Source organism: Lontra canadensis, unplaced genomic scaffold (assembly GCF_010015895.1).
Source record: "Lontra canadensis isolate GAN:19392208 unplaced genomic scaffold, GSC_riverotter_1.0 scaffold29, whole genome shotgun sequence".
Taxonomy (NCBI): Eukaryota; Metazoa; Chordata; class Mammalia; order Carnivora; family Mustelidae; genus Lontra; species Lontra canadensis.
The window spans coordinates 4,056,771-4,182,147 of NW_022631023.1; the positions used below are offsets into that span (position 1 = coordinate 4,056,771).

Here is a 125,377-nt window from a genome sequence, read left to right on the forward strand (position 1 = left end):
TTAATCCACATGAAAATTATTTAGCAGAAAAAAGGGCTGGGCTGTCAAAAGCCACAGAGGGGCGTCCTCTGCTGTCTCTGCATGTCCGACATCAGTGTCAGCCCTTCCTCCTCCTTCCTCCTCCTTCCTTTCACCCTCCCTCCTTCCTCCCTCCTCCCTCCCTCCTTCCGTAGGCCCCACCTGTTACTGAAAAGCCTCCTGAAACAGGCTGATGTCCCTTCCATGTCCCTGTGCCTCCGTTTCCTCCCCCAGAAAATAGAGTCTGAGAACCTGGCCTCACGAGATGGTTAAAAAGATTAAACAAGCTGAAAGGGAAAGTTGGAAGAGAGTCAGGCGTGGACTAGGCACTAGGTGAAGAACACCCGAGAGGCCATGCAGCAGAGCTGGGACACAGCTCTGGGCTCCAGGGTGACAGTTAGCGAGGGATGTGGCCTGCCACCACAGCAGGCGGAGGGAAGGGGACAAGGAACGAGCGGGAGATCCCCCAGACGGGCCATGTTTGCGGGAAACCATCTCTCCGGTAATGGAGAAGAAATTTCTGAGTGGTGACAGTCAGCTGCCTTGGCCCTTACCGACCCACGGGGCCATTGTGCCAACCCCTGACCTAGGGACACCTGCCCGATTTCACAATGAGAGCACCAGGGAGACAGATGGCTACAGGGACACCTGCGTCCTGACCATAGAACAGCACAGGCCCTCATGCAGCAAAGGGGAGTTGAGGACGCAGATGGGGTTGAGATCGTCAGCTGATGTTAAACTAGGGAGAGTATCCTGCATTTTCTGGAGGGCCGGGTGCAAAGGAGGGAGGCAGGCCGCAGATTCGGACGGCGTGCGGTCTGGAAGGAGGTCGGAGATGCAGCATTGCCGCCTTTGAAGATGGAGGAGTGGCCACGCACTGAGGACCACGGGCGGCCTCCAGAAGCTGCACGAGGCAGAGACAGGTTCTCCCCTGGAACCTCAAGGGGGAGCACAGTTCCACTGAAACCTTGCTTTTAGCCACGGAGGATCATACTTAAATGGAGAAAAGTAGCATTCTCATTAGATTCAGACAAGGTGAGGCTGCCCTCTGACTCCCTGGTTGTTTCCAGTTGCACTAAAAGGATCGGAAGCGGGAGCTCCGGGCGTGAAACTGGAAAGGGAAGGGGGATGGGAAGCTATCGCTATGTGCCACACGGGGAGGGTTTGTTGGGAAAACGCACAAGAATCAGCTGCAGAGACCATATCCGACAGCAAACAGAAGACAAAACGGAAAAAGTGTGCCCAGTCTACGCAAAGAGAGCGTTGAAACACTTCCAAGCCTCCCCCAAAAGGAGATCTTCAAGAGGAGAGACCCTCGATATTCCTGGACAGAAAAATCTCACATCATGAGGATGTCGAGTCTCCTTGGCAGACCAGCAAAGGAATATAAGCGCCGTGAGCATGTCAGCGGCTCTCGTCTCACCCGGAATGGGATAAGCTAATCCGACAATTCATACTGAAACGAACAAACGAGAATGGCGGAACATTTCTGCCCAAGGCCAGGCCAGGTAGGACCACAGACCGCATTGCCTGCCCATGTTCTCAGCAGCATCATCCGGCCCGAAGGGACAGACAAGTGAAATGTGCATGGACAGACGAGCGGATAAACCGGATGTGGTCGGTCCCTACGATGGAAAGTCACTCTACTCTAAAAGGAAGGCGTTCTGGCACGTGTCCCAGCAAAGACGAGCCTTGAGGACATTATGCCATGTAAAATAAGCCAGACACGCAGGGACAGAGATTGCACAGGTCTACTTACATGAGCTACCTTGAATACGAAAATTCACAGAATTGGAAGGTAGAATGGGGGAGGATCGGGGTGGCAGGAGGGGATGGCGAACTCCGTGTTTCATGGGGACGGGATGTGGACCGTACTGGAGGCGGACAGGGGGGACGGCTGCATGACAGTGTGAATGTGCCTAAAGCCGCTGACCAGGACACATAAAGATAGTTAAGATGGTAAATGTTACGTGATGTATATTTTACCGCACTATTTGGGGATATCAGCTACACTAAACATTTAAGACTTGTATAAAAAGCTGCACATGTAGTCATGTGCCGTCCTAAGTCAGTAATTACTGACTTAGGAAAGGAAAAGTAAACCAATAGAAGAGAATTCGGGATCTAGAAAAAAGAGCCCAGGACACAGAGGAGGAGGGTGACTGATTAAAGGCATTATTACACACCAGCGGGCCTGGGATAGGGTCTTCAAGTGATAGTTCAAGGACAACCAACAGCCATCTAGAGCAAGCCTCATTCTGGACACCATGTAATTCCAAACGCATCACAATTGAAATACAAAAGTTGAAATGTTATATTACTTTTAATGTATAGACTTTGTTTCTAAATCTCAGAGACAAAGTCCAGCGGCGTTAGTGGAGACATTTCTACAAAAAGTTCGGAAGCCCCACAAGGAAATAACTATTGAGCCCAACTCAGAAATCTAGAAAACGCCAGCATGGTCTAAAACCACCAAAAAGAAAGTCACCAGGCAGATGACAAACTCTGGGATATTTGCACCACAAATCGCCAAGATCTGAGACCGTGCTCTGCAGAGAATTTCTGCCAGAAGCACAGTTTCCTAAATAGGGAACCGAAATAGCTCTTGCGCTGTGAAACCACACCCCACCTCATTGTAATAAGAGAAAACACAACAAGAGCTCATGTTCGACCAGTCGCCATGTCGAGAAGCCAACAACTTCAGTGGAGAGCAGACTGCCAAGTGTGGGATGAAGCAGGCCATCTGTGGGGGAGAATTCCTCAGTGTAACGGAGTGTGCTACTTTCGTACATCACTGTGGCCTGGTCAAATCTCTCAGTTACTCAATCAAATGCTAACTTAGATATTTCTGTATTTTGTAAATGTGTTAACATCTCCAGTCAGTTGACTCTGAGTAAGGGAGAGTATCTGAGATCACAAGGGTGGGCCTCATCCAATCCGTTGAAGGCCTTAAGCGCCAAACAGAGACTTCCTGCAGAAGAAGAAAGCTTTCCCTTGGACGGTGTCAAGAGACCAGAGAAGGACCTCTTTTGGGGAGAAGGGAGGGCTCAGGAGGGGGTGGGTGGGGGACATCTTCCACCATCAACTCATTCTCCTCTCGGGATTCTCTCTGTCTGTGCATTGCCTCCTCTAAACGTCTCTGTGAGGCCCATAACCAGACAGGTAGTAGGCTTAACTGCGGGAGACGCCAAGGTGCATGGGTGCCTCCTGGCTGGCCCTTCACAGGACTCACTCACGTGGGCACACATCACAGCGTCTGCAGGGAATGGAGTCTGACCGTCTCTGCCCCATAGCAAGGGCATCCCCTGGGAGCCATTAGAGGCGCACAATCCTCACCCCACCTCACACCTGCAATCCACATCTGCATGACTGCCAGATCCCGGGAGACCTGCCTGCGCTGCTGAATTCGAAAAGCCTGAAAGCATCCACATACTGACTTGATGGAGATATCTGGTAAACGGAAAGATGCCTATTTGCTTTACCTGTCCAGACCCCCACCCATCGCAGCGGCTCTGAGGTGGACGTCCTTCCCCAGCATCGACACTGCTTTTCACTTTAGTTGAAATGGACAGCAGCCATCAAAGCATGTATCTCTGTGAGTCGCTTCTACTGGGCACACGGCCATTGCCCACCAACACTGAGCAGAGGGTCCTACCCGTGCTTATCTCACTGAAGATTCACGAGAACTGGGAGGAAATACCACTTTACAGAGAAGAAAGCTGAAGCTCAGAGAGGTCAATTAACCTGGCCAGGGCCACACAGTCTGTCCGTACCAGAAGTGGGTGGCTCTGAGCCCCGGCCTCTGCTCACCTCTCCGAGGCGCAATGTCTCCACGGAGCTCCCGGAAGGGCCTGGAAGACGAGCCGACTGGTGGTCACCATGCAGAGACCGGTAGGCCAAAGAGGCATTCACGAGACAAGGACACAGACTGAAAACCAGCCTTTGGAGGTGCCCACGGGCTTACCTGACGGTACGCCATCAGATGCTCAAAGATCTCAGACAAGGAGATGTTTACTAGAGAAAGTTCTTCGGTGGTCATCATGCTGTTTATCTTTTGGTTCTTCTTTCCCTCTTCCGACTCCTTCTCTCGGACCCTCTGCAGCGCCCGCTGGTACACTTGGTCCTGGCAGTAGACGATCTGCTCCATTTGGAAGTGAAGGCGGATGGACTTCTCGGCTTCCTCTTCTAGCTCAAATTTAATGTCCTCAATTTTGGACTGCAGCAAGAGAGAAGCACAACAACGGTCCCTCAGAAACAGATCACAGGCGCGAGAAAGGAGGTCCTCCTCAGAGCCCATGGCCGGCCGGCTCCCAGGTGAGCCAAGACAGCACCCCACGCTGGCTTGTCTAGGATGGGGCTCCCACCCTGGCCGGGTGCAGAACCTCCCAGGAGCCTGGACGCCCCTCCTGAAACCCAAATGGGCTGGCTTGTGGGCCCAAGATCTCAGCTTCTATCTTTCTCTTTGGGGGGGCTTTCCCATCGAATCAGGACTATAGGCCCCATCGGAGAGCTCACGGGGATAAGAGTGGGGCCAAAAATTTAAGTCAGTTCAATTCTGCATGCTTCATGTCCTTACAGTTTGAAGAAACTGGCTGGGGCGTCGATCTCTCACACAGAAAATATCTGGACTCCCCAGAACTCACATTCAGGGCCACCAAGTGTGACGCATAGTGCTGGGGGCACCCCAAGCCCCAAACATTTTATTCTGTGTTCATTCCAGAGGTCCAGGCAGCAGAAGTAGTCCACCACAAGCCCCCCAGCCTGTGCAAGGCCAAGCTAATCTCCCCAGCGATGCTGGGTGCTGGGGGGCAAGGTGTGTGTTCCCCAAAATTCACAGGTTGGAAGCTTAATCCCCAGTGTGATGGCATGGGGGGGCACTTTAGGGGGTCAGGCCTGGCCAGTGAAGCCCTTATAGATGGGGTCAACGCCCATCTAAGAAGAGACCGCAGAGTGCTTTCCTTCTCCCTTACTCTCCCCCTCCTTCCCTCAGGCCCTCCCTCCCTCCGGCCCTCCCTCCCCGACCCCGTTCTGTCTCCCTCTCTCTCCTGAGGATACAAGGAGAAAGCGGCCACGACAAGCCATGAATCGGGCCCTAGCAGATGTGGGATCTGAGCATCTCGATCGGGGCCCTCCAGCCTCCGGAACGTGAGGGTTCAGTTACTATCACGTAAGCCGGCCAAGGCCACGCTCTGGGCCACGTGGGCCCGGGCTGACCCGGGGGCAGCCCCTGTTTCTAAAAGCGGACCAGGGACTCTCGGAAGACACCGGCGTCCCTGCGGCTTCCGCAGTGAGTTTCAAGGTTAAAGCCGTTGTGACCAGAGGCGACGGTGTTCCACGGGAACTATGGGTCTCCTTTGTTCTAGTGGTTTTGAGGGTCTGGTTTCTATCCCCCGTCTCACTCTTCAGCTGGCCTTCCTGCTTCCCACCAGACCTCACCGGCAGGACCACCGGTCGATTTCACTACCGTGCGGGACTCTTCGCTTCTCCAAACACCCAGTAAAGTCGAGACGGTCTTAACCCAAGAAATCTGTTTTCCAGCATCAGGCTGACATTATTATTATTACTATTTTTTAAATAACATGCGGTCAGTTTTACCTTGGTAGTTCGGTAGAGGTTGAAAAATTCATCAAAGTTTGCTTTCGAAATATCCGTGAAGGCAGCCTGGACCATATCTGAGGAAAAAACAAGATTCATTCATAATCGTACACTGCCAAAAAAAAAAAAAAAAAAAGAGGGTGAAATATCCAGATATGAAGTTTCCTCCCCTCCCTCCTGCCCTGTCTTCCCGTTCAGGGCCATCTGCCGTGCCCTTTTTGCTGGTGGCTCTCTGGCTTAAAGTCTAATTGTCCCCTGGCGTATTTCGGTGACATTTAAACATTGCAGCCTGGGGCGCCTGGCTGGTGCGATTGGTTAAGATTCCAGCTCTAGGTTTGGGCTCAGGTCCTGATCTCAGGGTCCTAGGATCGAGCCCCACATCAGGCTCCACGCCCCACAGAGAATCTGCTTGGGATTCTCTCTCCCTCTGCCTGTCCCCCTTCTTGTGCTTTCTCCCTAAAATAAATAAAATCTTAAAAAAATTTTTTTTCACCCTAGATAGAGATAGTTGCAAAGAATGTAATCTCTGGTACGTTATAACTATATAAATATTTTATAGTAAGACACAGCACTCTCACATACATCAATGGGCTCTAAATGGCCATGTTATTTATTTGAAAAAAAAAAAAACATGAACATGCTCTTATCATCAGAAAATTTACATTTTTTTTTAAAGATCTTATTTACTTATTTGACAGAGAAAGAGACAGCAGGAGAGGGAACACAAGCAGTGGGGGTGGGAGAGGGAGAAGTAGGCTTCCCACCAAGCCAGGAGCCCAATGTGGGGCTCGATCCCAGGGCCCTGAGATCATGACCCGGGCTGAAGGCAGACACCCAATGACTGAGCCCCCCATGCCCCATCATTATATCTTTATTTTTTTGTATATTTTTAGTTTTTGAAACTCCTCATATTTCCATTGGACTTCCTGACAAAATTTTGTCCTAATACGATGTGCAGCATCTTTATGCTTGAAATTTTCTTTTAGGTAGGCTACACACCCAGCATGGAACCCAGCGCTGGATTTGAACTCATAACCCTGAGATGGAGACCTGAGCGGGGATCAAAAGTCAGACTCTCAGCTGACCCAGGCACCCTGAAAATCTTTTCCTGACTCCACATCTTGTCTTCCTGAAACAGAGGGAGGTGTATATACATATATGTTTCAAAGTTTTTGTCTATGACTGTAAGGCTCTATCAACACAACACAATGACCAGTTCTGATACACAATTATTAAGACTCAAGGTAAAATTGGATTAGAAATACATCTGTTAGGGTGCTGTCATGGGACAGTCCCCAACCTCTATGGGTTCATGGATCCATAAATGATTATTACTTCCTGCTGAAACGAGACAGTTGAGGCATGAGTGAAATATGGCGTCAGCCACGGTGGGGACAGAGAAAAGAGATTCGGTGACAGAGAGCATGGCAGTTACAGGAGACAGGAGCCGTCGGTCCTAGGGAGAGCTGCGTCTCTCCTCCGTGGCTGCTGGTGCTCTCCCACCTGCCATGACAGTTAGAGCACCTAGACTCACGCGGCCTCGAGAATCTCAGAACTATCCACGATGGACAGTTCTTTAGCGGTGAAACATGATCCTCAGAGGTGTCAAATAAATGCAGGATTTGGAGTCTGTGAAGAAATCACAGCTCTGGAACCACCTGGAGGTGTGGACAGTAAGACAAAGGTATCTGGTCTGTGCTCCTGGTTCCTGACACGGAGTTCCTAAACTCCTCACAGTCTCCTGGGTGGTAGGAATATCTCTCGTTCTAACGAGGTGACCCTTGGTGGGCCCTGGACAGTTTCAAGACGGGGGGCCTGGTCACCAGAAAGATCACGCCTGGAGGAGAAGCCTGGAACTTTCAGCACCCCCTTGCTACCCCTGGGGAGGGGGGAAGGGGCTGGAGATGGAGCTGATAATTGATTATGTCTTTGTGATCACTGATTACACCTCCTTTAAATCCCCTAAGTGACAGGGTTCAGAGAGCTTCCAGGTTGGCGAACATACCCATGGGCCAAGAGGGTGGTACCCCCCAAGACAGGACAAAAGCACCTGCCCTTGGGACCCTCCCAGACCTCCCCTATGGATCTCTTTCATTCACATCCTTTACAGTAAACTGGCAAAGGTAAGTACATCCTTTAAGATAAATCAGCAGAGATAAGTAAAGTGTGTTCCTCATCCTGTGAGCTGTTCTAGCAAAGTATAGAACCTGAGGAGGAGGCTATGTGAACTCTAATTAGTAACATGTCCATTAGAAGCATGAACAAGGCGGAGAGGTCCTGAGGGGCTGAGCCCTTAAGCTGGAAGATGGGTGCTAACTCAGGGTCAGAACTGAATCGAAATGTTGAACCAGAGAATTAATCGGGTTCTTGGGAGGTTAAGAAACACCGCAGGAGGAGAGCTGTGGAGGTCAGCACTGGTTTGGGTGCAAGCCTTTCCCTCCCCTGGAAATAAAATGTCTAAAAGCAAAATCAAGAACTCACCCGTTACCGTGTGTAGCATATCCACAGCAGGTTCCTCCAGTTCTTTGATTTGCTGTTTTATGATAATCTCAAACGTCTTGTAATTGACAAACCCTGGCAGCTCTCTGCCACGATACCGATTTTCAAATTTCTCTATTTGTTTATATATAGCTTTGTAACCTGGAAAAGAAGGATTTGGAGTTATTTTACAAACGGAACCTTGGGGGTTTTTTTGTTGTTGTTGTTTTGTTTTTGTTTTTTTAATACAATATCATTCTGGACTTTCTGAAAACACAGAGAGGCAAGGGAAAAAAAATCAAATCTGATTTGCAAATGGAAAAAAAAAATTCAGGGTTTGCAGTAAAAAAATGGATCTCAAGACCATTTTCCTGAAGTCATCTCAAGGCGGCAAGTGTGGAGCCAGTGTGTGCAGTCAGAGGACAGTGAACCATGGGAGAAGGGGAGAAGGGAAGAGGAGGAAGGAAGGAATTTCCTCTTGGGGAAGAAATTCTATAGCTGTTTACCAAAGAAATTGTATCACCATCCAGAATCCGTGACTCATCACATATCCAAGTATCCACGTACAACAGCAGGAGTAGAAATTGTTCATAGATCAGAGGAGACAAGAGAGTAACCAGATATATAAGATCACTGTTTGCTACATAAAACACTTTGTTTCTTCTTTATACTTTTGCAATTTTTAAAATTCCCAACAAAGTGGACTATGGAGGATATTTCCGCTGGTGCAAGATCAGAGAGCTCTGGTTCCTCTTTTTGAAGAACTAACCAGGAATCGTGGTCTGGGTCTCCTCTTTTCTTCAGGAGAAATTTTCTCATGGGCATTTTTTTTTTAAATTGTGATATACTTCACATACTATAAAATTCACCCTAATAAAGTGTAGAGTTCAGTGATTTTTAGTGCATGAGGGACATGGTGTAACCATCCCCACCAGCTAATTCTCAAACACTTCCATCATTCCAAGGAACCCTGTGCCCATCAGCACGCGCTCCCCACTCCCCGCCCCCCACAGCCCCTGGAAACCACTAATCTACTTTCTATCTCTATGGATTTGCCTGTTCTTGACATTTCATATCAACGGAATCAAAGATTCTGGGGCTCTCTGTGTCTCACTTCCTACACTTAGCATGATGGCCTCAAGGCTCATGCATGTTGCACCAAGTTCAGTGCTCCATGCCTTTCCACGGCTGAGTAATATTCCATGGTCTGCTGTCAAAGGCTGAATTGTGACTCCCCAAAATGGGTATGTTTCAAGTCCTAATCCCTAGCACTTCAGAAATGTGATTGTGTTTGGAGATGGAGATGATCAAATCCCATCTGACTGAGGTCCTTAGAGGAGGAAAGCAGGACACAGACCCACACAGGAAAGTCACAGGGAGAAGGCGGCATCTACAAGCCAAGGAGAGAGGCATCTGGAGAAACACATGTTAGTCATCCTAGCAGGTGTGAGGGGGCTCTCCTGTGGATTTGGTTTGCGTCCCACTGAGTCTATACCCGTGCCTCTGAGCCATCTGTATTTCTCCTTTTAGAGATATGTCTACTCTAATCCTTTGTCCATTTTTAATTTGGATGATTTGTTTTTTTGTTGTTGAATCTGAAGAGCTCTTTGTATATTCTGGATACGGGGCCCTTACAGATGTGCGATTTGCAAATATTTCCTCCTGTTCTGTATGGGGGGGAGGGGTGCTGTTTGACACACACAAGTTTTTAACCTTGATGAAGTCCACTTTGTCTGTTATTCTGTTGGTCATCCATGCTGTAGGCGTCCTGTCTAAAATCCGCCGCCTATCCAAGGACATGATTCAAATCTACACTTTCTTCTAGGAGTTTTACTGTTCTAGGGCTCACATTTTGGTTTCTGAGTCATTTTGAGTTTATCTTTGCATAAGGGGGGACGTAGGGGTCTAAATTCATTTACCTGCATGTGGGTGCCCAGTGCTTTGCAACTGATCATTTGTTGGGAGGAATTTAGCATCTTAAAAAAATAAGCTAATTTTTCAAGGGCTATGTACTGTCATAAACTTGCTGAGCGATGGCTGCGTGGGGGGGCTGCCAGAGGTCAGGACTGTTGTCTCCTTGAAAGGGACAGCGGTCCCTCCCTGATGGAAGATCACATCACACGGCGGTGTTCAGCCGTCTGTGCTGTGGGGTTAGCTCCAGTAGCAGCGTGGGAGCTGTGCGGATGGGGCGAGGGACGGCCCCATTTTTCCAACAAGAAATGCTGTTATTTATCTCCTCCTGCCCTCTGTACCTCCTCCAAGGAACAAGCAGGACTGAGAGGTATGGCCTTTGAATTGTGTAAAAAATGCATAAGGGATCTTTCTCTGTCCCGAACTCAAAGCCAAGGACAGTGGTCAAAGGGAAAGTCTGGTCAGCAGAAATAAGTCATGGTGTGTCCTCTGCGGGTGTCGTCTGAAATCCACAGCTGACCCCTGCTGGCCCGAGCTCAGGGGGCTGGGCTGGGTCACGTGTGGCCTCCACACCCCGCGCCCCTGCACCCCCTCACCGGCATCCATACCAGCCGCACCCCCTGCCCCTCTGCGACCTCCCCACTCCAGCCGGCTCTCCAGGTCACCGATGGCACCCCGGACTCACCTTTCTGGAACGCCTTCTCAATCACAGTGCTCCATTTGTGGAACTCATTCCGGATTTTGGTAAAAAGCCGACTCTCATTCTCTCCCACAGACTCCTCCCCTTCGATCAAGGACTTGATGTCATGGCTAAAGGCATTAATTTTCTGCCAACAAGGAGAGCATAAGGGTAGTGGAGGTATTTCAAACACACGTGGGGGCATTGGGAGGTCTCGTGGAGGCAGAAGGCAGGTGAGTCTCTCCTTGCCCCCTTCCAGGGGTGACAGACCCCCGCAGCCTGCCCTGACTGCCTCGGGGTCTCAGGGAGCACGCGTGACACCTGTCACTCACTGCCCACCGTCCCTCCGCCCCAGCCCCTCTCTGGGGCCAAGTAGGCAGACCGAGCCTGGGTCAGCTTTCGGGGAGCAATAAGAAAGTGCATGAGGCACAAGATCCCTTTCTGGACAAAGATGTGTGACTCCTGGACTTGTGGCGATGTGCGACACTCACGTCTATCAGAAAAAACATCTTCTCGTGCTCGTCTTCGGGCACATCTGAGCCGTACTTCTGTAACTCCTCCGTTATTTTCTCATGGTTTTCCTTTATCTGATTTTCAAGCAGGGGCAGAGTTTTCTGAGGAAAAGAGAAAATAAGGCACAGACATGAATATGGACCGGGAAGGAGCGGGAGCTCCCAGGCCTCCCTCTGCTGGGTATACCTGACTGCCTGGCTTCCTCTTGAGAGAAGATGGGGGGAGAGTGTTAGCATGTGCTGATGCCACCAAGCCCTTCCCATGTCCCCGCTCTCCTGGGGGACAGCCTCAGGGAGGCACAGAGGCTACCACTCTGCGTGGAGCCTGCCCCCATCGGAGAAGGATCGAGCGGTTCTGTGATCACGTGACAACCACTCTGCCAGCAGATTAGAAAGAGCCGCTTGTCTCATGGGCTCTGAAAAGGCGGCCGCTGGAGCCATTTGAGATCCAACCGCTTTCCTGCTGTCCACAGATGAATGTTACTGGGGACTTCTGTGCCTGACAACATGGTGGATAGCAGGCACCACCTCCCTCTTCCACCGCAAACATCAAAAAATGCCGGCTGAGGGGTGCCTGGGTGGCTCAGTGGGTTAAAGCCTCTGCCTTCGGCTCAGGTCATGATCTCAGGGACCTGGGATCGAGCCCCGCATCGGGCTCTCTGCTCAGCAGTGAGTCTGCTTCCTCCTCTCTCTGCCTGCCTCTCTGCCTACTTGCGATCTCTGTCTGTCAAATAAATAAAATCTTAAAAAAAAATGCTGGCTGACATGGGGAAAGCACCGCTGGAAATGCATCTGTGGGTGGACAGGGGCAGGACAGACACTCGGAGGCATGGCTGGGTGACGTAGGAGACCGGGGACAGAAGAGGAGAGCCAGATTTGGCCTCAAGGGGTATTCGTTGCAAAGAAAAGGACTTGGCTGGGGCTAAGAATAAATCAGGTGGGCTTGCTGGAGGCAAGGAGTCCAATGAGCTGGCGTCTTCCTTCTACATAAAGCCGGGATGCCAAAGAGCCAGGCTCTCAATGTGTGGGTCGGCTAGGAACAGCCCCGCCCTCCCTCCCCATTTTCGTGGATTGCACGGGACACCTGTGACCACGAGCCAGCCCTCAGACAGGTGTGCCGCCCAAATCTGCACTCCCTGAGGCCTCAAGCAGAGAATTGGCAGGAGGCCCTTCCGAGGGGCTGGCAGGAGCCAAGGCTGCCTCTCCCTGGAGAAACAGATTTCGAACCTGGGGTTCTCTGAGTGGCCACAGATCCAGTCCCAAAACAGGCCCAGAGTCAAAACCCGAAGCCCGGGCGTCGTAGGGGGTGACCAGCAGAATCCAGGACACCAAGGCCTCTGACCCGGGAATTATCAAGCGCAAAATGCAAGAGAGATGTGTGCCAAGAAATCTATTTAAGGGATCGCAGACGGGAAACAGCAAGAGATTCTGTCCAGACAAATTCTGAGAAAGAACCCCAGAGAGACCTAAAATATGAAATACTACGATCATCTCAAAGACCAAGGCGTTATGACAGTGGCCGGTAAGGAGAAAGGGAACGTGGGTGCAGGGCCCGTAAGATTTTCATTTTTAATTAGGCTGCGTGGATATCGTCTGCGAGCTCCCACCCAACGTGTGGTCCTCTGACGAGCAGCGTCCACAGCACCTGGGAGCTTGCTGGAAAGGGAGAGCTGCTCTGGAGACCCGAGCAGACCCACTCCTGCAATGTCGCCCGCCCCCGGGGTCGTCAGTGGGTCACTCAGCCTGCACGGCAGAGCTTTGGGTTTGTGGTCAGAAAACGGACCACTGTGCCCGTGCTTACACAGATGTGCATGATGAGCTCGGAGGTCAGCTTGTCTGCCAGGCAGGGGACTGTGGCCCTTCCTTCCTCCAGGAGAACCCTGCGGACAGAGCAGAGGAGACGGTGCACACATCCACCTTGGCGTGGCCAGAAAATGGGAGTCAGCTTTCTGCTGCCCACAGAGTCAAGCGACTTCCAGCGGGCACCCAACTGATGGGCCGCATGGGCGCGCATGGAATGAGGTTGCCTTCGTTGGACTTATTTCGGATACTTCGAGTGGTAGAGGGCTGTACGGAAGTCTTGAGTCACTGTCCCGTACACCTCAAATGAATGCAACACGGGGGCCTCTGTGGCTCAGTGTGTTGTGCATTCGACATTGGACCTCAGCTTGGGTCTTGATCTCAGGGTTGTGAGTTTAAGACCCGCGTTGGGCTCTGTGCTGGCCTTGGAGCCTATTTAAAAAAAAAGGGGGGGACAGGGGCACCTGGGTGGCTCAGTTGGCTAAGCATCTGCCTTTGGCTTGGGTTGTGAGTGCCGGGTCCTGGGATTAAGTCCTGTGTCTGGCTCCCTGCTCAGTGGGGAGCCTGCTTCTCCCTCTCCCTCTGTCTCTCCCTCTGCCCATGCTTTCTCCTTCTCTCTCTCTCTCAAATGAATAAAATCTTAAAAAAAAATAGTACAGGTGACCCATTCCAGCTGATATATTAAGTGTGTCTCATGACCTCTGGCTATAAAAACTGGTTTTTATAAAAATGCACGTGGTCACCTACAAATGAGTTTTCATAACACACACACACCCTTCTGTGTGTAATACGTGCAAATCTATGGATACGTGGTGGCATCGGTCTTCACAAAAACACACTGATGAGTGCCTACAGAGGAGCGTGGAGGACACTGATGTAGGGGACACACCCTTCCCCAAGACCAGAGCTTAAACCTCAAGATGCTTGGAGGAAGGAAGGCCTATTCTCGTTGTACACAAATCTGTGTTCGCTGAGTGATTACAGGATTCCTTATATTTTAAAGGACTTTTTCCGGACTTTTATTTTACAGGGCAGCAGGGAACCATGATTTTACGAGCCTGTTTGTGAGGGTACACTCACGGCTAAGTATCAGTTTCCACACCTGTCAGTTTTTTAATTGTGCTAAAATGTACATAAAACTGACAATTCCCCGCTGCGCCCCTGATTGATAATCAGACTAATGCGGCCATGATTTGAAAGGCCACATGTATCATACATCAAATACGTGTACCTGGGTCAGCTTCTGGGCTTTCTGATTTTTCCCCCCTATTTTAAGGCATTTATGTTTTTATTTTGGCGGCAGCACCACACCAGAGAAATGACTGTAGCCAATTCCCTCCTTATCTAATCCTTTAAAGGCATTTCTTGGTAACTTTGTCAATTCCTCTTCTGGTCTTCCAGGGGACTCCCACCGTCATTGCCAAGGTGCAAACACTGCGGATGTCTGCTTTTGGACAGCAACCCTTCTCCCCAGGTTTTGGTTCGCCCTTGTGAAAACACGGCCAGGTACCTGAAATGTGGGTGGTCTTCAAAGAAGTCTCTCTCTTTCTGCAGAGCCTCGGCCAGGGTCACCTGGTCCTGGATGTCCTGCTGGCCCCGGCACTTGACAATCATGTAGCCCTTCTTCAGGTGACAGACAAGGTTCTGTGCCACGTCCACCACCTTGCTTTCGGTACCTCTGTCCACCAGGTCAGGCTTTGTCAAGATTCCTGCAAGCCGGAGTCTTCCGATTAGAGGCCTCGCACCACTCCCTCTCAGCCTGCTCGAGGGCACACAGCTGCCCCCGCAGGACCACCATGTGGGCAGAGCCCCTGGCCAGGGACCGAACCACTGCTTGGGCAGCACAAAGACCACGTGCCCCCGTGGGCGGCTGGGGGTGCTGGCTTTACCCAGGTCTTGGCCCTCATGCCAGAGGCACAGCAGCATGTGAAATGACCTTTTAATTTTCTTTCTGCCCAACGAAAGCGTTCATTCTCTATTGGGCTGGTTCTCAAACTTCCCTGTGCCGTAGAACCCCCTTCCTGAGGCAAATCTTAGAATGCAGGGTCTTGGGCTCTGCCCCGGAGACCCTCCCTTAGGGCATTTGGTGGGCCTTGCATTGCTAAACATCCTTTAGCTCTTTCTGATGCAGGTAGGGGAGGCGTGGCACACACCCGGAGAAGCACAGGTCCCCCCAGGACCAGCGGCCTCATCTGCTGAGCCCACCGCAAAGTGAAGGTTATCACCTACGGCTGTTAGGCTCTTCCGACTTCTTACCTATGGTCCTGTCTCCGTCGGGGTCCACCTCCTGAGCCATGCTCAGTGCCTCTGTGGTGGCGATGTCCACGTTGCAGGGGACCACCACCAAGTTGATTGTCTCCTGCCTGAGGATGTACTTCCTGATGAGCTGCTTGGTCTGCGGGAAAGCGAGACAGTATGTATGAGAACAAGGACAGGTCCTGACCTTGTAATTGCTTCGGGACCTCAGAGTCCCAGGGGTAGCTCCTCAAAAGAAATGAGGCACGAGCCTGGGTGGCATTGCCCGAACCAGAGTGATGAGAAACCAAGTTCACCGCAGCAGAAACAGAGCTCCGGGGTCAGGGGAGGGGTGGGGCGGCAGGGGTCGGGGACCACCAGATCTTAGCTCGCGAACCGCCTCCTAGGACTCCGCAGCTGATAACCACAGGGAAAAACAAGATGCCCAGACGTGCTTGACTGTGCCCTAAATCTTTAACCCCTTGGGTGGTATTCGCCAGTAAGAAGGTGTCATTATTCGTGTTTCTAATGCTTTCTCTCCCTACATAAAACCCCTTCCTAACACACACCGGCTTAGACACACCACCCGATGTAACTAATAACTAAATATGGGTCACCGTGGATACCCCACACACGTGTATAATGGATTTCTGGTTCTCTCTGTTGGCCTCAGTCTCCCCAGGAAGCCTCCATCAGACTCCAGCAAGTCAGATGGAGGCCATGGAGACCGCCTCGCTGTCCCAATCCTCCTCACCCTTCCTGATGTCCACTCTCCCGACTCAGCCCCAAGCCCACTGGTGTTTGGGGCACCACTCCACCCTCCGGAGCGAGGCTTTACCTGGCGTCCAATGTCGGCCGGCTGATTGCCCACGGCCACCCTGGTGATGCCAGGGAGGTCTATCAGGGTCAGATCCGGGACGTGAGAGGAGCTGACCTCCAGGTTGATGAGTTCATGACTGATCCCCTGTCCTTCCCCGGCAATGGCATTCTGGGCTGGGGAAAGGGAAAATGAGAGCAAGTCAATACAGCTTCGAGCGGAAGCATCTCCCTACAGCCAGTCCTCCCGCGCGAGTCACGGACAAGGCATACTGGGAGCAGACGCCCCTTTCTGGAGCTAAAAGGAACCTCAAAGGATAACTCAGTATCTTCTTTCCAGTGGCCAGAACTATCTCCAGAGAGAAAACATTTAGCGAAAACATCTCTCAGGATCACCCGACTTGAACCAGTCCAGAGCGGGGCAGACCTGCATTCTTACCGCTGTCACACTAAATCTTCCCTTTGATGCCAACAGGAAATTAACAATGAAGTAAAATGAAAGCAATTAAAAACACACGGGAACTCTTGAAACATGGTCTGGGAACTTATGGAGGGGAATTTTTCTTGTTGAAAAATTGATGAGCATTGGTATTCCCATACAGGATCTCATTCTGCTTCTTTCTCCTTAATGATGAAAATTTCAAGATATACATGTATTTCTGGGGGGCCTGGGTGGCTCAGTCGGTGAAGCGTCTGCCTTTGGCTTGGGTCATGACCCTGGGGTTCTGAGATCGAGTCCCATATTGGGCTCTCTGCTGAGTGGGGGAGTCTGCTTCTCTCTCTGTCCGTCCCCCTGCTCGTGCTCGCTCCCTCTCTCTCTCTGTTCAATAAATAAAATATTGTATAAAAAAGATAAAATGTATTTCATCAAATCGTTAGCTAACACCTCTGGACTCCTTTCCACAAATCCAGAATGCCTTTTTGGCTTGTTTTATAGCAAACAGGAACTCGGGGACAGGAGTGACGATGACAATGGTGTGTATGTCACCATTTATTACCCATGCCCCCAGTATCCATTTACCGGACATGCGGTCATGAGATTAAGTCTGGCCTATGGGATAAGTGTGACCAAGTCACAGGAAACCTCCAGAAACTCCACTGGGAAGACAGGAGAAGTCCCGTGTTGGTGTCCCTGGAGCTGGAACAGGGGCTTTCCGTCTAGATCAGGCAGCACTGGAACTGATGGCCACATACAATGGGGAAACAACAAGGGAGTCTGGCTCCTGATACTGGATCCCCCAAATTACCTCTGGGCTGCCTGCCTCCAGACATCTACGCGAGAGAGAAAAAAATGGGCAGATCACTCAAACCACCGTGTTAGCGACCCACTTGCCCAAATGGCCTCCAGATTCCCTGCCATCACTGTAGGCACGCTCTTCTACAGGGCGACCTTCTCCCATCCAGAGGGTGTCCCATGGGACCCCCTTTGGCTGACAGGACATCACAAAATGGATCCCAGGAGAGATCAAGAACTCGAGCACGGAGGATCCTTCTCTCTTGCCGCTGGGAACCACCCACCCCCCACATAAAAAGCCCAGCCTGGACTCTGGAGAAGGACGGCCACCACATGGAGAGAAGGCCTGGTCATTCCAGCCCTGGGCTTGGGTAGGTGACCCACGCCGTCCTAGGCTGCCCAGCTGAGCCATGGAACTGCGAGAAGCAAACAGCTCCAAGCCACGAGGTTTTGAGACCGGTTTGTTACGCGGGAAGGGCCAACTGGTACGCACGGTTGTTTTCTGCCCCAACGATCACAGAGTAACATTCTATCAAACATCCTTCAACTTCGGTAAAACAGTCTATCAATGCGACTTAGTGCCTCCACCTTCATAAAAACCAAACTCACTTTTTTCTGCTGCTGAATATGAGGTCATGCGGCTATGTACCCACCTCCAATAACTGAACCTTAATGGTGACAAACAAGGAAGAAAGTCAGGTCAACAAGGGGAAGGCCATTTATTTGCCCCGCTCAGTCCTAGAAGCAGCCAACAGGTCACTCTGGGTCCCGACCGTCTTCCAGCGCTATTTCTCCTTTCAGATGCTCTAAGACGGCTGAGTGATCGGTGTGGTTTGCATTCACTGAGACCCCCCATCTGTCAACCCGAGATAGGATTATGCACACGCGTGCATTTCACTCTTGGAAGAAAAGCCAGGAAAGGCTTCTAAAGAGGGTTCAGGTCAGGGCGCCTGGGTGGCTCAGTGGGTTAAGCCTCTGCCTTCGGCTCAGGTCATGATCTCAGGGTCCTGGGATCGAGCCCCGCATTGGGCTGTCTGCTCATCAGGGAGCCTGCTTCCTCCTCTCTCTCTGCCTGCCTCTCTGCCTGCTTGTGATCTCTGTCAGATAAATAAATAAAATCTTTAAAAAAAAAAAAAAAAGAGGGCTCAGGGATGGTCCAGAATGCCTTTTTACCAGGTGAACATGAAAGGGGTTCCCTGGCCCTGCACCCTGATCTTTCCTCCATCCCATCTGCAGAGTGGGAAAGACTTTGAGTAAGGGACAGATACTCCTTGTTTAAATTTTAAAATTCACATCACTCTCAGATACTTACAAACAGAGCAACGAATGGCTGAGGTCAGATTCTGTCCAAAGCGCTGGTCTTAATGGGGGTCAGAGAAGAGAAGCTACAAGGGAGCTGGGACCTGACGCAGATGTGGTTGGGGAGGGAGGGTTCCCAGGGGAGCAGGATGGGCCCAGACAGGGGAAGGTAGGAGCAGTGACGGATGGACCCCCTCCCACTTCACACAGGTGACCAGACGTCCAAAGAGGCGATAATGCACGGACATGAGGCCCTCACCTTTATTGATTTCCGCTTCCACCTCCGAGGGGTCTGAAATCTCCTTCTCGAAGTCCTGGTAACTCACTTTGCCCCTCCACTCGTCCTGGTTCGTGACCTTCTTCAGTTTCAGCACCAGAGGACATCTTGTAACAATCCCTGGAGACCATGTCCACATTAGTCCTGTCCTCTGCTTTTAGGGGTCTTAGAGGGTGGCCTTTGATTTTCCATAATCATCCAGGCAGACCACTAAAACCTCCTGGTCTCATTCTCTGATACTTGGACGCTTTACATCTGGGTGGCCTTAGAAATATGCATCTGGACTACACAGCCCAGGTAATTTTTTGCTCACTAATGCTTGAGAGTCAATACTCTATGCTTCTCCCATCATCTCAGCATTTTGCCATCAGCTCCAGTGGCACGCCAGTGTTTCAGAAACCACCAAACTCAGGCAAGTGTCCTCCATTATCCCCCAGGATACACTGTCCACTACCATCAGGAATGCATACTTTTCTCAACAGGCCTCCTCACCACTGCCCTCCTGCTATAAATTTCCAGATCCCACCCTCCTCTATATCTGACCTATATTTCAAGGCCCATCTCAGGTCTGTCACCTCCCCTGGAGCCCTCGTTATCCCTTGGCCTTGGCGCTCAAACAGCACCACTGACCAGAGCACCAGTCTTTACCTCCCACTAGGAGGGTCACTTCTTGAGAAGGGACTCAGGACAGACACCCATATGGTTCTGGGTGCCCAAATACATTTATGTAGACCTGCCACGAAGTGCAGTTTACATACAATACACATCAAAATGTGCCACATGAGGGTGTGTGGACTGAGTCATGTCCCACCTCCCATATTCATACCTAATCCCAATACGACTGCATTTGGAGATGGGGCCTTTCTTTAAAAGGGTAATTACGGTTAAATGAGGTCTTAAGAGTGGAGCCTTAACCAATATGACTGGCATCCATCCAAAAAAGAAAAGAGATCCCAGACATGTGTGCACAGACTGAAGGCCATATGAGGACACAATGATAAGATGGTCACCCGCGTGAGGAGAAAGGCTGTGGGAGAAACCATCCCAGTCAACACCTAGATTTTTGACTTCCAGCCTCCAGAACTGTAAGAAATAAATTTCTGCTGTTTTAGCCTCCCAATCTGTGGCATCTTGCTAGGGCAGCCTGAGCTGACTAATACACAGGACAGGTGCTTACCGCTGCCTCTGGGGAGAGCGACCCCCGACAGAGCCTCCAGCACGGAGCTCTTGCCTGAGCTCTGGTCCCCGATGACGGCGATGGCGGGCAGGGCCAGGTCCTGCTCCACGCCCAGGGCCCGCAGGGAGTCAATGAGGTCGATGCAGGGGCGCACCTTCTCCTCATAGTGGTTACACAGGCTGTTCTCGGGTTCCTAAAGAAAGCAGAATCAAAGAATTCCATCATGGCCTGCAGATCATTTTCTATCAAGACAGACTTCAATCAGCCTAATACCATAGGTTCATGGATCTCACAAAAGAGGACGGGAAAGGAACAGAAAGAAATATTAAAAGAAATAATTGATAAAAATTTCCCAAACTTGAATGATTAACCCAAAGATCCAAGAAGCTCAATGAACCCCAAGCATAGGAAACATAAACTACATCAAGGCCCATTTTAATCAAATTGCTTGAAACTAGTGATGGAGACAAAGTGATACAAGCAGGCAGAGAACATGTTAGGCACTGAAGAGCAAAGATTAGATGTACACAGCAGATTTCTTATCAGAAATAATCAAAGAAGAAGATAGTGGGAATAACATTTTTTAAATACTGGGGGGAATAATCCATCAACCTAGAACTATACCTAGCTAAAATATCTTTTTAACAAATGAAGACAGAGACTTTTTCAGACATAAAAAAGTGAATGAATTCCTCACCAGCAGATCAGCACCACAGGGAATATTAGAGTCCTTCTGCCGGAAGGAAAATGAGACTGAATGAAAATCTGAATCTACACAAAGAAATCTATGTCAGAAATGGTTACTATACTTTTTTTAGAATAACTTACATATCTTTATTTTTTTTATTTTTATTTTTATTTTTTTAAAATTTATTTGACAGACAGAGATCACAAGTAGGCAGAGAGGCAGGCAGGGAGAGAGAGAGAGGAAGAAGCAGGCTCCCTGCTGAGCAAAGAGCCCAATGCGGGGCTCGATCCCAGGACCCTGGGATCATGACCTGAGCCAAAGGCAGAGGCTTTAACCCACTGAGCCACCCAGGCACCCCAACTTACGTATCTTTAAAAGACATATGACCAAATAGAAATAATAAGAACATATGTTTGGGGTTTGTGATAGAGTCAAATTAAAATTTATGATAAAAATAGCATTAAGGCAGGTTTTGGGTGGCTCAGTTGGTTGAACATCTGCCTTTTGCTCAGGTCATGATCCCAGGGTCCTGGGATCGAGTCCCAGGTCAGGCTCCCTGCTTCAGCAGGGAGTCTGCTTCTCCCTCTGCCTGTGCCCCTCCCCCCATGGCTTGTGTATTCTCTCTGTCTCTCTCAAATAAATAAATAAAATCTTCTAAAAAAGAAAAACAGCATGAAGGCCGGGAGGGGAGAAATGGAAGGATATGGTTTGGAAGCATATGGTTCTAAGGTTCTTGTTTAAACAGGAAATCACATACTACCACCTCAAGGTAGACTTGATTAGTTAAAGTTGTGTACCATAAACCCTAAAATAGGCATATTTAATAAACCAATAAATGAGATAAAAGAATCATAAAAAATAATCTGATTACTTTGAAAGAAGGTAGGAACAGAGAAAAGGGGAAATAAAATACAGATAAGTCAAGGAGAAAGCTAATAGCAAAACAATCTTCTCAAACTTAATTACATTAACAACCACAATAAATATAAATGGTCTAAGTATGCCTAGAACAGTCAGAGTGATTTTGAAAAAGAAGAATAAAGTTGGAAGGCTAACATTACCTAATTTCAATATTTATTTAAAAAGCTTCAGTAACCAAATAATGTGATATTGGTGTAAAAAAGGAGAAAGAGATCAATAGAACAGAACATGTATTTCAGAAATAAACTGACATTATCTATGGCCAACTGATTTTTGACGAAAGTGCAAGGGCAATGCAGTGGAAAGATAAGACTTAAAACAAATGGTGCTTCGCCAACTGGGCATCCACACACAAAACAACTTTGTACCTATCCTCCATACTATATAAAAAAACTCTCCCCCAATGGATCATAGACTTAAATGCAAAACCCAAAACTACAGAACTTTTAGAAGAAAACAGGAGAAAAATCTTTGTGGCTGTTGGTTAGGCCCTGGTTTCTTAGCTATGGCCCCCAAAGCACAATTTATAAAAGAACCATCAATAAATCAGACTTCATCAAAATAAAAAACATCCAATCTTTCAAGAAGACCATTAAGAGAATAAAAGTAAGCCATAATCTTGGAAAAAATGTTTGCAAAACAGATATTTGGCAAAGGACTTACGCCCAGAATATATAAAGAACTCTCAAAACTTGACAAGAAAACAACCTGATTAAGAAGAAAATATGAGAATGGGCTTCATAATATCCTAAGTTTTAATAGTTCCTTTATATCATGGTCAGAAGGTATTTATATTTCATTCATCCAGAAGACCCTCACTGTTGAGAGCGAATAGATTTCCTTCCCCTGGCCCCCTTGATGCTAACCTGCTCTTAGTAGTTCTCCCTCCACTCCCTCACATTTCTGGATGTCTATATGTCCCCACTTGTCCTCCTCGTATATTACCCTGACCTCAATCTCTCTCCCTTAAAGCAACAGGCATGAGGAAGAGCCTCCTGGCCACGTCTGCAGCAAGCGCCTGCTGCAATTTTTCTCTTTAACAAGCTTCCGAAGGGTCTGGAGCTCACCTCCCCAGGGACAGCCCCGTGGTGGCCTGGCTACACCTTTGTACCCACCAGCCTCCCACTTAGCCTTCCTCCTAGGTTCTTTTTTTGTTTTCATTTCTTTTCTTTCTTTCTTTCTTTTTTTTTTTTTTTAAAGATTTTAATTATTTATATGACAGAGACAGACACAGCGAGAGAGGGAACCCAAGCAGGGGGAGAGGCAGAGGGAGAAGCAGGCTTCCCACTGAATGGGGAGCCCAATGCGGGGCTTGATCCCAGGGCCCTGGGATCGTGACCTGAGCCGAAGGCAGACACTTAACGACTGAGCCGCCCAGGCGCCCCTTGTTTCCTTTTCCTTAAATCACCCATTCGCAAGAGTTCATACAACATGAATAGTAGTGATATTGCATGAACCAACTCCCTGAACTAAGAAAACGCATAATCGCAGCACACCGGACACTCCCTGTACCCTCCCCCATCCCCTTCCTCCTGTTACCGCTCCCCCCACCGAGGGTCCCTCCATCCTGAGGCTCTGAGAACCACGTTCTTGTTCTTCTTGATGGTTTTACCACCTACTTTAAGCCACACACGGCTTCCTGCTGCCTGATTCGGAACTTCATGTAAATGGGACCACACCACACATTTCTTCTGTGCCTTGACTCTGTTTCGCCACTATGGTGTTTTAGGTCTCAGTGCCTAGATTCCCACTCCTAAAGAGGATCCTGCCCCATGAGCATCCTGCTACCTACAAATGCATCCACCATCCCCACGCACTTGTATCAATTCTGGATTTTGCTCTCATAAACAACACCGTTATGAAGGTGGCTCTCGGCGGGTCCCCGTAGGAGTGTCTGAGTGGTTCTCAAACCTGACCACAGACAGGATCACCTGGAGCGCCGGTTGAAGGTTGAAACACAGCCGGTAGGCCCCACCCCTGGAGCTCCTAGTTCTTTAGGTCTGGGGAAGAGGGATGCTTCTGGATGATATGATATCTACATTTCAAACACATTTGCATTTCAGACTTCCCAGGCCTTGTTGAGGATGCTGGTGTGGGGGCCACACGTTGAGAACCAAGGTCTCCAGCCAGAAACGGAATTACTGGATTACAAGACACGCACATTCAAGGTGACCGAGAAAGGCCAAGCTCCAGCCAAGCATGAGGGTGTGGGTGGGGTGAGTTCCTACTGCCCCACAGGCTGCTGGTTACAGTCCAGCAAGGGACGGGATACTGGGGACCTTCTTATCTTTCTACGTCCTTTTATGTGGCTTTCAATATTGTTTCAGATATTGTTTAGCATTGATTATGAAGATGGGTTCAACCAGAAAGAGAGTAATGATCCATGACCTTGGGCCCAGAGCCCAGGCCAGTTCCTAAGGGAGCCCGTCAGCATTCAGCATTTCCCCTGGCTTCCCAGGCTGAAAGTGCATCCCAGGAACCAGTGTCGGCCAAGGCAAAGTGTCAACACCACGCTGGGCTGCCACAGGGGCCCCGGCCAAACAGAGGAGGGATAGCGCTGGCAAGCATGGTGGGAGAGACAGGAGGCAGCATCTCGGGGGTCTACAAGGACAACCCCCAGCACAGCTCCTGTCCACACAGACAGAGGTGCTCAGGCAGCAACTTACCGTGTCTGGATTTTTCTCTGCCTTATCGGCAAGTCCATTCAGTATCAGACCAGGGTCTGAGTCAGTGATTTTTCCTGTAGAATTAACCATCTTCTTCCTCTATCAGTGCAACCTACAATCAAGCACATGAGGGTTAACACAATTCCGAAGCCAGCACCTTCAATCCTGAACCACACCACTAGACACACTGGGGGCTCCTCAACTCTGCAGGGACTGGGGAAAAATGACAAAGAGCCAAATGACGGATGGGAACACACCTGCCTGCTGGCTCAACTGTCTTTAGGAATGTGCTCTCAGACCCCTCAAGAGTCCTTCCAGCTAGGTATTTCCTGTTACAATTTTAGGTTGAACACTAAAAATTTTTTTGCCACACATTTAAATAGTGGCAAAGGATGAAATGATGGATGTGTTTTTAAGATTCACATGTAGGGGTGCCTGGGTGGCTCAGTGGGTTAAAGCCTCTGCCTTTGGCTCAGGTCATGATCCCAGGGTCCTGGGATCAAGCCCCGCATAGAGCCCCGCATAGAGCCCCGCATCAGTCTCTGCTCAACGAGCCCCGCATCAAGCCCGGCACTGAGCCCTGCATCTGGCTCTCTGCTCAGCAGGGAGCCTGCTTCTCCCCGCCTCCCCCGCACCTGCCTCATTGCCTACTTGTGATCTCTGTCTGTCAAATAAATAATAAATAAAATCTTAAAAAAAAAAAAGATTCACATGCAGGGGCCCCTGGGTGGCTCAGTGGGTTAAGCATCTGCCTTTGGCTCGGGTCATGATTCCAGGGTCCAGGCTCCCTGCCTAGCAGGGAGCCTGCTTCTCCTTCCCTTTGCCCCCTCCTCCCCACCCCTGCAGTATAGGTGCACACATGTGCGTAGTCTCTCTCTCAAATAAATAATAAAATCTTTAAAAAAAATAAAATGAACTAAAATTCACATGCAAAAGTAAAATTATTATAATACCACTCCCAATGGAGCTGCGAGATTCTGAAAATTGGAGAAATTTGACAGTTGAAAAAAAAAACAAACACTTGAACTTGAAGTTCTTTCATTCTGTCCTCTTTGCTCCCGATTTCATGTTTTTATTCCATTTCTCCCATATGAGTGTATCTTAAGGTCCTTTACTTTATTCTATTTTTTTCCAGTTTTATTGAGAAATAATTGACACCGATCATTGTGTAAGTTTCAGGTGTAAAACATGATGGTTTGATTTACGTATTTTGTGTATTTTGAACCTATTCTGATTACCACAATAGGTTCGGCTAACGTCCGCCTTCTCATATAGATACGGAACAGATACAACATCATTTTGTTTGGAAATAAGTTAATCAACCACTTCAGCATACTCGTCTGTATCCAAAAAACACATACATATGTAATTTGGAATTCATTTTTTAAAATGTCTGGGACCACAAGTCTCTAAATATTACATTTTCTATACCTAATAACCTCAGATAAAAGTAAGTGAACATTTTTCCATAACTTGAAATAAATGTTATAAAAAATAAAAAGCACCTGCTTACCTCCAATACACCTTCCTTTTAACTTGACGACGTATCGCTGACTAGTTGAGGCAGAAATGCAGAGTCGTTCTCCCACACCTCCTTGAAATCATGCAAATTGTACAAATTAGACCACAAATGGGTGAAAAAACATGAGTGCTCATCAAGGGAAGGTCCCCTTGCAGAGAACAGTGCACAGGGAACGCGCGTTGAAGCAAGACCACAGTTCTCAGAATCCTTTTGGTAAATCTTAAATATTTTAGTTCTAAGATAGATGGATAAGGCAGAGAGCCTTACTGTAAATTTACTGCCTAAATCAATGATTTTTTTTTTAAAAGATTTTATTTATTTGACAGAGATATAGAGACAAGAGCACAAGTAGGCAGAGAGGCAGGCAGAGGGAGAGGGAGAAGTTGGCTCTCCATTAAGCAGGGAGCCTGATTCAAGACTCAATCCCAGGACCCTGCTGGGATCATGACCTGAGCCGAAGGTAGCCGCTTAACCGACTGAGCCATCCAGGCGCCCCTGAATCGTGACTTTTTTTCTGATGCTCTCTGTGCTTTTCTTCACGAGACCCTTGCCTGAGAGCTCTGCAGTCTTCCTTTAATTTGGGGGTAGTTGAGGGGCGTCTGGAAGGTGCAGTCAGTTGGGTGACCAGCTCTTGGCTTCTGCTTGGGTCGTGATCTCGGGGTAGGGAGATTGAGCCCCCAGTTGGGCTCCGCAGCCAGTGCGTGGGGTCTACTTGAGATTCTCTCTGCCCCTCCTGCTCATGCTCTTGCTCTCAAATTAACAAATATAAATAAATAAATAAATAAATAAATAAATAAATAAATATTGGGGCAGTTGAGAGAACCAGGGAGAGAGGGGATGTGTTCCTTTTATCACAACTCGGGGAAAGGTTTTTTGGAAAGTAGTCAATTGCAAAGAGTACTTATGGAATAGAGCAATCTGGAAATTTATTTCCTTACCCCCTTCCTCTCCTACCATGCCTTTGGAAATGCTTTGCGTGCTCAGCAGGTCCCAGATTGGGGCCCCAGGCTGAAGACCGCAGCTGCCTCAGTTGGCCCTCATGCACCCAGAGAGTTGGCATCGGTGATCCCCAGGGCTTGCCCTGCCATGACCATGGGTTCAAATTTGGTGAATAGAGGATTTTGTGAATATATCCCCCTCCTCTGTGTCATAGGATGACAATTCCTTGAACTCCAAGTCTTATCTGCACCTCTTAGATGTTTGCGCCCTTCCAGAGGTCATCTCTGAAGATCAGTTTGGATCTCAGGAGCAGGGCGATCTCAGGAATTAAAGCCCGTTTCTTACTACCCACCACACTCAGCATCCCGCTACAGCTGTCAGACTGAGCCGAATGCGTTCACCCATTTGGGCCTTGATGGAGTCAAGCTCTCAGCCCCAAACCGCTCATAAAATGTCTTGTGTTTACAGACAAGACTTCGGGGCGTTCTGAGGTAGACACGCCACCCCCACACCTCTGTCCACACTCATCTTCTTCACCCTCTAACAGCCAGGACACCTCTTCTCTCACTGCCAGGGTTTGGGGCAGGAAGTGGAGAAACGCACTAGGGCAGGTCTGTCAACACTCCACGTCCGCTGTTCACGGAGGCGGCTGTCCGCTGCCCCCGGCACTTTGGGTTCCAGAGAGTAGAAGTTTGCCAGCGGCTTCCAGACCTGGACACCATCCCCCAGCAAGGTCATTGGGGAATCTCTGCAGTAGGGAGTGGGGGTGGCCTCCAGGGGTGCCCAGTGTGTCACTCCACTTGTGGGAAAGCCTCTTATTAGGGTCCAATCTCTAATAAGAACCACCAGGGCCGCCCGGGTGGCTCAGTGGGTTAAGCCTCTGCCTTCAGCTCAGGTCATGATCCCAGGGTCCTGGGATCGAGCCCCATATCGGGTTCTCTGCTCAGCAGGAAGCCTGCTCCCTCCCCCCTCCAACGCCTGCCTCTCTGCCTACTTGTGATCTCTGTCAAATAAATAAATAAAACCTTAAAAAAAAAAAGAACCACCTACCAATGCATCCTGCTGAATGCCTGATCCAAAGTCTGAAACTTGCCCAACAAAATTAAGTCCAGTTTTAAAAATAATCTTGGCAGAACTTAAATTTACTTTTTTTCTTGAGAGCGTTCTGCTTCCGAAAACCCACAGACATTAATTTTATTTATTTATTTATTTATTTTATGATGGAAGGGGAGAATATCTAGTACATTAGACCTGATATTCTCTACCTAACTATGCTGAGCTCAGTGCCGGGAGGTGGGGGGAGGGAAGCCAGGAAGAAAATGGCGAGGGGGATGCTGTGCAGACGACAGGGGTGGCTGGCCATCCTGGCCCGCAGCTCTGCTCCAAAGTGGAAAGCTGACACAGTTAGACATTTTAGGAGCCGTTTGGGAGTGAGAGCTGGGGGCTAGCATCACTTGACCCTGCTTCTGACAAAAATCCGACTTAAAATTTGACCAGGTAATTCCGGGAATCCCACATGCACAGCTCAGCGGTCGTCTCTGGTGGGGAGTGCAGGTCTCAGAGCCTGGTTCCCTCTGTTAGGCCCCAAGACTGTCGTACCTTCCTCCATCCCCGAAAATTAGCAGGTCCCCACCCCCTCAGGCCGACCCCACTGCACAAGCCACAGCAAAGGGAGACCCTGGGCAACCTTCCACCCCCTGGGTTGGGGGTACGCTGGGCAGGGCACCTCGCCAGAAGCCTCGGTCCTCCCACCTGCCCCTCGGGCCCCCTGCGCGGTCGGCTGCTCAGAACGCCCTCTAGCGCGGACCCTCCACTTAGCCTCCCCGGGGCCCGCAGGTTAGCGCAGACCCTCGTCTACGCAATTCCACTGTTGTCTTGCCTGGTTTGCCCTCCTTAGCAACGTAAAAAGTAACAAAATTAACACCTCACTTAAGTAGTGGGAGGCCAGAAGGAGTCTGTACCATTCATTCCTCCTCAGTCATCCCCAGGACTGTCAATTACACACCCCAACAGAAGAGAATCAATTCCGGGCCCAGCCAGGGAAGGCTGCTCACTGCGTCTCCCACATGAGATCGGCCACTCCTGCAACCCGGCCAACAGGAGCCTGCCACCACCCTGAAACCCTTGCATTTCTCCAGGGGACCTGGGGTCCAACAGCCCCTCCCAACCCCCCGTCCAGAAAACAACGTTCCTGTCCTTTTGTTGGTGGGACGTGTCTGCGCTTTGGCCAGAGCCTGCGTGTCCCGGATTGCAGATCTCGGCCATTCCCCCAATAAACCCACTGTCGCTGGCAAAATAACCGCTTATTTTGAGGGTTAATGGCAGGAAATATAAAAGGATCCAAGCGGTGGTCCTCCTTTGAGGTGGGCTTGCAGGCCCCGCAGCGGTGGATGTGAAACTTTCTTAGTGCGCACCCCTTGACTAGCTCCCTGGGAGACCCCCTTGGCCGCCATCCCCTCCGCCTGCCCACCTACGCCAGCAGAAAAGCCCCCAGGTTTGGGCGGGTGGCAGTGGGGCGGGGGGGGGCGTTTCTGATGAGTCATCAGGAGGCTTAGCAACCTGTTTGCTGGCGAGAAGCAGAAGCAGGCGTGCTTGAGCCCAGCCCGCTCCTCCATCACTGCCATCATCAGCACCATCAGCGTGACCAGCTTCTGCAATCCACCCCCCCCCCGCCCCCTAGGGCGCTGGTCCCCGCAGCCATGCCCCCTCCACCCCCACCCCTCCCCCAGCTCGCTGGAAGGTGCGGGGACCCAGAGGTGCCCGACGCAGGAGAGCGACACTCACCGGTCCCCGCGCAGCCGCGAGTGCCCCCGGCAGCCCCTCCGCTTTTATGCAGCGCCAGGCGCCGCCCCTCACGCCCGCCCACACCCCCCCCCCCGCCGCCGCCGCCGCCGCCGCCGCCGCCGCGGAAAAATGAAACTCCCCTGGAAGCGAGGGAGGGGGGCCGGCGCGGCGCAGAAACGAAACCGAAAGGCCCACCCCGCCCCCGCACGGCCTTCCCTTGACCGCCAGGTGCTTGTCCATCAGGGTCCCCCTGCGGCCTCTGCGTGGCGCCCCGGTTGCGCTCCAGCCCATTCCCGGCTCGGGCCCTCGCATCCCTGGGAACTGGAGGGAAATGCAGATTCTGGGGCCACGACCTGCGGAATCAGAAACTCAGGTGCGGGGCCTCGGAAGCCAGTTTGAGAACTGCTGCCTTATGAGCCTTGAGCCATCCAGAGCCGAAGGCAGCCGTGAACCTGGGCAGTCCCTTAATGTCTGGGCTTCGAGCAGGTGCACTGATCACTGGGGATCTTGAATTCCTGCTAGCGGTTCCTCTGGATCGGTCCCGCACCTGCAGGGGTTTGCACGCATCCTACGTCAGTGACCCACACCTGCCCCCCCCCAACACTGCTCTCCCAGCCAACTTCCCCTCCCCATGCAGAAAGCTCTTATCCTTACAAATAAAAAAAATAAAAAAAAATATTTCACCACCACAGGATGGGTTTATTTGGGAACAGCAGAAAAATTGTAAATCGGGACAAGCAAGCTACAGCAAAACCACAGGCAAGTGCAACAGACGAGGGGAACATTATGTTGTGGAGAAGATGGAGGGAGCTGGATGGGGTGGTTTTGAACAGAAGTCTGCTGGAGAAAGGCAAGCATTGGGCTGATTGAGGTTTCTGGCTGGCTGAGTTGTAGGGGTGGCCAATGGCTGGTGGGGGATGCAGTGCCCCCTTACCTGTTGGGCCATGACAGATGGTTCTCACTTGCTGCAGACTCTCCCACAGGGTCTGTGATTCATGACCATTCCTGTCATCGACTCCCAGTGGCACGGCTCCTCTACTGGCCTCCCCACCCAGCATCTGGAATCCACTTCCGTGAGCTTCTCTTTATTAATTTTCACTAGACCCGCATCTACCTCCCGGCCCACCTCAAGTCCTCTTTTGAGTTGGGCGCATCTGATTTCTCCAGGATGGAGATGGATGGAAGCAAGAGGTTGAGGGCAAGCAGGCCCAAGGGTGGCCCTCTGTGGGTGGGGAGTACCATTCCCCTTTGGAAGAGGCGGGCCCCTGCCTCCATGCTCCTTAGCTCGGCTCAGAGTTGCAGACAACAAGCTCCCCACAGACCGTGTTAGGAAGGGTCACTCCCAGTCCACTCACAGGCCCAGAACCCACCTCAGCTCCAGGTCAGGGAAAGCGTCGGTGGGAGGGAAGGGGGCCCCACAATATATCTGAAGTCCCCTTGCTCTGCAGGGCCCGGTGTTGTGGTCCTGGGGGGAGAACACAGGCTCTTCCCATCATCAGTAAGGAACTTCCGTGCGGCCACTCATCCCTCCTGGCCTCCATTACTTCCTAGTCATGAGGACAAGTGACACCATCTCCTGATGGGCTGTGAGTAGGCCAGAGGAAAAAGTGCGCGGATACACGGGACAGTGTGAGCAGGCCCGGGAAGAGACAAGATGTGCCTCCGACGAATGACGGTACTTCTTCAAACACACGACGCTCTCCCCGGCCACACTTTGAGGAATGAACAAAATCAGACAGGACTAGGGGCATAAGTGACAACCAGGTGCAATGAGTTAATAATGCCAGGGTGAGGACTGGGGTTGGTGGGTGATCTGTCTGGTATGCAGACTGAAGGTGCAGCTGGCCCAGGGCTCTGGGTTGTACTGCCCTCTTCCTGTTGTTTCCTGGGTCCATTCAAAGGCAGCTGGCCAAAACACAGCATCCACGGGAAACGCAGGAGCACACAATCCCAGGGACGCCACTCCCTGTGGCCAGCACCATCACAGCTACTAGGCCCTGTCAGGTCTCGCGGGACCTTGTCCAGCCCTCTCTGCCCGGCCTGGCCCTGACCCGCCCAGGACCGCCAAGCTGGGGTTCATGGAGAGCCACGCACGCCCCCAGGCGCGACTCCCTATCTCCACACCGGTGGTGCGTTTTCTCAGCGCCCCAGGGAAAAGGCCGGGCCGGCTTCCATGCCGCAGGGGGCCCCACAGCAGGGTGGGAGCAGGTAAGATATTCCAAAGGTGTGCCAGGCCTGTCCACGCCCAGCCTCACCTGGCTCAGCAACCCCCCCCCCCCCAAGGTAACACCTTGCTCTCTACGCACAAGCCCTCCAGCTCAAGGGGCTCCTCCTCCTACCCCTGCGCGCTAAGCATTTTCTCAGCCCACAGCCTCCCGCCGTCTTCCCCAGACCTAGTGCACCGGCTCTCGGAGAGCCCTGGGTTCCCTCCCATCCCCAACCATGGCACGTAGCCTCATCACACTGCCTTGACCTCTGTGAACGCCGCCAGGCTGTCCACATGGAGGCAGCACCAGGCCCTGGGATCTGGCAGAGTTCGCGGCCCACAGCATGATAGGTGTTTCTAGAAAGAACTACCGGATGAATGATGGTGGGTGTCACCCTGCAGATGGGGTCTCTGGTGACCCCGGGGAATTACCCTAAGCACCTGCTGCCCGACCTTGCGTTTCCTAGACAACTCGGCTTCAGTTTCGGTTTCCTTGCTTTTTGGATTGCAGAAAGGGACGTCAGAGAGCGGGAGGAGGGGCCGAAGTCGGGGGAGGAGGGGCGGCGCCGGGAGGGGGAGGAACGAGCGGAGCAGGAGGAGGAGGGGCGGCGCCGGGAGGAAGCGGGGTGTGGGGGGCGGGGACCGCCCAGGCTCTCAGACCCGGGCTCCTCCCGGATGCCCAGCTCTGCCGGGACGCGGTCCTGCGGGTGCCCCGGAGGGGGCGGGGCCGGAGGGGAAGGAGCAGGGCCGGAGGGGGCGGGGAGGGACCGGAGGGGGGCAGGGGCGGGGCGGCTGGAGGCCCTCTGGCAGGAGCGCGAGCCCAGAGTAGGGTGCCTTTGGCCCCGTTTTGTTTTCTCCTTCGTAGACCCGAGTCATAGATTCGTGCTTCTCAAAGGAGAGGCCAGCAGCGTTGACGTCACCTGGAAGCCGGTGAGACCTGCAGGGTCTAGGGCCACCCCGAACCTCTGAATCAGTCTGCATTTTCAGGGGACTCTCCAGGCGCCTTGTGAAAGCTTATTTTTCCGATTGGGGAGGCAAGAGCACTCTGACCTCCCTTCCCAGGACTTTTCCCAAGGGCCTTCCCTTTTCTTAACGCCAATTCTCAAATTCCAACCCAGGCTGCCTTCTTCCTCCTCTGCCTGCAGCTGGACTCAGTATTTCATACTATAGGATGTGGGATGCTGGGGTGCCTGGGTGGCTCAGTAGTTAAGCGTCTGCCTTCGGCTCAGGTCATGATCCCAGGGTCCTGGAATGGAGTCCCACATCGGGCTCCCTGCTCGGTAAGGAGCCTGCTTCTTCCTCTCCCAGCCCCCCTGCTTATGTTCCCTCTCTCACTGTGTCTCTGTCAAATAAATAAGTAAAATCTTAAAAAAAAAAAAAAAAAAAAAAAAAAAGGGATGCTTGCTGTTGGGTCGGCAGGCTCCGGGAGTGCATAGAAATGACCCCGGGAGCTCTGGAGTGCAGGAAGAGCAATGGAAATGACCGCTGCCACGGGGTCTCCGTCTTCCAGCCCACCACCCCCTCCTTAACCCTTGACTCTCCCAAAAAGATGTATGCCCAGGTCACGTCTCCATAGGTAACCGGATACCTATGCAGGAGACAGATAAAAGACCCCTGCCAACTCCCGCCCAGTGCGACTTCTGCCACTCTGCTTTCCAGAGTCGCGGAACCTCGCCCGAGGGTGCCCACCTCCTCCCGGCGCGACTTTCCTGGCTCCCCGTCTCCTGAGCCCTGACACTTTGCCGGAGACGCCTTTAATAAATCTTGCCTTGCACCCACTTCGCCTGGTGTCATGTTTATCTCGCCTTAAAACCTTACACTTGCCTACTATGGAAATTGAGCAGCCTCTCTGTAGTGTAGGAAGTGGAGAGGCTCTCACACAGTAGCTCTGTTAAAAGTGCCGTTCCTTGGCTGTGGAGCATTCATGCCGTATTACTGGGCCGATTTCTTTACACAGAAGATCTCCAACAGAGCTAGACTCAAATAGCAAGGGAAGGCTCAGAGAAGTGGACCCCTTTGCCCAAAATCACATGGCTCGTGAGAAATGGAGACTCCTTTCCACGTTCTCATGAGCCTTCCTGTTCTCTGTGTCGCCTGTCGCCTTTGCAGGCACCCGCCAGTTATCACTCATTGCTCAAAAAAGCATTTCTTTTTTTTTAATATTTGCATTTTATATATATATATATATATATATATATATATTTAAAGATTTTTATTTATTTACTTGACAGAGATCACAAGTAGGCAGAGAGGCAGGCAGAGAGAGAGGGGGAAGCAGGCTCCCCGCTGAGCAGAGAACCCGAAGAGGGGCTCGATGAGGGGCTCGATCCCAGGACCCAGGGATCATGACCTGAGCCGAAGGCAGAGGCTTCAACCCACTAAGCCACCCAGGCGCCCCCCAAAAAGCATTTCTAAGACGTCTTCCGTGTTCAGGTACCATGACGGGAACAGATTTCTGCACTCACTTCCACCCTGCCTGGCGTCCCACTCAGTTGAGCAGCTTTCAGAAAAACCCAGTCCATTCTATGGACCGAATGCCATCCTGATCCTGATAACCCCAGAGCCCTTGCATTTGGGCTGCCGTGTTGTGCCAATGGACCGACATGTGACGTGGCAAGGAACCCACGTCTCTGGCCACAGCCACCCGCAGACAGGCGAGGGAGCTTGGGGGCCGTGTTGGTTTCCCGCAGTTATGGTAACAAATTGCCACAAACTCGGTGGCTTAAAACAACAGACACTTACTCTCTTACAGTTTTGAGGTCAGAAGCCCAAGGTCAATTTCCAGGGGGCTGAAGTCACAGTGTTGACAGCGCCGTGCTCCCCTGAGAGACTCTGGACAGAATGCTTCTCTTCACCTTATCCAGCTTCGAGAGCTACGTTGCTTGCCTGTCTTGGCTAGGGGCCCCTTCCCCCTTCTCCAAAGCCAGCATCTTCCCATCGTCTCCTTCTTTGTGCTGACTTCCCTGTAGCCCCTCTTGCTCCTTCTCCCTCTCATGAGGACACCTGTAATGGCATCTGGCACCCACCTGGATAATTTGGGGCCCTCTCCCCATCTCAAGGTCTGTAGCTTCCTCAGACCCATAGAGACCTTTTCTCCACTTCAAATAGCTGCCCCCTCCCCCCCCCCACCTTCCGGGGCGGCTCGGTGGGTGGCTCAGTCGGTTGAGTGTCCGACTCTTGATTTCCCCTCAGGTCATGATCTCAGAGTCATAAGTTCGAGCCCCGTGTCAGGCTCCACACTCAGCATGGTGTCTGCTTGAGATTCTCTCCCTCTCCCTCTGCCCCTCCACCTGCTCGAGCTCTATAAATAAAGTATTTTTTAAAAAATGAACAAAGTAGCTGCTACCTGAGGAAGAAGGGCAAAGCTCGGAGAAGGCAAGGGCCTTCATTTGGGGCCTCCAAATTGCGACTCTGGGAATGCATATTCCGGAGTAACCAGAAAAGTGTCCCACTTGGGTAGGGAAAGCAAGGGGGCTTTATGAGAAAGAAGAAGGAGGCAATCACATGATTCAGGAAAGGAAGAAAAAACCCCGTGAATTCAGTGCTAACTGGCTGAGCCTCTTTGGATCGCCAGCTGAAGGATTCTTCTCTCGCTGTCATCAAACAAACGTATCCCTGGCTGCGTTCATTAACTCTTCATCTTCCTAGAGTTCATATCATCAGTTTTGTGGCCGAATGTCAGTCGTTTTGCTGGATTTTAAGATCAGCCACTTGTAAAACGATTCTGGATTCCGACCCAGTTCAAGAGTTCATTAGCCGGAAGGTAAAATGGAGCCTCAGCACAGAGTCCCTCATGCTCAGAGACTGTACGTGGTTCTGCTCACAGTCATAGGTGCCAGGGATTAGGGCCCAGTTACCTGGGGGGCCGTTCCTCAGCCCATCACAGAGGTTGGTCCTCCTGCCACCGAGCCTCCGGCCAAGAGAGCAGGTGCCTGGCCCGCCGCTGGACTGGCTCCCTGAGACACCGCCGGGAGTCAGCGGTACCCGCTAAAGAACACGTGAATCCCTGATCCCAAGAAACCAAGACAGGAAATTTGGGGGGCTAGAGCTTGGGATACTTTGTTACATAATGATAGATTACCATCCGGCCATGTCACTCTGCATGCCAAAAGGGGCATCCTAGGGTCTCACAGTGTAGAAACAAGACGGGAAGGTGCCACAGGGTAAAGGAAGCTGGGAGACTGGCCGGCCTCCCACGGTGGCCAGACCGTCTGTAAACGCGGTGCTCCCGCAGCCCCTGCCCAGCACTTGAGCAGCCCAGGGAGTCTCCTGCTGTAAGTCAGACGTAGGAAGTCCGCAGGCTCTCTGCCAACAGTCCAGAAAGCTGAACAATAATCTTCATAACCATTAGTCCCCAATGACCAGGGTTTGCTTAATAACTGATATATTCCCTAATTTTTTTGTCCCTGTTCCTGCTTTCAGACCAACCAGAGAAAGCCAAGAGTATACCCCGACGCAGTCACATGGGATGTCTACTTCTAGTTAGCCAGGCCCAGCCTCCCCGAGCCACAGCCCCCTCCATGCTCGCAGGGAGCCTCCGTATTTCCCCCCCATGAAGCCTGGCCGCTCCTCTCCCTGCCTGGGAGGCTCTGCCAGGACCTCGGTGATGGCGGCTGACCTCCCTGCAGTAGCCTGACTGAATAACTTTGCTTCCCATTTGGGTGGTCTTCCTTCTGCACTCGTGAGGAGCAAAACCCCAGCCCCACAGGAGCCGCAGGGGAGGAAACTGTTGTGTGCGTATGTGTGCCTGCTTATGCAAGAGTCAGCGACCCAGGCGGAAGAAACAAGAGCAGGGAACATGTCTTTTTCTTTTCTCCCGTGTCTTGTTCCAGGAATGCTCCCGGTGGAAGTGGGGACCAGTGTGGCAACACACAAAAACCGGCTCCCCTTCCTCTGTCTGCCTCACTGGACCACGTTTTCCAGTCTGCCTTGCAGTTGGGCGCAGGCCAGCTCAAGACCTGCCCTTGAACGCCGGAGGGAGCGAACTCCTGGGCTCCCGGGAACCTCCCTGCCGATCCCCTACCCTCTCTGTCCTCACCTGCCAGTGGGCGCAGAGGGTCTGGCGGGGGCTCGAAGGCCCCGGGGATGGTGGGGCCCCAGGGACCATATGGCTCAGCACCCTGCCAGTGGGCTGCAGGCATCGGTGATGTGAGGGGAGCACCCTCGGGTGGTGTTCAGCTGCGGAGAGGAGGGGTTGCTTATTCTCATGGGAATGGGCCCGTGCTGCACCCAGCTGGGAAGCCGGGTGCTGTGCTCCCCGCTGTGGGTCCCCCAGAACTGTGTTCCTGTGCTAAGCCCAGGAGCCTGGGAACATGACCTCATTTGCAAGTAGCATCTCTATAGATGTCATTAAGTTATGGATCCCAAGATGAGGTCGTCCTGATTTAGCCTGATGACTGGGGTCTATAGTTGAGAGAGGAGAGGGACCTGGGCCCGAGAGACACAGAGAAGGCTGTTGAAAACCCGCAAGGACAGGGCAGGGACTGGGAGATGCAGGACAGCTGCGGCTGGGGGGCAGGCTGGACACCTTTTCCCTCCGCTCCAGGAGGCTCCAACCCTGCCTGTGCCTTGACTTCAGACCTCCAGCCTCCAGAGTGTGCGAGAACAGACCTCACCCGTGGAAGCCATCCAGCTCGCGGTACTTTGCCACGGAAGCTCCAGGACTCAGTGACACCAAGCCTGGGCGCGTTTCCTGCATGCTCACCCCTGGGCTTGGGGTCAGTCCCAAGGTGGCAAATGAGTGGCTTTGGCCAAGGCTCTGTGCGTGTGCACGTGTGCAGGCGTGTGCACATATGTGTGAAATGGGGAAGCTTTGAACTTGCAATTAATGGAACAAATATTAGTGATCAGACTTTCTTTTTCTCAGGATTTATTTTCACAACGGCGTTTACAATTTAAAGGTTAAGAAGACAACAAACAAGGGAACAGGGACCGTGGGTCTTCTCAGAGCTGCTACATGACCCAACTCATAAAATGAGGGGGAAAATCCAAATTACAAAAGAAAAAAGAAAAGTGAAGGTTGCCAGAACCAATATTTTCTCTTTCCTATGCTCTTTCCGTAACGGTTAGCTTCAATATGGCAAAGGTTCTCTAAAACCAGGACACTCCACTTTTGCCACTTCAAGATGGTATCAGAGGACAAATCCATCAAGATAACAAAATGAAAGACATTCAGATTGGGAAGGAAGAAGTACAATGATCTCTGTTCACAGAGTGTTCAAAGATTTAATGACTTTACAAGTGGAAAACCACAAATATTCTGTAAAGCTTCCCCAAAACAAAAAAACAAAAACCTGTTAGGACTAGTGAACAAATTGGAGAGTACCAAGATATGAAATGAACACGTGAAAGTCAGTTGCATTTCTGTAACCCTAAAAATGAATGATCTGGAAAAGAAATGAAGAAAACCAGTTCCACTTACAACAGCATCAAAAAGAATAAACAATTCGGGGATTAACCTAATCACGGGAATGAAAGACTCATACGCTGAAAATGATAAAAAAACATTGCTCAAAGACATTAAAGAAGACATAAATAAATGGAAAGACATCCCATGTTCATGGATTGCAAGATTTAATATCGTTAAAATACAGATATCCCCCAAAGTGACCTCCAGAGTCAGCACCGTCCCTGTCAATATCCCAATGACATTTTTGGTAGAGAGAGGAAAAACCCACCCTAAGATTCACGTACAATCTTAACCTACCTCGAAATGGGCAAAACCATCCTGAGAAAGAAGGAGGACGCTAAGGACCCCCGCTTCCTTATTTCAAATTTAATGCAAAGCTACTGTTACCAAAACACGGTGGTATTGGCCTAAAGTCAGACACAGACCAGCGGACTAGAACAGAAAGCCCAGAAATAAACACTTCGGCATACGGTCGGATGATTTTTGGCGAGGGTACCAAGACCAGTGGGGGAAGGATGGTCTCTTCAAACAAGGGTGCTGGGACAACAGGGCATGCGTGTGCAAAACAATGAGGTCGGGCTCCTCTACCACCTTACAGCAGCTGCCTCACAGAGTATCAAAGGACAGGGAGCTAGAGCGGGCTGCAAGGTTTTCAGAAGCGAGGGGTGCTCTACGGACCTAGAGAGAAAGGAAGGAAGAGGTGTTGGAAGGGGAGGGAGGAATTGCTGGCATTTTTGAACACCTGCTTTGGGACAGGTGTTTTGCAGAAATGGTTTCCCTTGATCCTCCTAAAATTCCTCTGAAGTAGGTATTGCCTGGCATGACGAACAAAATAAAATTAGCCGCAATCCTCCAACCTAGAGATGGCCACTGGTATAAATCTCTGCATTAAAAAAAAATTTTTTTCTGAGGCGCCAGGTGGCTCAGTCGGTTAAGTGTCTGCCTTTGGCTCAGGTTATGATCCCAGAATCCTGGGATCGAGCCCCGCATTGGGTTCCTGGCTCACTGGGGAGTCTGCTTCTCCCTCTGCTGCTCACCCTGCTTGTGCTTTCTCTTTCTCTCTCTCTGTCAAATAAACGAATACACTCTTTAAAAAATGTTTTTCCCTACTAACCTTCTCTTCAAGACTTCACACGGCCACCACGGGGGCTCACTGGAGCCAGGAAACCATATACATTAGAATTGGTATCATTCAAGCTCTTTTCCCTTGGGGGGCCAGAAACACGCCTCGGCCAACCCCGGGAAGCAGGTGGCATGGCTTAATTGCTCTGAGAGCGACCAGCCAAGGGACACCATCTGAAACCACCCAAGTCTGGATTTAAGCCGTAGCGCCCGGGAGGCTTCCTCATTCACGTGTTCAGTGACAGATCATGTATTAAGGGACTAGAGTGTAGCCGGTGCCATTCAAGATCCTGGAAATACAGAAGAATATGATCCTGACCTCCCCCCTCTGGGCCCTTACAACCTAACAAAGAGAGCAGTAGTTGACAACGCTGTGACTGCGGGGTGTGGGGCTCAAGGACTGGAGAGCCACCTCTTTGGGGAGATCAGAGAGGACCTCCTGGCGGAGGTGACAGCCCCGAGTGTGTGCGGACTTTAGATACAAACTCTGGGCTGAGCGCAAGCGCAGTACAGAGAAGGTGGACACGGGGCAGCAGAAAAGCTTGGTTCCAAGTAAGAGGCCGCCTCTCGCCTCTCCTTAAGGAGAATGCACAGAAGAGAAAATCCCGAAGCATCGTTGCCCCTCCGCGGACGTGCCCCCTTTAACCGTAGAAATTATAGAGCGTGCGCTGTGCCTGAGACAGCCGGTAAATTTTCTCCTTCAGGAACCTCCTCTTGGCAGTGGTGTCGCTCTGCTCCTGAAGCAGCCAGGAGTAGTTCTCCCTCTCCTGTAGGACCTGCATCATGGCTTTCTGTAGGCAACTGCCGTTCTCCTGGAGTATGAAATACTGAATTATGAATGGGATCTGGTTGGCCAGACGTTTGCTGGTTTCCTGGAAGAAGGGATAAAGACAGTCAGCCAGAGGGGTCTCCGCCTGTGGTTGCAGCAAAGCCTTGGGATTCTTGGATCTGTGGGTGATTGCCTCGATAGGTTCCGGAGCACCCCATTGCCATGATCAGCTTTGAGACATGGGAAGGTTCTAGATGGGCTGCCTGAGTTCCACGACCAGGCAGGTGCTCCCTCAGTCCTAAGAACCCACCTGGCAGGCTAGCAGGAACCCGTAGCACACTTCTGGACATCCCCGCCTTCCTGGGAGCTCTGCCCCTTTCCTCCTCCAGCCTCATCCCCACTCCACCTCCCCAGAGAGACCTCTGGGCCCTGCGATCCCCTGGTCCCTTCTGGGAGTAGACTGAGACCTGCGTTAGTGGCCACCTCATTCCCTGTCTGCGTGGGTAGGAACAAGTTTGCGGGCAGCTGGACTTCACATCTGCGTAACTCCTTTCTACTCTGATTCAGAAAAGGCTTCAGGAGGGGTGGCACGTGGGTGGCTCAGTCAGGTAGGGTCTGACTATTGATTTCAGCTCCAGTCATGATATCAGGGTCGTGAGATCGAGCCCCGCATCAGGCTCCCTGCTCAGTGCGGAGTCTGCTTCTCTCTCTCTTCCCCCTGCTCCTTCTCCTCCCCCCTCTTTCTTTCTAAAATAAATAAATCTTAAAAATAAAGAAAGAAAAGGCTTTAGGAGTTGGGCTCCTTTGCAGGTTAAAAGCTGTCTTCCTTTCTACGCACTCCACATTTCTGTCCGTGGATGGAGGTCTGGAAACTCTGGAGGTGATCGGGTCACAGAATCTAAGTGAAGGAATTTTCATGCCAGTTTTGTGCAGCTGGTGAGTCTGAGGCCATTCGAGACCTGAGTGCCTTCTGAACATCAGGGAGAGCTACACGCTGACTCGTAAAGTTAGTGCTGATCGTATCTCGCTGTATTCTGATACTAGCAATTTGGGGATTCATGCATAGCATAAAATATAAAGAACTTTGCCATTGGAATGCGTTTTGAGTATGTGCTGTGTCCCATTACAAACCTGATTCCCCAATTCCCAAATTAGTGGAAAGGTCCTAGACAGGGTTGCAACTATTTGATAACACCAGGGTTTTAACTATAAATGAGATAATACGTGAACATTTATCCCTGCAGAAGGGGCTGCCTACCTGGCAGGGGCCCCCACCCCGCAAAGCAGCTTCAAGCAGAATGCCTGGGGTCTGTGGGGCAAAGACCCCCACCCCGGCCTACATGCTCACCCAGAAATATGCATTCAGGTGCACCCCAATTTCAGTGATGGACGACATCGAAGATGTATCTTTTGAGAAAGGCAGTTTCAACTCATGATCCTGCATGGGCTTTCCCACTGGGTTGAAAACCTCTTTCCGGACTTGGTTCAGAACCACGCTGTAAATCTCATCTTGACAGTACACCAGCTGCTCCATTCGGAACTGAAGTCGGATCAGATTTTCCGCTATTTCTGCTTGTCTCGTTTTTAAGTCTTCAATCTTGTTCTGGTTGGAGAAGAGAAAGCACATGACTTCTTGGCTCCCCTTGGTTGTTTTTTTTTTTTTCTTTTTCTTAAAGATTTTATTTATTTATTTGACAACGAGATCACAAGCAGACAGAGAGGCAGGCAGAGAGAGAGGAGGAAGCGGGCTCTCCGTGGAGCAAAGAGCCCGATGCGGGGCTCAATCCCAGGACCCTGAGATCATGACCTGAGTCAAAGGCAGAGGCCTTAACCCACTGAGCCCCCCAGGCACCCCTCCCCTTGGTTGATTTAAACATCGTAGAAAGTACTATTATGTTGAGATGGTATTAAACATAATTTCAGGTCAAAGACCTGCGATTTTACATGGCGACTCTAGGGAGGCTCCCTGCCCCATGCCACAGTGTCCTCTTGCATCCTGTCTCTCTGCCCTTGCAGGGTCCCACCCGCGGCTCCGCGCGGGTGCTCCCCTCTGCCCTGACCTCCCTTCGCTCCCACGTCACCATCTGCCTGCCTCCTCGATGGTGTCTACTCCGTAATTCTACCTCCATCCCTCTGGTCTCTCTAACTGGCTTGAATCCATGCCTTTGAGAATGAATCTGCACAAATGAACACGACGGGGTACCACTTGGATATCTGTGTTTTCCAGGAATCCTGTGACTCCTGTGTCACATCAGCCATTAGAGGCATTCCAGGAAGGGAAGGGTGACCTGGTGCAGAAGAGCCCCTTCTTGGGGTCAGGAGCATGGCGGGGGCAGGGGGCCAACTGCTGAGACCTGGGAAGGACAAGCTGCTGTCCTGGAGAAACGGCGGTCCAGGACCAGGCCTGTCCCCCATCCCCTGGGGAGGCACCCAAGGCCTCAGACACAGCCCCTGGGAGAGCTGGAGAGGTCTGAAGTCAGACAGCGCTTTCCCCAGCTGGCCAATGGTGTGAAAGGAGACATCCAGCTGTTATGGGAAAATGGTGGAAAAATTCTCTTTCCTGCTCACTTGAGTTGTGGAATGAGATTCAGACCCACTGGCTCAGCCCTGAGCAGAAGAAGGTTTTTATCTAGAGCCCGGGGGTGGGGATGGGGAGCTGGAGCACCCCTGCTTCCCATCCCTGAGAGGGGCATCAGAGCTGTTTCCGTAGAAACCCACACAGCTGCGACAATATTTTTAAGTCCAACTTAGAAAGATTTTGGAGTAGGACTAATGGATGATCCTGTCCTTTGTAGTGGAAAGAGGTTCAAAGAACTGGTCAGTCACCAGGCATGTTCAGAGCACCAGCATCGAGCCTACGGCCTGCGTTAGTCTCCCGCAGACACGGGAACTCGGCTGGACGCTTTGTTCCATCCTTCCCAGGGAGTGCAGACTACCAGCCGCCAGCCCAGCCAGCCCGCAGTTCTAACCTCGGCCTCGAATTTCTAGAGGACAGTAAATATCCTGCTTCTTTCAAAGGTTAGACCCCAACAAAAGAGCCAGCAGTACAGGTGACTCGCTCATAGACTGTGGGTGCTTACCTGGGCTCTTTGATTAAGGTTGGAAAATCCACTAAAATGCTTCTTGGCTGTGTCGGAGAACGTTTGCCGGACGATTTCTGACCCGAGAAAGAACAAGGCATCCATAAATTGCAAGCAGGAGTAAAACGGGTTAGAGACGCAGGGAAAAAGAAATCATGTTACATGGGTCCCATTCCAACCTTGTGCTCCCCAGATCTACAGACCAGGAGAGGAGGAGGGGACAGTACGTTGTCCCACGGAGACACAAAACCACCACCGCCCTGCCCACGTCCTGTCAATTTCCCCTCCTTGGATGGAGTGTGTGTTCTCTCCAGGACCGGCATCCGACTATACCCCACGTGGCTGTGTGGAGGGGGTGGGGGATGACCAGAGAATGCTCCCCTGACTCTCATCTTCCCCCAGAAGTGGTCAAGGAAGGTCTTCCCGCTTGGTTTGATAATTGCGTCCCGACCCCTCCCTCCGAGGCACTGAGCGTTCCAGACGGTGCAGGACTGGGCCGACTGTGCCAAAGGCACTCAGGAGAGCTCCTCACCAACAGCCTTCTGGAGCAGGGAGAGTGCGGGGTCGACCAGCTGTTCTAGGTACTGGTGCACTATGGTCTGGAACGTCTTGTAGTTGACAAAGCCGAGAAGCTCCTTGCCACGATACTGCTTTTCATATATTGAGACTTTTTCGTGAATAATATTTTTAACTGCAGGATAAAACAAACCACCATTTAAAAAATAGAAACAGGGACACCTGGGTGGCTCAGTTGGTTAAGCGGCTGCCTTCAGCTCAGGTCATGATCCCAGGGTGCTGGGATCGACTCCCACATCGGGCTCCTTGCTCGTCAGGGAGCCTGCTTCCCCCTCTGCCTCTGCCTGCCTCTCTGTCTGCATGTGCTTGCTAGCTCTCTCTCCCCCTCTCTCTGACAAATAAATAAAATAATAAAATCTTTAAAAAAAATAATAAAAAGTAGAAACATCTTTTTCTTGGAGTCTTGCTTACCCACTGTGTCCTAAGGCAATATTCCTAAATGGGGTTTTTTTATAATGAAAAAAATAATTATGGTCTGATAATACCAGCTGAAGGAAAACTGGCTTTTAAGAAACAAAATTGTTATCGCATGGAAACGTGTTTTAGTTGAGAGTCCTCAGCCTGAGAGACGAGTTTAGTGTTCGTAACAGGTAGAAGGTACCAGATTCATACCATGAAAACGGAAACTTAAATATTATTATAGGATTCACAGATCTCCCAAGAACACGTCCAGACGACAGTTGGAGGAATCCCACCACGGACGTGAACAGTGGTATTTTCTTCCAAGTGCCAGATACACACACACACACACACACGCACACACACATGCGTGCACGTGCACACACACACACCACACACCCTGCAGGCATCTGGGCTCTAGCAGAAGGGACGTTGGAACTTCCCCAAGCAGAGCAAGGGGTTCTTATCAAACCACTGACCTCTGCGTTAGGGGTGAGGAGAGGAAGGCACAGGAGGTGAGCAGAACTGTCTAGTCTCAAAGCAAAGAAGCAAGAAGGTTGGCGGTGCTGGACTTGTGTCTGGTGGGGGCAGTGCGCCCATGGATGGCTGAGGGGTCCCTGGTGTCTCGTGTGGCATGTTCGGCTGTTTGCGCGCTTCCTCTGAGCCACAAGGAGCCTATGGTCCCGTGTTTAGGGGGAACTTTGTCCCAGGACTTACCTTTTTGGGTATTGGCTGTGAGTACGAGCACCCAGTTCTCAAACTCCTCCCTGATTTTGTTAAATAAGCGGGTCTCTTTCTCCTTGACGACTTCTTCTCCCTCTGTTAGCTTCTCAATGTCCTGATTAAACATCTTGATTTTCTAAAATGAGACAAAGTCATCAGGCTGTGTTGTAATGCCACTAAAGAGCCGGGGGCTTCCCAGGGGCAGCAGCATGTGGCGGTGGGTGGGCGGGGGGGGTCAAGAAACCCGGGCAGCCACCCGACCCCCCCAGCCCCCAGGGGGAAAAAAAGGTGGGCAGCTCCCCCACGAAACAGGGCTCCCGGCAGGCCACAGGCAGGGACGTATGGGAGGCCACTATCAGGGGGCGGGCCACAGGGGAGCGTGTGGCTATCTCCAGGGGTCTGGTGACACGGTGGCCCGGTTCTGTGCCGAGTGTGCCGTGGAGCCCCGGTCATGCTCACGTCGATCAGGAAGAACATCTTGTCGGCCTCGTTGCTGGGGGTGTCCTCTCCGCACTGGTGCAGCTCCTCGGTGGCCCTCTGGTGGCTCTCCCGTATTTGCTCCTCTAGCAGCGGGAGTGATTTCTGAACAAAGAGCCAGCAATGAAACCCGCAGCTGGTGACACTGGCCGACAGGTTTCTTAGACACAGAGTCCCCTGCGAAAGCTCTCGAGGGGATCTAGAGTTCCTGTTACTGTGTGAGGCTTGTGAACCCAGACACCCGTTGAGGAGCCCAGGGATGGCTGTGCAGGCAATGAGTGCACCTACGGCCTGAACCATGGCGTGCAGGAATTTGCCGTTTTGTTGAGGTCGTTGGACTAGGGAGGAATCAGGGCACAGCCAAGTTGGGCTTGGGTGCTCTGTATTTAGGGAACAAGTAAGCATGCCTGGGTGGCCCATGTGATTAAGCATCCAACTCTTGGGGCACCTGGGTGTCTCAGGGGGTTAAGCCTCTGCCTTCGGCTCAGGTCATGATCTCAGGGTCCTGGGATCGAGTCCCACATTGGGCTCTCTGCTCAGCAGGGAGCCTGCTTCCCCCTCTCTCTCTGCCTGCCTCTCTGCCTGCTTGTCATCTCTCTCTGTCAAATAAATAAATGAAATCTTAAAAAAAGTAAAAAGCATCCAACTCTTGGTTTTGGCTCAGGTCACGAGATCGAGACCCAGGTTGGGCTCTGTGCTCAGCGGGGAGTCTGCTTGGGATACTCTCTCTCCCTCGCCCTCGGCCCCTCCCCCTGCGTGCTCTATCTCTCTCTAAATTAATAAATAAAATCTTTAAAAAAATTTTTAGGGAACAAGTACACTTGTGTATAATGTAAGTTTTCTTTAGTAAAATGTTCTGCTGGTGATCATTTGGGTGTTATAAGTGGATAAACGGTGCTACGGTAGAGGAGACGTCTTGGATATCGGTGTCAGGCTGGGAGGAGCCCTAACCAGTCAGCGATGCCGATGAGAAGGAAGGAGGGGGAGAAGGAAGGACCTCGAGAGGAGCCAGGAGGGCTGTCTATGGGCCAGGCGCCGTTCTGCGTCCTCCATCTCTGGGGATCACTGTGGCCTGGAAGGAGGGTACGTGGGGGCTTTTGGGCAGTTTCTGGATTAGCAGGGCTCCTCAATGTATGTTCCCTGGACCACCTGGGAAGTTAGAAGGCCAGATTCATTGCCCCCTACCCCCTAGATCTACCTACTCAGAAACTTGGCTTGGGACCCAGGAATCTGAGTTTAAGTAAGATTCCAGGTGAATTGTGCACGCAGCTTGAGAAGCTTTGGCCCCTTCCAACCAACATTCTTGGAGTACGTGTTTCCTGGCTTGGAAGAATTCATTGCTTTTGTCTGACAGGTTGATAAAATCACTGTTTCATTTTCAAGGTTGACGAAGTGTTAGCCTCTTGCAAAAAGGATGTATTTGCTAAGTCAGTGCGTGTTCCTTTTACCCTTCTGAACTGGCTGATCCCTTTCCTCCTTCTCGTTGCTTCCCCCAGATTGACGGATTCGACAATTTGCCTCAACAGCCCACAGCTGTTGCCTCCAAGTTTTGGAAGCTCAGTTGGGAACCTCTGTCCATGAGCAATTTGGTTTTCAGAATGCACTTGCCGATAGGCTTGTGTGGGCAGCTCAGCCATCGCACGACGAAGGGACTTGGGTAGGCTGTAATTTCTACAAGAGGCAACCCAACCCCGTTGACTCACATTGATGTGCAAGATGAGCTCATTGGTCAGTCTTTCCGCCAGACAGGGCACCGTAGCCTTTCCTTCCTGCAGGAGAGCTCTGAGACAAGACAGAACACACGGGCATTCAGGAAGCGCCCTGGTTATCCATACCGTCAGGGAAACCTCGCTGAAATGGAGCCGGGAGGCCAGAAGGGGGAGCTCCCATGCCACAGCACCGCCCAAGGTGTCCGGACCAGGCCCAGCAGAAGACTCCTCATTGGGAGAGAAACATCGGCTGTGGCTGTGAACCCCAGCCGGAAAGGATGTGAGCTGACTCTCCCACAGGCAACCCACCACCCTTGCAACTCAGCCAACGAAAAACCGTCAGCACCCTGAATGCTTGCCTTCCTCCAGTGGACTGAGTTCCAAACAACCCAAATCCTCCCTCTTCTCCGTAAGATAACGTTCCTCTTTGGTTTGGCCATGGCTCAAATGTCCCAAATTGCACTTCAGTTGTTCCAAAATAAATTCATTTTTGCTGGAAAAAAGAACTCACTCTTCTATTTCTAAGGTTGATAACGTATATGATCATTTTCCTATTCTGGGCTTTATGTGTCAGCTCCCGAGGGTGACACAGGCCATCAGAAAGCCAAGCAGTGCATTTGAAAGACAGTTCCTAATTATGGGGTGAGCCCAAACTCGAGCAAGCTGGGTGCTCGAAAGGTTACATTTATTTTCTCTTTTTATCATCTCAACAAACTCATGAGGTAAGTCATCTTCTTAGCTACAGGACAACCAAAAAACTTAACTTCATAGAGGATAAGTGACTCGCCCACACTAGTGTCTTATTTCTTGTAACACTTATTTCCTAATAGTGAAATCAGTCTTGATAAAGAAGAAAAAAGCTGGAGGCACTCTACTTCCTGTTTTCAAATACACCGTACGGAGCCACGGTAATTGAAACAATATGGTGCTCGCATAAAGACAGACACACAGACCGGCAGAATGGAACAGTGAGCCCGGAAATAAACCCATGCACATGCAATTAGCTGGTCTCTGATGGAGGCTCAAGGATATATAACGGTGACAGTCTCTTCCCCGAAAGATGATGGGGAAATGACAACCGTGTGCAAAAATAGTGCACTTGGATCCATCCATCTCTTACACTACTACACAAAAGTCTGATTAAAGGCTTGAATGTAAGGGGCGCCTGGGTGGCTCAGTCGGATGAGCGTCAAACTCTTGGTTTCAGCTCAGGTCGTGATCTCAGGGTCGTGGGATCGAGCCCCGTCTCGGCGGGGAGTCTGTTTATCCCTCTCCCTCTGCTTCTCCCCCCTCTCGTGCTCTCCCTCTCTGCCTCTCAAATAAATAAATAAATAAATAAATAAATAAATAAATAAATCTGGGGGAAAAAAAACTCCTGGAAGAAACCATCAGGAGAAAATCTTTGTGATATTGGTCTTGGAAATGATTTTATGGATATGACACCAAAAACACAGGCGACCACAGCAAAAACAAATAGGGTTACATCAACTCCAAAGCTTTTCCAGAGCAATGGAAACAACCAACGAAGGGAAAAGCAGCCTGCGGAGTGGGAGAAGATGTGTGAGCCACGTAGCTGATAATGGGCCAGTTTCCAAAACATACAAGCAACTCCCACAAGTCAACAATGACGACAACAATAAAACCCCCAAAACCGGGCACCTGTGGGGCTCAGTGGGTTAAGCCTCTGCCTTGGGCTCAGGTCATGATCTCATGGTCCTGGGATGGAGCCCCGCATCGGGCTCTCTGCTCAGCGGGGAGCCTGCTTCCCCTCTCTCTCTGCCTGCCTCTCTGCCTACTTGTGATCTCTGTCTGTCAAATAAATAAATAAAAATCTTAAAAAAAAAAAAAAAAAAAGAAGGCGTTCTGACACCCATTCCCCTACAGAGGAATGTTGAGGACGTCACGCTGATTGAAACAAGCTGGTTCCAGAAGGGCAAAAACCGCCCGATGCCGCCTGCGTGGTCTGTCTACACCGGCCGAACTCACAGAACCAGAGAGTGGAGTGGTGGTTGCCAGGTGCTGGGGGACAGGAAACCGGGACTTGCTAATCATCAGGGACGACGTTCCAGTGACGCAAGATGAGAAAGTTCTGGAGGTGGCTGGTCAGCCTCGTGCCCATAGTTAACAAGACGGTGTCGTGCGCTGGACATTTGCTCAGAGGGTTGATCACACGTTAGGTTCTTACCACAATACAGTTAAGTTAAAAATTCACACGGTGCTCACTAAGCAGCGGGCACGGTTGTAAGGGTTTTACAAATACGCGTGTGTTGAATCCGTGAACAACCGATTTTAAGGGCACGGCGAGGCTCCGTAGCTGGTGCCACAAGACTGTTTTTCAAGTGCTGCTCTGTGCGTTTCTCTCGCAACAGGTGAGTCCCTGCCCACGCGCACTCAAGGGTTTCCACTCGGACACACGATGACAAAGCAGGTCCAAGACTTCCCTTCCCCACGGACCTGAGTCCTGGCGTTCACAGCGTGGTCCCTGCACCGGTAACACTGGCCGCCCCCGGGAACGTGATGGAAACACAGATCCTGAGGCCCTGCCCCAGACCCAGGGTGAACACGCGTTGATCTGTCACCGGCCCCCATCTTGGCCAACTCTGGCCTAGAAGGCGGAGCTGGCCCTCACAGAGGGCCATCCTGGGACGGTCCTGGGGAGCTCACCTGAAATGCGGATGTTTCTGGAAAAACATGGTTTCCTTCCTGGTTGCCTCCGCCAGGCTCAGCTTGTTGGTGATCTCCTCTTGGCCCCGGCACCGCACCATCATGTAGCCCTTCTGCAGATGGTACGTGAGGTTCTGAGCCACCTTCACGACCATGGGTTCCGCGCCCTTGTCCACGAGATCCGGTTTGGTCAGGATTCCTGGGGGAGGAGTGGCAAAGACAGCGGAAGGGGTCAGTTCTCCCCTCCCGTGTATTTGACTGCTGCTGGGCTCTGGGCGCTGCCTTGCCCCCCCGGGAAGCCTTCTGGAGCTCCGACCGGGCAGGGCCTGAAACCCCACTGACGCAGTCCCTCGCCACCCCTCTTACCTGTGTCTTTACTTGCTCAAATAGCCACTTTTTTTTGGTCTGTCGCAGGGGGATACCTAACGTCATCTTCTACTCTCTTTGTCCTCGTTTTTAATCTGGGGTGAAATCTGGCCATCTGGCTTCTTATTTCCTGAAAATTCTGTGGCATCTGAGTTGTGGGATTTCTGTTTGACCTTCCCATTACCAAGGGTGGTCCTCAAGAGCGTGCCTTTACACTCACGAAGAGGTTTGTGTGCGCACGGACCTCCGTGTCCCCAAGGGAGCCGACAGGTCTCTGAACCTGCGCCTTCTACCAGGAAAGGAGAGGACCCTCCACCGGGAGGGGCGGCAGCACCATGAAGGCCCCTCCTCAGAGCCAGCGGTCACTCAGGAAAGCCTAGAACGCTGAACTGGAGTCCGAGAAAGCAGGAAGATAAGAAAGAGGGAGGTTTGCAATGAGAACTCCCCGTCGCGGGGGAGAGAGGGACTTCTCACCCAGTGCCTCTGTCTGGAGCCGAGAACTCAAGTAGGAAACACTCACGCCTCCTTCGACAGCCTTAGTTCGTGAAGATCGTCTTGTGTCCCAACTACTGGGCCACAGAGAAGGGCACGGTCATCAGCGTTTCTTATTTTTCAATTAACCCTTTCCTGAGTACATGACATATTTATACTGAATTTAGGGATGCCTATTAAGCACTCTGCTTTAGGTATTGAGAAAGGGGCTGGGAACAAGACTGCCAGGTCCCTGATTTTGTGACCAACCCCCCATCCCCTAGTGGGTAAAAGCCAGATTAGTCTAGAAATATACAAGCAATAAAGAAAAAGCTGAAGAGGGGTCTGACTTTATTTACACGCTTAAAGGCCAGTGGGGGCTGTAGTGGGCAAGGCGAGTGTCTGGAGACCCAGTCGGAGGATGGTTGAGTCATCTGGGCAGGAGACGATGGGGTTCTGGTCTAGTGGTGAACAAGAGATGGAGAGGAGTGGACAGACTTGGTTTAGTTTTGGAGACAGAGTCATCAGGACTGTAGATGAATCAGACATGGAAGCCGGGGAAGGAGATGTCATGTGTGACTCTTAGGTTTGGCTCTAGAACTTGGCCAGCAGGTGCGGTGCTGTGAGTGAGAAGAAGCCGTGGGAGAGAAGAGAGCTGGGGGGTTGGGGTGTTGGGAGCTGTCTTTTGGTCACGTTCCATTGGAGACATTCAATGGACATCCAAGTGGAGATGTCAAGTCCAGGGAAAGGGAAGCGTTACAAATTTAGATCTGGGAGCTGCCAGCACAGAGAGAGACTCAAAGTCATGGTCAGCTTGCCTAATGAGCGCATGTTGATAGAGGGGAGATCTCAAAGCCATGGTCAGCTTGTCTAAGGAACACGTGTTGATAGAGGGGAGACTCAGAACCACGTTTTGGGTTTCCGACATTTTAAAGGTCAGAGAAGGGAAGGAACAACCAGACAAGACTAAGAATGTGACCTCCAGTGGCCAGTGAAGGATGGTGACCTGGAAGCCAGCGGGCCATGTTGCAGTAAAGGAAGGAGAGATTTCGAGAAGGAGGGAGGGGTCAGCCATCGGACTGGGTCTGAGGGGGAGGAGACAGGGACAGAGAAGGGACTGCATGCGTGTCAGCACGGAGGGCATTGGCGACTTTCCAGATGCCATCTCTGTGCCATGGTGGTGACAGGAGTCCCTCTGGGGCTGGCCAAGCGGGCACCACGCGTGGAACAGTGGGTGGGTTAGGGGGACGGGCTGGCGGACGGCCTGCAAATATATGGGGTCCCTGTTGTTTCTGCAACTTGGCGTTACGTAAACCTCTACTCAATTCGTCATCAACCTTGTTCTATTTCCGCCCGTCCCAAGTACTGTATAGACAGGCATTCGGTTCTCTTTTTTAAAAATCGTGAAAAGATTTGTATAATTTGTGTGTGCAAGAGAATAATACAGCTAATGAAAATAGGCTGCTTCCTCCTTCACCCCATCTTCGGGTTTCCTGTTTTTAAAAGCCATGTATTTTTAAAAATTGTGGTAAAATCTACATCACACAAAAGTTACTGTTTGGGCCATTTTAAAGTGGACAGTTCAGCGGTGTCCATATCCTCACCATTGTGAACCCCCTGCCTCCCACTCCCTGCCCAGAGTTTGCTTCATCTTGCAGAACTGAAACTCTGTACTCACCCACTAACTCCCGGCTGCCCCTGCCTTCTATAGACCTACTATATCCAGACAGCTGACCCTACGAGACAGATGATGTCACCTGGTGTGGCCATCAGTGAGGTATCCTTCCTGACTTAGGATCAAGAGAGGACAAAGAGCACGGAGCCACGACGACCAGGGACCCAAAGCCTGAGTGTTCTGTCTGGCGCGGTGTGTTGGCGCTATTTGCAGAAGTCGCCAGGTAGCAGCGCACCGGGGGGTCCAGCACAGACTGAAACGATATGCTGGAGGTCTGTGCCCCTAATATTCATTTCTGTCCTTCCTGGAAAACCAGGCATTTTATTTGGGAAGAAACTGAAAAGGCAATTACACGTCAGGTATGCGTTTCATCAGGAAACGACCTGCAAAGTTTCAGGAGGGTCAGCTCTCTGGGTAGGAGGAATGACTGAGGAAGAAGTGATGTCGAGTGATGGAATTATTAATAAAAAAAGAGCAGCTCTCCTTTGCTGGGAAAATACTACATGCTTGGACCTACGGACCATGCTATAGGATATTTCTTCATGGAATCCTCCCAACCACCCAACGCATAGGTAGGACTGTGATACCAGTTTGTGGATGAAGACAGGGAGGTCGGAGAGGTTACATATATTAGCCAAGGCTCTGTAGCCTTTAAGTGCTAGAACAAGGATTCAAACCCGGACTGTGTGTGCTCTCAAGTCAAGTTCCCTGTAACACCTTCCAGGGTGAATTTTTTTTTTTTAGAAGATATTTAAGAGAACCCAGCTCCCCACAAAGACTTCTGCTTGAACACCAATTCTGCAGACTCTCATGCCTCAAGATCAGCCTGGTAGAATGTTCCCTGAGGCCTTATGAAGGTCCTTGCCATGTACCAACAGGTTCCAAGACCTTTAACTGTGGAACAGCAGAGCTGATGGGCTGGTCAATTTCTCCCATCCGTACCAAATTGTGGTCCGGATTGTGCTCTTTGTGGGAGAGCAGATAAGGCAGTTCTGGCCCCCCATCCGGAAGGGTTTGCAAACACCAATAAGGGCCAGGAGGAAAGAGGATGAAGACCCTCTAGGCTCTGGCCACACCTGTCACCCTGACTGTGAGTGGAGACTGCCATCGGCAGTGGGTGAAGGCGTTCCTAAGCCCATGGAGCTTCTGCAGGGAATAGGGCTACGTTCTGCAAACTCCTAAATATAGAAGTCTCCCCCTTCCTCCCTGTCCTCTGGAAGCTTGATTCTGTCTTCTTACCTATGGTCCTGTCTCCTTTGGGGTCCACCTCCTGAGCCATGCTCAGCGCCTCTGTTGTGGCGATGTCCACGTTGCATGGGACCACCACCAAGTTGATTGTCTCCTGCCTCTGAATGTACTTCTTGATGAGTGCCTTGATCTGATGGAAAAATAAAAATCACACAAAGGAAGAGGATATCTTTGGTTAACCAACAGCCCAGCTAGACAGGTATGATGGTGACAAGCCAACTTCCAAGAGCATGACCCAGTTTTCACTCTTCTGGGCATTGATGTGGCCAGCCCCCTTCCACAGACAAACTTGTGTCTGCCTTTACTGGGGTCTCTGCTGACTCCCTACGCCCCTTCAGACACCCCCCCACACACACACACTGATATTTCTTCTTTCCTGCCAACTCTCTGGTCCCTGTAGCCAGACTAGAACTCTCCTTCTTCTCCAAGGCTCTCTTGTGATGCTTCTGACAGTCTGCCTTCTCTTATAGTGTTTGGTATGTGTCCTGTTTGCCCTGGGAGCCCGGGGGTACCTTTATGAGCTCTCAGTACCCATGCCGAGTCCCCCACGGTGCCCCAAGTGGCGGGTGCTCAGTGCCCTCTACCATAGTATCTGACGTCAATAATATCTCTCCACGTGTTCATTCCCAATATCAATGTCTTTTTCTGGAGTTTGTTCTTAGAAGGAATTTAGCTCCCTCAAATTTAGAGAAATCCAATAAAATTTCTTAGAATCTGTAGGCAAAAGAGAGATGTGGGCAGCACAAGCCTTACATATCGAATTTCAAAAATATTTTCCCCTCGGACAGTACAAACCAACATGGAGAAAGCCGACACCTAGGAACACAATTTTGTATATTTGGGTGCAATTCACACAGAGTTTTTTCTCTTATGATGCCCCATGAAATTATTCTATGTTGCACAAGGAAATAATCCTGCACAGCCACAAATAGGAAACTTGCGTCACGTAAGTGCAGGCTAGCGTCATAGAAACAATTCAGTGATGGGATCCAATAAAGATGACAAACACCAAGAGGCCCCGTGAGGTCCTAACTGTGAGAAAATTTCCCTGAGTAAAGTTAACAATCAACTCCTATAAGCTAGTTAATAGCATCAACTCATGTCATAGAATAACATTATGGGATAGACTCACATTGAACGTGAATTGTCTTTAAGTTAAAATAAAAGTCATCGTCTTCTTGGTTTCTATTCCCTCCGCCACACCCGAGGGCAGCACCTGTTCTGCCGAGGTCTGTAAGCGAGCACCCCACCCCGGGCTCTCCTTCTCAGCACCGCGGACAGTTCAGGTCGCACAGCTCTTTGCTGCGGGGTTAGCCGGCGCGTTACAGAATAAATTTAGCTGCGTCTCTGGTCTCTACCCACTGGATGCCGGTAACAGCCCCTCTTTCCCAAGCCGTGACAACAGTAAATGTCTCAGACCCTGCTGACGTCCCTGCGGGGTGGGGGAGATAGGCTCGGGGTAGGAATCACTGTGGGAAACACACTTCTTCACCTTCTTTTCATGCAATGAACATGACGGGCACCCCCAGGTGGTAGGTCCATTCCAGGATGCAGAGGTTCATGAACCCACAGGTGATGTCCCTCGGGGGTCTTTGTCCCAGGAGGGAACACAGACACTCAACAGGGACGATAAATAGAAGTGGAAGGACCAGGTGCGGGGTATTGGGCATCAGGGAGGGAATCCCGGTGAAGGTGGCTTTTGGGAGAGCTCTGGAGGAAGCGGGGGAAGGTGCCCCATGGAAACCTGGGCAGGGGGAGCATTTCAGAGAGAGGGAGGAGAAGGTACAAAGCTGGAGGGCTTGAGGACTGTCGAGGGCTCGGGTGCGGCTGGAGCAGGGGAGGAACGGGGCACAGTGACAGATATGGCCCATGAGCTCCTGTGGCTGGAGCACATTGAATGTGAGGAACTTTCGTGCTGAAGGACCTGGAGCCACCAGAGAGCCTTGGGGAGTGACAGCCTCTGCTATGAGCCCTGCGCACTGTTCCCCTGGTCTCCTCCCCAACCACCCCAAGCCAGAGTCCCAGAGCCGGGGACCAGGGCCGGAGACCAGGGCCGGAGACCAGGGCCGGAGACCAGGGCCGGGGACCAGGGCCAGGGACCAGGTGTGGCGGCGCTCCAGAGCCCCTGGGCCTGCCCGCCCAGATCAGGAAGTCTCCCTGTCTCTAGCTGGGCCCGTTCCCAAGTCCCAGAAAAGCTCACCTGCAGCCCAATGTCCTGGGGCTGGTTTCCCACAGGCACCCTGGTGATGCCAGGGAGGTCGATGAGGGTCAGATCTGGAACCTCGGGGGAGGTGATGTCCACGCTAATGAGCTCATGGCTGATGCTGACTCCGTTCCCGGCTAAGGTGTTCTGGGCTGCGGAGGCCGAGGCAGGGGGCAAACCCAGAGTCCAGATTAATGACCCCTCCAAGGAAAAGCCGAGAGCCCCTTGTGCTTAGGAAACACTTCACAGAGGCCTGAGGAGAGGTCTCTGAGGCCACCTGGGGGGCCACTGAACACATAGCCCTCGCCCCTGCCCCGGGGGTGGGGGGGACATACCATACGCTCACGATGGGATTACGAAAGGGTTCTGTTCCCTTCATGCTTTTTAATATTTTCCAGTGCTTCAAATACGGCTGCAAATTCTTCCGCACCCTTCCCTCCCAAAGGTGAGCCCCTGTGTGGGGGCCAAACGTAGGGACCTCTGTCCAAGGACAGAGGTGGTGGGAGTGACTGTGTGACCAGCAGGAAGGAAATGCCACGGCCGCCGCCTGCTTCCTCTCGCGTGGCTCACTCGGAATGGAGCTGGCCGCCCTGTCCTGAGGACACCAAGTATCTCCACTGAGCCACAGGGTTCAAAGACAGAAGAAACTTTCCGTTTCGAGCTGGGCTCAAGCTCTGCTGGTGGAGCAGGACGGTCTCCGTCCTCTTAGAGGGTGGCCAACGGACGGACGGTGTCCCTGGGTGGGGGCTCTGAAGGTGTCAATAAAGACAGCCATCGACACGGAGCTCCTGTCCCATCCGCAAGCCAGGACTGGTGCGGGGAGGAAGGACAGACATGCGGATGTGGGCACGAGAGCGTCGCAGAGCAAACCTCACGGCCGGAAGGAGGACGTGGGCAGAGCTGAGACAGTCTCCCCGCTGTCCCCCGACTTCCACTGTCACTCTCCAGCTGCCCGGCTATGCACGTCCTTGCTTGCCCGTCACCCAGATGTCCAGATGCCCTCGGACAGACAGGGGCCACCAGATACGTCCAGGGGATCTCGCCCCTTCCCAGGAGCACCCCGGGGGTGAGCTAGAAAAAAACCAGCCTTCCTGCAGGCTGTTGGCGCCGCAACCAGAACAGGGAACAACTCAGATGCCTCCTGCACACATCTCAGAGCCACGACCCGCTTCATGCACGTGGGGCCCGAGCCGTCACGGGGAGCCCCGTGGTTCGGAGACCCCTGCCTGGTTTACTGATCTGCTTTCACGGTCTTGAAATTCTTAGTAATTTTGAATGGAGGTAGGTCTCGGGGTCTGACTCGGTGTGGAGCGCCCGAGTCACGTAGCCGGCCCAGCTCCAAGCGTGGTTCCTCGCATTCTGAGTGCATAGGACCCTTTGTGGAGCCTGGTTCAAGTCCAGGTTCGGACCGGGCGGCTCTGGGGTGTCTCCCTGAGACTCTGCAGTGCCAACGAGCCCCCAGACAAGTGGCTGCTGCAGACCAGGTGAGGGCCCAGGGGCTGGACCACCTAGGGAAACCTGGAAATGAGAGGAAGCTGGGATGGTCTGGAGGAGGGGGAGGGGCGGGAATGACGGCAAATGTCATGAGACACATGTGCCAAGGACAAGGACACAGAGGTCGCTGGTCGCAGGCTCAGGGGGAAGCACGGAAACATAAGAACAATGCTTCCCCATCACCTGGCCCTGTTCCTCATCGTGGGCTCAATACCCACATCCCTTCCTCCCCCGCCTCCTGGAATTAGCCACGAAGCCACCGTGGAACAGAGAGCGAGTCCTGGAGCATCAGGGCTGGAGAAGCCTTCTCCCTCCGGCAGGGTGGCAGGGCAAGCACAAGAACAGGGTGGGGGGCAGGGTGGGCAGGACTTCTCCGTTCTGGAGGCGGTCCCTCTGCTGAGCCATTTGAGGCCTGCAGACATGGGGTTCTGGGGGATCTGAGCCCGGGAAGTCACGGGGAGAGGCCGTGTTTGTTATCAGTCGCATGGAGCCCCTCCACATTCCGAATCAGCTTTAGTAATCTGCAGGGCAGTGGCTCAGGACAATGGGGGGGGTGTGTGTCCTGTGGGGGGCACTGCCCAGAGGAGGGGCAGCGTGGGAGGCAGGAGGACCGGAGCACGGGAAAGCCTGGGAGGAAGAGGCCCCATGGCCAGGAGGCAGAGAAGGGGGTGGGACAGCAAGGGAGCGGTCCCCAGAGCCACACCTGCAGAAACCCCAGGCCTCCTACCTTTGAGGATCTCCTTCTCCACCTGGGAGGGGTCCTGGAGCTGGACCTCCTTGGTGCCGTAGCTGATCCGACCCTTCCACTCGCTCTCCTGCAGCTGCCTCTTCAGCTTCAGCACGAGCGGGCACCTGGTCACGATCCCTGAGACAGTGTCCCCAACATGCTAAGTTCCCTTGAAAAGGAGGGTTTGCAGGTGCCCTTTCCCCTTGTCCCCAAAGAGCTGCCCCAACGTCTCAGGAGTCCTCGTCTGAAGTTTTGGTCCATCTCCAGGGCTGGGTAGGGACAGGGGCTCGGATTGGGCGGGCACAAAGGGGCACAGGTCCGAGGAAGGAGACATTTGCAGCTGTGCCCCCCACCCCCGATCCGGGGCCCTATGCTCTGTGGTCACTGAGCCTCTAGACCGACCATAGCCACCGTCTCCATCATGTTGCTCTAGAAACCACACAAACCCGAGTTGAGGCTCTGTGTGTCTGAGGGCTCCCCTGGACACCTGAGCTGGAGTCCCACCTTGGGCTTTGGCCCCGGGACCAGCCTTAGTCTGCGTGGCCGCAGAGGGCCAAGGACAGATGGATGAGTGGAGCAGTGAGATCAGTCGCACCCCCTCCAAGCCCCTCACACTTGGGGTTGGTGGGGAGAAGGCAACTAGAGCCAGGGCAAGAGTCGGGACGTCCGAAGGAGGCTGTTCAAGGGCATTCTCGGGGTTTAAGGGTATTCTTGGGTTTCAAGGCTGGAACCTCCCTGAGCTGCTTGGGGCAGCATCGTCTCCTCCTCCAGCCCAAGCCCAGCAAGAGCTATTGATGGGAAAGGGGTCAGGAACCCAGGGGCCGTGAGGGACCCCACCCCCCCACATATACACGTGCCAGCCCAGGCCATGCGCTACAGACCTAAGCCTTCCAGGGCCTGCCTATGAAGACGCTAGCCCCCCAGGGATGCCTTGTGGCCCACGGGTGACCCAGCAGGCTGCAGCGCAAAGCTGGCCCAGGGTGCTTACCGCTGCCTCTGGGGAGGGCGACCCCCGACAGAGCCTCCAGCACGGAGCTCTTGCCTGAGCTCTGGTCCCCGATGACGGCGATGGCAGGCAGGGCCAGGTCCTGCTCCACACCCAGGGCCCGCAGGGAGTCGATGAGGTCGATGCAGGGGCGCACCTTCTCCTCGTACTGGCTAGCCAGCCTGTGCTCGGGGCCCTGGAAAAGGCAGGATTCCCATTGTCACTGGGAATTTGGGGCAGGATGTATGCCTCCCCTGATTCTGGGGTGCAGACAGGAGGTGGGTGGGCCCCAGGGAGGTCCCCGTGTTCTCCTCTTGCAGAGACTTTTCTTCCGCCGATGTGGGGGTAGCTGGCTGGCAGGTGCCTCACTGAACAGGCAGAAAGCACCCAGAGGTGGGAGCACCTGGCCAGAGTGGGGGCAGGAACCAGGCCCTGGGCTGCCGAGCAGGGGTGGGGCTGGGAGTGGGGTGGGTTAGCCATGGTGATGCTGACTGTAGCATCTCCTCCGGGAGGGAGGGAGGAAACCCCGGCCCTTGGGACAGAAGCCCCAGGCTTGCTGCCCCAGAGATTGGGTATATCCTGGTGATTGCCTGGGAGGTGCCTGGGAGACTATGGGGCACCGGGTTTACTGGCAGGATTGGACCAGACTTGTGGGTTTATGGCCATGACTGGGGAGCTCACCACTGGCCGGGAGCTGGAACACACCCTTCCTGATGTCCCTCTGCGTGACCCACCCTTGTCTTCTGTTGGGGCCCGCTTCCTTCCAGCTGCTGCAGGTTCAGTGTCAGGGAGTGGACCATTTTGGTGAGGTCAACTGGGTCCTGCCCCCCAACCTGATGCTTTGGGGGATACATTGTGTGTCCTGTTGCCTCTCCAGATGGTGGTGGCTGCGGCTGGAAGAAATTCGTTTCCTTTTTTGGTTGCTGTTGGGGAGGAAACATCTTGGGCCTCCAGTAGGGGCGAGAACTGTGGGCCTTAGACATTGGCCTTCACCGAGTCAGAGCTGGGGGCTGTGCTCTCTGCTGCTTAGCGCCGCGTCTCCTTGACAAACTCTGCAAAGACACAGGAGGGAAGAGTGGCCCACCGTCCCTGGGCAGTCCCCTCCCAGCCCGGACCTTGGCCAGCCTTGCCTCGCCCAACTCCACACCATGCACCCCTGCCCGCAGACCAGGGAGAGACCTCAAGAACATATCTGTTGACTTATTTAATCTTAAATAAGAAAATCATGCAAGTTCTATTAACCTCCGCGATATGTACACAGAATAAATTCCTTTGCAGAGGGCCAAGGTGGAGGACTTTGCTTTCCTGGTGAAACACAGGCTCCCTGTTGTCAGAGTAAAGGACACGATCCGCCTGCGCACTGTTCCCACTGGCGGCAAGCAGGCTCACAAGGGAATCGTGGAGACTCGAGCCGCTGTAGGCCTCGTGCTCCTTGGCTCTCATCCCCAGAGTCTTATCAGGCCTTATTCTTGTTTTAAGATTTTGCAAACAGAAAGAATTAGTGGTCTCAGAAAAAGAAAGACGAGATGCAGCCTTCTTGACATAAGAAAGGCCATTTTAGGCCCCGGCCACCCTGGGATCTGTGCCTGACCAGCACTACTCGCCCAGGGCACATTTCTTGCAGAACCTCCAGAGATATGTCGAAATTGCAGAAGAACAGAGTTCTTCTTAAGGATTTTAGGGGAAGAGAAGAACGTGAGAACAAGCGGCCACTGGCAGGCCAGGAGATAGTGCATTGGTATCGGGGACAATCGATCAGTGATGAAACTCCCAGGGCTGGTGGCTCGAACTCACAACCCTGAGATCGGGAGTTGAACGCTGCCCCTACAGAGCCAGCAGGGCACCCGGTCCAACACACTCTCCAGGTATCACTGCGGGATCTCAACCCCGAGAGCACGCAGACCCGCAACCAGACCCAGAGAACCGGTGCTGTCGCCCTGGAGGCCCTTGGCTTCCATGACTCAGGACCTGGACTCTGTCCCTTAGAGGCACACTGTGGTCCCATCGTCTGAGCCCCGTCACGAATACGCACGCGCCCTTAGCATAAACCTTCCCAGTTCTGTTATTTGAGGGAACCCTGCTTCAGGAAATAGCTCCGGTGTCCTTTGCTTGTCCCAAGTACCACCTTCTTCGTCCTGTTCTTGGGCCGGGTTGGTTGTGCCCTTTGGCTCTAGACAGCCAGCAAGAGGCGAACCCCGTTTCGGGTAACTGTTTCATAAGCAACTTATACCGGGGCATGCGAGAGGTGGTCTGCAGGGATCGGCACGTTCTCCGCCTTTCCTGCTGGGGGCTCTGGGCCCGGGAGGAGGGGGCACAGCCAATGCCAGGGCAGAGCTGCAGAGAGACCCCGGGAAGTGAGTGTGGAGAAACACCCACTCGTGGGGTTCACGCAGGGCAGGGTGGGGCGACAGGACCCGATCGAGTTAGGAGCGCAGAACCATCTCTGAGAAGACAGCATAGAGGGAGGCGCACAGGACCGGGGGAGACAGGAGGCACCCGAGGAGTGTGCCAGGGAGGAGACGCAGGGACAGGGGAAGGATGGCCGGTCCTGTTGGGGGTCACCGAGGCCGCCCCAGAGGGAGGGTTTCCTTCCTTCCCTCCCTCTCTTCTGGGGCAAAAGCATCCGAGAGGGACCCTGCTGGCCCCCACTCCCAGCTAGACCTTGCAGGGGTGACGGGCTGGACTCCAATTACAGGGGCTGAGCCTGCAAGCCAGAGGAAGAAGGGGCCCCGAGGGCAGGTGAAGGTTGGGATGCAGGGAGGACGGTGGCCGAGGACAGGAGGGGGAGGCAGACCGGAGGGGAGGACTCCCTGACCCCGAAGGAGCTGCCATCTGCACTAGAGACGACCTCATGCCATCATCCCTTGGTGCTGGTCCACGGAGACAGGCCCCTCCGTCGAAGGCACCCCCACGTTGTGACCAGGTTACCCACATCACAGGTAAGCCTCTGAGTGACACGCAGGTGAGCAAAAGGCATTGCCCAGATGGTCGGGCGATGGGTCCCAAACTGCGCGTCCGGGCACCCTGAGGAACCTCAGCTAACTTGCACGGTCGCTTGTGGGTTTTTAACTTCTCAGGGGTGCACAGAGTCACCTGCTGGACACCACACGACCTGCTGCTGCTGAGTTTTTGGACCCAACAGCAACAATTAATTGATAGAACTATTCGGTATTTCTTTTGGCCGGAGGTGAAGGGGTCAGACTCCAACCCCCAGGAACGCGCTACTTGGCGCGAGCATTCTCTTGAGCTGACAGCAACGGAAACCCCGTGGGCTCGGGAGAAACTCTGCCCCTTCCTTAACCCCACAGAAGAATGTGGACTGGGGGGTCTTTCCAGAACGAGGTTCTCAGCTGAGACGCATTTCATCCGCACGGCGGGACGACCACCTAATCCGCAAACAGCCACCTCTTGTCACCCCGTGAAGTGGGCTCCTTCCCTCCGAAGCCCCAGAGCCCCGGCCCTTCTTCTCCGTTCAGATGACACGTGTGCCTCCTGTCGCCCGACCGTCCGGAACGTCCACGTCTGTGTGGACTCCCCGTACGCACGCTGCTAAATTGGATTTTCTCCTGTGAATCTGCCTCGTGGCCACGTGATTCTTAGTCCAGCTGCAAGGACATGAAAGGGGCAGGGGTTCCTGCTCCCCCAAAAGGGGGCACCATGAACGAATCACGGAGACACTCAGGGCTCCCCGGACGGAGAAATTTGGGGGATACCCGTGCAGGGTGAAGCTACGTGTGCCTGGAGGGGCGAGGAAAGAGGAGGGAGTGGGGTGGTGGGACGGTTGGACAGAGGGACAGATGGATGGGCTGTGCGGGAAAGGGTCCCCGATGCTCCTTGCGTGCCCTGCGGTCCTGTGTGACCTGTGATCTCGTTTATAGAGCCCCGCGTTTACAGGCAATGGGAGAAGTTCAGACATGCTGAAGGGCTGGGGGACCGTCCCGGCTAGAAAGCAACAGGCTCGAGACTCCAACGAACAGTGGATTGTTTCAACAATGTGGAAATGGTGACGTTATTCACATTTGGAAAACACATCACAGGGGACGCCCGGGTGGCTCGCAGTTGAGTGTCTGCCTTCCTGCAGGTCAAGATCCTGGGGTCCTGGAATCGCCCCTTGTCTAGCTCCACGCTCAGTGGGGAGCCTGCTTCTCCCTCGGCTCCCATCCTCCCACCAATGCCCCTCCACGCTCTCTCCCTCACCCTCCTTGCCCCCCTGTGCCCCCCCCTCACCCCTTCTAGTCCCCTACGCCTTGTCCCCCTCTCCCCACTAGTGCTCTCTCTGAAATAAGTAAATAAAATAAAGTAAATATTAAAAAGAAAAGAGAAGAAAACGCTTCACAGAAGGCCACCGTCAATGAGGGTAGATTTTGGATCTCAACCTTGAGGACCAGCCCTTTGCTCCCCCGGGGCCTGTCCTCCTGCTTTTGATTCTACTGTATTTGGACCTTCTTCTCACTCTGCCGAGCCCCAGGGGAAGCGCAGCAGCGGGGAGGGCCTGGACCCCAATGCCCTGCGCCCTTCCCTGGCCCCCAACCCCGGAGCCTGGCCTCTGGGACCTGCCCCAGGCCTGGGTTCTGCGAGGAGCTCCGCAGCCACACAGGCTCTGTGCAGAGGGGAGACCCTTCTATCCCTTTACAGCCTGTCGACCTTGGACGTGGCCACTTGCTGCGCCTTCAGGGTTGTTCTACCATTGCCACGACTGGGCCGAGCTTGCACGACCTCTCAGACCTGTGGGGGCAGTTTGCTTCCTCTCACACTAGTTCAGAAGTTTTGTTTCTCCTGAAAGCAGAATACAATTACAAAAATCAGGTTCACTGGCATTTTGTCACAGTTTTCAGGAAAGAGAAAGGGAGGTGCTACTACTCACTTCCCCTCCGTCCTCGGGAGAACCCTGGCCTTCTTCCTGCTGCTGGCACCACCCGGGGAGCAGCCCAGCACCCTGAGATGTGTTCCCCGAATAATGCCAGGTTTGCCGGCCATGACCAGACGCGGGAGGAGGCGAGGAAGGACCCAGCCCTGCCCACACCTGGATCTCAGACCTCCAGCCTCCAGAGCTGGGAGAGGAGACGTTTCTACCATTTAAGGCACCGAGCACATGGCACCTTGTTCTGGCGGCCCTGAGACACAGACAGTCCGCGGCTAATACTTATCTGTCCCCTGCCAATGCCACTCTCTGCTGGGAGGACCTGGCCTCAGTGTCTCTTTTGAGGGACCACTCTGAAGGCACCCGAAGCCCGGAGACCAGACTTTAGGGCTTGAAGTCTGACACTAGTTCCCGTGTGGGGGTTTTCTTCCACACCACTAGACACTTAATTCTTTCATGATCTACCCCAAACTAGCGCCTGCTGCCACAGGCTAAGGGCTGGGTCCTGGCAGATTGCTCGTGCGCCCGCCGCACCCCCACCCAGCCCACTGCAGATGCCAACCAACCACAAGTGTGAGGTGTCGCCTGCCTCTGACCCACGGGCTACAGATGGGAGGTTCCAACCACGGCCACTTGGGGTTCAGATCATTTGCAGGAGCGGCTCAGAGAACCCACAGAACTGACTAGATTACTGATTTATGACAAAAGCCCGTAACTCAGGAACAGCCAGATGAAGAGATGCCCAGGGTGAGGTCTGGGAAAGAGGGTGCGCTTCCGTGCCCTCCAGGGGCCCCTGTGTTCACCAGCCTGGAAGATCTCCAAACCCTCTCCTTTTGGGTTTTTATGCTGGTGTCATTGCACAGTCAGGACAGATGAAATCACTGACCCCTGGAGACTGCTTCAACCTCCAGCCACTCTCCCTCCCCCAGGTCAGCGGGCGGAATGAAAGTTCCCCCAGGAGTCACTGGCCAGCCCCACCCTTGGAGGCTTTCCAAAGTCCTTCTTAACATAACAAAAGACAAGGCTCTCTCCACTTGAGAAATCCCCAGGGTTTTAGGAGCTTTGTGTCAGGAACAAGATGAAGATCAAATTCTATATATATATATATATATATTTTTTTTTCCCCCTGGCATTTGTAATATATTGCAGAATGATCACTGCAGTAAATCTAGTTAACATCCAGTCGTGGCACATAGCGACAATTTTTCTTCTGATAAGGACTTTTAATATCTACTTTCTAATCAACTTTCGGATAGGCACTACAGTGTTGTTAACTGCATTACTGACTATGGGATGTAACATACAGCCGGGTGACAAGAATTAACTCACCTTGTCACAACTCACAACATCACAGGGGCGCAGAGCTCCCCCCACCCCGGACGTGTGAGCGAGGCGTCCCAGAAGCCACCCCTTTGTGGCCGCAAGGTTTCAGTCAGCTTCAGGGTGGGGGCCGCCTGTGCCTCCAGACCAGCCGCATCCTCTAGAACGCACCCTGGGTGTGCAGCCCCCGCCCCCCCCCAACCAAGCCTCCCTGAATCTCCCAAGGGGCACTTCAGAAACTTGTCTTTCTGTCTGCCGCCTTCAGGCACAAGCCACGGTTCCCGGGAAATCCTTTAAAAAGGCACATTTGCTGCAGAAAGACGTGGTGACACGGTCCTCCCTGCAGAGCCTGGGGAGGGAGGGGCCCCTTACCTCGGCTCCTTCTTGCCTTCTTCTCCTTCTTGCCTTCTTCGCTACGCGTTCCCGCACCAGGAGAGTCATCCGGTCCTTCCTTGCTTCCCTTTTATATGCCTTGTGGCTCACTCCCCCTGAGCATCACCGAGAGAAATGAAACCAGAAATCCGGACCACAGAAATGAAACCGAAAAAGCAACATGCTGCCCCCCCACACCCTGCACCCCGTGACTCACCCTGGCGTTCTCAGCAGGATTGTCCTGGAGGGCTGGGGCATGGGGGGCAGATGCCTGCGGTGGAGAATCGCATGGGGGATGACGGCTTCTCAGGGGAGGCTGGTATCAGGAAGAACTTGGACATGCAGGGACTTAGAGCAGCACGTCCTCTAGGACATTCCGGGATGATGGCAACGTTCTATTCTTTGTGCCCAATACAGAGGGGCACCTGCGCGGCTCGAAGCCTCCTGAACAAGGCCAGTGAGCCTAGGATCTGACCGTCTTAGTCGGTTTCATTCTGATTGACTCGGCCCCTCACGCGCGGCTCCCACACCGCGGCACCCGCAGGTCTGTGATCTCAACGCTCTGAGGGGTCCCACAGCAGCACTCCCGAACCACCCCTGACCATCCTCATCCTCTCCCCGTGGGAAGCCGTGCAGACGCGAAGGAGGGAACTCCGCAGCTCCCCGAAATAACCTGTTTGTTCAGTGCACACCCTCACACTCCCAGAGGTCCCTGCGCTGGGAGAGCTCTCTGCCGGGCCAGGAAGAGGGCAGAGGCCAGACTGTAGGGGGCTCCCAGCTGGGAGCTCAGCCTGAGCCCACTGACCTTCTGGTCCTCGGTCATGTCCCCCGCAAAAGGGCAGGCATGTGTCCAGGGGTCCTGCAGGTCCCCGGTTCTGTGATGGAGTCAGGTATGCCCATCACCAGAGCACAGCTGCCAGGAAACCCCAGGAGCCCTCAGGATGCCAGGCCTGCACAAAAAAGAGGAAGTGGGCCTCGGGCTGATCCTCCCCAAAATCGAAACAAACATTGTTTATAAATCACGAAAAAAGAATCCCAAGCATTTCTTTGTTCATTCATTTTACTTACTGCCCTTGTGGGCAGGTTTTCCTTTAGAGAAGAAAATTAGAACCTTTGCCTTCAAGGTCTTGGGGAGATAGTCTTGGAGATGTGGGCACTGCAGGATCCGGGGTCCGTTGCTGACCCCAGCAGGGAGTGGGCCGCTCATCCGCTGTGCGATGCTTTTCTGTTTCAACACCTATGTCTTTCCCAACAGTCCTGGGGCGTGCCCATGGCTCCAGGAGAGGTACCACGAAGGCCCCCTCCGGGCAGAGTGGCCCGATCTTATGGGGGGGGGCACCGAGAGCAGCAGGAACCCTCCATCTGCCGTCCAGAGAGCACCCCTTCCTGCATGTTCCCCATCCCAGCGGCCTCTCCGGGAGGGAGCCCACCATTCGATCTGCCAGAGGACAGGGTCCTTGCGGCCAGAGGATGGTGACACGCCCAGCCAAGGGGGGAGCACACTCGGGAGCATCAAAGCACAGACCAGGCGGGCTGTCAGCTCCGCTGGGTGGGGGGTAAGCATGCACCCCCAGCTGGCCTGCTGAGTCTCTGTGGGATGGCAGCAGGTGTGTTCAAAGGGTCCCAGCCCCCTGGAGCCAGGGTGCCCCCACCATCCAGCGGCCCTCTCCTTCCAAGGTGGCATTCTCAAGTGTACAAATGACACCATGAGGACCACTCAAGATTAATGAGATGGAGGGATCTGTGGAGACCGAGGCCCGGCAGAGGTGCAAGGGGTATGTGCTCTGGTGGGGCGCAGTAGCGGGGTGGGGGTGGGGGGCTCTGCGAGTTCAGAGACCGCGGCCTCCTCCATCTCTGGGCCCCACCTCTCCAGGGAGGCTTACACTGGGCCCTTGGGTCAGAATGGGCGTGAGGACTAGCAGAGGGTCTGCATGGGGCGGGCTGGGCACAGGCACGTCGCGTCAAGCCCTCAATCACAGTGATGTCCAGCCCCAGGGAGAGCAGAGTGAGCTGGGGGGAGGAGTCCTCTACGGGGCTGGGGCATTCCAGCGGCTGACACCCTGTTCTCGGTCAGGAGCAGGTCAGGAGCAGGTCAGGAACGAGCACTCCATTCTGCTTTGGGGTGTGCAGAGTCAGAAGTGTCTTGGTACTGGAAATGCTGAGGTAGGTGGGAGTGGGGTTGTGGGGGGCGCCCCCCATTTAGGGACGCAGAGGCTTGAGGCCCTGGTGTCCTCGCTGGAAGGGAGCTTCTTCCACACTCCCCTTGTTGCCGTCCTTGTATTCGCCCTAGGGAGGGGCGGGGTCTGCCCTCCTCCAGGGAGAGCTCACCCCTGCTCTGCCCTGGGAAGGGGGGCTGGGTCCCTAGGAAGCTCGGGGCTGCTTGTCCGCCCGTGTCATCTGTCATCAGTGGCTTGTCGTTGTTTTCACTAGACTACATTTGACGGCGCTGTGGGTTCCAAGCAAAATTGAGGGGAAGTCACAGACTTCCATTTCCCACTGCCCCAGCATGTGCACAGCCTCCCCCAGGGTGGACATCCTCCCAGAGTGGTATCTTTGTCCCAGGAGTTGACAAGCCTGCACCGACCCGTCATGACAGAGTCCGTAGTTCAGGTCAAGTTCACTCTTGGTGATGCACATTCTGGGGACCATGGTCCTCCGAGTTCCAACTGTCCCCGCAGCCCCTCAGCCCCCGCCGCCTCCCTGGCCACCCTCACACTCCCCAGCTACCCTGTCCCCCGCAGAACCCAGAACCCCAACCCCTCCCACAGAGGGGCCGGAAGGAGCTTCCCGGTAGGGGGGGGGGATGCGGCTGGGGCGGTGGGGGACAGGGCGCTCCTCCCGGAGGCAGCAGTCCCCAGCGCAGGGAGGACTTTGTCGGCACAGCCATCCCTCTGCGGGGGTTGCTCTCTGCGGTGAACTCCCCAGTGTCCCCAGTGCGTGCGGGAAGGCAGATGCTTTCAGGAACCTACAGCTAGAGCTGCCCAAAGAGAACGCGGTGGCAGGGCCCACAGGACCCCCAGCAGTGACCCAGGCCGTAAATCTCTGTGCGGACGCTGTGGAAGCCATCCCGCTGGTGGCCACACTATTTAATGGAAGAAAATGAAAGTCTGGGGAGAAAACATAAGCCTGATGGAGGGACTACAACGGCCCGGGTCAGGGCTGAGGAGGGTGTTCTCAGGAAGCTCTGTGTTTGGCGGGTCAGCATGACGGCCAAGCATGGAGAGACGTGTGAGAGCAGACCCGGGGCTCTCCAGGGGGATGGTCCCCAGAGGCTCAGACGCGCCCACACTCGGTGCCCTCGTCGACAGCAAACAGGACACAGCAAACAGGTGCTTCCGGGGTGGGGTGGGGGAGTACCCCGGAGGGCCACCACAGGTGCTGGCGGAAGCCAAAGGGGTCCCAGCACTGTCTCAGGGTGGGGGCGGCCCCAGAGCCTCCCATCCCGGAACAGGACTCCGGGACCTGCTCGGCCAGGAGGCCCTGAGGTGAACTGAGATCAGAGGAAATGGTCATTCCGGCCGGACCACGGATAGGCTCCCTCCTCCTTTCTTTAGCCCAGAAATGTCTATGGGTGCCAGAGCTAGGCACTGAGAGGGAACCGAAGCCGTGTCCCTGGGGAGGCCATACAACACCCCACAGTCCCGGTGACCTAAACAGCAGACATTTGCTCTCCCTCAGTCTGGGGCCAGAAGGCCAAGGCGCCGGCCGGCCTGCACTCCCTCCGCGGCTGGGGATGGGGAGGCAGCGTCCGTCTGCTCCAGGCTTCTCCCCAGGCTTCTAGGGGTTTGCTGGCATCTTTGGCTTCCTGGCTTGTGGAAACGTCACCCGGACCTCTGCCTCCATGCTCTGTGTCCACGTCCCCCTTTGCATAAGGACACGGTCACCCTGGCTCGAGGTCCACCCTACTCCCCCTTACTTTCTCCCCCTGCAATGACCCTATTTCCAAATAGGGGCACCTTCGGAGGTCCCGGGGGTTAGGATCTCAACTTAGGAATCTTGCGGGGGCAGAGTTTAGTCCATAATGGGGCCTGAGCCACGGGCCTAGCTGGTGGTTTGCAGACTCCTCTGCAGAGAGGCCCTGGCTCCCCGAGGGGCTACTGCTCAGGGCCTCGGGCCAGCAGGCACCAGATCCTCCTGGGGCCAGAGACCCAGAGCCCGGCCTGGCTTGCAGGGCCAGTGTGTGCCCGCTCACACTCACCCCTGCCTGTGGGAGGACGGCCCCCTTGTGCCTGCACGGCTGATAACCCCTGATACCACCCGGCAATGGGATGCAGGACATAGGGTTCACACGTGTGTGTCCTGCCAGCGGCTTGGGGGCATCTGGGATTCCTGCTCCTTCTGACTTCCGTGCCTATAGGGACCCTCCTCTGGCCTGGCTCCCAGCACCCTGCGGCCACACCTGGCTGGTCTGCGACTCACATGCCAAACGAAGAAGAAATCAGTGCCACAGTAAGTCACCAGGCCAGGGGTGGTTTGCCACTTTGAAGGGTGCTGACATTCAAAACGCCAGGTGCTGCTGGGTTTTTGAAAGGAGCCTCCTGATACGATGCTCGTCCACATTCACTCATCCCAAGTCCTCCCCCTTCCACCTGAAGTGCTGGAGGCTCCGGGAGGCAAGACCCCCAAACCGACCTCAGAGCCAGGCCCGGAGTGGTGTTAGAATGGGTGCTTGGCTACGGGGTGACTGCCTGAACCCCAGATCAGAGGCGTCGTTGGACGTCCTTCACTGAGCCTGGGTATCTTGGACACTTGGATCTAATGATGTGTTCCTGGGAATTGCAGGGTATCTAGCTGTCCTCTTGAGAGCAGAGCTTACTGGGCCTGCCGGGGCTCCTCCTGCCGGTCCCGCGGAGGGCACCCCTGCGTTCGCCTGGGTCTCCTTCACTACTTGGTGATGCTCCTGCCGGAAGGCAGACGTGCCCAGATCTGCAGGGTCAATGAGTAAGTTCACAGACCTCCAGGGCTCAGTGGGAGTGGACCAAAGCAGCTTTGCCAAGCCCTCTGACCGCGCTCAGTGTCCTAGGAGAGGACAGCCCAGAAGGAGGGTGTGTTTCGTCGCTGTGTCTCAGGGCACATGCATAGGTCCAATCCCATGTGACTCTGCACCCCGACAAACAGGGCTTGCTTCCCCCAGCCTCTTTTTTCCAGGGCACCATCCCCATCCATTCCAGTCTTCCTGCTCAGGGATGCCTTCATTAAAGAAATTCTGGCATAAACGTACTGTGTGCCAGGACTGGATACAGCCAGCAAACACGGCTCGCTTGAAGACAGCCCTCAAATGCTCATCAAATATTGACTGTCGGCCAAGATTCCTGGGCCAGGCCACACCACACGGGTCTACACATCACACGTTTATTAGGGCTGCGTGCAACGTTAGCTTGGTGGTTTCGGTATGCAGCCTTCTATCTGCACCTCTGCCGGCCAGCCAGAGTATCTGTTCCTTGCGCTATCAGAGTGGTTGATCTGTGTGAAGAAAAGAGAAGAATTTTATTTAGCCACTAATCTTTTCAACAAATATTTAACGTGTCAGTTACTAGCCAAGTCATATGAAGAGAATCATTTCCTAGAATGGGATTTGCTCTAACCTACTCTGGGTACTTGATTTTTTCCCCTCAATGTTCTTCTTTAATAATATTTGAACCAGGTGTTAATGAAGTTGTAGAACTTTCTGCAATGAGGCCATGTTCTAGCGTCCACGCCGTCCAGCAGAGTAGCCACCTGCCATGTCGGATTCATGAGTACTTAAAATGTGGCTAGTGAGACTGATGAACCTGATTTTAAATTCTATTTAATTTAAATAAAGGTAAATGTAAATGCAAATTTGGCTAGAAGCCGCCATATTGGACAGCATCGCTCAAAGGTTTAATTTTCAATTCTCTGGGTGTAGGGGAGTATTTTTTTTGAGGGAAACTGTAGAGTCCCTTACTCAGCAAATGTGTGTTCATACTGACTGGGCTTTAATCCTTCATATCTTTGATGTTTTCACAGTAACAGAGCACCTTAGCCTGATATGAAAGAGGGATAATTTGCATTGTTATGGAACTGTGGAATTCTAGTTTTATATTCCTTTCTATGTAACAGCTTTACGAAGATGTAATTCACATACTATAAAATTAACCCATTTAAGCATACGATTCAATGGTTTTTAGTATTCACAGAGATACGCCACCATCACCACAATCAACTTTCGAACATTCTAGTCCCCTGAACAAGCAGGGGCACACCTGTCCGTGGTCACTCCCCACTGTCCACAGCTCTAGGCAGCCACTCATCTACTTTGTCTCTCCAGATTTTGTCTTTCTGTAAATTTCATACAGACAGAATCATACCAATATGTGTTTTTTGTGTGTTGGTTTTTCTTCACTTAGCATATTTTGAGGGTTCACGGGTGTCGTAGCATAGATCGGCATGTTGTCTCTTTATGCGGTTACATAATATTCCCGTGAATGGGTACACCATATTTTATTATACATTTTTAATCTGTTAATTACACATGTGGGTTGTTTTCCCTTTTTTTTTTTGGCTATTATGGGTAATACTGCTATGAACATTCACTTACCAGTGTTTGGGTGAACATATGTTTTCATTCTATCGGCTAAATATTGATAAGTAGGATTACTGGGTTATCTGGTAACTGTATGTCTAACTTTTTGAGGAACTGCCAGAATGTTCCCCAAAGCAGTTGTGTATCACATTTCCTCCAGCAGTGTATGAGGGTTCTAATTTCTTCACATCCTTGTCCACACTTCTTAGTAGGTCTTGGGTACTATAGTCATCCTAGTAAGTCACTGGGTTTTATTTGCATTTTCCTAATGGCTAGCGAGGAGCATCTTTTCATGGGCTTATCGGCCATCTATATGTCTTTGAAGAACGGCCCAGTCAGATCCTTTGACTATTTTAAAATTGGGTTGTCTTTTTATTATTGAGTTGTAAGAGTTCTTTATATATGCTGGATACATGTCCTTCATTTGCATATATGTTCTCCCATTCTGTGGGTTACCTTTTCAGTTTCTGGATGGTATTTGTACTTTCTTCTGTCCTTTGTGCTTTTGCTATTCTATCAAAGAAACTATGTCTAACCCAGGGTCACAAAGACTTACGCATCTGTTTTCTTCTGAGAGTTTAGTAGTTCTAGTTTTTACATTTAGTTATTTGACCCACTTTAACTGAGTTTTTGTATGTGGTGTGAGCTTGGGATCCCAATTCATTCTTCAGCATGTGGATATCCAGTTGTCTGGTTATCCACTGGTTGAGAACATGACCCATTCCTCAAAGGCCCCGCATGGGAAAGCTCTGTCACGTGTGGAGGAGAGCCAAGTGGAGGGGTAGGGCTTCGCCGGTGTGTGGGGCATTGCAGCATGGACATCAGAGTAGGAGGGGACTGGCTGGGCTGCAAAGAGAAGGGTTCCAGACTGGTCTGGTTCCAGACTGCCAGGGACCAAGATGGAGACCACGCGGGAGGTGATGTTAATGATGATCCCGGGCTGAGTACACCAAGTGGGCCAGGCTGACCACCCACAGTTCAGGGCGAAGACAAGGAGGCTCAGGCACGTGACATCCCAGCCCTCGGGTCACCAAGCTCAGGGCAAGAATGTCTAGGTCTGGATTCAAGCTATGTTGCTTCAGGCTTCTATCTCCTTTGTGTCTAAGTCTGTAGGTCTCAGATTCCTCCCCCTTTAGAACACTGGAATCAGCCTCTAACGCTTTATTTTTATTTTATAATTTTTTAGACACTGTTTATTTTCCATCAGTCTTATTTCCATCGTGTTGCCCCTGTGGAGGAGCGGCTTAGGACCACTCAGTGTTTGCTCCTACCCCTTCCATGGCCTGAGCAGCGGGAGTAGCCAACCAGCCTTCCGCGCCCGGCGAGTCTTCGGGAAGGAAGTGCTGACTAGCCCAGAGTGCACTTGCTTGTCCTTGATGAGTCTGCACCTTCAAGTTCAGCAGTCAGTCAGGAGCTGGAGCAGTGCGCCCTGAAATCCCTCCTTGGTCACGGCCTTTCCAGTGCCGGCCTGCTCTTCTCGGCTATCTCGTCAGCATCTCTGTGAAGTAAAGATCAGACACGACCGCCCACGGGCGCACCCGGGAAATGGTGCCACGCAGGCGCAGAACTTCCCAGGCCAGCGTCCTCCACTTCGGACCCCCTGAGAGAGCTCCACTGTTATTGCAAGGAATAGCGATGTCCACGTTGTACAGGGGAGAGTCTGTGCTCCACAGAGCCATGGTGGGCAGGTTAACGTAAGACGCCTCTGTGACGGGCTGGTGGTCAGCCCTGCGATCAGTTACCACCCGAGTCTGGGCTCCTGGAAGGCTGCCTGGAGGGCTCCGGGAGGGAGGTGACCGGCAACAGCCCACTGCAGCCCAGTGCCCTGGCTGGGATTCATGGACGAGAGGATGCTGACGTCAGTCGGGTTTTCAGTGACAACAGTGACACGAGCTGCTGGCAGAAGCTTCTCAGGTGTCCCTCGGGTTCATGATGTGGATGCCTTCACTTTTCTTCTGGAGGTGTGCTGCTCCGTTTGGAACTCAACACTGGTGCCACGCAAGTGGGTTCCTGCTGCAAGGAATTCGAGGACATCCTCCTCTTTCACTTGCAGGACGCCTGGGGCTCTGGACATGGTGACAGTTTCCCTTTAAGCTGGGACAGGAACGTGGAACAATTCTGTATTGACCCCTCCCTGGGTAGTGTGAAACAAAGCAAGTCTCTTATATTTTAAAATTCAGTTCGATGGGGAAGTGGGGCTGGTGAAGGCTTCTGAACGTGGGGGTGACCTGCGGGCTGTGCCTGGGAAGCTGGCTCTGGGAGCAGCAGGGGGCAGGGTGGTAATAGTGGCTGGGGACAAGCCAGGGCCTGGAGGGCCCGCCCCACACAGCCACACACCACCCATGGGAAGTCCAGCAGCAAGTCTGCACACCCCAAACAGGAAGGCATACTGATTCCCCCAGTAGTACTTGACTTGATCTCTGGGTGAGACCCTCCTGAGGCCCTGCCCCCAGCTCAGGCCTCAGTCAGCATCTGAGCAAAGCCCCTTTCGCGTCCCTAAGCCGCGGCTCTAACAGCTCCCACCAGCACCACTCACAGCATTCAGGTCTCATCCTCCTACTCTTGGAACGGCTGAGACGACAACCTTCAACACACACGTATAGGCAAGACAGGACTTTTTCTGAAATTCCCGTAGAGCCCCTGCTCCGAAACGCTGGTTCTCTAAACTCAGGGCAGTGTTCGGACACCCACTTTGTCCTTGATTCCTCCGTTTTCAGAAACTCACTCTTCTTATAAAGAAGATAAGGAAGCAAGAGCCATTGCTACTTTGCAATTCAAATCAAGTTTTATTTTAAACGTCTTAGCGGAACACTGATAGGGAAGCTGTTTGTTGAGATGTTAGAGCTGCCTCCTCACTCCAGGCTTTTCTGATAGTGTGGACACACTGGGGCCCCAGAGGGCACGGCAAGGAGGGCAGCACTTTCTACAGGGCCTGGCCTGCTCTCTGGCTGGGTCCCCGACCTGGGGCTGGTGGGGAGAGGCCCCCAGGGAGATGGGAGGGTGGAGGAAGGAGGGCACAGGGTAACGCAACTGGAGAAGGAGCAGAGTGGCTGAAAGGGAATGTTAGGGGGGAAGCTGGGAGGGGCACATGGGATTGGGACCTCTATCAGGACAATGGGTCCAACCCTTCCCGTGCATCAGAATCACCGGCCAGGTCCCACCCTGCAATTGCAGCTCAGGCTGCCTGCAAAGTCACTCTGGATTCCAGGACCCTGCTCAGTTCCCGGCTGGGCCCTGCACGCTAATCTCATTTACTCTTCAGGTGTGGTAGGTGTAGTCACATTTACTCTGCGATAGGTGTGGTCTTTATTCCTTTCTCCGGAGAGACGATTCTGAGGCACAGAGAGGCTGAGTAACTTTCCCAAGACCACGCAGCCAAGCGGAAGAAGCTGGGAGATCCTTAAGGGGCCAGACTGCTGCGGATCGTACAAGGGCCGAGGAGAGGCATGCTGTCTTAATAGGTGGGGTCAGCCTGACGAAGGCCACGGGTCAGCGGGGTGTGTGCCCCCGTCAGAGCCGCCGGGCCCTGAGGAGCTACCTAGCTTTCATCCCATTGCCCAGAGCAGCAGACAGGCCCACGGAGGTCAAGTGGTTTGCGTGGGATCACTCGTGGCCCCTGGCAAATCTGACACGGGACGCCAAGCCCCTGCCCCTGGCTGTGCCTGGCTTAGCGCACTATGCCGTGTTGTCCAGATGGTGCTACCGCACAGAGCCTGGGAATGCCTCTCCTTGGGACATGTGTCTGAGGTCCCGCCGGTACACTGGGTGTCCAGACCCAGTCACTAGTACCAACAAGTCCACGCTAGAGCACCGAGGAGATGCTCCTGACACGTCCTGCACGACTGGCTTCGGTCCGCAAAATAACGCGAGAGTCACAAGGGGAAACGTGCTTTTCTCGACGCGTGTTAAACAAGCCTGATTTCGGAGCCTATAGAGTGCTGCGTCCGGGGGGCTTCAGAGGGGCTGCGGGGCTTCCCCTGGGAGCTGGTCATGCGTCATCTGCTCATGTGGCCACACTGACCTCCCACCTCCCCCGGCCCCCTTCCCCTGCAAGGGGATCCTGCCAACAAGGAGAGGCCCAGCTGCGGCCTGCTTCTGTCTGTCTCCCTTCCCAGACCCACAACCACAGCACACGGTGCCAGGAGGGGACCAGAACCAAGACAGGGGTCCCAGCCTGAAGTCAGAAGCAGCCTCTCGCCCGGGCTGGGGGCGCCCAGCCTCTGTCTCCTCCGAGTTTCTGGCTCCAGGGGAGGAAGCCTTTCCCTGAGAAGAGTCAGTGACTTCACTCTGTGGTCATGACTGCTCCTTCCTCTCCTGGGAGCTGTCTTGTCTCCCAAAGGGGCCATGTGACCGTCCCCAGAGGCGCCGGCTGGGGACTCCAACGTTCACCAGTGCTCAGTTGCAATTTTCACAGGCAACCAAATTAATTCATTACAACTTGATTCTCTTGCTCTTTCTACTCTTCCATAGAAGACGCGATGGGGCTTAAAAGCAAGCTGGCGTTGGGCCATGGCAGCACCGCGAGCTGCGTGTATCCCGTGGGTTCGGAACCTGCACGCACAGGCCGGGTGAGCCCGTCACCCGGCTCCATCAACTGGCCTCTGAACACAGACAAGGGACCGAGGGGCTTGCCACAGCCCATGCCGGCCGCCCCATGACGGAAGGCGGGACCTACAGCCCATGAGGAACCGTCTACTTTTAAAGAGACTTGGGAAGCGTGAACTTCAGTCGAGTGCCTTTTCCTGATGTACCGGGCAAGGTCTACAAACCCCGTATGATGGACTATTTTACTTACAACGATGGATCAGGCCCTTACTGCCATTTGCCCGGGACTCAGGAATGCAGAGTCCCAGGCACATTCCCACGAGCGAACCCAGGGCTCGAACCCAGGGCTCAAACCCAGGCAGCCGGCTCTACGTGGCCCTGCGTGGCACGCATTTTGCGCAGGAATGTCCTGGGGGCCGGGAGCCATCACCGACCCACAACCTTAGAAATTACAGGGTGTCCTACACTAACCACTTGTGGGAAGTGACATTTAAAAAGCACTCACATTTTCTCTCTGAATTTCTGCAGGAAGCTCGAAGCCTTTTGCTGTGAGAAACACCCAGCTGGACCTGAACCGGATGTTCTTGATTTGTTTACTTCCAAGTGCTTCTATGACCTTCTTGGCGTCCTCCTTCAGCCTGCGGGGAGAGAGGAAAGGCGTGTGAATGTCCCCGTGGAGACCTCGGTGTGTCACACCGCCGTTGTCCCAGCAAAGAGGCTTCTAGAGCAACCCACCTCCTCCTGGGGCGTACAGCGGGAGGGCGTCAAATTTCTAGTTAAACATACGACGACATCAGGGGCTCTTTGAGCTTCAGGTTTGGGCACAGAGTTTTAATTCTTAATTCTCAAAAGCCCTGTGTCTTGGGATCCAATCACACCTTCACGTTCAGCCAATGTAATTTTTGGTCTTTGCTGCCCCTCCTGTTCACTGACCACAGAAGGAGGCAGAAGTTGGTGAAAGGTGAAAGGACAGGTCAAAACAGTCCCTTTCATTTTCAGAAAGATCGGTATCAAGATAGAAAACCCTAAGACAACGCCACCATTGTAAAAGCAGGCAACTGAGAGTAAGCGAAGGGAGGAGGGCAGAAAGGGAAAGAAAAAAAAAATGAGCTGAGATTTTCCTGAGTTAAATCAGAATTTTTCCAAGCGTGTATCAAATAACTAAGGTTCACGGAAGTTTGGCCGTGAACACACAAGTGTTTACTCAGAAGAGCAAACTTCCAAGCCACATGGGGGCCAGACCAACTTCTTCCCACAGGAAGGGGTGTGAGTGTGTGTGTGTGTGTTTCCTTTTCATTCAATTGTTATTCTTACAGAGAGTTTTTTCCTGATTTCCTTTCCTATTTCTGTAGTGTAGCTTTTCTGTCCAAATCTGGGTCCGTGGCAGCTCTTTCTTGCTCCTGAGAATATGCCTTAGCATCTAGGACTGAACACAGTCCGCTTTGTCATAGGCTCCCCTTCCTTCTCCTTAAGAAAGCCCCTTGCTCCAGCTGGCTTCCCCTGTCCCCGCCGCGGGGACAGTCCGTCCACACTCACTTGCTCGCACCGTCGTCTTGGGTCACCATGAAGAGCAGGGACTTGGGAGGTGCACTCTGAATGAAGGTCACCATTGGTCCAGAGTTATCTGTCGGGTCAATGCAAATCTGCTCTAGGTCCCCACTGCTTGCTTCCCCAGATGCTGTGCCTCCTCTGGGCTTAGCTGTCATGTCCTCTGAATCTTCCAATTCCTGGAGCTTGTCTCCACTAGTGAGTGGATGGCCGCTGGGCTCCATGCTGGGACCCGCAGAGGCGAGGGGCACGAGCACATCGTGAGGATCCCATGACTCTAACCAGAGGCCAGTGACAACCACCGCAGAGGGGTCCCGGGACACCAACTTGCGGAATGGGGCCAGAAATCAGACTTGCAGACCAGACTGAGCATGGCAAGTCTTTGCTGAGGGACGTATCTGGGCCTCACAGCAACAAAAGGAAGCTAATCTCAAGCCCCATTATTTCCCACTGGGCCGTTCCCACTGGGTGGTGCTCACCTTAATTACAGAGTAAAAATGCACAGTTCCTGTTAAGTGTGTCCAGACATTTCTTATTACTCTGTTCTCTTTATAAAGCCTTGTTTTTAATAATTCTTACTGTTCGATAAAAATAAAAGGGGCTGCCGTATCCTGACTGACCTCTGCACTCAAGCCCAGTGCCCAGACTGGAGAGACCATGGAAGGAGAACATGCACCGCGTGTCCTGGGACGTGTGCGCGGAGCGCAGGGACGCACCACAAACAGGACGGGAGTAATGATGTTCAGGGCTGGAGGCTGATTACATTGTTTCATGTACATTTGATTTAAAAAATGTTTTCTCTTATTATCTGATGAATCAACAAAAATAAAAGGCCCAGGACAAGTGTGACCCGAGAAGACATTTTCTAGATAATGCCTTCCAACTTGATCATAGGAACTCAATTAAGAGACAAGGAGGGCTTGTGTCAGACTGTTCTAGAATACTCTTACGAGCTTCTGGCACCTTATTTTAGTAGACAACTAAGAATGTTTGACACTTTGATTTGTGTCTTTTTATCTTCATGCTTTTAATTCATTTTCATAGGAAAAGAGTTTTCTTACCACCTTCAAACATATCAAAATACCGTGATGCTATCGCTTTCCCAGTCACATCTGAAAATAAAAGAAATGGTTTTTAAAAAGAGCATTCAGTGGACTCAGGGTCCATCCGTGGCACCGTGGTGCTCAAAACGGTACTCCTCGGCCTGGTCAGCAGTTCTAGAACTGTCCTCCTGCCGGCTGCCAGCTAGGTGGACCTTCTGCTCTGTCCTGCTGCCCCTGCCTCTCCCACAGGAACCCCAGAGCACCCACCTCAGCCCCCTCTGCTTCGGACTTTAGGTTTTCCAATGGGATTCTCAGAGCAGGTGTGTTTTGTCTCAGTTCCCACAGCCCCGTGGTCAGGGGACCATGCACCCCACGTGCTCTCAGTCAAGGCACACAGAGCCCTTTCCCCGAACCTCTGACAGGTCTCCTGGTTATGGGCCTCTGGTGGCAGCTGTGACAGGATGTCTTCCCCAGGCCTAAGAATAGGCCAAGCTTTGCTCCCCAGAGGCCCTAGTTGGCCTTTTCTCACAGAGGTGGGAACCGGCTTCTAGCCTTACCCTCTGCAGGGTGGAATCCAAGAGCGACTCCAGAATGGTCTGTGCCCTCACAGCCTGCTTATCTGACTTGACCCCTGCCTTCTGCTGGTCCTTCTCTGTTTTCCTAAAGGCCTATTAGACTATTTTAAAAAACAAACTTTGTGTTTAGTAATCTCTACACCCAACATGGGGTTCGAACACATGACCCTGAGATCAAGAGTCACACGTTCTTCTGAGCCAGCCAGGAGCCCCTGACTTTCTTTTTTTCCAGGAACCACAAATAGCCTGTAAAGTGAGGTATTATAAAAATAATCAAAGAATTTTAAAATGCATTAAAATATAAGCCCAGATGAGATCATTTGCAAAAATCATTGAAAACCCAAGGTATCTTTGAAAATCCAATTGTGGAAACTTTAGGGAAGTTTGAAGGAAAACATTTAATAACTCACAATTGACAATGGCAATATTTATTCCTCTTCCAACATTTCTAGTCTTTTCTCCCATGAGCCTGAAATGTAAATAAGAGTCAGTCAAAGAATCCCTGTCTTACTAAGCAAAGAGTAGGGCTCCCTGTTCCATAAGCCCTTCTCTTGGGAGAACCCCAGTCCCTGCCATTGGCACTTGCCATTTCCTTGAAGAGATGCACGGGCCTTGGCTCAGAGCCCTTGAAAGTCACCCTCATCCTTGCTCCGCACATACCCACCCCCAAGGTTCTACAGAATCAGTCTCTTGGGGAACCTGGAAGCTGCTCTTACTCCTACAATTTAGACAAATGGCTGGAGACAGGAAAATCTAGGATTTGTTGAGCACAGGCTCTTTACAAACATTTTCTCACACTCTTCCACCACCTCCCAAGCATTCATTTTTGCATCTTACAGACAGGAAGTCATAAGAGGTCAATCAGTTGGGGCATGGATCTCACCCAAGTCTGCTACCCATGTATACACTCTCTTTCCTCATACTGACAGAGGCCTGGTTGGACTCTTGGCAATCCTTTCATCCAGCCACAAAATGGAAGACAGTTTACCTCCTCAAATAAATACTTCCTATTATTTCACTTAATTTTCACTTTTAAGTTGGAGAATAGGACCAACTTCAAATGAATTGTGACCTAAAACCAGTAAGAAGACAGACTTTCCTGGAGGTGGTATTTATTATTGAAGATCCTGGAATTTTGTGTGTGTTTGCCCCTTCTGTCAAGTTTTTGTTTTTGTTTTTTTTTAAGATTTCATTTATTTAGTTGAGAAGGAGAGAGAGCATGAGAGGCAAGAAGGTCAGAAGGAGAAGCAGACTTCCTGCTAAGCAGGGAGCCTGATGTGGGGGTTGGTCCCAGGACCCTGAAATCATGACCTGAGCTGAAGTCAGACACTCAATTGACTAAGCCCCTCAGGTGCCTGACACCCCCAACAGGTTTTAGAGTCAGGGTTATGCTAGCATCACAAAAAGAATTTGAAAGTCTTCCTCCTTTTCCCATGCTTTGGAATAGTGGTTACAGCACTGTCATTTTCTATCTGCTCTTAACACATTTATCTAAACTCCCCTGGGGGCTTTCTAGTCTGAGTCCTTTTTGGAAGAGTAGCTTTTTGACAACTTTAGAGAATATTCTATAATATTTTGAAAAAGAAAAAGAAACTTCCATTTATGATAATGGAAAGTGGGGGTGATCTGAACCTAACTTCTCATAGAGAAAAATTTAAAAATGGGATTTAAAGAGTATCTGCTAGACTATATGGGAGACTTCCCAAGGAAATAAAGAGCGCTGAAGCCAGGATGTGGGGGAATACTGAGTTTCAAGGGGGTGAGCCCAGCACATGAAGCTATTTCGCCTCAGGAGCATTTGCTAACTAATTCCAGAAAAAGTATCAAAGGAGATGAGCAGCACTTTTGAGAACCACGTGAGGTGAGGCTTGGGGGATAAAAGTTGGAAGACCGGGCCCACCAAAGGGAAGGCCATGTTAAATCCTCCAATCTACTGGGTTGGGGTCAAAAATGGTTGAATATGAAAAAGAAGAATGAACCAGAAATAGATCAGAGCTTGAATAATAGCAGTCGGATTTTAAGTCAACCGGGTGGGTCCCCCAAATCTCAGTCTTTAACATTTATTCAGACCATTCTATTCTGCTAATGATTCTAAGTCCCCGGTTTATACCAAGCAAAAACCCTCAGAAAAAGAAGAGACCAGCTAATACCTCATTTATCCAAAAGATTTCAAATAACTATACTTAAAATACTAATGAAGACAGTAAGTAAAAGCAAAACATTCCAAGCTGGCTGGAAGAAGTACAAAATGAAGCTCAAAATGTACATTAATGTGACAAGCACAGCTGGAAGTCAGCGGAAGGTGTTCACAGCAGATCAGGCACCGGAGAAGATCTGTAAATGAGCCACAGCTCGGAGGAAAACAGCTCTGTCTACGACGACAGAAAGATACAAAAACGGAGACTACAAAACAGACTGAAAGCTACTGAGAACGTAGTAATAAGATCTGACGTATGTTTGTTAGGGGTCTCAGGTGCTCAGGAGAAGGCAAGTGGGGCAGAAGACACAATGGCAGAGAATTTGTTCAATGTGATGAAGAACTCTGACTTGTACGTATTTAAGAAGCCCAATGAGGCCCAAAGAAAATAAAGCAGTAACAACAGAAACAGGGTACAAATGCTGAAGACCAAAGACAAGGGAAAAATCTTAAAGACAGTCGGAGAGGCGGGGAAAGGCCATTACTTCCATCATATCAGCAATTTAACTGTTCACGGACGCTCAAGAAATGCAATGGAAGCCAGAAGACAATGGAACGGTCTCTGCATGGCTGAAACACTACCTGGGAAAATCTTACGGCAAGGATGATGAGATAAAGGTGTTTCAGAGAAAAGTAAATTGAGACAATTCACCACCAGCAGCTTTTGTTCTGTATCTTTTGCTGTAATAAACCTTATCTGTGTTAGCTGTTCCTGAGGCTTAGAACTTCCTCTAGGAGATCACAGAAGTTGAGGGTATCTGTGCAATTTCCCCCCAGAACAATACCCAGTTGAAATACATGCACATGTGCACAAACAGACGTGATTATGTTACACATTTGATGCATGGATGGACCTATCTCAGTTTGCTTTCTTTTTTTTTAATTTTTTTTTAAAAGATTTATTTATTTATTTGAAAGACAGAGATCACAAGTTGGCAGAGAGGCAGGCACGGGGTTGGGGGCGGGGAAGCAGGCGCCCTGCTGAGCAGAGAGGTCCATGCGGGGCTTGATCCCAGGAGCCTGAGATCCTGATCTGAGCCGAAGGCAGAGGCTTTAACCCACTGAGCCACTCAGGTGCCCCTCCCCCCCTTACCATATTCTTTTATAACAAATTGGTAAATGTGTTGCTCTGAGTTTTGTGAGCTATTCTAGCAAATAACCAAACCCAAAGAGGGGCGCATGAGAACTCTGGTTTACAGGCAATTGGTCAGAAGTATAACGACAATCTGGGACTTGGGATTGGTATCTGAAATTGGCAGGGGTGTGGTGGTGGAAAGTCTTGTGAAACTAAAGCCCTTAACCTGCGGAGTCTGAGGCCATCTTCAAGTAGATATATCAGAATCAAGTTGAACTGTAGATCCATCCCCCAGCTGGTACTGCAGATAATTGCTTGAAGTGGGGAAAAATGACCACACGTTTGATGACCAGAGTACAATGCACTCAGAGTACTGAGCGGAGCATAAAGGAAATCAGTAGTTTAAGGAAAGTAGTAGAAAACTACTGTTTTCCTTTACGTACCCCAAAATAATGTGGCTCACTCAAGAAGAAACAGATAACTTGAGTACCTCTGTACTTATTGAAGAAAGTGAAATTTGTAGTTAAAAATATTCTCACGGGGTGCCTGGGTGGCTCAGTGGGTTAAGCCTCTGCCTTCGGCTCAGGTCATGATCTCAGGGTCTTGGGATCAAGCCCCCCCCCCCCCCCCCCCGTCGGCTCAGCAGGGAGCCCACTTCCCCCTCTCTCTGTGCCTGCCTCTCTGCCTACTTGTGATTTCTCTCTGTCAAATAAATAAATAAAATCTTTAAAAAATATATTCTCACAAAGAAAATTCTAGGTCAGAAGTCTTCACTGGGAAATTGCACCAAATCCTTCAATAAATAATACTCATTCTTTACCAACTCTCTCAGAGTATTGCAGGGAATACTCACCAACACATTCCGCCTTGATACCAAAACCAGAGAAAAAAATAACAAGAAAACCACAGACAAATATCCCTCAAGAACACAGATTAAAAATATTCTTAATAAAATTTTAACAAACTGAATCCAACAACATATAAAAAGGAAAAGAGATTACAAGCAAGTGGGATTTATCAAAAAAGGCAAGGTTGGTTTAACGTTCAAAAAAGTAATTCACCATATTAGCAGACTAAGAAAGACAAACCATATAATCCCCTCAAGAGATACAGAAAAAACATCTGACAAAATCCTATATCCATCACTGATTAAAAACTCTCAGAAACCTTGAAATAGAGGAATTTCTTCAACCTGATAAAAGACTTCTATAAAAAAATCCCTAGTTAACATCATACTTAATGATGAATGATGGAATGCTTTCTCTCCAAGACAAGGAAAAAGGCAATTATGTCTATTCTGATCATTTCCATTCAGCATTGTAACAGAGGTTCTCTCCAGTGCAATCAGGCAAGAAAAAGAAAACAAAGGCATGCAGATTAGAAAGTGGTAAAACTGCCTTTTATTGTGGCTGGGGTGGGGATGATTAGCTGACATTACCATCTATGTAGAAAATCCAATGTTAAAAAAAAAAAATACCAGAACTAATAAGTGAGCTTAGCAAGGTTGTGGGATATAAGATCATTATACAAAAGTCAATTCTATTTCTATGTACAAGCAATGAACAGTTGTAAATTAAAAATTTTTTAAAAATATACTACAGCATCAAAAATGAAATACTTAGAGATAAAAATAGTAAAAGAGCTGCAAGACATGTACACTGAATACCATAAAAACATCTCTGAATCAAGTTAAAGAAAATTTAAGTAAATGGAGAGCAAAAATGTTTGCCGAGTAAAAGATTAAATATTGCTACAACGTCAGTTTTCCCCAAATTGATCTAGAGTTCCAATGCAATCCCAATCAAAAACCAACAGGATTTTGCATAGAAGTTTATAAGCGGACTCTACAATTCATATGAATATGGGAAGAATCTAGGATAGTGAAAATAATTTTGAAAAAGGAAAACAAAACTGAAGAAATTATGTTATTAAACTTTAAGAATTACTGTAAATTTACATTTATCAAAACATTGTATATAGTGAAAAGACAGACAGATAAATGGAAGAGACTGGAGAATCCAGAATTAGATACACACATATATATGGTCACTTGATTTTTGCCAATGGTGCAAAGGAAAATCAGTAGAGTAAGACAGTATTCTGAATAAATGGTGCTAGAAAAATTGGATACCCACATTAAAAAATCACTTCAATCCATATTTTATACCATACATAAAAATTAACCCCAAATGGGTACCTCACAGTATATGAAATGAAAAATCTAAAACCATCAAATTTCTGAAAGAAAAAATAGAAGAAAATTTCCATGACCTCAAGTTAGGCAAAAAGATCTAAGATATGACACAAAAAGTATGATCCTAAAATTTAAAAAAAAAACTGGTAAACTGGACCTCATTAAAATTAAAATATTTCTGCTCTTTGATAAACACAGTTAAGAGAAGAAAAAGGCAAGCCACAAACTGGGAGAAAATATTTGCAAATCATGTATTTGATGAAGGACTTGTATACAGCATATATAAAGAAATCTCAATAATAAGAAGAAAAGAAAATGAAAACTGGACCACAGACTTAAATAGATACTTCACCAAATAAGATACACACATGGCAAATAAACACATAAAAAGAGATATCACAATCATTAGTTATTAGAAAAATGCAGACTAAAACCTCAGATACCATTACATCCCTATTAGGATGCCCAAGATTAGAAAGATGACCATACAAGTGTTGGTGAGTATGACGGTGGACCAACTTTCATACACTGATGGGAACCTAACAGCCTCAACCGTTTGCTTTCATCCCGTTCTCTTGTTTGCATGGTTTCAGAAAAAAAGCCCAAAGTAACTCTTATCCTTCTTCCTTTATAGGTAGGTGGGGTTTTTTGTTTTTGTTTTGGTTTGGTTTTGTTTGTTTGCTTCTGGCTTCTCGCAAGATTTTCTCTTTGCCTTTAGTCTTCTGTAGCTTGAATATAACATACTTGGGTGTAGATATTTTTGTATTTATCTTACTTAGTATCATCAAGTTCCCTGGATCTGCGGTTCCGTGTCTGTCAAAAATTTTAGAAAATTTCCAGCAACACTATTTCAAATATTTCTGTTCCTTCCGCTCTCCCTTCTTATGGTTCCCTACTACGCATTATGCCTTCTGTACTTGTCTCACTGGTCTTGGGTATTCTGTTCTGTTTTTGTTTTTTCCTTCAGTCATTTTTGTCTTCTCTTCCTCCTCCACTCTGGGAAATTCCTTTGACATAACCTCAAGCTCATTGATCCTTTCCTTGGTTGTATCTGTTCTACTGATGAGCCCATCAAAGGTGTTTTCCATTTCTGTTACAGTCTTTTCAATTTCCACTACTTCCTTTTCATTCTTCCTGAGGGTTTTTATCTCTCTGCTTGCATTACTCATCTGTTCTTATATTCTGCCCACCTTTTCTATTGGAGCTTCTGGCATATTAATCACCATTATTTCAAGTTCCTGATTTACTAATTGCAAAATCTCTGCCATATTTGAGTTAAGTTCTAATACTTGCCCTATCTCATCAATCTGTGCTGTTTGCCTTTAGTATGCCTTGCTATTTTTTTAAAAGCCAGACATTTGTATGTCAGTTAAAAGGAACAGAGATAAATAAAACTTTACTCTGAAATATTTATGTTCATCTGGCTAGGAGTGAGCTGTATTTGTTATATGCTGTGGCTGTAGGTGTCAAAGACTAAAACTTCTCCCCTATATTTTGGGTATCCCAAGAGACTCTTTTTATCTTTTTTTTTTTTTTTTAATTTGACACAGAGAGAGAGATCACAAGTAGGCAGAGTGGCAGGCAGAGAGAGAGAGGAGGAACCAGGCTCCTTGCTGAGCAGAGAGCCCGATGCGGGGCTCGATCCCGGGGCCCTGGGATCATGACCTGAGCCGAAGGCAGAGGTTTAACCCACTGAGCCACCCAGGTGCCCCTCTTTTTATCTTTTATTTATTTATTTTTCGAGACTCTTTTTTTGGGTTTAGCCTTGTGGTTCTTTTGAGCTGTAACTCCCTGTTATCTTAAAGGACCGTATTTATGTGGTGGTAAGTTGTGGGGAAGGGGAAATGTTCTCCAGTCCTAAGATTGGGTCTCAGTCTTTTGGTGAGCCTGTGTCAGGAGGTGGTGGCCTTCACAGGTGGCCATATTTTTTTTTTTTCTTTCACTCCTTAGGTGATCCAGAAAGGTGAGAAAGAATGATGCTGGGTATTTTCCTCCAACAGGGCAGTTAGTACCTGGTAAAACTCACATTGATTAGACTCTGGCAAAACAATTTCCCTTGCAGGTAGACCATTGTTAGGGAGAGGAGAACACTGTGGGTGTGTTTCAGAATAGCTACTCTCCCTTCCCCTGACAAAAGCATGAGGGGATTTTTCTTTGATCTTTGCTCTGAGCCAGGCGGGCTTCCTGGCAGAAAAATTCAGGAGCGTGTAGGGGCTTCTCTAGGAGTTTTAATCTCTCAAAACAGTCCAAATTCAGTCTCCAGCAACTAGTCAATTGTCCCTGCAGCATCCTTGTCTGGCACTGGCTCTAGCTGAGGTGTGATTCTGTGAATTCACGTCTCTCCCATTTTCAGGGCGTTGGGTTGCCCCGTGACCTCAGTTCTCCGGTATGCGTGTGTTTCTTGTCTGTAGCATTATTGGGAGTTGATGTGCTATGATCTAAGAGTTGCTTTCCTTCACTGGTGACCTTCAGACCGCTTACTATTATGTGAGATACATTTGTTCTCTGTGATACCATCATACTTGGGTTGCTTTCTGGTTTTGTTGCTTTTTTAAAATTTAAAATTTTTGCTTTCACTATGAAGTTTGTATTTTTTTTTGCTTTGTTAAAGATCTTATATTAACTAGAGCACAAGCATATTTAAAAATACCATTTTAGTAAGTGAAAAGATAAAACATGGAGAAGATTTTTACAACACACAAAAAAGCCTAATTACTTTAATATATAAAGAATCTTGTACATAGACAAAAAAAGGCCAGTGAAAGAGGTGAAAATGGGCAAGAGGTATAAACAGGTAGTTTATAGAAAATAAATACAAAGGCTCTTAGCATAAAAGGTCCTCAATTCACTCTTAACAAGAACAATGAAGTTAAAAATCTGATCTGAGACTTCTATTTTCATCTCTCAGAATGTCAGAGATCCAAGTGTCTGTCAGTGTGCTGTGCTGGACTGACTATGGGGAAACAGTCATTCTTGCTGTGCTAATCTGAGTCCTCCGAGGGACAAATATCAGAACCGGATAGAACACACAAGAATTTGTGTAGGGAAACACCTACAAGAGGAGGTGGGGAAGGGGCTGGGTTAAGCACGGAGAGCTGTCAGACCACAGTACAAGTCTGACCCTGAGCAAAAGATGGGGCACCAAGCCCGGCTGGGCGTGCTTCAGGTTGCCATGCAGTCTCAGGAGGGTTTGGCAAGGCCGCAGGAGCATCTGGAACCCATGCTGGCCAGCAGGAGAGCTTGGGTCTTCCAGGAACAGGCCTGCCTGGGGTCCCTTTGTGCCTACACGGATTCTCTCCTTCACCAGACTCCCTCTGGACTCGCCTGAGCTCCTTCTTTAACAAGGCCTGACTTTTGGACTTCTGTGTTCACCTCCACAGTGTCCAGCTTGTTTGCTCTCAGGGCACCAGGACCGCAGTGTCCAGTTCTGGAAGATTCCTGGCAACTCAGTTTCTCCAGATCCCCCTCCCTCTGATGGCCAGTCACCCTCCTTATCCGATTGGGGCCCCACCCAGGTGATGTCTGATCACCCTGTCTTCAGCAAAACAGAGGAGGAGTCTAGGAAATTGGAAGGTGCTGTATCCTAGAAAGCAGAGCTCTGACTCCAGAGAGGGGTACTAGGTCATCCCAGGATGGTAGTGGATAGGAACTCCAGGCAGCAGCTGCCTGGTGCCCTGAGAGCAAGCTGGCGGACCCGAGTGGGTCAGAAGGCTCCAGAAGATGAACCTGATGAGTATTTGATGTGAGATCAGATTTATTTTCACCAGAGGAATGCTTAGGGATGACACTGATATAAGTACATGGAAAGCCAAGCAAGCAACAACGAACAAAAAGACAAGGGTCCACAACAGTTACGCACACAACATGCCTCAGCTACAGAGGACCTTCGCTTAGCCAGGCTTAAAAAAAAAAAAAAAAGACAACTAACCTGGGGGACACCGTTTGGGTGTGTCAGCAAACCAAATGCTCACAGTCACAGCTGAAATGCTGACTCTGACCTTCAAAGGGAAGCTTTTCCCATGTCAGTGTGACTTTTCAGATAAGAGCACGTAATGGATGTGAGTCTCTGGCAACAAACGACACTAGAAAGAACTCACTTACTCCGGCTTCCTACACGGAGCTGGGACTCCTGTCTGGACTTTCTGGCCATTGTCCTCCCACCATTCCTCACTCAATGACACATTCATATCAAGTAAAGCCCTTTGGGTTTTCTTCTGGTGGCCTTACTTTTATGCAGACGCTGGATTGTGATCAAACTACAGTGGCGCAGGCCGGACAATGACCGAGTCGGGACCACGGCGAGGAGGACGACGGGAGAGCCAATGGCCAAAGACTGCTCAGCTGCGCAGCGGCCGGTCCCCAGATAACGCCTGACGCGGGGACACCAAGAGGCATGTGCATGAGCCTGCTGCGTGGGGATGGGGAAGGAAGGAGGTGGAGGTGGCTGTCCCCAGGGAGGGCTGGTTGTACAAAGGAAACGAGCAGCAGGAATCTGCTTGTCTTTCTACATAAACACATCTTTTCTATAGAAGATGACAAATCACCACGACCCAGCACTTCCTTTTTCCGGGAGTTCATGACAACGAAACTTCACGCTGAGCCAAGCGAGAGGCTCTCCTTGGGTCTCTGTCCGTGTTCACTCCTCTGTTCCTTTTTACCTGCTTTTTTTGAGGCCACCCCACTTTATACCACCCTGCATTCTGAAGACCATCTGGGACACTGTTTGAAAGCAGGCAAGCGGCACTCGGGTCCCCCGTGCTCGTACGTTAGCTCTTCCATTAGACAGCCTGACTCAGGTCAGTCTACCCAGTACCTACACGGACGCCAGGGCGGAATCTGGGCCTGGCCGCTAACTAGCTGGGTGATGAGGGGCGAGTTACTGAATCTGCCTGTGAAGCCGTTTCCTTTTCTGCACTGTGGTGGGGGGCGGGGGGATGACAGATGGCCCATCTCCCAGGAAGTCCCACGCAGCTGGTGTCTATGTGTCTGGTCTACACGAGGGAAGCGTGGTGCTCTTGCTCTGAATGATCAAGAGAAGGCTTCAGGCACTGTGGAGTGGTGGAAAGCCCAGGTTCTGGAGTCTGACTCGGAACAACTCCCCTTCTGGTGACATGATTTGGGATGAGTGTCCCCATCCCACGGTCCCCGCCCACTCCCAGGTCTCCTCACTTCTTTATCATGGGACCCTGCTCATTTTCAAGTCATATCCCGCCTCGTTCCATCCACAGACCTCACTGGCAATCCCATTCGCTGGTCTGCCATGAGCTGGGGAACCCTGAACCGTGAGGCAAGCCCCCGGAGCACAAGGGCCACGTTTCTCATCATAACTGGCCCACTGAGTGCCCCACCCGGGGGTTCGTGTGGAGAAACGTCTATCGAGAAGCTCCCTGGCTGAGTGAAGGAAGCCTTTGGTAAGCGACGGACCCAAAGAGGGGAGCCAGGCTTCCCTTCCCCTCCCACTATGGACTGGGGATGTGCTGGGGCCATGCAAGGAGGGGAAGCCGAGCCCGAAGCGGCTCGTGCCCCAGTGTGCCACATGCTTTTTAGGAGGACAAGGTCAGCGCAGAGACCAACGAAGTAAGAGTGGCAGAGGAGGACGGGCAGCGAGGGGAACTGGGACCCAGACACGCACTGAGGGAAGACCACGGGAGCACACAGGGAGAACAGGGCCCTTCACAAGCTCACAGCCCTCAGAGGGAACCAACCCCACCAACCCTGACCTTGGGCGGCTAGCCTCCAGACCGAGAGAATAAATGTCTGTTGTTCAGCGTCCGGTCCGTGGCGACTGGTGACTGCCCAAGCCGGTGCAAACACCAGGCCATGCCAGTTCCAGGTGGCGGGATTTACTTAGGCTATCGTGGGTCAGGCAGTTCCTCAGACCTGGAGCGGCGGGCAGCAAAGAGAAACAGTGCCTGCTTTAATCCCAACAGTGAGGCTCATAAAATAAAATGTGAGCAAAACCGCGTCTGATGAATTTTGTTGTTTCCATGACTTGGAAGGACCTGCCACCCGTTCAAAGAGAAGCACAACATATTTGTTCCACCTGCAGTCAAAGGAAAGTTCTATCCGGGGACTCACCCAACCATGGCGGGCAGCTTGTCCCCCCCAGGAAAGGCGGAGGGCGTGCTCAGTCCCACGTGGGGCTCCCAGCCTGCGCCCAGGATCAGGGCCGTGCCCTGCTCTCCTGAGCGCAGATGTGGTGCCTGGCCAGCCCCGGGGAAGGGGAAGAACCGAGCAGGACCGCTCTGTTTTCTTCTTTAACACGCGTACTTACAGCTCATCTTCGAAGCAGATTTTGGCAAACTTGTCCTTGCCGCCCCCGCTGAGCAGGCGATAGGCGTAGGTGTTCAAGGGGCACGGGGTCCAGTGATCGCATTTCTGCCTTTTAGGGGCTGGGGCTGCAGCAAACAAGAGTGTAGGAGTCAGTGCCCCACAACAATTTATCTGACGAGCCCACTGCCCGACCGTGAACAGCGGCCCCTCCCCAGGACTTCACACTGGCGAGACCCTGGTGGAGGGGAGAAGGGGTCACCAGCGTCTCATCGACGGCGTCAGAAACTCCCCTAAACATACAGTAGACTTCATCGGCAGTTGTCGTACAATAACAAACACGTGGAAGGGAGAGGGTGTGGGGTGGGCATCACAGCTTCAGAAGGGGCGGCAGCGCCTGCCCCGGGGCTGGCCACCTCCAGACGTTCTCCACACGCAATGTGTGTTTTGCAGCCCAATTAAAGAGAGCTCGTTGGGCCTGAGAGGGCTGGCGAACAAGGAAACAGCCAGGCGTGGAAGAGCCATCCAGCTTGTGTATTTACACACCCTGAAGCACGCACGCGCACGCACACACATGTACACACAGGCCCGGACCCCCACTCGGGCCATGGCGGACCCCCTTCCTTCCCTTGAGCCTGAGGCACTGGGCTCCGCTGCCGGGGGTGCTATGAGGTCAGTGCTGGCAGGCCAGGGAGAGGGCTCCCCAGCACCCCCACACTGCAGGGCTCAGCCATCGGCAGGGGTGGGGACCTGCCTGAGGCTGCCCCCCGCCCCGCGGCTGGGTGCTCTTTGGCCATCGCCACCGTGTGAGCCTCCCTGCTCACCTCAAGGTATGGGTGGCTTAGTGTGTTGCCCCGCTGAGCTGGAGGGGGCAGCATGGGGAAGCGGTGTGCCCCTAGCCTCGGGACCCCGGATAAGGGGAGGGGACACAGAGTTCTCCAGGGAGTACACGCCCCTTCACAGCCTTCACATCACCCCCCCTCTCCTCACCTGCCCCGCCCCCGGGGCTGACCTCTCTGCTGCCCTGCTTCCTTTCTCTCTAATATCCATCCTGTGGTTCCCAGGGATGGGGGCTTCTTCCTCTCCACTCTACTCCCAGCCCCAAGGTGGTGTGCGTACACACAGCTGCCCCACTGTTTGTTGACCGACTAAGTGGACATCTGCCCTTTGGAGGAGGAGAAATGTCCCGGACGTCAGAGAACCTGAACCCTGTCCCTGCCCCGAACCCCGTGCAAAAGCCACAAAGGACAGGGAGGCTTTCTGAACGCTTAAGGCTATAGCTCTGGTCCACCTTTACTAATTTTTCTTCCTATTAGTCAATATTTTTAAACAAGAAAGAGCCACGGGATATTCCTTTTCCTTATTTAATTTCTGCAGAAGAAAATCAGAAGTAAAAGAAAAGCAGAATAAAGGAAAAAGTCCTACACATTCTCACTCTAAAGAATCTTAACTGTTCTACTTTTTGGCACATTTTCTTCCAGACTTTTCTGTGCACACAGATGGCATCTGCAAAGTTGGTGAACACAGATCAAACATATTCAAGCAGTGTGTCACTTACATAAATTTTCAAGCAATATATCTGCTAAGATTTTCTCAATCTCCAGATACCTAAGTTTAGAGCAAGGGGTCCAACCATTTACGTGAAAAAGTGCTATAAGTACATATATTCTCAGTGTCTCTGGATTGGGGGCACTACAGTGTATTTATTTTAGCTCTTTAAAAAAAATTAATAATAATATCCATTACTTTAAATGTAGAGGTAATTTACCTAAAAACACATTGAGCATATCTGAAAATGTAACATACTGTTTAAAAGTAGGTATGTCCTGGGGTGTCTGCGTGGCTCAGCCGGTTGGGTGTCTGCCTTTGGCTTAGGTCATGATCCCAGGGTCCTGGGTAGAGCCACGTATCGGGTCTCTGCTCCACGGGGAGTCTGCTTCTCCCTCTCCCTCTCCCTGCAGCTCTCTCTGCTTGTGTGCTCTCTCTCCCTCTGTCAAATAAAATCTAAAAAAAAAAAAAGTAGGTATGTCCTATTTCCTGACTTACAGACATCCTGTGTATACAGCCGATCCAGTGCAAATACTTTTTTTTTTTTTTTAATTAACGTATTTGAGAGAGAGAGAGAGAGATGGAAAGCACTTGTGTGCAAACCCGGGGAGGAGCAGAGGAAGAGGAAGAGAAGTGGACTCTGAGCCTGACATGGGGCTCGATTCCAGGACCTGACTGAAATCAAGAGTCAGCCGCTTAACCCACTGAGCCACCAAGGCACCCCCAGAGTGAATATTCCGAAAGTGGGTTGGATCCTCATTTATCCTACCTGTCACCTGCACTGCTTAGTGTAGGTGATGCTGTCTCCTTAGTCTCCCCAAGCACAGGGACCTGCTCACTTCTGGGTGGACCCACACAGATGACACCAGAGTCACGGACTGCCCTCTGCTCTTGGAGAAGGACACTCTTAGTGGGTCCTTATGCCTTCATCACAGGCTATAGGACTGCACTGGCTATGGGATCCTCTCAACCCAGTGATGGAAAGGATCCACGTCTGTCCTGAATGTGCTGGGCACGCTGACAGGTGTGATGTGTTCACTGGCGGAGGTGGACAGTCCTCCACGTACCCAACAGATATTTTTTTTAAGATTTTATTTTATTTTATTTATTGGACAGAGAGAGAGATCATAAGTAGGCAGAGAGGCAGGTAGAGAGAAAGAGGAGGAAGCAGACTCCCCGCTGAGCAGAGAGCCCAATGCGGGGCTCTATCCCAGGACCCCAAGATCACGACCTGAGCCGAAGGCAGAGGCTTTCACCCACTGAACCACCCAGGCGCCCCTACCCAACAGATCTTAAGAGATAAGGCCCTGAGACCACGTCATACCTCCTGACCCCTACATGGTAGGGTAATCTGGAGACAGAACAATAGCAGATTAATACAGAGCTAGCGATAGTAGCAGGAAAAGTTACTTTGCTTTGTTTTAAAGCCAGGAGCCAGGGCTCTAAGTGGGAGAGGGATATAGGGGAAGCAAGTCAGGAGGAAAAAAGGGACTAGTGGGGCAGTGTGGGCTGGGTCCCAACTTGAGCTATTTCCTATTCTCAGCTCCACTTGGCTGGGGCTCAGGGACGGGAACAAGGTGACCGGCCCGGCAGAGCAATCGCAGTACCAGACAAGACTCGGCCTGCCCATCTCTCCCACCCTCTTACCCCGCACATCCCCCGAAGGCCTGACGCTGGAGTTTCCCAGTGCAGCCGTCCCTGGGGGCCCATGTGGATGATCTCCCATTGCCTCCTCATCCTGTGGGGTGATATGGCTGACCACAGGGCAGCCAGCACCCCTAGGTGCTGAGGTGGACTGGGAGCAGGACCCCATGCCTCGCAGGGAGTGCCGAGGGCAGGTCTTCCGTGACTGCGGCCTGCCACGCAGAGGCCCCAGCAGAATGTGGGTGCCATTCAGGTGGGTATGCATAGGTGCGTTTCCCCCGAGGGAGGGCCTTGACTTTCATCAGATTCTCCGAAGACAATGTGTCTGTGACCAGGGAGGAAAGGGCGGTGGTATTTTCTCACAGGGCCTGGGAGCGGTCGCATAGTTTGTGTGGCATTTCGAAAAGGCTTGCTTGACCTTCTACCCATTCCCTAGAAGCACAAAACGTCATTACGGGAACAAAGAAATAAGATCATATTCTTTGTTCGGGGTGAGGGTGTGGAGATGTAGACACACCTTCTCAGAAGACAGAGCTCTTTCCAAACCCCACCTCTCCCGACCATGTTCCCCACCAGATTCACAGATCTTTATTCCAAAACTATCCGTTAAGTACCAGATACTGTGCTACATGTAGGTCCTCAGCGCTTTTTCTGAAATTTCCTTCCCCAAAGATTGGATGGTAAAGCGCGCAAGAATACGTGGGAGCGGACGCCCAGCCAGGAGGAGCAGTGGGTCTGCTCATCGGTATCCTGCTTCCCTGTCTCTCCTGAAACGCCTGCCTGTTGGTTTAAGTAAGGCCTGGGGCCCTGACCGGCCGTGTGGCTCAGCACAGCGGGGCTCCGGCGGTGAACTGCAGTCTTAGAGGTCATTCTCTTGCCGAGAGAAGTCTTAGCTTACTTCTTATCCTTACATTCACTAAAACAAATAGAGGTTCTTAGGCTCCACATTGAGCCCATAGATTTTTAATTTCCTGGAGCAGGGTCCAGGAACCTGTCTTTCTGAAATACTTCCTGATTTGGGAACCATGACAACACTCACCCCTTTAAGTGAGGAAGGTGGTTCCAGAAATGTGTTCCTGCTGTGTATGCCAGGCAAACAAGGAGGGTGCTGCCTGGGCCTGCGTTTGGCCTCATTGTAGCCAGGTGAACTCGCCTCATTGTTCTGGATGAGATTAAAGTCCAGTCCACAGAAATAACAGCCCAGAAGCCACCGAAGAGTGCTGGTCTCTCTGACAGTCAGTGATCATGGTTTCTTGGACGGGGAAGGGGGACAGAATGTCAGCACACCGGTTTGTCCTGCTCGGAGATGCCGATGTGGAAGGATGCCCAACCCCATGGAGAGACTGTGGGGTGTGGCACTCTGTCACCTCTCCTGGACCTCTGTCTCCAAGTCCCCCCACAGACAGTGACATTGCTGCTTCAGTGCCCTTGCTGTGGGGGCCAGGTAAGGTTGCTAAGGCCCTACCAGCTAGACAATGCAGCACCCTGCATGGGAGGGTTCATTTTGGAACCAGAAGAACCTCAGACATAGAGACACCGGCAATGTCCCTTCCGTGACAGAGGAGGGATCGCAAAGGCAATGACCAGTAGTTAGGGGCAGAATTAGAATTAAATGTAGTTTTTCCGGCTTTTTCTTGCGACAGCAGGCATTAGCGGTTGCCAGCTCCTTCCATCTTGGCTGAGGATCTAGGAAGGTGGCTCAACAGGGCTAATTTGGTTGGCTTGGTTCGGTCTCACCAGAGCTTCTAAGAAAATGATTCAGTGACCTCACATCTGAAGTATATGGGAGAAACTTTCAACAGGATCCTCCTTCTACTTACTCTCTCCTGAAACCGATCGTTGGGGGCTGGGTTCTAAGCTGTGTGTGGGGGATGGTGTATGTGGCTCCCAAGCAGACTTACTCGTCCATGGATGCACAAATTCTCCCTGCACAGACACTTACTGACAAAATACTTGTCAACACTGCATGCCGTCCTCACCGCCACAGGGACAGCAGTGAACAGAAGAGCTCTCATCTTGAGTGCAAGAGACAGAAAGCAAGCTAGGATAGATCATCACTGACTGTGATATACGCCATGTGGGGAACAGGCATTGACAGCCTCCAATGTATATAAAATCTCCCTGCAAATCAACAAGAACAGAACCACCTCGCAGAAGATGGGCAAGACACAAATGCAAGATCCGCAGAAGGGGGCGGGGCACGGGGACAAAGTCCGGTACGCGCAGTTGCGGCCTGCCCCAAGCGGCCCCCGGCCGAAAGGTCAGCACATTTTGGTAACAACTACACATCCGCAAACTAGGACAGCTGGTTCTGCGACGAGGTGTTCAGACAGAAGGATGCCCTTAAACACTGCAGAGGGGCTGGGGGGACTGGCGTGGAAAATGGGGAGAAGGGGAAGGAGACAATAAAACCAGAGCAGCCCTCGTCCATGCCGCTGGGGAGGATGGGTGGAGGGACACTGAGGCCTGCAGGGAGGGAGGGAGCCACGGGGTTCTCTGCCCTTCCCGGACAGCAGGCCTCTTTCATGAAGGGGCCAGACTGGTAGCAAGCCCTCTCGCTCAGTATGAGGAATGGAGTGACCCAGAGCGGTCAGTGCGCCAACTCCTAACAATGGCCCAGGCTCTGGAGTAGGGAGAGAGGGGCCAGGTCTAGAAAACCAGAGAGATTCAGGGGGACTTGGGATGGGCTCAGAAAGACGGCAGGGCGGGGACAGGGGGCATGCGACGTGAGGATGGTATGAACCCTGGGGAGCACAGACTCGCAGGGTAAGAATTAACTTCAGAAAACCCAAGACAGGATCGCAGGGCCTCTGAGGCCACACAGGGAGTTGGGTCCCTTTACGGGAATAGTTTAGGGGCGCCTGGGTGGCTCAGTTGGTCACGATCCTGGGGTCCTGGGATCAAGTACTGCATTGGGTTCCCTGCTCAGCGGGAAGCCTGCTTCTCCTGCTTCTGTCTCCCCCGCCTCCCCGCCAGGCTTGTGCTCAATCTCTCAATCACTCTCTGGCAAATAAATAAAACCTTTTTTTTTTTTTTTTTTTTTAAAGAATAGTTTATGAAGTGGAAAAGCAACCTATGGATTAGGTGAAAGCCCAGGATCCGGGAGAGGGGTGTGTGCGTCAGGGCCAAGGGCAAGTGGGCTCAGTCCGGATGGCCTTGGCCACGGGGGGAGGTGCTCGGCATGTGCCTCTGGCTCCTCCGCCCCTTTCTCTCCATGCCCAACACTGATCTCACACGTCAACATGCCCCTCTCTTTGCTTCACGTTGGACCAGACATGAGGGGTCACTGAGGACGTTTAGAACAGACATTCCCAGGAGGGTGTCAGAGTCATTGTGCTGAGCCGAGCGCAACAGAGGTTCCCGCGCTGATGGCAGGAGCTACACTCGTCCTTGAACCCTGTCCAAAGCCAGGGATCACCACCTCCCTGGGTACTCCGCAGTCATGGAAGAATGCAGGTGTCCAGAGGGGCAAGGCACCTGCTGAGGCAGCATCTGACCAAACCAAAGGGCATTTGTGCTTTCTCTGAGGCCATTCCCTGGGGGCCTGACAACGGCACGGAGTGAGCCCTGCTACAAAGCCCGCAGAGCCCCAAGTCTGGCGCAGTACCTTCTACTCTCTTAGCCACATGAGCCCCAACCCTCCATCAATCACTAGGCTCAACCCCCAAACTCTGAGCCCACCAGATGCCCAGGAAAGCTGCGTCCCTCCGAAGTAGAGCCCCAGCCAGCCAGAGCCAGGACGCAGCCCTCACACCAGCTGCGGCCACCCCTCTACTGCGCTCCTGCCGCCTTTGGGTTTCCAATAACCAGACAGTGCTGTAGTCCTGGAGAAGGTGACAGGGCCTCCCTGGCCTGCACTGGTAGGAGGGGGAAACTCGTGAATGGGCCCTTCTGAAAGGGCTGGCATCAGAGGCAGCTCCTAGGAGCAAACCCATGTCCTGGGCAGACTTTGTGTTTCATGTGACAACAGAGAAAATGAGAAAGACTTGAGGGTGTCCCCCACACCCTCATGTGCAGGGCGCCGCCTCAGTGCTGGGCCTTCTCCCTGGTCTGCCCAACGACAAGCACGTGCACTGCGGAAACTTTACTACAAATACAAACACCGGGGCGCCTGGGTGGCTCAGTGGGTTAAAGCCTCAGTGGGTTAAAGCCTTTGTCTCAGGTCATGATCCCAGGGTCCTGGGATCGAGTCCCTCATTGGGCTCTCTGCTCAGCAGGGAGCCTGCTTCCTCCTCTCTCTCTGCCTGCCTCTCTGCCTCCTTGTGATCTCTGTCAAATAAATAAATAAATAAAATCTTTTTAAAAATATATAAACACCAAGGGGCCCTCGGGTAGAACAGCTGGTTCAGTGTCCAACTCTTGGTTTTGGCTCAGGTCAAGGTCTCAGGACCCTGAGATCGAGCCCCACGTCAGGCTCCACACTCAGTGCTGAGTCTGCTTGACATTCTCTCTCTCTCCCTCTCCCTCTTCTCCTCCCTCTGTGCTCTCTCTAAATAAATAAATTCTTTTTTAAAAAATTAAAAAATAAAACAGTTGGTCACAGTTGATTTCTAGAAACTGTTGGGTTTTGGGGGTGGGGTCATAAAAGGCAATTAATCTGAAAAGGAATCACTTTTATACATTTTTCAAAAAGAGTTTATTATTTTTTAACATTTTCTCTTTAAGCAATCTCTACACCCAACGTGGGGCTCGAACTCTCAACCTCAGACCAACAGTCACCGCCTGAGCCAGCCAGGCGCCACCCTCCCCCGCCCCCAACTTTTACAAATTTTTTAAATCATCACCCAATTCTGCATATTTGTGCAAATTAAGTTTCTACAATTTATTTCTGTATTAAAAATATACCTATTTACAATGAGATTCCCAAAAAGGGGACTGATTACCCCTTGAGTGTCCCGCCCGTTTTCCAATGGAGAGTCTAATGAAGACTTCGTGATTTCACATCATTCGCTAACGCAGTTGTACTCCCAGTGCTAATTTTTATATTTAATGCATCTTGGAAATGGGGTTTCTTTGCTTTTTTATCATCATAATTTGCCTTGGGGGTTCTCACACAAGGATGAGCAGGTGTGTCTACCTTGGAAAGGGGTGGGAACTGAAGGGGCAGGTATTCCCCCCCCATCCTCTCCTCCTCCCTCCTCCTGCCCCTCCTCCTTCCCCTCCTCACTTTCTCATGACTGTCACCATCCTCATCACCAACATCAACACAAAACGGCCAGCTGGGGCAGAGCTGAGGCCAGACCCCGCTCCTCACTGTCGTGACCGCGGCGGGGCTCGGTACTCACCCTTCAGGAGGGGCTTCTCTGAGAGGCTCCTGAGGTTATAGACAGCACTGGTCAGGGAGACTTCTGGAATGAGCTCTGCGAGCAGGTACCCGGAGTACCATGCACATATGGAGGCGAAGAAGAAGACCACGGTCCTCAAAGTGCCTGGGGACAGACAAGTCGCCACTGTGATGCCTGGGGGACAGGTGCCATCCTAAGCCCACTTCCTGCACCAGTGTCTGCCCCGCACCCTGAGAAGTTCGCCCCCGGGGAAGTGGCAGGTGGGGATGTAATGAAGCCGCCACTGCTTAGTTGGTGTTGCTTGGACGAAGCATTTGAGGTTACAGTGACCGATAACAGAAACAAGACATGGGTGTTTTCCACGCCAAGTTTTTCTGTTTGCCATTTAGAGCTTCCTCAGACGGTGACATTGGTGATTCATTAGTGGCCTCGTGACCCAACACGCCTGACATGGGCCTAAAGACCAAAGCGGCTCATTCCTTTGTGAGGAAGGGACGGCAAAGTCCAGAGGGCAGGGACTGTTTTGTTAATGCTGAGAACAGCACCTGGCGCCCTGTGAAACTGCCAAGGGTCCTCGTGACCCTGGGAAAAGCCACTGGACCCGTCATGACCATCACAGACCCGCTTGCAGGGTAACCCAAGCTGTGCACAGTGGCAAATCCCTGGAGGCGCTCCTTCTGGCTGATTGGCTCTGCTATCTTCCTCCCAGTGTTTAAGGAAAAGGCGTTCCCCACTCCGAGGTCAGGGGAGGCCGAGGGGACAGCTCCCTGTCCCTTCACGGGCAAACTGTTGCAGACCTTTCTGGTTTTACCCCTAAATATCTCACAGAGCAGGACTCATTCGTGATCACCAAAAGGGCTATAAGGCAGAACAAGGAAAGAAAGGAGGGAGGGAGGAGAGGAGAAAGGAGAGGGAGGAAAGGAAGGGAGGGGAGCGGTGGGGAGGGGAAGGCCCTCCCACCTGACCCCACAACCCCCTTGGCTGTCACACTCGGGCCAAGCACCTGGAAATAACCACCCCTCCCACAGCCACCAGGCCTCCCCTCCCACTCCTGTGCTGGCCAAGGCCTCCAAATCCTCCATGCGGCCCGTGCCCCGTCCCCCAATGACAGGCACCCCGGTCCTCCCTCGATGACACTCCACGGGGCTCCCACTCTGTGGGCATGTCCTGGCCTTCTCCGCTGGCTTTCCCTCCCAGGGCACAGCCTGGCCTCTCCTCCAGATCCCAAGATGAGCTTGCTCACACTCAGCTCTGAGTTCCCCACGGGGGGGCCATATTGCCAGCCTGCTCTCTGCACTCTGAGATGTCCCAGAGGAAACCCCTTCATCGCCTCCAGCTCCCCAGAGTTGCTCCTGACCCCATATGGCCCATCTCAGCAGATGAATGGGGTCAGAGGCCAATACCTGGGATTCTTCCTTTATTTCGCACTTCCCCTCCCAGCCCTGATGGAACCCACAAGCCGGCCTCGCAAGGTTTACCAACACCATCAATCTTGCCTCCATAGACTCTTCTTGTCTCTACTGCCTCCCCCTCCCCAGGCCACCACCAGCATAAGTCTTCCCTCTTGCTGGCCAGGAGCAAAACCTCCCACCCCGTGCTCCAGACAACGTGTGGACTCATCGCAGGAGATGTAATAAAGGCTGTAGCGCAGTTTTGTCCCAGTCCCGGGCACAGAAGCCTAACCCCCTTGGTGTCTCCAATCTGTTAGGACACCTGCTGTTAACGGCTCCGATCAGCCACATCTGAGTCTGCTTCTGCTGGGACAGCGCTGGAGGGCTGTCCTCAGGCCCTTAGGCAGCTTTAAGGGAGGGGCTGGCTGCATGCCCACAGGACTGGTGCTTTCCGCCCTGCCCCGGAGCTCCAGGAGGAAGCTGAAAGGGAGCCCGAAAGGGGAATGAAGCCAATGACATAGAGGGACCCGAGAGCTCTGGCCTCCCGAGGCCTGAGGCTGGGCCCCTTCCTGCTGGTTCACACGCAGAAGTGTGACGGCAGGGCGCAGAGGCCCAGACCTCCCAGGCTGGGGCCCTCCCAGTATTCCGCCCGGAACCCTCCTTGCTGGCTGGTGCTCTGGGTCTGTGGACGGTCTACAGGGATGGGCTCGTGCCTGGGGCAGCTCCTGAGCTCAGGGGGCGGCGCTGACGGAATGGGGTGGGATCCTTCAGATTCACCGGGACGAGCTGGTCTTTTTCAAGTGTGTGCGTCCACATCCACGACAGTCTTCCGTTTTCCAAACCGCGTAGTCTGAAGTTGTTAGAAGGTTATGCAGGGGTGGGACAGGGTAGACACGGCCGTTTGCAGGGCTGAAGGGACACCTCAAGCAGAGAAAACCAGCCCCAGGAAGCAAACTGGGAGCCAGTTCTGGCAACTCTGTTTGCTCTGTGCTGGGTCACACGGATCCAGGCGGGCCTAGGCCCTGTCCTGCGTGTACCTTTGTATCACTCTGTCCTCTGCCTCAGGGTGCTCTCCTCCATGACCTCCAGCTCTCTCTCCCTCCACGGCTCCCTCTCCCTCAGTACAGCCTGCCACACACCCTCACATCCGCCCTTCACATGCCTTGTTGTCATAGCACACCGAGGGTCTTCCCTCTCCAGGACTGTGCCCGCGCACCGAGACAGCGTGTGGGTCGTGGAGGTTCCAGAAAATTCTGTCGGACGCACACAGAGTGAGCAGTGTGGAATGACTGCTGGAAATGGAGTCAGCATCAGTAGTGTCAGGCTCAAAGGCAGCAGTAGTCCAGTGTGTCTGTGTGTGTCAGGTCACAGCTGGACTTATTCTGTCCAAGTGTCGTAGTTAAAGAAGACAATCAGCGAACCAGAGACTCTCCGCAGAACCTTCTAGTCACCATGTCTCCTGTGAGGTCTTTGAGCCGAGGTGCTGTTTAGCTACTGGAGCAGAACACGATGCTACCTTCCACACGCGTAAAGGGCAGCGACACGGCGGGGAGGTGTGGTCCTGTCTCGATGGACGAGGACACGTGAGCGGAAGTGACCCGGAGGGCCACGAGGAGCGGCCGGCAGTCCACGAGTCCCTGTAGGCGCACCTGTGAACCGCGGCCGGCCTGGCCTGCAAGGCGGTAGGCTCCCAGGCCTGGACACGCGCCAGCGCTCCCTGCGAGGCTGTAAAGCCCCCGTGCTTCGGGTGAGGCCTGAACCACTGAAGTTCCAGCTGGGAGCTGCTGGATTCTGGAACTGGAGAGAAGCCAAGACCTAGAGCCAGAAGCACCTCCAGGCAGAGGGCAGATCCGGCTGCACAGACTAGGACCAGTCCACTGCGAGAGTCTGGGGACCTGTGCCAGCGGGGAGCTAGACCAGCGGCCTGTGTGCAGGCCTCATGTTCCTGGAAGTACCTGGCTGCCAGGGGGACAGACCTGGGAGCCAGACCAGCTGGGGCCAGCCAGTCTCGGGGAGGGACACCTGCTTCAGTCCCCAGGGTGAGTGCGCAGCAGGAGGACCGGAAGCAGTTCCCTGCGACAGGCTCGGACCCGGGGCAGCAAAGAACCCTGCGTCCCAGAGGGGCACAGGTAAGCACTCATTTGGGAACAGTGGGAACCAGACCCCAGCTAACATGGCTCCCTGGACCTGCGTGGGACTTCCGGGGGGCGGGGCAGTAAGGACGGGGAGGAAGTATGCTGAGTTCAGGAACCTTCTGTGATCCTTTAACCAGGATCTGGCCTTTTCTCATAAAGTAATAAAGTCATCCGCAGTGGCCAACAGACATGTCCTCCTCCGGGCTTCTAACCAGCCGGTGTCACATGGAAGGGTCAGAGCAAAGGCCAGTTCCAAGCGCGGGCAGGGAGTCCGTTCAATTCCTCTCCAGAGACCCTCACTCATCCTGCATGTGTGCCTCTGTGTGTGTCTCCTACCCTCCTCCCCACGCTCAGACTCCTGGGGTCTCAGTTTGGTCCCAGACCCTTCACTTACACTGGAGAAGAGAGCAGTCCCAAAACTAATTTGCATTCGGCCAGGCTACAGGTCAGGGGATCTCAGGGCACCCTCCTGCCCCTCTACCCCGGGGACCCTGAAGAAGGCAACTCTGAACCCCTAAGAACACACTTTGGTGCCATCTCCTTCAACATGATGTACGACAAGGAAGCTGTCACTAGCAGCCTTGCCAAAGGGAACCCAAATCCCCCTGGAGACGGCCATACCTGCTCCTTTTGTCTTGGGGAGGGGGGATGAGAGAGGGCTAAGGGTGGGTGAGCCACTTTGTGGCTGCTGTCCCTGTGCTATTGACTGAGGCTTTTTGGTAGAAAGGCCAGGAACAGACACGTCTGAACACCACAGGAGGTTTGGAAGGGAACCTGCCTTGAAAGTTTCACACACCAATGACCTGCTTTTGAGAACTTCGGATAACCGCTACTAGGCAGCTGTCCTAGGACAGGGGAAGAGCAGTGGTGGCTTAACTTACTTCATCCCTTCGTTCCATCGGAATGTCCCCCCTGTGATCTTTCTACCTGGGACAGACCCAGGGCTTCACCCAAGTATCCAGGAAAATGGCGCTTTCGAAAATGTTGCCAAATCCCGAGCTCACAAAATCCAAAGTAGCATGGTTCTGAGATTCTGCGGGTGACTCTCTCTTAATCACACATGTCCATATAAATACAGATCTGAGTTATGCCAAAGCTTTATGCAAAAGGACCACATGGGCCATGAATGACTCGCAAGGGTCACGTGTGGAAAAGGGGTCGGTAGGGGAAAGTAGTCTAAGAATACTCAGCATTTTCCACCAAGTAGCCAGCAAAATGTTATAAGAATCTAGAAATAATGAAAAAAAAATCTTCCAAAATACTTAACATGATAATAATGCCCCATCGCTTCTCGGACTTTTGGCTAAGATCAAGTAGAAGTAATGCCCCAGCCATTGCACTACTGGGTATTTACCCCAAAGATACAGATGCAGTGAAAAGAAGGGCCATCTGTACCCCAGTGTTTATAGCAGCAATGGCCACGGTCTCCAAACTGTGGAAAGAACCAAGATGCCCTTCAACGGACGAATGGATAAGGAAGATGTGGTCCATATACACTATAGAGTATGATGCCTCCATCAGAAAGGATGAAGACCCAACTTTTGTAGCAACATGGACGGGACTGGAAGAGATTATGCTGAGTGAAATAAGTCAAGCAGAGAGAGTCAATTATCATATGGTTTCACTTATTTGTGGAGCATAACAAAGAGCATGGAGGACAAGAGGAGATAGAGAGAAGGGAGTTGAGGGAAATTGGAAGGGGAGGTGAACCATGAGAGACTATGGACTCTGAAAAACAATCTGAAAGGTTTGAAGAGGTGGGGGGGTGGGAGGTTGGGGAAATAAGGTGGTGGGTATTAGGGAGGGCATGTATTGCATGGAGCCCTGGGTGTGGTGCAAAAACAATGAATACTGTTATGCTGAAAATAACTTAAAAAATGATTAAAAAAAAAAAGTAATGCCCCAAGGGAGATGTTTTCTTCCCCAAAAAGAAACATACGTTGCCACCCATTTATACAATCCACACAAGTTACCAAAAACACGGCTGTTCATAAACAAGCAGTTTTGTAGAGAACAGGACTATTTCACACAATAAAGAAAAGTCTTGAAATCTGTCTTGCCAAACTTTGGGAATGGAGCCGCAAAGGTGGTCTTTAGAACTTTCTGGAGTGTGACCACACAGCTGGAATGTGTGCCCCAAGGAAAGAGGATGGTTTGGTCCACCACCTCCTGGCAGACAAGCTGCCCTCCAGGGAGGGGGACTGACCACTAAAGGAGCCCAGAGAAGTTTCCATTTCTGAACTTCCCATTTTTTGCACAAGGTATGCTGCCTTGCTCCAGAAGAAAAGAGCAAACCCAGTCAGGGAGAACAAAGGCGGGCGGGTTAACTGGGAACCCCAGAGTGAGCCCTATAAGGCGAGGCAGGCAGGCAAGTGACCGGCTGACAGAGGCTGCTGTCAGGAAGGCAGGCTTTAAGAGACAACATGCCTCGTGGGAGGACTTTTGTTTCCTCTTCCCTTTTTCCTATTTTTTCCCAAGCCTTCTGCAGTCTCAAGTAATTTAATATTTGGAAAATATAAAAATGGCCTTATAGAGAGATGCTAGCAGAAGTTTTATAGCCAGTGTCCATGGGGCATTCCGCATTCATCCGTCCCCACCTGACTTAAGCAGGCTGCCTCACTGTCCCTCACTTGTCATGACTTCCTGGGCTGGTCAGCTGGACCTGTGGCTAGTGAACCTCGACCCTCACCAGAGCAGCGCGGTAGAGCGGAGGAGCCCAGAAGTGCCCCTACTCAGCAGCTGGCCGCCCTTTGTCTGCGGCGGCAGGTGCCCTCCCCCGTGGAGGGAGCCCCCTCCTCTCTGCCCGCCCTCCCCTGCTGCCTACTTTTCAGGCAGGGCATCAGACTCACGGAGCGGGAGAGGGTGTCGGACTATCCCCATGGGAACCGGCGACTTGGCCCCTGCCCAAGCTGCTTTCTGATCCCAGGGTCAGGGCAGGACCCTGCCCCAGCGCCTGCCCCGCCCTCAGGTCCGCGAAGGGGCCGGCGGGGGGGGTGGTCCCAAGTAGGGCGAGGGGACAGCTGTCTCCTGCCCGAGTCCCCTCTCCCTCCTCGGGCAGGGAGGTCTCACTCACCCACCGTCCCCAGGCGCATCTTCCAGGTGCAGCTCTCTGGCAACCCGAGCGAGCCTCGCAGGGACCCCGCGGCGACAGAGACACACCCTCGAAGAGGCCGGTGGCTACGAGGAAGGAGAGCAAAGGGCGGGCAGACGGGACCTGACGGAAGCGTGGGCCGGGTGCGGGCCGGGCGGGTGCTGGCGGGGCAGGTGTGGGCCAGGCAGGTGCGCAGGGCGGCACCCAAGAGCTGCGGCCGGCCGGCAGCCCGGGAGGGTTTGCTCCCTCCGCCCGGCCCTCTGCGGGCTCACAGGGGGCCAGGAGTGATGAGTAGGGTTTGCTCCCCGCGAAGGACGCTGTGTCCGCCACCCACCCCTGCCCTTCTTCTTTTCAAAGATTCTATTTACCTGAGAGAGGGAGCACAAACAGGGGGAGCGGCAGAGGGAGAGGGAGAAGCAGGCTCCCGGCTGAGCAGGACTCCCCTCCCCCCAGGGGCCTGGGATCAAGACCTGAGCTGAAGGAAGATGCTTAACTGTGGAGCCCCAGGCCCCAGGGACACTGTGTCCCTTAACCGTTCTTTCGCAGCCTCAGAGGCCAGTTCAATGTCTCACAGGGGGAAATGGCTACAAAGATAAATGAGCATGGCCTGAGCCTCTTAAACGTCAAAGCGAGTCCTAGCAGGGTCCAAGTTGGAGGTCAACTCCCCTGGGCCAAGGTCGCAAGGCTCCTTGCTTCTTCGGGGACAGTCCTGCTGCCGCGGTGGTTTGCACAGCCCAGCACAGCCTTCCACCTCTTGTCTCCTCCTTCACTTCAGGGCTTGATTTGGGGGAGTGGGGTAAGGACAGTGCCCCCTACTCCATGGTCAGGGTCACAGGTGTGCAGGTCCTTTTGTTCATACGGAGGCCAGGGGTGCCAGGGTGGGAGTCTGGCAGGTGTTTGAAGAAAGCTTCCCAGAAGACACGCCAGCTGTTCTCTGTGGACTTATATCCCGACGTCCACCAGGCTTCTGTCGCTCTTTGGAATACACTGTAGTCGTAGTGGCCTCGGGCTGCTAAGGGCAAGTTAAGGCTCCAAGTGCCATTGGTCATTTGCAGAAAGAGTGTTCGAGGTGGGCAGGGTCCTAGAGAAGACCCACTCCCACTCCCAGATTCCACCGGCTCCACACTTCTCCCCCGTTCCTGTTTCTCCTCTCTGGAAAGCCCAGAGGCCTCAATAGTGCAACGCAAAGTCCCCTCCCCTAGTCCCGGGATACCCGTCATGCTGTGGCTGTCAGAAGGGGCTTCACCATGACCCTCCTCCACCAGGCTTTGCCTCCTGACAGCTCCTGGGTGGCTCCGTCCAGGGGGCCTGGGGACACACGTCCTGTGAACAATTTGGCTTTACTCTTCCAGGTCACTCTTACCCCACTGGCTCCCAAATCCGGGAGATCAGAAGACAGGTTCTGCACAGTTCCCAGGACTTGAGACGTGTACGCATGCCTGCCTGGCAAGCACACCAGCTCGTTAAAGTGGACCTTGGTTTCACTGGCCAAGTCTCACCATTGAGTAGCTCACCTGATTTTGGAGACTGAATTTTATGTCCTGTCTGTTTTCATTTTCTTTTGGATTATGGTAAAAAAAAATGCATGACATAAAATTTACTATCTTTTCCAAATTTAAAAATTTACATTTAAAAAATTTACATTTAAGGGAACAGTTCAGGAGCGTCAAGTATATTCACATTGCTGTGCAACAGACCTTAAGATCTTCTCGTCTTACGAAACTGAAACTCTGTCCCTATTAATATCGAGTCCCCTTCCCCCACCCCTAGCTCTTGGACACACCACCATCTTTGTTTCTATGAATTCGACTACTTTAGAAACTTTACCCAAGGGACGCCTGGGTGGCTCAGCTGGTTAAGCGTCTGCCTTCGGTTCAGGTCATGATCCTGGGGTACTAGGATAAAGTCCCACTTTGGGCTCTCTGCTCAGTGAGGAGTCTGCTTCTCCTTCTCCCTCTGCTCATGCTCTCTCTCTCTCTCTCATTCACTCTCTCTCAAATAAATAAATAAAATCTTAGAAAGAAAGAAAAGAACTTCACCCAAGTGTAACATACACTATTTGTCTTTTTATCACCAGCTTATTTCGCTGAATATAAAATCCTCAGGATTTCATTCTTTTTTCAGGCGGAATAATATCCTATTATATGTGTATTCCACATTTTGTTTACCCGTTTATTTGTTGATGAACACCTGGGTTATTTCCGGCTCTGGACTAACGTGAATAATGCTGATATGAACACATCTGTACACATCTGTACATATGTACATAGGTACATCTCTTCAGGGCCCTGTTTTCAGTGATTCGGGGTACATACCCAGAAATAGAGATTGCTGGACCCTATAGCAATTCTATTTTTAAGTTGTTAAGGAAACACCATGCAGTTTCCCACAGTAGCTGCCCCATTTTATATTCCTAATAACGGTGTACAAGATGCCAATTTCTCCACATCCTCACCAACACGTTTTGTTTTACTTTTTAAGTTTTTACATAGTGGCCACCCTAGTGGGTATCTCGCCATGGTTTGATTTGCATTTCTCTAATTCTTAGCAATGTTGAGCGTCTCCTGGGCTTGTTGGCCATCTGTGTATACACTTCGGAGAAATGCCTGTTCCAGTTCTTTGCACAGTTTATAGTCTGGTTTTGTTGTTTTGCTGAGTTGTAAGGGTTCTTCAAATATTCTGGATATGAGTTCCTTATCAGATGTATTGTTTGCAAATATACTCCCTGATGGGATAGATCGCTTTCTCAGCTGCTGTGTCCTACTACACAGTCTGATATGGTCTCATTTATGTAGTTTTATTGTTGTTGTTGTTGCTGCTTTTGCTTTCGGTGTCTTGTTCAAGAAATTACCAAATCTAATATTAGGAAGTTTCTTGTTAGGAGTTTCACAGTTTGGCGACTTACATGAAGGTCCTCGACCTTAGTTTTTGAGTTAGTTTTTGTGTGTGGTGTTAGGGAGAGCCTAACCACATTCTTTTGATGTGGATGTCCAGTTTTGCCCACACCATTTGTGAAGAGACCGGCCTTTCCCCATTGGACAGTTTTGGCACTCATGTGGAAGATCATCTGACCACACACGCAAGGGTTTCTTTTTGGGCTCTCTAGTATACTCCGTGGACATGTATGGAATCTGTCGTTAGGCCAGTGCCACCTGGTCAATGTAGCTTTGGGATGAGTTTCAAAATGAGGAAGTGTGAGCCTTCCAACTTTTTCTTTTTCAAGGTTGTTTTGGCTATGCAGAGTCCCTTCGGACTTCATGGGAATTTTAGGTTGAATTTTTCTTTTCTTTTCTTTTTTTTAAGATTTTACTTATTTGGGAGAGAGAGAGTGAGAAAACAAGTGGATGGAAAGGGCAGAGGGTGAGGGAGAAACACTCCCTGCTCCGTGGGAAGTCCAACACGGGGCTCGATCCCAGGACCCTGAGATCATGATCTGAGCCGAAGGCACACGCTTAGCCAACTGAGCCACCCAGGTGCCCCTAGGTTGGATTTTTCTATTTCTACAAAAAACACCATCGAGATTTCAATAGGGCTTGCATTGAATGTATAGATTATTTTTGGTGATATTGATAGCATCAGATATTTAACTTCACAATCTGTAAACACCAGATGTCTTTTCATTTATGGGTCACTTCCTTAATTTCTTCCAGCAATGTTTTATAGTTTTCAGTGTATAAGGTTTCCACTGCCTTGGTTAAGTTAGTGTTTGTTTTGATCTTGCTCTCATCGTCTGTATCCCAACCCCATTCCCCATTCTTAGCAGGTTTACAACAAACATGGTTACTCCAATTCCCCCTAGCAGCTCCCACTATTTAAAAATTTAAAAAGACAAGGCGCCTGGATGGCTCAGTCAGTTAAGCCTCTGCCTTCAGCTCAGGTCATGATCTCGGGGTCCTGGGATCGAGCCAGCATTGGGCTCTCTGCTCAGCGTGGAGTCTGCTTCTCCCTCTGCCTCTGCCCCTCCCCCTGCTCCCTCTCCCTCTCTCTCACTCCCTCTCTCTCTCAAATAAACAAAATCTTAAAAAAAAGACATAATTTCCATTTCTGGCCTATACTAAGAATTTTTTTTCTAAAGAGGCAATGCTATGTATATTAACAGTGAAAACTGTAAAGCAATCTATGAGGTTAATAAAAGACAATGACTATTTAAATAAATCACTGTTTAAACACTTGGAACTCTAGTCAAGAACATCAGATTATATATTATCAAGATTATATATTACTGGTGTTCCCTGGGGGGACTCAGTTGGTTAAGCATCCGACTCTTGATTTCAGCTCAGGTCATGATCTCAGCATCCTGGGATCGAGGCCCACATTGGGCTCCCTGCTCAGCGGGAAGCCTGTTTTAGGATTCTCTCTCTCTCTCTCTCCATCTGCCCTTGCATTCTCTCATCCACATGCACACTCTCTCTCCCTCTAAAATAAATAAATAAGTCTTTTTAAAAAGCTTATATATTGCTTGTAATATACATGGAAAACACACATGAGGTGCATGTTAAGTGGAAAAGCAGGAACAGAAGTGGACATTCATGCATTTAAGGCTAGAAGGAAATACGTAAAAACAAAACAGTGCTGCATACTATAAACTGGCAAATGCCATTTGCCTGAGCGTACGATAAAGCCACATCACATTAAAATTTCTTTAAGTAAATCCGCACTTCGAGATATGGGAGCAACCGAAGTCCCGATGGGGCGAGGCACGGATACGATGCGGTGCCTGTATGCACAGTCGGCTACACTCGGCTGCAGGAAAGACTGATATCCCGCCGTCTGTGTCAACGCGGGGGCTTAGAGTGTATTTTTGCCCAGGGAAGTTAAGTTAGAGAAGAACAAATCCCGTATGATTTCACGTCTCTGCGGAATCTAAAAAACAAACGGCACAAATGAATAAAGGCAGAAACGGACTCATAAGTGCAGGAACAAACTGGTGGTTGCCAGGGGGGCCTGGGGGTGGAGGGACGGGGGACCCGGGTAAGGGGACGAAGAGGCACAAACGTCTACGTGTAATAAAGGTAAGTCACAGGGATGAAGGGACAGTTTGAGATCGTGATACCTTCACACGGGGACAGAGGGTAAGCAGCCGTGGGAGCACGTACAGTAACGCATGGAACTGTGCGCCTGAAACCGACACGAACAGCCCCCTCAATCCCCCACGTGCCCCTGGGCCTCCTGGACCACTGGCTCATCTTCCCAGCTCTTCCTTCGCTCACCCGAGGCCCAGGGCTCCCTCCCCAGGGACAGCCGCTGTCACTAACAGTTCCGGCTGGCCTGGCCGTCGAAGCCGGTCTCTGCATATGCAAACCTGCATGTCTCTCCCTCGGCCTCCGGACACAAACCCTGGATTGTACATGGCGTTTCACAACTTGCTTCTTGCGCTGTAACATCTCAGAAAGCTTCCTATGGAAACACACCCAGGCTTTTGCTGTTGGATGGACACATTTTTTAAAATGGGCTCAGAGGGCAGTTTGGGTCATTTGCGTCTTCCATGCTACTAACAATGGTGTAATACCTGCCGGCGTCCACCTTGACATAAATGCTGAGGTGCGTTTAGAATAAACACCTGGAAGTCAGTTACGGAATCAGAGGGTTGGTGAATTCTGGATTTAATGGGTATTTCCGGAGAAGTTACAGCAATCCCCATGCCTGCCAGCCACACAAGAGAAGGTCCCTGCGTCCAAACAATTCCCAACACATCGTATCGTCCACCTCCTTGATCTTCACTGGTCTTTGTATGATTCTGTTGGTTTCTTTCACTAAAGGGATGGCTTGGGCATATTTTCATAGGTTAAAGGCTATTTGTATTTCTTTTTCAGGAACTAGAGTGTAGTCATATAAATTCCCCGTTTTTCTCTTAAGTTATTTGTCTTTTTCTTTTTAATTTGTAGTAGCTGTGAGAAATGATTTTTTGCCTAGATAATACATTTATATATAGTCTAATTTTTTAAGCGTGTGTTCAAAATAAATTGTGATAATCACCTCCTTATCCTAACAGAAAATGAGAAGTGTTGATTTCTTGGGTGTCCTTCCGGGACTTCTTTATACCTACCCCACCAAACACTCTACCCCACCAAATGATGCACCTGCTTCAGCCAACGGGCGCACATGCTCACGTGGCCCCACATCTGCCTTCTCAAGGTGTCTCGGCGCGGCTGACCCTTGTGTAGACAGAGACTCCCACACTCTTCCAAGGGCTGCAAGGGATCTGACAGTGCTGATGGGCCGTGAGGTCTCTACTGGCTCCCGACTATAGACATCGGATTTTCTCATGTCTTGTTAGGACTGACACGGTGACAAAAGTCTTGCAGACAGGACGTTTCACTTGTGTGAGATGAATAAAACAACAACAACAACAAATACTCAGGTTTGGGGCGCCCAGCGGGCTCAGCGGGTGGAGCATGTGACTCTAGATCTCAGGGTTGTGAGTTCAAGCCCCACACTGGGCACAGAGCCTACTTTGAAATCATAAATGAAACAAATTCCTAGACATGGAACCGCTGAGCTTGTGTTACCTTCATTTTGACTGAAGTTTGCCAAAACACACCTGGATGGTGTGGCACTCACTGACCTGCCTCTAGCTTCGCTGGTGCATGCCTATTTTGTCTTAAGGGCTTTCTGGATAATGTTTACTCTTCCAGATTTTCACCCTGCTTACTCAGGAAAGCACTGCTGTTTAGGATGCGTCTCCCCCTAAGACACACTCAAAGGCAAACAACCAATAACAAGGATAATATGGTATAACATAATATGGTATAACCCCTCCCCCAACTAATGGACACTTGCTGTACACACTGCTATGCAATTCTAAATTGTATACGACAGTTTTTATGATTCTGTAGTAGTTAGTCCCTTATCATAGATAATAAAAAATTTTTCCTGTTTTTGAGTATGGACTTTTCCCCCGGCACAATTTTAAAAAGTTATCTGATTTTTCTTTTTGCGGCCTTTGAGTTCTTTCTCGCATAGAAAGGCCTTGCCCTCCTCCCCCCCATGTTTTCATTTCTTTTTAAAAAAATTTTTAAAATTAGTTTTAAAGAGACTTTATGTATTTGACACAGAGGAGTGTGCACAAAAGAGAGCACAAGCAGGGGGAGGGGCAGGCAGAGGGAGAGAGAGAAGCAGGCTCCCCACTGAGCTGGGAGCCCAACACGGGGCTCCATCCCAGGACCCCAGGACCCTGACCTGAGCCAAAGGCTGATGCTTCACCGACTGAGCCACCCAGGAGCTCTTGGTTTTCATTTCTTGATTAAAACATTTGATCCCTCAGGGCACCTGGCTGGCTCAGTCGTTAAGCATCTGCCTTCGACCCAAGTAATGATCCCAGGGTCCTGGGATCGAGCCCTGCATCGATGGCTCCTGGCTCAACGGGAAGCCTGCTTCTCCTTCCCCCCACTCCCTATCTCACTATGTCTCTCTCTGTCAAATAAATAAATAAATATCTTTTAAAATAATTTGACCTCTCGATACAAGATTTAGATGGAGACCCAAACTTCCTTTCTTCCAGTTGGCCAGCCAGTGGCTCACTCTTTCTGGAAGGATCATTTCCCAGCATTGACTGAATTACCCCTTCATCCTGTGAAGTCCCATGTGTACTTGTTTTGATGTCTGGACATTATAGTCTGTTTTCTCTGCCTCGTCTCCTGCTCAGATATTTCTTAGTGATCTCTGCATGTTCCCTTGACACAGGAACTTGGGATTCCGCCGTCACGGCTCATGGCCACAGAGTCCCCAGCACAGGACACGCTCTGTCCTGGAGGCCGTACTGAGAGATCTTTTTGTGCGCTCACAACAGCCTGAAGGGAAGCCCTCTTAGCTGTCTCACAGATGGTGAGGTGAAGCATCCACTGTCACGAAGGCCATCAGTCAGCGAGTGGAGACTCCAAAGGATTCCATGGGAGTCCAAGCGGATGTTCTCCGTGAGTGCACGTGCTCACTGAAATCACAGCTACAGCACAAACGGGGCCTCCTAACAGCTGTGTTCCACAGTCAGGACCCCTCAGTTCTGTCTGCTTGGGTCTGCAGAGTGACCCGGCTGCTAACTTGAATTCTCCATTGCAAAGATCCACAGCATATAAAATGCTAAATGAAACCTTTCAAATTTTCTTGTAAAGAACTAGATTTAGCTTCTTTATGACGAAGTTGATTGTTTTTCGTATTTATTGCACAGATGGAGACTTAATGTGTTGAAATGCCTGGAAATTTCTGGAAATGAACTTCCCTTCTCCTTCCACAGGTGTCTTACCCTTTATTTTCCATCCTTTGTTTCTCTGGGCTGCACTATATTGAGCTTTTTCAGACTTCACTCTTCAGTTCACGAATCACATACTCAGCTCTATCTAATCTGCTGGTAAACCTGTTCTTTTGAATCTGTTGTTACGGTCACATTTTTATTTCTAGAAACATGATTTGGATATTTCTCAGAGTTGCTATGTTGTTTTTCATAATTTTCTGTTTACTAAAGGTATCTTACAGTCTCCTCTTGTTTTGTTAATCATAATTAGTCTAGCTAGTTAACAGTCTACATCGGCTGATTACAATTTGTCTGAAATTTTCACAAGCTTTTTTCTGGGTTCTAGATTATGGAGATTTTGCCTGACTGGCTATGCACTGGGCATTGTATTTGAAAAAATATATATATGAAAAAATGTCTTGAGGTCAGTGGAAGTAATTCAGTCCTGAAAATCTCTGTGTTCGTTTTTGCTAGGGCCTGAGTCATTACCACTCTGGGGCGTCTATAAGAAAACAGAGTCAAGGCTTGAAAACTCATGGGTGACCCAGTTAATTGAAAATGGGCTATAATTCAACATAAGCCATTCATTGAAGTTGGTGCCTATCCTGATGGAGTTGGGCTCCATTTTTTTTTTTTTTTTTTGCATGGAGGATATACTATCATACTCCTTGATGCTAACTTGGGGGATTCACAAGTGCCCTTGGATAAAATGTAGTTTCCTGGCATGCTTCCCCCAGAGGTGAGGGTGCATCTTTGAGGAGCTGAGGAAGACAGTGAGCTTACTATGGAGTAGGGGGCAAATGGCAGCGGAGGTGTTGGAGGAACAGTATAGTAAACAAGGAGTAATGCGTTTTCAACAAAAGTGCCGTCAACTCTAACGGACAGCCAGCAGAAGAGATAAAAGATGAGAGGAAGGTGCGTCTACCCCTGAGACTGGTAGCTGGGGATAATGAGGCCCCCCTCCATGACATCTACACCAGCACTCACAGGGGTCTCTCCAGAGAGGCCTTCCCTGAATGGCCAAGAGAACAAGCCCAGAGCCTCACCCCCTCTCTCCCTGCTACTCTTCTTTACTACCTCTAGCACTATCCTGCCCTTCTCCTTGCTTGAGGACCTGTGTATGTCTGCCTCCTTCAGCAGAATATAGGCCCCACCAAAGTAGGGCCTCATCCCACACACTGCCGGGCCCCGGTGCCTAGCACAGAGCCTGATGCCAAAGGGATTCTCACCAGATCTCTGGTGAACCCATGCACACGTGAACTAACATGTGAACCGCCGACTCCACTAAAGGTGTGTGACACGGGTCAGGAGGGACAACAGACGGCAGGGGGAAGCATTAGGAGTCTGATTTAGATACTGAACCTCAATGTCTTAGAGCCAAATATATACTAGGTGTCTTTTTTTAAAATTAACCATGTTTCTAGAGCCATTTTAGGTTCCTAGCAAAACTGAACAGAAAGCAGATGTTTCCCATACACCCCCTACACCCCCACGCCACCCCCCTCACTATCAACATCCCCTACCAGAGGGGACACTGGTCACAAATTCATAATCTATATTGACATGTTGTAACCACCCAGAGTCCACAGGTTACACTATGGTTTACTCATGAGGTTGTAAATTCTGTACCTTTGGACAAATGTAGAACAACGGTTTCCACCACTGTTGTGTCCTACAGAGTAGTTTCACTGCCCTAAGAAATCCTCTGCACTCTGCCTGTCATCCCTCATTCCCCCAGGCCCTGGCAACCACCGATCTTTGTACTGTCCACACGGTTTGGGTTTTTCCAGAACGTCACACAGCTGTAATCCTACAGAATACAAGGCTTCCAGACAGGCTTCTTGCCCTTAGCAATATGTATTTAGCTTACCTCCATATTTTTTTTTTACGACTTGATAGCTCATTTCTCTTAGCACTGAGTAACTAACTCATGGTTTGGAGGTGTCCATATATCTCTTCACCAGCTGTGGGACATCTTGGTTTCTTCCAGGTTTTGGCAGTTATCAATAAAGCCTTTACCAACATCTGTGTGCAGGTTTTTATGTGGACATAAGCTTTCAACAGCTTTGGGTAAATACCAAGGAGTGTGATTGTTAGATGATATGGTAAGAATAGTTAGAATGAGTTAGCTCTGTAAGAAACCCCCCGAATCATCCCAAGTGGCCACACCATTTTTGCATTCCCCCCAACTGGGAGCGAGGGTTCTTGCTCCGCTTCCTCACCGGCATTTGGTGTTGTCAGCGTTCCAGATTTCACCTATTCTAATAGGTGTGTTGGTTGTGTCATCATTTTAATTTCAATTTCCCTCCTGACATAGGACATGGAGCATCTTTTCATCCACTTATCTGACATCTATGTATTGTCTTTGGTGAAGTGTCTGTTAAAGCCTTTGGTCCATTTTTAAACTAGCTGTTTGTTTTATTGTTGACTTTTAAGAGTTCTTTGTATATTTTGGGACAGTTCCTTATCAGCTGTGTCTTGTGAAAATATTTTCTCCTGGACAGTGGCTTGTCTTTTCATTCTCTTGACACTGTCTCTCGGAGAGCAGGCATGTTTAACTTTAAACAAAGCCCAGCGTATCAATGATTTCTTTTAGGACCATACCTTTCGTGTTGTATTTAAAAAGTCATCACAACACCAAGGTCCTGTCAGTTTTCTCTTATTTTATCTTCTAGGGGCTTTCTAGTTTCGCATTTTACATTTATGTCTGGGATCAGTTTTGAGTTAGTTTTGGTAAAAGGTGTAAGGTCTATTTCTAGATTCATTTTTTGCATGTGGATGTTCTAGTCTTCCAAGACCATTTGTTGAAAAGACTATCTTTGTTCTATTGCATTGCTTTTGCTCCTTTGTCAAAGACCAGTTAACTATATTTATGTGGGTGTATTACTGAGTTCTTTATTCTGTTCCATTGATCTATTTATCTATTCTGACACAAACACTGTGCTATCTTAATCACTGCAACTTTATAGTTAAGTCTTCGAGTTGGGTAATGTTAGTCTTGCAACTTTGTTCTTCTTCAATACTGTGGTTATTCTGGGTCTTTTGCCTCCACATAAACTTTAGAATCCGTTTGTCAATACCCACAAAATGACTTGCTGGGATTTTGACTGGGATTGCATTGAATCTAGAGTTGGTAAGAACTGATGTCTTGACAACACTAAGTCTTCCTATCCATGAACATGGTATATCTCCCCCATTTATTTTGTTCAACAGTGCTTTGTAGTTCTCACATAGACCTTGTACATATTTCGTTATGTTTATACCTAAGTATTTCATTTTGGGGGTACTAATTAAATGGTATTATAAAATTTTAGAACTGTTGTGATTAGATGAGTATATGGCATGTACTGGCACAGACAGCCTGAATCTAAGCAGGCCCTGAGACATTTCATTATTACTGCACTCTGGACTTTATCCTACAAGGCTTAGGCAGCCAGAGATTCTCCTGAGTTGGGGGTGAAGTTGTTCAGAATCCTGGTCAGCTGACCAACTACAAGGAAAGTAAAGGCTTTCCATGCCCTGGAAAGCCTCCTGGGAAGGCCGTAGGACAGTGGAGGGGCTGACCCTTCTGAGCCTCTCCAACCTTAGGGGAGGAAGTGTTCATCTTTCAAGGGGCCAGAAACCCGGATAGAGGAGCTCTGGGAAAGGTACAGGCCTTAGTTCAATTCAGTTCAATTAGCCAAATGTTTATTAAGCAACTGCTAGACACCAAGCACTGTTCATGCCCCAGAGACACATCAGGGAAGAAAACTGACAAAGAACCAGGACTTGGGCAGCTCACCATCTAGTGCCAATTTATGAAAATTGAAGCAGAAACACAGATCCCCTGTGGGGGAAATCCCACAGACAGGAGCATGCCAGTGGGAAACCCTCAAGAGGAAGAGAATATGCATGGCAAGCGCCCCAAAGCTCTTGTGCAAGGGGTCATGCGGAAAGGCACTGATAATGCTGGGAGGGAGGCAGGGATGCTGGGGGTGATGACAAGCAGGACATGAGTCTGCCCTGGGGCAAGACAGAGGAGGGAAAGGAAGAAGCCTTAAGTTGGGGAAGGCAGCTTTTGGTTGAAAACTTTCAACCCTTTTCTACACCACAACTTTGTCAAAATGTCCTTGTCTGCAATAGGCTGAGAGAAGAAATCCAGGCACTGTGAACTCTGGCTTGGCAGAGTTGAATGAGGTTGAAAGCCATGGGGAGAAGCGAGCTGAGAGTGCAGACGGAGGGGCCATGTGCACTTCTTTCAGAGGCCCTTCTGGGCTGATTCGGAAGCAAACTGGGTGGGCCAGATGGTAACGCACACAGGAAGGTCCTACGCTGACCGTACAGCCTCGGTTCCTGAACAGCCATTGTTCTTAGAAAGGACTGGTCAGTGAGAGTACAGGGCAGCACGTCTAAGCTTCCGAACTGGTTTTGTTTTTCCTGCTTGTCAAGCTGTTCCTTGCAGACTGTTTCTCTGTGAATCTCTCGAAGGAGCCAGAAGCTTTTGTGCAGATAATCCATGGTGACTTCAGGGTTTTCATTTGAAAAGGTGTTGCCCACAGAAACCAAGAGCTGAGTCACACCCTTAGCTACAGAAATCTACCCTGACACGGACACTTACGGTGTGAGGAAGAGTCCAAATTTTTGGAGTGTTTTTCTCCTAAACACTCCAAAATGGGGAGTGTTTGTATCCCATAGTGCAAAATGTTCCTTTCTCTGTTTCAAGCATCATCATGTTGGTCACGGTCAGCATCCCGGGGCAGGGAGGAGCTGAAGCAGAATTCACGCATCTCACAAAGAGGCCCTGTGCAGGGAGTGAATCATCTGTGGGAAGAAAAGGCACCGGAGCATCATGGACATGAGTGATACAGAAGTGAGAGAACACTCCTGGGACTGGAGCAATCGTTGCCCGTTTGTCAGAAGGGAGGGTCCCCGGGAGCCTGGAAAAGAGGTTTTGGCCAAAAGTGTAATACAAATCAGTAATATAAACCGGTATTAACTGGCTGGTCCTGGAGATGGTTGATGCCATATGCTCCCATCAGCTCAACGCCAGATCCCTGGGCACCGCACTTGGACAGTGAGGCAGCTGACACGCACAAAGGACACCTTAGTAGTTCACGGCACTAAGCTAGAACCTGGCTCTCTTAGCTCCCAGGTCCTGCAGGCAGGTGTCCTACACTCCTGGAGGGCCATGCTTCTTTCATGAAGATGTATAAGAATTGAGAGGTCACCTGGTCTTTGAGGGGCCAAGGGAGAGTGCACACACACAATGACCTCCCAGACTCTGTGTGACCCCTGGTGTCCCCTCCTCCTCACCTTTATCCCCTCCTGTGATCCGTTTACTTGCACTTCACCCAGAATGCAAGATTCCTGAGAAATAAAAACAAGCAAACCAACATGCCAACTCACATGCTTTGCAGCTGATTTTCACCTTTTATGAAACAATTTCTGCTGGTTGCAGTGGCTGAAATTTTTAGGACAAAGAGCATTGAAAGTGGATCAGACCGACCCTGACCCCCTAGTTCTGTCTCTCAGCAGCTGGGTGGTCTGGGGGTGTGAACTAATGTAGGAGTAAAGGGGTTCACAACACCCACCTCAGACATGAAAGGATAGAGAGAAGGTACCAGAACATGCTGACTGTAAAAAGGCACCCTAGGCGCGGTCGTGATTGTTATTTTAATGAGTTATTTTGTATCTCACTGTCATAAGTAATCAAGAGAAAAATGAGCGGAGTTTCAGCTTTGATTTAGAAAAAAGTTAAGGGACTATCACAGACACAATCTGACAGGGGAGGAAGAGAGGGAGCAGGAGGGAGGGGAAGAGAGAGAGAGAGAATCCTAAGCAGGCGCCATGCGCAGAGTGGACAGACCCAGGGCCCTGTCTCGCCGCGAGATCATGACCTGCGCTGAAACCAAGAGCCGGACGCTTACCCGCCGAGCCAGTCGGGTGCCCCGAGAAAAGATGTTTCCTAAAGGTCAGTCCTTTGGGAAAGAAAACAAAAGAAAACAGCTCAACCGCACATGTATTAACAGTCCCAAAACGCTAAATGTAGGAAAACAAAGAGTTTCTGAAACTGAGTGATATCAGGTTGGGCCAGCCGCCCCGGTCCGCCGCGGCACCCAGACCACCGCCCATAAGGCCGGGCGCGCAGCGCCTGGACCCGCGCAGCGCCCGCGACCCCGGTTCTCGCGCGCCTCCCGCGAAGGGCGCGGAAGACGGCGGCCCGGCCCGGGCCTGCCGACACCCCACCCCCGCCCGCGGTGCGGTGCCGAGACCCGACACGGCGTTTCACACGCTCCTCTGGGAGTCCCTGGAGAACCGCGGCGTTCGTGGGGGAAGAAGGACAACGTTCCGGGGCCGTCGCCGCAGTCCTGGCGCTCGATCGACGATGGCTCCCGCCCCACAGCGGGTCCCCGGCCCCCACCCGCCCGCGTCACGCAGTTCCACGACGTCACGCCGACCGCCTGCCCGGGGGGGGGGGACCCCGACAGCGCCGACGAGGGGGCCCCCCGGGGCTGCCACGCCTCCCACCCAGGCGCCCCCCACGCGTCCGGCCCCAGCTGCTCTCTGGCAGGGACCCTCTTTCCGGGAGAAGCTGAGGCGGGGGCCGGACCTGGGGGCTCACCCTGCCCTGTCCGCTGCCCACGTGCGGTCGGGGACGAGCCGCGGGTCCTGGGCCGCGGCCAGCTGCCCCAGGCGGCCGAGAGAAAGGGGCCTGGGTCCATCCCTCGCGCCTCATCCCCGACCTTAGGTGCCGGTCCCCGCGACCCCCCGGCCGGTCCCCCTCGACCCCGGGGTCTCGGCCTTCGTGAGGGGCAGGCCCCGTTCCAGACGCCCCCTCTGAGGGCCAGCATCCCGCCCCCGCCCCGCCGCCCGGCCTCGCCCCGCCGCCCGGCCTCGCCCCGCGTCCTCTCACCCGGCCGCCGTCGCCCCCCGCCGCGTGCAGCAGTCGGTGTGCGTCGTGGGGCCCGCGCCATCCCCGCCGGACTGCGCAGGCGCGTCGCCTCCCCCGCCCGCCGCTGGGGGCGCCGTCTCAGACCGCGGCCCCCGTTCCTCCCCCGCCCCCAGCCGCTTCTCCTGCCCCGCCCCCCGCCACCGTGTCCCCTGGGAGCTGCCATCTGTCCTGCGCCTTCACCGACCTCCCCCAAACCCGAGTCCATGGGCTCCACCGCCCCTTCTGCTGGGTGGACCCAGGGAGGCACAGGGAGACCACAGCACCCCGGAGGCCGTGCTTCAGGCCCCCCTCAAACTGCCTGGGGCTTTTCCCGAGTTAGGGTGGCTGGAACTGCTCGGCCAAACGTCCCTCCCTGCAGGAGGGCCCCCAGGGAAGTCCCGGAGGCCCAGAAGAGGGTGAGGAAAGGACAGGCCTTTGGGATAGGCCTCCTGTGAGGTAGCCTGTGAGCTCTCTGGGCCAGGAGGTCCCATGCCAGGTTCCGGCCATTCCCACCCCCCCTCCGCGCCCCCCACACCTGCTTGCACTTCTTCAAGCCAGGGTCCGGATTCCTCCCCGCTCTCCTCTGCCCCTTATCATCCTGACTCATTTTGGGGAACTGTGAGGAGTCCTTTAGAATGAACCCCCATAGTAAAATATTTCTGTGAAAATGCTCTTCCTTCTCCCGATCCTGCGGATCGGGGCTTCCACACAGCTGGTGTAGAGCGGGGTTAATGACCTCCGGGCACCTGCATTCCTGTGGGTCCCTGGAAGGCAAGGCAGGTGTTTTCTCCGTCCCCAGTGCACAGGCCTGGGTGTGGCGCTCACTAAGCTTTCAATAGTTCTTTGTGTGCTGAACGGATGCCTCTTAAAATGCAAGACTGGGGAAACGTTCAGTCTTCACGTTCACGTTATTCAACTCCCTCAAAGCCATTTTCTGCCCAGGCTGGTCGTTATCAGTCAGCTCAGGCTATAACAAAATACCACAGACTGGGCCACGTAACCAGTACAAGTTCATCTTCTTACGGTTCTGGAGGCTGAGAAATCCGAGATCAAGGGGCTTGCAAATTAGGTTCTTGGGGAGCTCTCTCTTCCCGGTTTGCCGACACCTGCCGGCTCACTGTGTGCTCACGTGACCTTTCCGCGTGGGTCGGAGAGAGACCTGTCTCTGTGCTCTCTCTTTCTCCTCTTAGAAGGGCGCTAATCCCATCAGGAGGCCTCCAACCCTCCCTACCTCATCTGATCTAACTATCTCCCAAAGGCCACATCTCCAAACGGCGTTGCACTGGGGTGAGGGCTTCAACAGAAGAATGTTGAGGGGGACATGAGCCTTCAGTCCAGAGCAGTGTGATAACCACACCCAGGGCCATGCCACCTTCCCAGAGGAAGTTAGGGGGAGTCCACTTCTGTCTTTGAAGGCCTCATCTCCAAGGGCCCATGTTGGGTTCAACTGGCAGAAGTAACACGCTAGCATTTTTGGAACCTCTGTTGCATAACACAATGCTTTTAGCTCCTACCAGGAAATTGCAATTTGAGTTGGGCCATAGGGATCAAGAAGAGAGTTGATGTCATACCTTCAGTTCCCAGTCATGAGTGTTGACACAGAAGGTGTGTTTGATCTGTACAGGATTTGGCTGGAGGAAAACAGTTTTTGGGGAAAAATGAAACCATTAATTTGTTCTTGACTCATGGTACAGAACAAGTCAGAATGCCTGATTAAGAATGCAAAGCAAAAACTCCTGGGCCACCTTGCCTCCTAGCAGTCACGCCAAGGATCCTGCCTTATTCTGTTCTGAAAATGGAGACTTCCTTTTCGACATAAGCAAAAAGCTACTTCTCCTTTATAAAGTGAAACTGGGATCAGCAGAGGGGCAAGTAGTTAAATACACATACATCTTTTTTAAAGGTGACAAGAGAATTTTCCAAATCTGTTTAATGAAAATCTCTGCCTTCTTGCTAAAGGGATAAAACAAAAGAAGTTTCACTTTTTCCTCTGATTCAAGTTCTTCCGGTCACTGCCCGCCCTCTCTTCTGTCCAGTGTCTTCATGAGGTGCTGAGGGGGTGAATTAAACGTTTCCTTCAGACCTGTTACCTCAATGACCTCATATTATAGCAACCGTGCAGGAGAGGAGCGTTGTTATACCCATTTCACAGATGGGGCTGCCGCTGAGGATCTAAGTGCAGTGAGTTGCTCAAGGTCACACAGCTGATGGGAATCACGTTGAGGGGAGCGTGATGGCCCTGTCCTTTGTGCTCTGCCTGGGGCATCTGTCAGACTGCGTTATAATGATCTGGTCCCCTCATCTCCTCACCCACAAGTCCAAGTCCATGAGTGGCCCACGGGGAAGAACTCTCCCAGACTTGTGTATCCGGCAACTAAAATGATTCCTGGCATACAGCAAATTTTTAATGCATTTGGATGAATGCGTGAATGCATGAATGAGGGAACAAATGAATTGTATGGAAAACAGAATAAAGCAGAGATTTCACGTGACTCGAGTGTATAAATTCTAGGTGCTAATCCCGCCTATGCCTTTTCTGTAGCCAGCCCTTCCTGTTGTCACCCGTGCAATGGCAGGATGGTCACTGTTACTAACCATCGACCTCCACAGTTTCCATAGGGATGAAGTGTACACCGCCCTTCAGGGCCTGTGCTTGCAGAGACCAAGGTGAAATGCTGCCCATCGATGGGCAAGGGAGCAACAGAGGTCCCTTGGGCTCCCCCCAGGGAAGAGGCTGAGACACCCCCCCACAATGTGCACAAGGAGGTCCTTGGATTTTCCCAGGCCCTGACAATGCAGACCGCAAAACGTGGTTTGTCTTCAGGCTGCTCTACACCCTGGCAGCCCAGGCGGGTAACAAGGTAAAGAGAACAGTCAACAAAACCACAAGATAGCACACAGAATGGGAGAAGGTATTTGCAAATGACATATCAGAGAAAGGGCTAGTATCCAAGATGTATAAAGAACTTATCAAAATCAGCACCCAAGGAACAAATAATCCAATCGAGAAATGGGCAGAGGACATGAACAGGCATTTCCACAAAGATATCCAGAGGGCCAACAGACACATGAAAAAAATGCTCCACACACTTGATGTCAGGGAAATAAAAATCAAAACCACAATGAGATACCACCTCACGCCAGTCAGAATGGCTAAAATTAACAAGTCAGGAAATGACAGATGCTGGCGAGGATGCGGAGAAAGGGGAACCTCCGGCACTGTTGGTGGGAATGCAAGCTGGTGCAGCCAGTCTGGAAAACAGCATGGAGGTTCCTCAAAAAGTTGAGAATAGAGCTACCCTACGACCCAGTAATCGCACTACTGGGTATTTACCCCAAAGATGCAGATGGAGTGAGCCAAAGGGTTACGTGCACCCGAATGTTTATAGCAGCAATGTCCACAATAGCCAAACTATGGAAAGATCCCAGATGTCCATCAACAGACGAATGGATCAAGAAGATGTGGTATATATACACAATGGAATACTATGCAGCCATCAAAAGAAATGAAATCTTGCCATTTGCAACAACGTGGATGGAACTAGAGGGTATCATGGTAAGCAAAAGAAGTCAATTAGAGAAAGACAATTATCATATGATCTCAGCAATATGTAGAATTTGAGAAACAAGGCAGAAGATCATAGGGGAAGGGAGGAAAACAATGAAACAAGAGAGGAGACCAGAGAGGGAGACAAACCCTAAGAGACTCTTAATCTCAGGAAACAACTGAGGGTTGCTGGAGGTGGGT

At 51.4% G+C, this 125,377-nt stretch overlaps 3 protein-coding genes across 6 annotated transcripts in view; all 3 read right to left on the reverse strand.

Annotated features, from left to right (window-relative positions):
• The window catches only part of MX1 (MX dynamin like GTPase 1), a 26,527-nt gene extending 599 nt beyond the window's left edge, over positions 1 to 25,928 (reverse strand). The window contains exons 1-13 of one of the 2 annotated variants that reach the window (XM_032865297.1): positions 25,820 to 25,928; positions 24,307 to 24,418; positions 20,032 to 20,224; positions 18,837 to 18,974; positions 16,067 to 16,221; positions 15,250 to 15,388; positions 14,504 to 14,702; positions 12,995 to 13,073; positions 11,173 to 11,295; positions 10,688 to 10,829; positions 8,095 to 8,253; positions 5,614 to 5,690; positions 3,983 to 4,234 (exon numbers count right to left, since the gene is read on the reverse strand). In XM_032865297.1, coding sequence (XP_032721188.1) covers positions 3,983 to 4,234; positions 5,614 to 5,690; positions 8,095 to 8,253; positions 10,688 to 10,829; positions 11,173 to 11,295; positions 12,995 to 13,073; positions 14,504 to 14,702; positions 15,250 to 15,388; positions 16,067 to 16,221; positions 18,837 to 18,974; positions 20,032 to 20,224; positions 24,307 to 24,396 — 1,746 coding nt within the window. In that variant the 5' untranslated portion in view covers positions 24,397 to 24,418; positions 25,820 to 25,928. Of the gene's footprint in view, positions 1 to 3,982; positions 4,235 to 5,613; positions 5,691 to 8,094; positions 8,254 to 10,687; positions 10,830 to 11,172; positions 11,296 to 12,994; positions 13,074 to 14,503; positions 14,703 to 15,249; positions 15,389 to 16,066; positions 16,222 to 17,887; positions 17,947 to 18,836; positions 18,975 to 20,031; positions 20,225 to 24,306; positions 24,419 to 25,819 lie in introns of those variants that run through there. The other variant, XM_032865298.1, reaches the window with a different exon arrangement.
• Positions 25,929 to 39,639: 13,711 nt separating this feature from the next.
• On the reverse strand, positions 39,640 to 60,246 carry LOC116872219 (interferon-induced GTP-binding protein Mx2-like). Its single transcript, XM_032865300.1, has 13 exons — positions 59,589 to 60,246; positions 58,858 to 59,050; positions 57,870 to 58,007; positions 55,646 to 55,800; positions 53,437 to 53,575; positions 49,686 to 49,884; positions 47,016 to 47,094; positions 45,295 to 45,417; positions 44,830 to 44,971; positions 43,670 to 43,828; positions 43,138 to 43,214; positions 41,406 to 41,660; positions 39,640 to 40,160 (listed from the first exon to the last, which is right to left on the reverse strand). Exons 1-13 carry the CDS (start codon positions 59,835 to 59,837, stop codon positions 39,930 to 39,932), a joined length of 2,139 nt encoding a protein of 712 aa, XP_032721191.1. The 5' UTR covers positions 59,838 to 60,246; the 3' UTR covers positions 39,640 to 39,929.
• Positions 60,247 to 70,743: 10,497 nt separating this feature from the next.
• FAM3B (FAM3 metabolism regulating signaling molecule B) lies at positions 70,744 to 121,680 on the reverse strand. 3 transcript variants are annotated; one of them, XM_032865301.1, is made up of 8 exons: positions 121,612 to 121,680; positions 99,876 to 100,019; positions 91,403 to 91,526; positions 80,073 to 80,131; positions 79,106 to 79,156; positions 78,033 to 78,120; positions 77,002 to 77,134; positions 70,744 to 70,870 (listed from the first exon to the last, which is right to left on the reverse strand). In XM_032865301.1, exons 1-8 carry the CDS (start codon positions 121,670 to 121,672, stop codon positions 70,781 to 70,783), a joined length of 750 nt encoding a protein of 249 aa, XP_032721192.1. In that variant the 5' UTR covers positions 121,673 to 121,680; the 3' UTR covers positions 70,744 to 70,780. The 3 variants fall into 3 exon arrangements, with proteins under 3 accessions (XP_032721192.1, XP_032721193.1, XP_032721194.1); XM_032865302.1 differs by lacking the exon at positions 121,612 to 121,680 and adding an exon at positions 106,475 to 106,572; XM_032865303.1 differs by lacking the exon at positions 70,744 to 70,870 and adding an exon at positions 75,349 to 75,441.
• Between the last annotated feature and the right edge of the window lie 3,697 nt (positions 121,681 to 125,377).

Coding starts and splice junctions, on each gene's coding strand:
- LOC116872219 (XM_032865300.1), bottom strand. CDS start 59,837: ATGTCTAAGGCCCACAGTTCTCGCCCCTACTGGAGGCCCAAGATGTTT. Junction 43,829..44,829: donor CACAGCCAATACCCAAAAAG/GTAAGTCCTGGG, acceptor TTTATCCTGCAG/TTAAAAATATTATTCACGAA. Junction 41,661..43,137: donor ACCTTAATCAAAGAGCCCAG/GTAAGCACCCAC, acceptor TTCTCCAACCAG/AACAAGATTGAAGACTTAAA.
- FAM3B (XM_032865301.1), bottom strand. CDS start 121,672: ATGGCGCGGGCCCCACGACGCACACCGACTGCTGCACGCGGCGGGGGG. Junction 79,157..80,072: donor AAATATTGCCATTGTCAATT/GTGAGTTATTAA, acceptor TTTTATTTTCAG/ATGTGACTGGGAAAGCGATA. Junction 78,121..79,105: donor TTTTGATATGTTTGAAGGTG/GTAAGAAAACTC, acceptor TTGACCCGACAG/ATAACTCTGGACCAATGGTG.